Raw genomic sequence first — 117,343 nt, 5'->3', positions numbered from 1 at the left:
GGGCGTCGCGTTTGGGGGAGGAGGGAGAGTGGGTTTAGGGGATAAAAAACAGAAATATGGAGAAAACGAAGGAAGGGTAGATGGTGGGACGGGAGGCCGAAATGGGACGAGAAGGAAAAGGAGGAAGACAAAGAAGGGGAATAGGAGCAGAAGGAAGGAAGAGTAGAAGGGGGCACAAAAGGGGAGCGAAAGCAGTCGGCTTTGGGGAGGACAGGAAAACGGGGGAAAGGCAGGGAAAGAAGGGGAATGGGAGCAGGAGGAAGGAAGTGTAAAGGGGGAGAAGGAGAGACGGGCGAAGCTGCGGAGCCCGCACAGAACCCATCACCCGCACCGCGCTCCGAGTGAGCAAATGGCGGCTGCAGCGATTCCCGGCACTTAAATAAGCTCGGCCCCACCCCACGCAGGTGCCCCGCGGTCCCGCGCACCTGAGCCAGCGCCGGCCCCGCCCCTGAGGCTCCGGCCCGGCCCCGCCCCTGAGGCTCCGGCCCGCCCGGGATGGAGGCGGGGCCATCGCTCCCGGCCCGCCGGGATGGGCCCGGGGCTGCCGCTTCGGCTCCCGGCGGTGCCGCCTCTGCCCCGGCGGGCGGGTCGGGGTCTCTCTCGGGCCGGAGCACCGGGGCGGCGCCGGGGCCGAGCCGGCGGCGGCGGCGATTTCCCGGGGCTGACCGAGACCGGCCGGGGCGCGGGGACCCCCGTGCCGCCCCAGCACCCTCAAACCCCGCCGCTCCCCGCCGTGCCAGGGAATTTTCTTTTTCCCGGTGCAGGCCGAGACATTTCTGTGAGAAAACTCAGAACTCAGGGGTACGGGGTCTGAGGGGAGAGAAGAGATTCTGGTATAAATCCAAAACGCGTTGTGAAAAACAACATGGAACGGCTCATTTGCTCTCCCAGCCCGATTTCTGTGTGACCGTCTGTGATTCCAGCTGCTCCGCTGGCACTGGCAGCCTGCGGGGCTCTAAGGACTTGCCAAGTGCCCAGCACGACAGAAAAGAACGGGAGAACTCCCCGGCTCTGGCAGCGGAGCCTCTCGGCAGTGTCCCGAAAGCCCCGCAGTGCCAGCATCTCTGCATGGAAGCTCAGGGGCTCCAGCGCAGCCCCTCTGCAGCGTTCCTCTGCAGCTGGCACTGCCCAGCGCCCCTGACCAGGGTTTGGGGTCCCTGCACAGCCCCCGGCGCAGCCCCCTGGCTTCTTCCAGCTCCCTTCAGCCAGGATGATTTTCTCGGGGGTAGGAGCACCCAAAGCCAGCGGAACTGGCCTCAGCCACTTTCCGTGGGATCTCTCCTCTTCCTTCCTCACCAAATTCCTACTGTCAAAACCCAGCTTGAGGCACAGATCCCCATCCCCTCAATCTCTCCAAGGAATTGGGCTCGGATTTCCCAATCCAGCAGGGCAGAAATGCTCTTGTCCTTACTGTACATCCTAATTGCAGTAATGGCTCAAGAAATAATTGAAAGAAATTAAAGGAATGAAGAGAAATTAAATAAGAGCTGCCAGCTCCAACTAAGGGATGTTCAAACCCCTTACCAACAATTTGCTTTAATTAACCGACTCAAACAAAGTAATTAACACCACATTGATACAGTATGATTCTTTTTAATCGAGTTATAGATAAATATTGCAGAATGTAAAAACCTTTGTAAATCCAGAAACTCTTTCAAGAGAGAGACAGGGCACAGCTGCAGAGAGTCTTGGGGAGTTCAGGGGAAAAACCCCAAAGTTTTCAGTGTTTAGCATCTCCCACCCTGTCGTCACTGACAGCAAATACGGCTTCAGCCTCAGGAAAACACGGAGAGTCAGGGATTTTACAGATCCTGGTCTCACCTCAGCCTCTCAGCAGGTACAGTCTGCAGGGAGAGGGAAGAAAAAGGGTCAGAATGGACAGCCTACTTCCAGAAAATCATCACCATTCATAAAGCACTAAGCAGAGCTGTAAGAACTTCCCCAAAGGTTCATTTCCCTGCGGACTGAGGGCTCTCAGTTGAAGCACAGGCTGGACCTGCCAGGGACAGACTCCAGGAACCCCAGAAGTAAAAGCCACTGGGCCAATTCCATAAAACATTCCAAAATCAGGCTCCTAGGATGTGACCATCTCCTCTCTCACCTGGAGGTGGAAGCACAAGGAATGATCTTCCCTCCTGTGGGTTTTCTGGGATCTGCAGTGAACCGCAGGGGGAAGAAAACAAAGCCTGAATGTTTCGCACGACTGGAACAGAAAAGTGGGGAAAAGGGAGGCAGGGGCACTGCTGGGGTGATAACTGGGATCCAGCCTCTCCACACCAATGGAAGCAGAGACTGAGTGACAGAGCCTTTGGGACCACTTTGCTGGGATTCATAGGAAAACGGGTGAGTTTTATTTTGGCAGTAAAGCCAAGCTGCTTCTCACCTCATCAGCCGGGTACAGCAGCAGCACCCGCAGGAACCTGGCCAGGTGGCTCTGCCTGGCAGAGGGCTCCCCACTTCCTGGGAATTGTGTGCTACGGGGCTGTGCCACTGGCCATTAAAACAGTTCCCACCTGGCCCTTCACAAAGGCAAGGTGCTTTTTCCATACAGCAAATGGTTTTTGAATTAAGAAGGTAACACTGGTAATACTCAACTGGAGAAGAAAAAAGTGAGAGCTGTAAAATTTTCCTACGCCAGGCAAAAAAGAAAGCCAAATTAAAACCAAAACAAAAACTAACATAACAATGAAAAAAACAAACCATATCAAGCATGCTTCAAGAGAGTTTAAATCTGAATGAAGTAACTTACTTAGAAGCTTGAAAAGCTGCAATGCTGCAAAAATCTAATGCTGCAAAAAAAAAGGTGCCTTCCCATCCAAACCCATCTGGAATTCCACAATTCTGTGAACAGCTCCAGGCAGAAGGACTAGATTTCCATTGTGGTTCGAAAATGCTGCTGCAAGAACACGAAGAGAGATTTCATATACTGTTAAACTGGCACAACCACATCAAAAATTACGTTTGGAGGTAAAGTGGCAACTCTGCAATTCCAGCTTCTGATACCAAGGACACACGGAGGGCTGAAACCTGGAGGTCCTTACATGACAGGATTTCTAGATTTCTAGAGTTACCCATCCCCAGTTTGCTGCTTAGAGTTAGAAAAGGTGGAATTCTGTTCTTAAGGGGTTACCACATACCATCAACGTGAGAGACGGGGATGCTGATGTTTGATCAGAGTCCTGGAGCAGCCTGGAGCACGCTGGCTTCCCGAACCAGGTCTGCTGCCTTGTCTGTGTAGGGGTAGGGCTTTGTCCTCAGCCTCAGCAGGATCTGTCAGCAAAGGAGGAGAGAAAAGTAGAGTGCACCGGCTCCCAAGTGTGGGGTACCATGTGCTGCTAAGGAAGACCACGTGCTGAAAGTGGTTGGAAGCCGGGTGGGTTTTGGGAGGACAAATTCCATATTACTTCTGCAGGATTCTGTCTACAGTTCCTGCTCTACAAACCAAATACATCAAACGACAACAACAAACAAACAAAAAAACACCACATTAAATCAACAACAACAAAATAATTACTCCTACCTCAATAACCCCATACTGCCCCAAACCATTCCAAGGAGGGCGGCAGGAGGGGCTGGCAAAGGCAGGGCCCTGCCGGGCCCCCCTCGCCGCTGCCATCCTTCTCCAGCGCCGCCGCTGAGCCGCCTTCAGCCCAAAACCCACCCAAAAATACCCCAAAATCGTCCTAAATGCCCCCAAAAAACCCACCCAAAACTACCCAAACCCTCCTAAAAATATCCAAAAAACTCACCATAAAATGCCTCAAAACCAACCCAAAACCGTCCCAAAAATATCCCAAAAAATCCACCCAAAAATACCCTAAAACCCACCAAAGAATACCCCAAAGCCCTCCCGAGAATACCCGAAAACCCTGCCCATAAACACCCTGAAACCCCAAATTAACCACTCTGAACCCCAAAATATCCCTGAGCTCCCCATACCCCAAAATTTCCTTCCCAAACCCCAAATTCCCCCCCGACCCCCAAAATTCACTTCTGGGTCTCGTCCTCGGGGGCCGGCGGCTGCCGGGGCCCCCCCAGGCCCGCGGGCGGCGCCCCCAAACCCGGGGGGAGTTCGGGGTCCGAGTCGGGGTCGTCCTCATGAGCCACCAGCCTGGGGACCCAAAAACCGGGGGGAACCCCGAATCGGGGGGGGACCCAAAATTGGAGGGGGTCCTGGAGGGTTCTGGAAGGTTTTTGGGGCATCCCAGGAGGACTTTTGGGGTCTCAGGGGGTTTTGGGGGTCCCAGGAGGAATTTCAGGGGTCCTAAAGGGAAATTTGGAGGTCACAGGGGGAGTTTTGGGGTCCCAAAGAGAATTTTGGGCGTCCCAGGGAGGGCTTTGGAGTCCTGGGGAGAATTTTGGAGGTTTCAGGGGTTTTTTGGGAGGAATTTTGGGGGTGCTGGGGGGGGGGGTTGGGGTCCTGAAGGGAATTTTGGGGGTCTCAGGGGGTTTTTGAGGGTCCCAGGGGGATTTTTGGGGCTTCTGAAGGGAATTTTTGGGTTCCCGAGGCTGTTTTTGGTGATCCCGGGGCTGTTTTGGGGGGATCCCGCCGGGTATTTTTGGGGGTCCCGGGAGTGTTCTTGGGGTCCCCCCTCACCAGTCCATGGCCGGCTCCACTCCCCGGTTCCCGGTCAGCGCCAGCGCCTTCGCCCTGCGGGACCGGGGGGCTCCCGGTTATTTTTGGGGGGTCCCAGAGGGTTCTGAGGGGTCCCGGGGGGTTTTTTGGGGGTCTCGGTGGCGTTTTGGGGGTCCCGGGGGCTCCGGGGCCTGTCCGTGTGTCCCGCCCCCCCCCAATCCCATTCCCGGTGCCGGGTCCCCTCCGGCTGCTCCCGCCCGCCCTCCCCCGCTGTCCCCCCGGTGCCGCCGCCCTCAGCGCGCCGGGCCCCGAATCCCACCTCCAGCAGCGCCTCCAGAGCCGCCCGAGCCCGGTCCCACCGCCCGCCGCCATCACGGCGGCGCCGGGCTCGCGACACGTGCGGGACGGCGGCCGGCGAGGGACAGAAAGGCACAAAGCGTTCCGGTACGGACGGCGGCCGGAACGGGACAGAAAGCCTCCCTCGCCGCTGCCATCCTAATCCGGCGCCGCCGCGGAGCCGCCTCCAGCCCTCCCCTCACTCACAGACATCGCCCCGCTCGCCGCTCGCTGCCGCCCCTCGCCCCTCCCGCCGGTTTTGCCGGGCGCTGGCTGGGGGGGCTGCAGTACCGCCCTGTGCCCACAAGGCGGCAGCACTTTTCAAGCGAGTCCGCGCCAAGCCACTCGCAAGAGGGAGGCCGCGGGCGGCCGGGCTGCAGTACCGCCCTTTGTCCACAAGGCGGCAGCACTTTTCAAGCGAGTCCGCGCCAAGCCACTCCCAAGAGGGCGGCCGTGGGTGGTGGGGCCACAGTACCGCCCTGTGTTCACAAGGCGGCAGCACTTTTCAAGCGAGTCTGCGCCAAGCCACTCGCAAGAGGGCGGCCGTGGGTGGCGGGGCTGCAGTACCGCCCTGTGCCCACAAAGCGGCAGCACTTTTCAAGCGAGTCCGCGCCAAGCCGCTCCCAAGAGGGCGGCCGGGCTGCAGTACCGCCCTTTGTCCACAAGGCGGCAGCACTTTTCAAGCGAGTCCGTGCCTAGCCGCTCCCAAGAAGGCAGCCGGGCTGCAGTACCGCCCTGTGCCCACAAGGCGGCAGCACTTTTCAAGCGAGTCCGCGCCAAGCCACTCGGTGGTTTTGCCGGGCACTGGCTGGGGGGCTGCAGTACCGCTCTCTGCCCACACGGCGGCAGCACCGCGCCGTCCCCGCCGGCACGGCCTCGGCAGCGAACGCCCCAAAGCGTCCGCGCGGGAAAGAACGGAACAAAAAGCCTGCCTGCGACCCGATAGGAACCGAAAGAAAAAAGCTTTCCTCTTAAGCTGCATTTCAATATGCTTTATTTTTCTATTTTTCATATTTATATTCACATTCGGATTTGTAATGGATATTGATGGAAAATTATATTTTCATAATTTCTTACATTTATTCCTATTATATTTTATTTCAGATTTTTATACGTATCTTAATAGGTATCAGTAGAAGTCAGGGGAGGGTGTGTGGCTGGGGGCGGGGCCAGGGGAGGGGGTAAGGACGGGGTGGGGGTTAGGGGGAGGGGGTCAGCATTGGGGGCGTGGTTAGGGGCGGGGTCAGGGTGTGGGGGAGGGGGTGGAGGGTGGGTCAGGGAAGGGGTTAGGGTAGAGGGAGGATTCAGGGTGGGGGTGTGGCTACCAGACAGACCCCTCCCCTACCCAAAAAGATTGTCAGGCGCAGCAGTAGAAAATTTGATGCTACCAGGGAGTAAAAATTTTTATTTTTACTTTGATGCTCCCAGGGAGTAGAAATTTTTATTTTTAAAGTTGTTTTCTTTTTTTACTTCCTCGGAGCACAGTATTTTCTACTCCTGCTTTTTTATTCTAAGTACAGAAAGGAAAAAAAAGAGAGAAAGAGAAGGAGACAGTGAGATGAAGAGGAGAGAGTGATAAGGAGAGAGAGAGGGAGAAGAAGAAAAGGAGAGAGCAGGAAGAGGAGAGAGTAAGGAAAAAGAGAGATGAGGAAGACAAGAGAGTGAGAAGAAAAAGAGGAGAGAGGAGGAAGAGGAGTGAGAAGAAAGGGAGAGAGATGAAGAAGAGTGTGAGAAGGACAGGAGAGAGCAAGAAGAAGAGGAAAGCGTGACAGGAAGAAGAGAGTGTGAGAAGGAAAGGAGAGAGTGACAAGAGGAAGAGAGAGGAGGAAGAGGAGTAAGTGAGAGGAAGAAGAGGAGAGAGGAGGAAGATGAGAGAGAGGAGAGAGTGAGAAGGAGAGAGTGAGATGAAGAGGAGAGAGTGAGAAGTGGAGAGAGTGGGAGGAAGAAGTGAGAAGAAGAAGAAAGGAGGAAGAAGAGAGAGGAGGAAGAGGAGAAAGTGAGAGGAAGAAGAGGAGACGGAGAGGAGGAAGAGGAGAGAGAAGAAGAATAGGAGAGAGGAGGAAGAGCAGCGAGTGCGAAGGAGGAGAGAAGAGGAAGAGGAAAGAGAGAGAAGGAAAGGAGAGAGTGAGATGAAGAGAGTGTGAGAAGAAGAGGACAGAGTGAGAAGAGAGAGTGAGAAGAAGAGGAGAGAGGAGAAAGAGGAGAGAGTGAGAAGAAAAGGAGAGATGAAGAGAGTGTGAGAAGAAGAAGAGAGGAGAGAGTGACAAGAGGAAGAGAGGAGGAAGAGGAGTGAGAGGAAGAAAAGGAGAGAGAGAGGAGGAAGATAAGAGAGAGAAGGAGAGTGAGAAGAAGAGGAGAGAGGAGGAAGAGGAGAGAGGAGGAAGAGGAGAGAGGAGGAAGAGGAGAGAGGAGGAAGAGGAGAGAGGAGGAAGAGGAGAGAGGAGGAAGAGGAGAGAGGAGGAAGAGGAGAGAGGAGGAAGAGGAGAGAGGAGGAAGAGGAGAGAGGAGGAAGAGGAGAGAGGAGGAAGAGGAGAGAGGAGGAAGAGGAGAGAGGAGGAAGAGGAGAGAGGAGGAGAAAAGGAGAGAGAGAGAGATGAAGAAGAGAGTGTGAGAAGAGGAGAGAGTGAGAAGAAGAGGAGAGAGTGAGAAGAGAGAGGAGGAAGAAGTGAGAGGAGGAAGAGGAGAAAGTGAGGAGAGGAGGAAGAGAAGAGACTGAGAAGAAAAGGAGAAAGATGAAGAAGAGAGTGAGAAGAAGAGGAGAGCGTGAGAAGAAGAAAAGAGAGTGAGAACAAGAAGAGGAGAGGAAGAGGAGAAAGTGAGAAAAGGAGAGAGGAGGAAGAGGAGCAAGTGAGAAGGAGAGAGTGAGATGAAAAGGAGAGTGTGAGAAGAAGAGAGAGTGAGATGAAGAAGAGGAGAGTGAGAGGAGAGAGTAAGAAGAAGAGGAGAGTGTCAGAGGAAGAAGAAAGAGGAGGAAGAGGAGAAAGTGAGAAGAGGAGAGGAGGAAGAGGAGTGAGAAGAAAAGGAGAGAGTGAGAAGAAGAGGAGAGAGGAGGAAGAGGAGTGAGGAGAGAGGAGGAAGAGGAGTGAGGAGAGAGGAGGAAGAGGAGTGAGGAGAGAGGAGGAAGAGGAGTGAGGAGAGAGGAGGAAGAGGAGTGAGGAGAAGAGGAGAGAGCGAGAAGACGAGGATAGTGAGAGGAAGAAGAAGAGAGAAGAAGAGAGCAAGAAGAAAGAGTGAGAAGAAGAAAAGGAAGAGAGTAAGAAGAAAACAGAGCAAGAAAAATAAAAGAGAGATAAAAAGAAAAACTAAAAAAGTCAGATTGGAAAGAGAAAGGCAAAAGAAAGGAGGGGTAAAGAGAAAAAGAGTGAAAGACAAACAGAAAAGGAAGCACTTGAAATGAAAGAGAAAAGCAAATAGAGAGACAAGAAAAAGAAGAAATAGAGCTGAAAACCTACAGGAAAACAAATGGAGAGACTGAACACAAGGTAGGGTTCAAGAGAGAAAGAAATAAAGAGTTAGACAAAAAAGTTAAAGTTGGACAGAAAAGGAAAAAGGGTCAGAGACAAAGACAATGATAGCAAGTGTTAGAAAGACAAAGGCTGACAAAGAAAAAAAAAAGAAGAAAACATAGTGAAACCTAGATTGAAAGAGACAGACAAAGAGACATGGGGAAATACATGTAGAGGAATGGAAGAAAATAGGGTGAGAAGGAAATAGGGTTAGAGAAACATAGAGATGTGTTAGAAATGGAAACAAAGGAAAACACAGGCAGAGACAAAGAGTTACACATGGAAGGATAAAGTGAGGAATAGACTAAAGAGGAAAGTAAGAGGCAAAGGGAGAAAAAGGGTGAAAATGATAGGACTCAACCACACCAAAGAAAGACAGGAGATGAATGGTGGGCAGGGCAGAGGGTAAGAGGCATCATTATTAGGGCTGATTAATCTTTATTCCCTTAAACTTCAGCAATACACAGGGAAACAATGCATACAAATGCAAGTACAGAGACAAATACAACAAAGAATACATCATACCTAGGCACAAAAGTACAAGTCCAATTTACATACAGCAAAATACATCAAAAGACAGGAACAACTGCAAAGACAGAACAATATAATGTACTACAAGCCAAATACATATTGACACAATATAACCGTGTCTCCATTTCAGAAAAGTCCACAACGCTTTTATTGTTATGACGCACCCGGAACAAAAACGGCGCAAAACGCTCCGCCGACGTGCACGCCCCCTTCGCGTTACGCACAAACTCACATTCACGGCAACTCGCTCCGGAGACTCCCAAAAAATCCTCCTGCCTGATGAAAACCCCCCCTGAAAGGCAAAGGCCATACACACAAGGTTGTATCTGCTCCACACACACACACAGCTGCAGACACAAGCACACACAAACTCTCACAGACAGACACAGACAGTCACACTCTCACACATTCTTCTGCTGACACGCTGGCTGCCACCCTTACGTGAAACGCTGCACTGAAGAATATGCTTAAACGCTTCTTCTGACCGCAGGACCTCCATGTCAAATGGTAGATTCCAGGAAATTCTGTAGGGACCCGGGGACCTACGAGACAAGGGGAGGCGGTCAGTGACTGACTATCTGAGAGCTAGGAGCTATACCAACTCTGGGCCCATCAGTGTTGTACCCCAAACCCCGTAGAGAACAGATGAACGGCAAAGCTTTATAACTGCTCTACCTGCGCGTGACTACTTGCCCGGGCAAGGCAGCTCCGATCATAATTGCCACAACAGAGGTGCATACAACATAAGCCAACGTAGGTACATACAGTATAAGCACAAACAACATAAGCCAACGTAGGTACATACAGTATAAGCACAAACAACATAAGCCAACGTAGGTACGTACAGTATAAGCACAAACAACATAAGCCAACGTAGGTACATACAGTATAAGCGCATACAACATAAGCCAACGTAGGTACATACAGTATAAGCACAAACAACATAAGGCAACGTAGGTACATACAGTATAAGCACAAACAACATAAGCCAACGTAGGTACATACAGTGTAAGCACAAACAACATAAGCCAACGTAGGTACATACAGTGTAAGCACAAACAATATAAGCTAACATAGGTAGGCGCAACATACGCACATACAATAGAAGCCGACACAGGTAGGTGCATCATAAGTGCATACAACGTAAGCTGATAGAGATACAAGATAAGTGAGGACTTGATATAATTCTCCAGAAGACTAATTTTTGAGCCCTATATCCTTTGAGAAGGCAGATGCTACGGAACTACTGTGGTCAGGTGATGAGGGGCTAATAAGCTCCGTCCGGAAGTCCATGAGAAGGGCTACCAAAACTGAGAATGAAGACGGATGAGAACATCTCGTGTACATCGTCCGGACCCAAAAAGTGAATATGTAAAAATGCCAGAATAATTGATATCCGGGAAGGTACGTGAGCAAAATATGGCCAATACGGCACAAAATGATGTTGCTAAAGCATGGAGATGTAACAAAGGCCTATGACACAGACAACGTGACACGGACACAAGTGGAAACTGCCTGGCAATTTCACCTTATGGACCCAAGATTCCTAGCCCAAGATGAGCCATGGGCTGATGATGCCAAAGAAAAGAAAGCCCTAGGGCAGTAGCACTTGATGATGACATGCAACTCCTTTCAAGATGTTAGTGCCAAAGCACTTAAGAGGAAGCCTAAGAAGCTCAGTAGGCCTAGAGAAGGAAGAAATGACTACAGGGTGACTGTAGCTATAGCTCCAGACATGAAGGCGGGCTCCTATGGTGAAAAGATCCACGACAACGTCAAGAGTCAAAGAAGGCCGCCGATGCGAACGTCACGAGAACCAGAGAGGGATCGGAACTGCCCTGCCCGGCGAAGACTCTGGGGGGGCTGAGGAGAAACCCTCTCCCTTTGCTCCCGAGGGGCCCGTCCCACTATGGGCCTATTCTCCAAGCTAACATCAAATAGCCTCCTGTGATAGTAAAGGTTTTCCCCCCATCTCCCACCTACTGGCCCCAGCACTTGGCTTTTGCAAGACAACCGGATGGAATCCAATGTCAGTTGGATGTGGACGGCGAGACGTTCTCTGCATCAGCTTCGGTGCTGCTGTTTCCAAACTTCAGCTACGTTCCTCCTCAGGGTACCTAAGACAAAACAGAAAATGCAACTAGTGCCCACGAAAAGAGGAATCCCCGAAACTCCGACACACCGCCGCCCCGGCTCACCTGAAGTCTTAATTTGACTCCACAAGCTGCCTGGAGGATACCTGAAAAACAAAAAGGTACACACTTAGCATGCTGCTGCATAAGGGTCACCTGTGAGTCACTGTGCCAAAATGCCAACTCACCCGCTCGCCTCTGTTCCTTCACACAGCTAGGGCAGCGACAGCACCTGCAAAAAAACAAAGCAAAACAACCCACACTGAGATACTGTGAAAACAACATCCCCCTGCCCTGAAAAGCACACCCACCCAGACCTTACGCTTGCACCCACCTGGCCTTGGACATCCAGACATCCGGACCAGGGACATCTTGCAAGATGACTGCCTAAAATAAAACAAAGTAACCAAGAGTGGATGCTTAGAATTGCACCAAAACCTGAAACCTGAGCAAGAACAACTCCTTCTGTCCACTGCTCACCTGGCACACAGGGCCTTGACTGCTGCTATCTGCCTGGACCTCCTAAAAATAAAGGCAAAGAACACTGCTGTAACATGGTCACTATTTAGGCTTCCCCTGAAAATGCAAACAATGACTGACCCGATCATGGGAAAACCCTCACCCAGGACTGGGGCTCTCTGCCACTGATCTGAACTGTCTGCATCTGAAAGGAAGTTAGGACTAGTGTCAAATGGCTGCAGGACAACTTAACAGCACCAAACATGTTATGTCAATCTCCTGATACAATCTAGAGCCCAACTACACCCTGCAAATTACAAATTTCAAGTCCCCAGGACTTGTGCTATTACAGGCTATGCAGCAGGGCAGAGCAGCTGTGGGACAAATACGTGCAGACACCCGTGACACAGGACAGGGAGAGAGAGCTTTTGAGGAGAAGAAAGGACCGAGAGACCCAAAGAACACAGAGTGCACCAGAGACAAGTGACAGGACACACACCGGAACTGCTCTGCCCTGAGCACCTCAGCGCTGTGATCAAAACAGACACTTTCCCTTTAGCTGGTCTAAGGGGACACTTCTTGCACATCCCTGCCCCCAAAGCTGATTCAAAAGGCCCTCCCAGCACCCCACTTTCACCCCCACTGTGGGCCTTAGCCCTCCACTTATCTCTCTGGCATCTGGGGATGAGAATCCACGTCGCGTGCCAATGGAGGCTGCCTCGCCTGCGGGGAATGTCCTATGGTCACCGGGCTGTGGTCCCGTGCTCAGCTACAATCGAGAACACCAAACATCACTGCACGATCTCAGCCGCACAGCAGCCACAACCCAGCAATTCTGCTGCTCACCATTATTCTCCTGAGAACGCCGGGCAAATAATCCACTTTGCTGTGTTGTGCCAAAAACACGCCCGGCCCTTAACAGGGAGAGACCCTGTCAGGCACCGCCTCAGAGAAGAACCGAGCTGTACTGGGGGGACACACCCAGCCAACGTGTACAAGTTAAACAGAATTTTCTCTCAGAACTGGGACTTTCAGCACCCCCCAGGTGCTACTCGACTGCCACAGACACACAGAGGGCTTCGTGAGGCGCTCTGGGGTTGGCCAGTCCTGCTCCAAGCTCTGCTGATGCCTCTGTGGTTTTAACGCTGTCCTCAAGGAGGTGGTAGAACCTCACAGTATTTGCCCCTGGAGCTTAATTTCTGAAGTTTTCTTTGGGAAACACATCCACTTCCTACTTAACAATGCAGTCCCCTCTCCTGCTCTCGGGAAGAGCTGCCCACAGGCATGGGAACCACCTCTCCTCTCCTCTGCCCTTAAAACACTGTGTTACTGAGGCCAACTACTTCCAGACCAAGACTGTCCATGCAGGGACAGTGTCCCTTCTCTTTAGGGTCAGGGAAAAAGGGCAGAAGCACCCACAGAGATTCACTGCCCCTCTTGAGCACAAAGCACCGTGAATCTGCACCTCCTTCTGCTTGCAGGGAAGATAATAAAATATATTTTATTTAATATTATATTATATTTAATATTAATTATAGTTAATATTATAATAAAGATAATATAAAATATAATAGGGAGCCCTACAAACTGACATCAGGAACCTGGACTGGTGAGTTTTCTTTCCCAGGGAAAATGGCCTGTGATTGTGCCCAGAGCTCCTTGGGTCTTAGGGTGAGGCTGACTGGAAATAATCCGAATATTAAAGGATATATTCAGACCCCAGCTGCCCCCCCCCCCCCCAAACTTGTGCTTTTCTGACAGTGCCAAGGGAGCCCTTCAAACTGACGCCAGGAACCTGGGCTGCTGAATTTGCTTTCACCAAGTAGATATCCCTCATTTATTCACAGGGCCCTGCAATGCCCCTGGGTTGTCAGGTCCTAAATTTCCTTTTGCCTCCTCAATGTCAAAACAGCGCAGGATTTCTCCCAGTCCAAATCTCCCATCCCCAAGTACTCAGGGTTTTTTATTTCTTACCAAATACCTGTTGCAAACTGACAGTACAAAGCTTGGGGCTTGATATTTTCTGTGCTGGATTTCACCTCAAGAAATCTGCCACCATAAAACCCTAACCACAACCACTTCGCTTTGCTCACAAATCACAACCTTCAGACCAGCATTATGGCACCTTACCCACTGGCCCTCCACTGGCACCTTCCCAAAGCATTCCAGTACATTCCAGTAGTACTCTGCATTTTCAGTGGGCATTCTGTCAGACCCACATCCTGACACTAAAAATGCACCAAGGAATTCTACAATAGCCATTAGGAAGGCATAATAATTCTCTAAAAGTCACCAGAGAAAGCCTTCAAAATTCCCCTAAATATTCCTAATAGCCCTGCAAAAAAAAAACACTCAAGGAAGCCTGCTCAGCCTCCAAACCCCTTCCTGTTGCTCTCTAGCCCACAGATGTCATCCCTACCTTTTAGCAGCGGGTCCTGTTGTCCTCTGAGGGTTCTGGCGTTGTCCTGGTGCGAGGGTCGCTGCCCTGTCCCACTGGGAGGCTTCCGGTGTGGTCTCGCTGTCAGGCTTGCTGTGCTGTGCTGCTGTTGTTGGGGCTGAAAAGGGAAAAGGCTGCTTAGGGTGAGGTACGGGTGGCGTGAGGGGTGCCGCACCTGTACCCTAACTTGCCTCCTAAGCTGTACCCTGTAGCCCTGATCTCCACTGGACTGTCCAGCCCTCAAGGCCTCACCCTTTACCCCTGACCCCTCCCTCTGCCCCCCAGCCCTCAGGCTCTGGCTGTCACCCTCAAGCCCCCTCTCAGCTGCCCCTCAGCTCCTGTGTGCCACCCTTAATCCCTCTCCTCTGCCCCTCAGCCCCCAGCTTCTCTGTGTCACCCTCCAGCTGCCCCTGCCCCCCTCAGCATCTCTCTGTGTCACCCACTGTCCCCTCCCCAGTTCCCCCCTCAGCTCCCAGCCTCCGTCACCCTCAAGGCCCCACAGTGCCCCTCAAGCTGCCCCTCAGCCTCTATGCCATGAAAAGACCCTAAAACCCCATAAAAATGCGCTAAAAAAACCCCACATCTTCAAAATGCCTTAAAACCCCCACAAAAACATAAAAATAGCCTCAGAACGCCCTTAAAATACAATAAAAATACCCTACTTTAAGACACCCCTAAAAGCCCCCAAAGAAGCTTTTAAAAAAAAAAATCCCTACATATTCCTCAGAGCTCTTAGAACAGCTCCATAATCCTTAAAACACATCGATAAGACCCTAAAAACCACCGCAGCGAGGGAGGCTGGAAGATGCGGAGCCGCGCTCCCGGCCCCAGGCGCAGCGCGGCTCCGGCAGGAAAGCGGCTCCTCCGGCAGGCAGAGGCGGCGCCGCGCCGGGAGACCCCCGCCCGCTGCCCCCGGCCCGGCGGGGCCGGCACCGGGCCCGGGGGGCCCCGGCGGCGCCCGAGCCCCGCGCCCGGAGCGGCGGCACCGGCCGGCACCGGCCCCGGCCGCCCTCGGCCCGCGGAGCCGCCTCCAGCCCTCCCCTCACTCACAGACACCGCCCCGCTCGCCGCTCGCTCCCGCCCCTCGCCCCTCCCGCCGCTTCGGCCGGGCTCCGGCTGGGGGGCTGCAGTACCGCCCTGTGCCCACAAGGCGGCAGCACTTGTCCAGAGGGTCCGCGACACGATGGCGGCCCGTGGGGACCTTGACGGAGAGAGGCGTTTTTCGCCCATGCCTGTCGGCTCCCGCCAAAAACCCGCACGCTCGCGGTGCTGCTGACCCCACAGCCCGTGTGCACGGCACCCGAAACTCCGCGGAAAATCCCGTCGGGGGGCGCCGGCGTTGCGGGCAATTCAGGCAGTGTAAAAAACAGACACGGGTCCTCGAGTTTCAACGTCCTCGTTTTCGCGCCCTCTCGAGAAGGTCAAGCGAGGCCGCGCCACGCCACTCCCAAGATGGCGGCCGCGGGCGGCGGGCTGCAGTACCGCTCTCTGCCCACACGGCGGCAGCACCGCGCCGTCCCCGCCGGCACGGCCTCGGCAGCGAACGCCCCAAAGCGTCCGCGCGGGAAAGAACGGAACAAAAAGCCTGCCTGCGACCCGATAGGAACCGAAAGAAAAAAGCTTTCCTCCTAAACTGCATTTCAACAAGGCTCGTTTTTATATTTTTCAGATTTATACTCACAGTCGGATTGGTAATGGATATTGATGGAAAATTGTATTTTTATCATTTCTTACATTTATTCCTATTCTATTTTATTACATTTTATTTTTTATACATATCTTATTAGATTGCTTACATATTTCTATAGTTAGATTTAGATTTCTAAAAGGTTTGTATTGCTTAAAATAAAACCCTGCCTCTATCCAAGTAAAAATCTTTTAAAAAAAACCCTTTATTTAAACTCAATTTAAATGTATCTCTACTTTTCGCATTTATATTCAAATTTATATTTTAAATGTAGATTGATGTATGATGCTATTTATAGTCTATCTCTTCCTAATACTAATTTTTATTTCTATTTCATATTTTTATATATACACCTGTATACATTGATTATATATTTCCACATTTAGAATGATATCAAACTAAAATGTATATTCATATCTTTTCCATTAAAACCCTGCCTCCAACCAAATAAAAACAAAAAAGCCCTTTCTTTAAACGATTTTCGAATATTTTTATATTTTTTTCATCATTATAGCCACCTTTTAACTTCTACTTTATATTGATGCATTTATAAATATATTTTATACATATATAATAAGGTAGCGAGATAGATAAATTATTTTTTAAATTCTATTTCATACACACTGCTAATACTTATGTTTACTTACCTTTGAATTTTTATATAGATCTTAACGTATTTAGGATACATTTCTATACAAAGATTTCTAATTTTATTTTATTTCTATTTATAATTTTTATAATAAAACCCCTACCTAATACCAAATAGAAAATAAAAATCCCCTTTATTCTAAATTATATTTAAATATTTCTATATTCCTATTTTTGATTTTTACAAGTACTTATCTATTCTATCACAACATATTGAGGTACTATATTTCGATATATAGTATTTATGACATGAAATGCGTTATAATAAGACACATACAGTAAAATACGCATTAGGTACTGTATTGATTCCTATTGTTTTGTAATATTCATATATCCACATGTATTAATTATACATTTCTGTATGGACATTTATGTTTATAATCGATATTTATATGCATATAAGCATATAAAATACTCCATATCAAACAAGGTTATACCTAATTGTAATGGACAGCATGATTTATGTTACATGTTTAATGTATATGTTTTCCATTTACATTTAAAATTGAAGTTTTATATTCCCATTATCATGTTTATGCATGTGTTCTATTTCAATAGAGTTCTAGTTAAAACTTTGCAGTTATAATCTAATTCCTAAAAATAAAATGCCAAAACAAACAGCATCAAATTCCCACCAATACCGTCCAAAAAATTCAGAAAGGCTCCACCAGCCAACCAACTACCAGCAAAAAAACCCGCACTACATTCCTTTCACCAGCAGCTCTTATCACACCACAAAAACGAAACAAACATTTAAAAAAACCCTATAGAAACCCACAGAGCAAATCACAAAAACCACTCTAAAGGAAAAAAAAAAAAGCCAACTAACTTACCATACTCCAAACCATACAAGAGACCCCCAACGTTTCTAAAAAAAATAATAACCAAAACTCTACCACTACACTAAGTCATAAAGAGAACCCAATGCTCTATAAAATTAACTAAAAAACCCACCAAATAATTACAGATATAAAAATATGGGAACCACGAAGAAAAAAAAATTCACCCCCCAAATAAAATAAACACCTAAAGAGATCCACCATGGAAATGCCCATGCTCCCAAAAATAAAACCAATAAAAAACAACAACCAAACACATCAGACTACAAAAAAATATATATATATATTAACAACAACAAAATAGGTATTCCTAACTCAAGAAACAAAAATTGCCTCAAACCATCAAAACACAAATACCACCTAGAAAGAAACACGTCGCCAAAAGAGAAATGTAACCACAAACAATATCTCCCAAGTTCTCTGCAACAATGAAACATACACGGCAATCAAATAAGCCAAATGAATGAAACCCCTATAATGTAATAAACAAGAATGCATTAATCAATATTAAATAAACCTCACCGATTAACTCCAGGGCACTCCCTCAAGCCCACCAAAACAAACACTACGCACTCGCGCTAATAAAAGCCTCACAAACCGAATTGAAAAACGACCATCTACTCCATGCTCCGACCCATAAAAACCAGTGTAAACCTTTAGAAACGCATCCTTAAAAAACATAAGAACCGATCAAAAATAAATCCAACAACAACACTCCACCCAAAAACAAAAACCGTGCCACGAGCACCCGAAGCAAGAACCGTAACAACCAAGAAGTGCCCGGGGCCCTTCTCCTACAGCGACGCCGATCAAAAGCCACCGATCCCAGGAGCTCCTCAGGAGCGCCTCAAAAGCAGCGCAGCGAGGGAGGCTGGAAGATGCGGAGCCGCGCTCCCGGCCCCGGGCGCAGCGCGGCTCCGGCAGGAAAGCGGCTCCTCCGGCAGGCAGAGGCGGCGCCGCGCCGGCAGACCCCCGCCCGCTGCCCCCGGCCCGGCGGGGCCGGCACCGGGCCCGGGGGGCCCCGGCGGCGCCCGAGCCCCGCGCCCGGAGCGGACGGAGCGGCGGCACCGGCCGGCACCGGCCCCGCCCGCGCCGCCTCCCCCACCCGCCGGCCCGGCCAAAGCTCCGCTCGGCTCCGCACGGCTCGCACCGGCGCGGCTCCGGCGGGCCCGCGGCAGCCCAGCCGCGCCCAGCTCCCCTTCCGCCCCGGCCAGCCCCGGCACTGCCGGCAGGGCTCCGCGCCGGACCCTTCGCTGCCGGGCCGGGGGCAGAAGAAGCGCCCCGAATGCAGCGGCACAGCCCGACCCCCGCCCTGCCAGCGCTGCCACGGCTGCAGCTCCCTTCCTCTGAAGCCCGGACTCTGACGCCACGCTCCAGCGCTCACCTCACCCCAACAAGGGAAAAGAAATGTAGGCTTCCCTTCAATCGCGTCCCCTAGAAGAGAAGAAAAGAAGCGGCTTGCCTCAAATGATGGCAAAAGGGGGCTTCTTACCTCAATCCAAACACCTTAAAAGGCGGGACCAGAGGACTGCCCCCTCCAATTCAACCTCAGGATGACAAAATCTCAAAGGGAAAGGGGAAAAGTCCCCGCTACAAAGGCGCACCGGCTCACCTCCTTGGCTGCTGCTTCTCGACACAAAGATTTGTCCCTCGGCCCCTCCTTTGAGCAATGCTCCACGTATCCAGGTGGGGATCCAGGTGATCCCCCGGACCCTGTCCGAAGCGCTCACCGTCCTTCCAGGAGACAGCCACGGGAACCCCCAAAAACTCCTCTCCTCCAGCAGCTCCGTGCAAAAGAGATGTGAGGAAAACCCCCTAAATCAGCCACCGAAGGAGCTGCCCCCTCCTCATCATCCTCACAGCTCACACCTGGGGCTGCTCAGAGCCCTCATCATCCTAACAGCTCACACCTGCCGCTGTTGCCACTCTCCAACAGCGTCTCTCCATCTCCAGCACGCATCCCAATTCTCACAGACACAGATCCAACAGAATTCTGCTACGGGTGTCTGCTTTTCTTAATCCATCTGATTACACAATTAAAAAACATATACACCAAACATCCTGATCCAGTTTCAGTAACAAGCCCAGCCCCAGCATCCATGTCAGAGGCATAAAAGGGATGTGGCGGCAAGAACCCCACAGTCCCTGTGCCAGCCCTTCGGATCCTATGGAGTGTGCAGCCCCCTTTCCCAGCCCTGCAGTGATTACAGCAGCCGCCCTACAAATCCCCTTTCCCAGCCCCAGTGATTTCAGCTCTTCACCCACAAGCTTTATTTAACTGCCAGCTCTCTTCGTTAGCTCCAGCTGTGCCTTTCTCCATCTTCAGCGTGCAGGATCTTGGCCTTGGCTCCAGCTCTGCAACACTTCAGCTCGTGCCCCAGGGTGTCTAAGCCCACCCCAGAATCAATATCCCAGTCCTGCAGTGATTTCAGCTCCTACCCAAAAATGCCCAGCCACTGTGCCTACCCTGTATTATTTCAATTCAAAGCCCAGAACCCCGCTCTCAGCAATAGAGTTCTTTTACAATTTTCAGACACAATCCCAGCCCCACAGTCCATTTGCCAGCCCCACAGTGACTTTGCCCCCAGCCCCACAGGTGCCGTCGCAGACCGAGAACATATCACTGCATTGCCGGGATTTTCAGGCGCAATCTTAGAGCCCCCACGTGCGCACTACACATCCTGTTCTAGTTTCAGTCACAAGCCCAGCCCCAGCATCCATGTCACAGGCATAAAGGGATGTGGCAGCAAGAACCCCACAGTCCCTGTGCCAGCCCTTCGGATCCTATGGAGTGTGCAGCCCCCTTTCCCAGCCCTGCAGTGATTACAGCAGCCGCCCTACAAATCCCCTTTCCCAGCCCCAGTGATTTCAGCTCTTCACCCACAAGCTTTATTTAACTGCCAGCTCTCTTCGTTAGCTCCAGCTGTGCCTTTCTCCATCTTCAGCGTGCAGGATCTTGGCCTTGGCTGCAGCTCTGCAACACTTCAGCTCGTGCCCCAGGGTGTCTAAGCCCACCCCAGAATCAATATCCCAGTCCTGCAGTGATTTCAGCTCCTACCCAAAAATGCCCAGCCACTGTGCCTAGCCTGTATTATTTCAATTCAAAGCCCAGAACCCCGCTCTCAGCAATAGAGTTCTTTTACAATTTTCAGACACAATCCCAGCCCCACAGTCCATTTGCCAGCCCCACAGTGACTTTGCCCCCAGCCCCACAGGTGCCGTCGCAGACCGAGAGCATATCACTGCATTGCCGGGATTTTCAGGCGCAATCTTAGAGCCCCCACGTGCGCACTACACATCCTGTTCTAGTTTCAGTCACAAGCCCAGCCCCAGCATCCATGTCAGAGGCATAAAAGGGATGTGGCAGCAAGAACCCCACAGTCCCTGTGCCAGCCTTTCGGATCCTATGGAGTGTGCAGCCCCCTTTCCCAGCCCTGCAGTGATTACAGCAGCCGCCCTACAAATCCCCTTTCCCAGCCCCAGTGATTTCAGCTCTTCACCCACAAGCTTTATTTAACTGCCAGCTCTCTTCGTTAGCTCCAGCTGTGCCTTTCTCCATCTTCAGCGTGCAGGATCTTGGCCTTGGCTCCAGCTCTGCAACACTTCAGCTCGTGCCCCAGAGTGTCTAAGCCCACCCCAGAATCAATATCCCAGTTCTGAAGTGATTTCAGCTGCCACCCACCAATGTCCAGCCACTGTGCCTACGCTGTATTATTTCAATTCAAAGCCCAGAACCCCGCTCTCAGCAATAGAATTCTTTTTCCATTTTCAGACACAATCCCAGCCTCACAGTGACTTTGCCCCCAGCCCCACAGGTGCCGTCGCAGACCGAGAACATATCACTGATTTGCCGGGATTTTCAGGCGCAATGTTAAACCCCCCATGTGCACACTACACATCCTGTTCTAGTTTCAGTCACAAGCCCAGCCCCAGCATCCATGTCAGAGGCATAAAAGGGATGTGGCAGCAAGAACCCCACAGTCCCTGTGCCAGCCCTTCGGATCCTATGGAGTGTGCAGCCCCCTTTCCCAGCCCTGCAGTGATTACAGCAGCCGCCCTACAAATCCCCTTTCCCAGCCCCAGTGATTTCAGCTCTTCACCCACAAGCTTTATTTCACTGCCATCTCTTCCGTTTCACTTCCTCCTCAACACCTTCCCAGCAGTGCTACGTAACACTGCTTCTGGCTCTCAGGGCAGGATCTTTGCTTTTGCTTTAGCTCTGTATGGTTTCAGTTCAGCTCTTGAGCCCATATTCCTGCCCCATCCTAACCATCCCTCCCCCAGTAACTGCTCTACACTCTCTATCAGAGCCCTTGAAGCAATTTCAGCTCCAGCCATGCAATTCCCATCCCAGCTCCATATTCCCTATCCCAGCTGCACAGGGGTTTTACCCCGAACCCTACCACATTTCTGTGTCCTCCGGCTCTGCTGCCTCAGCTCCAGCTCCTCAGCTTCCTACTGCCTGCATCTAAAAGCTGCTCCTGCTTCTCACTGCTGCTTGGAGCTGTTGATAAGGGCAGAAATCAGTTACTGTCATAATGTCAATGCCTCTTGCAGCTATCCCACCCACCCTAATGGGATCCCAACTTTAGGGACCCTTGAGCCCTGAAGCCAAACATCTACCTTCCCCCACAGCCTGGGTTTCAGCCGAGCACCTCCCCAAAGGCCCCCTCACCTCCCCCAGGCAGCCCCAGGGGCTGGGAATAGCCACCGGGCCCCTGCTCCCACATCCCAATAGGTGCCCTTGTGCTGCTGCGTGGGCCCTGGAACCCTCCGAGCCCCCACATCCTCAGCCTCTGCTTGGTTCCACGGGGCAAGAGCTGGGAACCCCCAGGCATCTCCTGCAGGCCCTGCACTGCAGCTCCATGCCCCTCTCCCAGGGCATTTATCCAACTCCAGCCCCAGCATTTCCACTGCTCCACATTGTTTTGGGCTTGACTCGTGCCAAAGTCCTTATTCCACACCCTGAGCCTTTATGTCTCCGGTGACCTCACAACCCGTGATTCAGCCCCAGCCGCACAACCCTTACTAAATCAAAATCGGAAAAAGAAAACAAACAGAAACAAATTAAACTTAATAAAACGAACAAAACAATGAAGTAATGCAATATAGATAAAATTATTAAGTAAAATCAAAATCAAATAGTAAGAAAGCAAACAACCGGCTTTATTCCCAGTATTCTCAATGTTACTTTAAATCCAGAAAGCGCGAAAGGGCTACTCCCCAGTGACAGCAGCCGGTCCCCCCTGCGCCACGCCAGGCCCCGCACCAGCCTCTGGCCGCCCGAGCCGGGCAGGGCGCGGCGCAAACAACTGGACACCGCCGGCCCCCGGACGCCGCCGCAGGCAGACGCGGGAGTCGCGTGCGTGCTCACCAGCGCTCCTCGGATCGGCAGCCGCGGGGGACCCGTCCCGGCGCAGCGGCGCTCCTCCTCGGAACGCGCTTCCGCAGCTCCCGTCGCCTCCAGCCCCGCCGCCGAACTGACGCCCCCGCCTCCCCCACGCACGCTACTTATGCCTCAGAGCCGGGCCAGCCAGCCAATCACAACCCGAGGCAGCGCCGGCCCCACCAATCCGAGCCCGCCCATTCCCGCCGCGCTCGGCTCGCGACCACCCCGCGCTCCCCTCACGCGCCGCTCCCGCCGCCGCCATTGCAGGGGCCGGGTCCGCCCGCTCCCCGCCGTCAGCCCGTTTCCCTGGGAGAAATCCCGGCCGGCGCCTGACGGGGAGCTCCCGCCCGCCCTTCCCGGCCCCAGCGCCTGCCGAGGTTGCGGCAGCAGGGATAGCGCTCCGCCGGCTCCCAAAGCGGCGCCGGGAGCGGCGCCTCAAGCGCACGGGGGAGCGGGGCCAGGCTGAGGAGTCGGGCCGCGACTGAGCGGGCCGAAATCGCAGGAACCGCGCCCGGATTGGAAGGGCGGCCGGGATTGGACAGGGCGGAGAAAGGCGGGCCGGGATTGGCGGGGCTCGGGAGCTGCGCGGCCGGGCCCGTGGCAGCATGGGGCGGAGCCCGCGCTGCTCGAAGGGCCCGCGGGCGCCCCGGGTCCCGCTCGGAGACCCCCTGTCCCCTTCTCGGCCCGTGCTCGTGCCCGGCTCCCGGCGAAAAGGGCCCCGCAGAGCCCGAACTGCAGCCGCCCGTCGGCACTCGGGGCAGGGGAGAGGCGCAGCCCGGCATTGGTTCCGGGCGGCAAAGGCGGACTCCGCGCTAGCAGCTCGGATCGGGGAGCGGCGGCGACGCGGCGGGGAGGCGGCTCGGTGGCGGGGAGTGGGGAGGGCGCGCAAAAACAGTGAAGTGCCCGCGTCCCCCTACCCGCCCTCCGCCTGTTGCGAGCCCGCTGCTCACCCTCTTTCTCCCCACACAGTCGTCGGATGCTATAGAGGGGACAATAATATTGACGTTCACATTCATAGATCAGCTTTTTGCAGCACAAGTATTTCGATATGGTACAACTTACTTTTAACTGCTTTGTATAATATAATTTTTATAATAAAACCCCTACCTACTACCAAACAGAAAATAAAAATCCCCTTTATTCTAAACTATATTTAATTATTTCTATATTTCACAAGTACTTATCTATCACAACATATTGAGGTACTATATTTCGATATATTATATTTATGACACGTAATGTGTTATAATAAGACACATACAGTAAAATACGCATTACGTACTGTATTGATTCCGATTGTTTTGTAGTATTCATATATCCACACATATTAATTATACATTTCTAGATGGATATTTATATTATATAAACATATAAAATACTCTACAGCAAACCATATAATACCTAATAGTAATGGATAGCATTATTTATGTTATATGTTTAATTTATATGTTTGCCGTTTATATTTAAAATTGAAGTTTTATATTCCCATTTTCATGTTTATGCATTTGTTTTGTTTCATTAGAGTTCTAGTTAAAACACTGCAGTTATAATCGAATTCCTAAAAATAAAATGCCAAAACAAACAGCATCAAATTCCCACCAGTACCGTCCAACAAATTCAGAAAGGCTCCACCAGCCAGTCAACTACCAGCAAAAAAACCCACAATACACTCCTTTTACTAGCAGCTCTTATCACGTCACAAAAACGAAACAAACATTTTAAAAAAGACAGATAGAAACCCACACAGCAAATCACAAAAACCACTAAAAAGAAAAGAAAACGCCAACTAACTTACCATACTCCAAAACCATACAAGAGACCCCCAACGTTTCTAAAAAAAATAATAACCAAAACTCTACCACTACGCTAACTCATAAAGAGAACCCAATGGTCTATAAAATTAACTAAAAAACCCCACCAAATCATTACAGATATTAAAAAATCGGAACCACGAAGAAACAAAAAAATCACCACCAAATAAAATAAATACCTAAAGAGATCCACCACGGAAATGCCCATGTTCCCAAAAATAAAACTAATAAAAAAAACCAACAACCAAATACATCAAACTACAAAAAAAAAAATTAAATTAACAACAACAAAATAGGTATTCCTAACTCAAGAAACAAAAATTGCCTCAAACCATCAAAACACAAATACCACCTAGAAAAAAAAAACACGTCGCCAAAAGAGCAATGTAACCACAAACAATATTTCCCAAATTCTCTCCAACAATAAAACATACACGGCAACCAAATAAGCCAAATGAACGAAATCCCTATAATATAATAAACAAGAATGCATTCATCAATATTAAAAAAACCTCACCGATTAACTCCAGGACACTCCCCTCAAGCCCACCAAAACAAATACTACGCACTCGCTCGAATAAACGCCTCCACAACCGTATTAAAAACCTACCCTCTACTACATGCTACGACCCAGAAAAAACATTGGAAGCCTTTAAAAACACATCCTTTAAAAACATATGAACCGATCAAAAAGAAATCCAACAACACTCCACCCAAAAACAAAAACCGTGCCACGAGCACCCGAAGCAAGAACCGTAACAACCAAGAAGCGCCCGGGGCCCTTCTGCTACAGCGACGCCGATCAAAAGCCACCGATCCCAGGAGCTCCTCAGGAGCACCTCAAAGCCAGCGCAGAGAGGGAGGCTGGAAGATGCGAAGCCGCGCTCCCGGCCCCGGGCGCAGCGCGGCTCCGGCAGGAAAGCGGCTCCTCCGGCAGGCAGAGGCGGCGCCGCGCCGGCAGACCCCCGCCCGCTGCCCCCGGCCCGGCGGGGCCGGCACCGGGCCCGGGGGGCCCCGGCGGCGCCCGAGCCCCGCGCCCGGAGCGGACGGAGCGGCGGCACCGGCCGGCACCGGCCCCGGCCGCCCTCGGCCCGCGGAGCCGCCTCCAGCCCTCCCCTCACTCACAGACACCGCCCCGCTCGCCGCTCGCTCCCGCCCCTCTCCCCTCCCGCCGCTTTGGCCGGGCTCCGGCTGGGGGGCTGCAGTACCGCCCTGTGCCCACAAGGCGGCAGCACTTGTCCAGAGGGTCCGCGACACGATGGCGGCCCGTGGGGACCTTGACGGAGAGAGGCGTTTTTCGCCCATGCCTGTCGGCTCCCGCCAAAAACCCGCACGCTCGCGGTGCTGCTGACCCCACAGCCCGTGTGCACGGCACCAGAACCGCCGCGGAAAATCCCGTCGGGGGGGCGCCGGCGTTGCGGGCAATTCAGGCAGTGTAAAAAACAGACACGGGTCCTCGAGTTTCAACGTCCTCGTTTTCGCGCCCTCTCGAGAAGGTCAAGCGAGGCCGCGCCACGCCACTCCCAAGATGGCGGCCGCGGGCGGCGGGCTGCAGTACCGCTCTCTGCCCACACGGCGGCAGCACCGCGCCGTCGCCGCCGGCACGGCCTCGGCAGCGAACGCCCCAAAACGTCCGCGCGGGAAAGAACGGAACAAAAAGCCTGCCTGCGACCCGATAGGAACCGAAAGAAAAAAGCTTTCCTCTTAAACTGCATTTCAACAAAGCTTGTTTTTATATTTTTCAGATTTATACTCACAGTCGGATTGGTAATGGATATTGATGGAAAACTGTATTTTTATCATTTCTTACATTTATTCCTATTCGATTTTATTACATTTTATTTTTTTATACATATCTTATTAGATTGCTTATATATTTCTATAGTTAGATTTAGATTTCTAAAAGGTTTATATTGCTTAAAAAAAAACCCTGCCTCTATCCAAGTAAAAATCTTTTCAACAAAACCCTTTATTTAAACTCCATTTAAATGTATCTCTATTTTTCGCATTTATATTCAAATGTATATTTTAAATGTAGATTGAAGTATGATGCTATCTATAGTCTATCTCTTCCTAATACTCATTTTTATTTCTATTTTATATTTCTATATATACACCTGTAGACATTGATTATATATTTCCATATTTAGAATTATATCAAACTAAAATATATATTCATATCTTTTCCATTAAAGCCCTGCCTCCAACCAAATAAAAACAAAAAAAGCCCTTTCTTTAAACGATTTTCGAATATTTTTATATTTTTTTCATCATTATAGTCACATTTGAACTTCTACTTTATATAGATGTATTTATAAATATATTTTATATATATATAATAAGGTAGCGAGATAGATAAATTATTTTTTAAATTCTATTTCGTACACACTGCTAATACTTATATTTACTTACCTTTGAATTTTCATATAGATCTTAACGTATTTAGGGTATATTTCTATACAAAAACATCTAATTTTATTTTATTTCTAGTCATAATTTTAATAATAAAACCCCTACCTACTACCAAATCGAAAATAAAAATCCCCTTTATTCTAAATTATATTTAAATATTTCTATACTTCTATTTTTGATTTTTACAAGTACTCATCTATTCTATCACAACATATTGAGGTACTATATTTCGATATACAGTATTTATGACATGAAATGCGTTATAATAAGACACATACAGTAAAATACGCATTAGGTACTGTATTGATTCCTATTGTTTTGTAATATTCATATATCCACATGTATTAATTATACATTTCTGTATGGACATTTATGTTTATAATCGATATTTATATGCATATAAACATATAAAATACTCCATATCAAACAAGGTTATACCTAATTGTAATGGACAGCATTATTTATGTTACATGTTTAATGTATATGTTTTCCATTTACATTTAAAATTGAAGTTTCATATTCCCATTATCATGTTTATGCATGTGTTCTATTTCATCAGAGATATAGTTAAAACACTGCAGTTATAATCGAATTCCTAAAAATAAAATGCCAAAACAAACAGCATCAAATTCCCACCAATATCGTCCAAAAAATTCAGAAAGGCTCCACCAGCCAACCAACTACCAGCAAAAATACCCTCACTACACTCCTTTCACTAGCAGCTCTTATCACGTCACAAAAACGAAACAAACATTTTAAAGAAGACCGATAGAAACCCACACAGCAAATTACAAAAAACACTAAAAAGAAAAAAAAAAAGCCAACTAACTTACCGTACTCTAAACCATACAAGAGACCCCCAGCGTTTCTAAAAAAAATAATACCCAAAACTCTACCACTACACTGACTCATAAAGAGAAACCATTGCTCTAGAAAATTAACTAAAAAACCCCACCAAATAATTACAAATATAAAAAAAATCGGAACCACTAAGAAACAAAAAAATCACCACCCAAATAAAATAAATACCTTAAGAGATCCACCATGGAAATGCCCATGTTCCCAAAAATAAAACTAATAAAAAAACAACAACCAAATACATCACACAAAAAAAAAAAAAAAAAAAAAAATTAAGTTAACAACAACAAAATAAGTATTCCTAACTCAAGAAACAAAAATTGCCTCAAACCATCAAAACACAAATACCACCTAGAAAAAAAACACGTCGCCAAAAGAGAAGTGTAACCACAAACAATATCTCCCAAATTCTCTCCGACAATAAAACATACACGGCAATCAAATAAGCCAAATGAATGAAACCCCTATAATATAATAAACAAGAATGCAATCATCAATATTAAAAAAACCTCACCGATTAAATCCAGGACACTCCCTCAAGCCCGCCAAAACAAACACTACGCACTCGCGCTAATAAAGGCTCCACAACCGAATTAAAAACCTACCCTCTAACTTCATGCTACGACCCATGAAAACCATTGGAAACCTTTAAAAACCCATCCTATAAAAACATAGGAACCGATCAAAAAGAAATCCAACAACAACAGTCAACCCCCCAAAAAACCCTTGCCACGAACCCCCCATAAACTCCGCTTCTCCAGCAGCTCCGTACAAAAGCGATGTGAGGAAAACCCCCTAAATCAGCCCCCGGAGGAGCCGCCCCTCCTCCTCATCCTCACAGCTCACACCTGGGGCTGCTCTGAGCCCTCATCATCCTCACAGCTCACACCTGCCGCTGTTGCCGCCCTCCAACAGCGTCTCTCCGTCTCCAGCACACAGCCCACTCCTCACAGACACAGATCCAACAGAAATCTGCTACGGGCGTCGGCTTTTCTTAATCCATCTGGTTACACGATTAAAACACATATATCCATTGATGGTCATTGAGAGAAAGCTTTCCCCTGGAGAAAACAGTCCTTTTGCTGACACACTTTGATACACCTTGGCAAAAAGCAGAATCAGCACCAGCTCCTAAGACCCCTGCCGAGGAACCCAGCCCTCCTTGGGACACCCAAAGCAGCAGACCTCGAAAAAGGAGAAGAAAAGTCAAGCTTGGAGTGGAAAAAGAGGACAGAAGTACAGCAGCCTTTAAAAATGCCTGCACGGAGCAATAGTGGGAACCAGTCACATTTCTTCTTTCCTTGCTTTCTGTGATGACATAAATAGGAAGTAAGAACACGTTAAACAAAAGGCAGAGCTAGGATTTTACAGGTCTTTATTTCGGCAGGCTGCATGACAAACGCCTCTTCCGAGACTGCGACGCCTTTTGGGGAATGGCAGAGAACGGAGGCAAAAGGTGCCGGGGAGCCCTTTCTGTTCCCTTCAGCCCCTGCAGCTACTCCGGTGCTTTCAGGGCACTTGCTTGGTTCGTTCCTAGAGAAAAAGGCTAGGGCATGATTTTCAAAACTACTGCCCATCCCCAGTCAGTTTCCTACATTCCTGGGTACAAATGAGTGGATCGAGAGAGGGCTTCTTTCCAAATGAGTTTAGCCATAGCTTCCTATTCTTTACCAATAGCTATAAAAACGAAACACTTTCCAGGTTTTAGTATTCTACACACACCCCTCCCTGGGAATTTTGGGGCAGCTTTGGGTCCCTCTGCGGGACGGCACCCAGCGTGACCCCCCCTCTCATCTGCCACCCACCCGCTCCCCCACCGCAGTGTGCGTCCCTCTCCTAGCGACTTTGGGGTGCCCCAAATGATATCAGAGCCCCGAGTCTTCAGCCCCTAACCCTGACTCCCGAAGAAGGCACAGGACGAGTCCAACTGCCCCGGACAGCAGCCCAGCACTCCCTTCCAGCCCTTCCCACACCTCCATCCCCCCAGAAAGGGACTCCGCCGCAACAAGAAAGGGGGGCAGCCCCCAGAAGGCTCGAAGCTCCCGCCCCGCCTCGCTGTCGCGGGCCAGGGGCAGAAAGAGGGAGCGGCAGAGGCGGCGGGGACGCGGCACGGCCGGCACGGCACGGAGCGGGGGCCGCTCGCAGCGCGATGCCGGCGGAGCCGCAGGTCCGGCAGCGCCGGGGCGGGGTCCGAGCGGCGCGGGGGATCCGCCGAGAGCCCCGGCCCCGTGCGGGGACTCCCGCAAGGCCCGGGGGGCGCCGGGCTCCGGCCCTCGGGGCTTTATTCTCCGGCGCCCCGAGCCCCGCGGCTGCGGGGGAAAGAAGCGAAGGGGCGACGGGAAGAGAGGAGGGAGAGCGGGACAGGAGAAAGGGCGGGGAGGGAGGTCGGGCTGCGGAGGAAGCGGGCGGGGAAGGGAAAGGCCGGCAGGGCAGCAAGAGGGACGGGGCACAGAGGAGGGAGAGAGGGGGAATGGAACGGAGCAGCGGGGCAGGGACAGGACAGGACAGGAAGGAGCCGGGTTTGGGGAGGGACACGGAAACGGGGGAAAGAGAGATAACTGAGGGGAATACGGGCAGGAGGATGGAGCGGGAGAGAGAGGGACAGGAGGGGATCCTCCCAGCGCCCCGGCTCCGCCCCGGCGCCCCCCCTGCCCGGGCTGCTGCGCTCGGCAGAGCTCGGCTCCGTTCGGCTGCACTCGGCTCCTCGGCCAGCTTCGGCTACTTTCGGCCACGCTCGGCTATTTCCGGCCGCATTCGCCTCGATTCGCCTCTTCGGCAAAGCTCGGCTCGCCTCGGCTGAACTCGGCAGAGCTCGGCTCCGCTCGCCTCCTCGGCCCCTTTCGGCCGCTTTCGCCCACGCTCGCCTAGTCCCGCCCGCACCCGCCTCCATTCGCCCATTCCCACAGCTCGGCTCCCTCCGCCCGGCCCCGGCTCCCTCCGGCTCACACATTTCCTCAGGGCACCTCATTCCTCGGCACACAAATTGCAGCCCCTAAAGGCTTGCGGCTCTTTCAACACACACACACTTGCTCCTTTAGGACAAGAATAGTTACATGTAAAAGCAATTCCCTCATTTTGCATCTCCTTTTTATTTAAACACCCCCCCCCCCCCCCCCAAAATCCCATACATATCACAAGGAATGTGCAGTTCTGGTTCCCCCACCCCCTGTACCCTATTGGTACAAAGGACCTGGGCGCAGCACACACTCGAAATTCAACTGAATAAAGCCCAGCTTCAATAATCAGAACAACTGATATTTGTTTACAAATTAGGTGCAGTTTTGTATGGTGCTGCGTACCCTCGTAGCTGAGTCAAGGAAAAAGAGCTACAGCACTGGAACCTAAGTTTTAGCAGTCAAGTCATTTGTAACTTGTGCCATAAAGTAAACCAAGGATAACTACAGTATTATCTGCTGAAGTTCTCTACTGTGGATTTCGGGTACAGCAGCACGTGCTTTACTCCCAGCAAAAGCTGCTCAGGTGGGGGGAGCCGGGAAGCCAAGTCTCTCCACTTTGTCTGAACACCATCTTCCAGGAAGGTACTGCTTCTTCTCTCCCAGGCTCCCTTCAACAAAGTGGCAAATACAGAATCCGGTGCCACAGCAGGCTCTTGGGCTTACCTCCTTGTGGTTTTCAAACTGTTTAAAGCCAGACAAAAAGCAGAAGAGAAAAACAACAATGAGTATGAAACAAAAATCTCTTCAGCCACCTTTGTTTTGAGATGAGCTCTGAACTGAATCTCTGGAAACACTGGCGTGCAGTCCTGCTAGAACAGAGCTGCCCAGCAGTCTCCCCAGGGGCATCTGGAGTGTTCACACTGCTGAGCTGAGAAAATCTCACCAAACCCAGCCCAGGGGCCTGTGATCCTCCACCCACCCGGGGGAACTCCAGGCACTGTAAACAGAGGCCACAGCGCACACCAGGCTCTGCTGTGCCCGGTGACGAGTCTCTGTATGAGCCCTGAGGCCTGGTATCACCTCCCAAACACCATAGAGACCTCTTGTACCATCAGAGAAAAGCCCTGGAGCAAACGTGCGTCCCCAGCAGGATCAACAAGAGATGCAGAATTACCTCCTCAATAAAAACGCTGTTTCTGATGGAAACGTAACCTCTGTCAACTGTGAGGATTTTATAGGAATACTGGCTCAAGAATTCAGTGACTTCAGGGATTCCATACCACAGGTTCCTGGGACTGCTTGGGCATCCAGAGTCTATAGTATCAGTTAAACTGGTAGAGCTGAGGATACTTAGCAGCTTTCAGGGACTCGGGATCTTTGTCACAGAGCTGGAACGTCAAGCAGGGAGCAAGGGGTTCTCTCGGAGGGCGCAGGAGGTCAGTGAAAACAGCACCAAGGTCCTCCACGACGTCTGCTCCTAGAAAAGCCAAATAAATTAAACTATTAACATGAGCACAGACACTGGGGCAACCTTCCTTACTTTGGGCCTTGCCAGCAGCCCACAGAGCCTCATGCAGAAAAGAACTGAATGAGATCAAAAAGTGTTCCTAGTGACCTAGACAGGTGCTCCTGGCTGCTGAGGTACCTGAAAAACCCTCCAGACATCATCAGCTCTTGCTGAAGCAAATAATCCACATTCACTTGTTGTGCCAAAAACACGCCCGGCCCTTAACAGGGAGAGACCCTGCCAGGCACCGCCTCAGAGAAGAACCGAGTTGTACTGGGGGGACACACCCAGCCAACGTGTACAAGTTAAACAGAATTTTCTGTCAGAACTGGGACTTTCAGCACCCCCCAGGTGCTTCTCGACTGCCACATACACACAGAGGGCTTCGTGAGGTGCTCTGGGGTTGGCCAGTCCTGCTCCAAGCTCTGCTGATGCCCCTGTGGTTTTAACGTTGTCCTCAAGGAGGTGGTAGAACCTCGCAGTATTTGCCCCTGGAGCTTAATTTCTAAAGTTTTCCTTGGGAAATGCATCCACTTCCTACTTAGCAATGCAGTCCCCTCTCCCTGATCTCGGGAAGAGCTGCCCACAGGCACGGGAACCACCTTCCTCTCCTGAACGCTGTGTTACTGAGGCCAACTACTTCCAGGCCAAGACTGTCCATGCAGGGACAGTGTCCCTTCTCTTTAGGGTCAGGGAAAAAGGGCAGAAGTACCTACAGAGATTCAATGCCCCTCTTGAGCACAAAGCACCGTGAATCTGCACCTCCTTCTGCTTGCAGGGAAGATAATAAAATGCCTCAAGGTAAAAAATGATAAATGGTAAAAAATTATTACAAGAGGGTAGAAATGATGCCACTTTCACTCCACTGCTAGAAATGACTCATAAAACATAAAAAAAAAAAAACTGTACCTGTTCCATTTTCAGACTAAAGCAACAGCATATTCCTGGCTGCTCATGCAGCAGGGACAACAGCACTGCAGGGCAATGTCTGGATAATCACGTCTTCATTTAAAGAGAACCCAATTTCTTCATCTAAGCCATCACTGCCCTCCATCAGAACAGCCAGCATATCCACGACATCTAATAAGTGAAGGAAAAAATGTAAGCAGAGGATCCAGACTAACTGGGAAAACAACAGAGGTAGAATGCAACATTCCAGGAACACAAGGTTTTTAGTTCCCAAAAAAAACCAAAAAACAAAACAAAAAAAAAAAAAAAAAAAACTGAAAGCAAACAAAACAAACAAGAAAACCTTAAAAAAAAAAAAAAATAAAAATTCAAAGGCACATTTGCCAGGCAATACAATGTTGGGGGCAGCACAAAAATCACAGCTGTACTTCATTCTGCCTTTCAAAGCTGCTGTCCAGCACAGGTTGCCCAGAGAAGCTGTGGCTGCCCCCGGATCCATGGAAGTGTCCAAGGCCAGGCTGGACAGGGCTTAGAGCACCCTGGGACGGTGGAAGGTGTCCCTGCCCATGGCAGGGGGTGGAACGGGATGAGCTTTAAAAAAAGGTGCCTTCCCATCCAAACCCTTCTGGGATTCCACGATTCTGTGAACAGCTTCAGGCAGGACTACATTTCCATTGTAGTTCAATAATGCTGCTGCAAGAACACGAAGAGAGATTTCAAATACTGTTAAAGTGGCACAACCACATCAAAAATTACGTCTGGGAGTAAAGTGGAAACTCTGCTGATTCCAAGGACACATGGAGGGCTGAATCCTGGAGATCCTTACATAACAGGATCTCTAGAGTTATCCATCCCCAGTTTGTTGCTTAGGGTTAGAAAAGGTAGCCCCAAGTCGTGGAGTTCTGTTCTTAAGGGGTTACCACATACCATCAATGTGAGGGACGGGGATGCTGATGTTTGATCAGAGTCCTGTAGCAACCTGGAGCACGCTGGCCTCCCGAACCAGGTCTGCTGCTTTGTCCGTGTAGCGGTAGGGCTTTGTCCTCAGCCTTCAGCAGGATCTGTCAGCAAAGGTGGAGAGAAAAGTAGAGTGCAGCGCCTCTCAAGCATGGGGGAACCATGTGCTGCTAAGGAAGACCACGTGCTGAAAGTGGTTTGAAGCCGGGTGGGTTTTGGGAGGACAAATTCCATATTACTTCTGCAGGATTCTGTCTGCAGTTCCTGCTCTACAAACCAAATACATCAAACGACAAAAACAAACAAATAAAAAAAAACCCACATTAAATTAACAACAACAAAATAATTATTCCTACCTCAATAAACCATTCCAAGGAGGGCGGCAGGAGGGGCGGGCAGAGCCAGGGCCCCGCTCCGCCGCCCCGGCGGCATTTTCCGGCACGCGGCCGCTCCCGGCGTCTGGAGAGGGGCGCGGGGCCGGGAAAGGCGGCGCAGCCCTGCTCCGATGCCGCTCGGCCGCGGCCCGGGAGCGCTGCGACCGCGCCTCCGCCGCCCGCCGGCACCGGCCCCACCGGGCTGCCCTCGCCGCCATCCTCGCCGCCGCTGAGCCGCCTTCAGCCCTCCCCTCACTCACAGACACCGCCCCACTCGCCGCTCGCTCCCGCCCCGTCTCGGTGGTTTTGCCGGGCGCTGGCTGGGGGGCTGCAGTACCACCCTCTGTCCACAAGGCGGCAGCACTTGTCAAGCGAGTGCGCGACAAGCACTCGCAAGATGGCGGCCCGTGAGGACCTTGACGGAGACAGGCGTTTTGCCGATGCCTGTCGGCTCGCGCCAAAATCCAGCAGGCTCGTGGTGCTGCTGACCCCACAGCCCGTGTGCACGGCACCAGAACTGCCGCGGAAAATCCCCTAGGGGGGTGCCGGCGATGAGGGAAATTCAGGCAGTGTGGAAAACAGACACGGGTCCTCGACTTTCTTGTCCTCGTTTTTGCACCCTCTTGAGAAGGTCAAGCCGAGTCCGCGACAAGCCACTCCCAAGATGGCGCCCGCGGGCTGTGTCTGTAGTACCCACCTCTGTCCACAAGGCGGCAGCACTGCCGCCCGCCACCGCCGGGGGCCGCCGCTCGCCTCGGGGCCGCGGGCGGGGCAGGCGGCAAAAAGAACGGGCGCCGTCCCCTCCGGAACATCCTCGGTAGCAAATGCCCCAAAATATCCCGCGCGGAAAAGAACGCCAACAAAAAAAAAAACCTTGCCTCTAACCCAACAAGAACCAAAAGAAAAAACCTTTTCTTTTAAACTGCATTTCAATGTATTTTATTTTTATATTTTTCATATTTATATTCACATTCGGATTTATAATGTATATTGATGTATAACTGAATTTTTATAATTTCTTACATTTATTTCTATTATATTTTATTCTATTTTAGTACATATCTTAATATATTGCTTATATATTTCTATAGTTAGATTTAGATTTCTAGAAGGTTTATATTGCTTAAAATAAACCCCTGCCTCCATCCAAGTCAAAATCTTTTAAAAAATCCCATTATTTAAGCTCCGTTTACATTTATCTCTATTTTTTGCATTTATATTCAAATTTACATTTTAAATGTAGATTGATGTATGATATTATTTATAGCCTATCTCTTCCTAATACTTATTTTTATTTCTTTTTTATATTTTTATATATATCTGTATACATTGAATATATATTTCCATATTTAGAACGATATCAAAATAAAATGTATATTCATATTTTTTCTATTAGAGCCCTGTCTCTAACCAAATTTAAAAAAAAAAGCTCTGTCTATAAGCAATACTTGAATATTTATATAATTTTTCATCATTATAGTCACATTTGTATTTCTACTTTACACTGATGTATTTATAAATATATATTATATATATTATAAGGTAGCAAGATAGATAAATTATTATTTAAATTCTATTTCGTACATACTGCTAATACTTATATTTACTTACCACTGAATTTTTATATAGATCTTAATGTATTTAGGATATATTTCTACACATAGATTTCTAATTTTATTTTATTTATATTTATAATTTTTGTAATGAAACCCCTACCTACTACCAAATAGAAAATAAAAATCCCCTTTATTTTAAACGATATTTAAATATTTCTATATTTTATTTTTAAAAGTACTTATATCTTCTATCACAATATATTGAGGTACTATATTTTGATATATAATATTTATGACATATAATGTGTTATAATAAGTCATATACTGTAAAATATGCATTATGTACTGCATTGATTTCTATTATTTTGTAATTTTTATATTTATATATCCACATGAATTAATTATACAACTCTATATGGGTATTTTGTTTGTATTTATAATCTCTATTTATATGTATTTATATATACATATAAAATACTCTATATCAAACAATATAATATCTAATAGTAATGGATAACATTATTTATGTTACATGTTTTATTTATATGTATTCCGTTTATATTTAAAATTGAAGGTTTATATTCCATTTTCATATTTATGCATTTCTTTTGTTTCATTAGAGTTATAGTTAAAACTTTGCAGTTATAATCCAATTCCTAAAAATAAAATGCCAAAACAAACAGCATCAAATTCCCACCAATACCATCCAAAAAATTCAGAAAGGCTCCACCAGCCAACCAACTACCAGCAAAAAAACCCACACTACACTCCTTTCACTAACAGTTCTTATCACATCACAAAAATGAAACAAACATTTTAAAAAACCTATAGAAATCCACACAGCAAATCACAGAAACCACTAAAAAGGAAAAAAAAAACCCCAACTAACTTACTATACTGCAAATCATACAACAGACCCCGAACGTTCTAAAAAAAATAACCAAAACTCTACCACTACACTAACTCATAAAGAGAACCCAATGCTCTATAAAATGAACTAAAAAAACCCACCAAATAATTACAGATATTAAAAAATCGAAACCACGAAGGAAAAAAAATTCACCACCCAGATAAAATAACTGCGCAAAAAGATCCACCATAGATATACCCATGTTCCCAAAAATAAAACTAATATAAAACAACAACGAAATACATCAAACTAAAAAAAAAATATATATTAACAACAACAAAATAATTATTCCTAACTCAATAAACCCATTATGCCTCAAACCATCAAAACACAAATACCACCTAGAAATAAACACGTCGCCAAAAGAGAAATGTAACAATTTTAATAACTCCCGAACTCTCTGCAACAATAAAACATACACGGCAATCAAATATGCCAAATGCATAAAACCCCTATAACATAATAAACAAGAATGCAATAATCAATATTAAAAAAAACCTCACTGATTAACTACAGGACACTACCTCAAACCCACCAAAACAAACACTACATGCTCATGCTAATAAAAGCCTTCACAAACGAATTAAAAACCTAACGTCTACTTCATGCTACGACCCATAAAAACCATTGTAAACCTTTAAGAACACATTCTTTAGAAACATAAGAACGGATCAAAAAGAAATCCAACAACACTCAATCAAAAAAAAAAACCCTTGTCATGCGCACCTGAAGCAAGAACCGTAACAACCAAAAAGTGACACCATGGCCCTTCTCCTACAGCAACTACGAACAAAAGAAAAGGATCCCATAAATTCCTCAAAACCACCGCAGCGAGGGAGGCTGGAAGATGCGGAGCCGCGCTCCCGGCCCCGGGCGCAGCGCGGCTCCGGCAGGAAAGCGGCTCCTCCGGCAGGCAGAGGCGGCGCCGCGCCGGCAGACCCCCGCCCGCTGCCCCCGGCCCGGCGGGGCCGGCACCGGGCCCGGGGGGCCCCGGCGGCGCCCGAGCCCCGCGCCCGGAGCGGACGGAGCGGCGGCACCGGCCGGCACCGGCCCCGCCCGCGCCGCCTCCCCCGCCCGCCGGCCCGGCCAAAGCTCCGCTCGGCTCCGCACGGCTCGCACCGGCGCGGCTCCGGCGGGCCCGCGGCAGCCCAGCCGCGCCCAGCTCCCCTTCCGCCCCGGCCAGCCCCGGCACTGCCGGCAGGGCTCCGCGCCGCACCCTTCGCTGCCGGGCCGGGGGCAGAAGAAGCGCCCCGAATGCAGCGGCACAGCCCGACCCCCGCCCTGCCAGCGCTGCCACGGCTGCAGCTCCCTTCCTCTGAAGCCCCGACTCTGACGCCACGCTCCGGCGCTCACCTCACCCCAACAAGGGAAAAGAAATGTGGGGTCTCCTTCAATTTAATCCCCTAGAAGAGCAGAAAAGAAGAAGCTCTCCTCAAATGATGGTAAAAGGGGTTTTTTACCTCAATTGTAACCCTTCAAAAGGAGGGACAACAGGGCAGCCCCCTCCATTTGAACCTTAGGAAGATAAAAACGGGGGGGGGGGCTCCTCTCAAGTCAAACCCATCATACAACAACACTATTTCCCCCCCTTCCATTTAAAATAGAACACAAGTATTCCCTGTCATCCCTGTGATATCCCGAACACCCTGGAAAAGGCAGGTTTTCCTTCAATCAATACCCTCAAAACCACAGGTGAAAGGGGATCCCTCCCAGTTCAAACACAGACAATAATGGAAGAGAAGCTGGTACCCTCAACTTGAATCTTTTGTCCTCATAAACCCATTATTTTTTTCTGGGGCAGGGGGGAGGGATTGGCAAGATGAAATTTAAAAGGGAAAGGAGAAAAGTCCCCGCTACAAATCTGACCCACCTGTTTGGCTGCTACTCCCGGCAAAAGGTTTTGTCCCTTGGCACCTCCTTTGAGCAATGCTCCACATATCCAAGTGCGTATCCAAGTGTTACCCTGGACTCTGTCCGAAGCATTCACCATCCTTCCATGGACAGCCCCGGGAGCCCCCCATAAACCCCTCTGCTCCAGCAGCTCCATACAAAAGGGAACTGAGGCAAACCCTTGCCCTAAAACAGGCCCTGGCAGGAGCTGCCCCCTCCTCATCCTGACACCTGGTGCTGCTCTGGGTTTCTTTCCAAATGAGTTTAGAGACAAATTCCTATTCTTTACCAATACCTATAAAAATGAAACACTTGCCAAGTTTTAGTATTCTACACACCCCTCCCCATGAATTTTGGGGCAGCTTTGGGTCCCTCTGCGAGACAGCACCCAGTGCGACCCCCCTCATTCGCCACCCACCCACTCCCCCACCACAGTGTGCCTCCTTCTCCTAGGGATCTTGGGGTGCCCCAAATGACATCAGAGCCCCGAGTCTTCACCCCATTTTCCTGACCCCCAAAGAAGGCACAGAATGAGTCTGCCTGGACAACAGTGCAGCACCTCCTTTAATTACTTTCCATACGTCCATGCCTCCCGAAAGGGACTCTGCTGCAACAAGAAAGGGGGGCAGCCCCCAGAAGGGTTGAAGTTCCTCCTGAGCCTTGCTCTCACAGGCCAGGGGCAGGAACAGGCAGTGACAGCAGAGAGGACACAGGAAGAAAAGGAAGTACAGAGTGCAGGACAAAATTGACCAAAAATACCACCAAACCCAAAAACCAACAACAACAAAAAAAACCCACCCTGGGATGGGTAGTATGACAGAGATGGATTAAAAAAAACAGGGAGAGTGAATGGGACACAAGGATTGTGTGAGGAACAATGGCACGGGGAGCACCACAGAGCCACAGCGAATAGAAAGATACACGAGGCATGGAGGAGGACAGAGAAAAAGAGTGCCAAATACACAGCAAGGACAGAGGGATACAGAGACAAAGAGGGAAACAAGGACTGAGAGAGGAAATGACCATGGCACGTGCAGGTGTGGGGAAGGCAGGCAAGGCCCAGCAAAGGGATGGAAAAAGAGAGGCACGGCCAGCAGGACAGAGGCATATCAAGGCGAGGATACAATGAGGGAGAAGGGCTGGGCAGCAGGTGCAGACAGGTACAGGCAAAAGGACAGTAAGGGGGACAAAGAAATACAGGCATAGTGCAAGACAAAGAAGGAAAAATAAAGATGCAGGCAGGAAGTGAAAGAGAGAGAGACAAAAAGTATGACAGAGCAGGGAAAGGGATTGAGTAATATTTATGAAATAAATATTGAATATTTATTTAATAAAAGAAAAACAAGAGTGAGTGAAGCAGTGAAAGGGAACGGGATAGGGAGCACACAGGACAAGAAAGGAACACAAGAGACACATTGGACATAGAGAAGAAAAGGGGTAGAAAGTTGGATATAAGGCCGAAAGAAAAACAGGAACAAACCCCAGGACTAAGAATTGGAGAGAGTGGCTAATGAAGGTGTCAAAAAACCACCAGCTTGAACAGAACAGATTACTGTCATGGCTTGGCCTGGGACTCTAATTAACATCTGTCTCTTGGCAGGGCCATAAACTCCCCAGTAAAACATGAGGGGAAAGCTGAATGGTTGACGTGCTCCAGCTTTGGTGCTGCTCAGTGAACACCCTGATCTCTGGGCCTTTTCTCAAGGAAATTTCACCTTTATCCATTCTCTTCCCCTCCCAGTATCTCTGTGTGATCAGAATGAACATGATGAGAGGGTTCTCTGTTGCAGGGTCTTTGGAAATCCTGCAGTGACTTGGAGACTGAGCAAGAGGAATATAAGAAAACCCGGAACCTTTACCTCCAACTAACATCAAACACCTTGCTCTGGAGAAGAAAGAACAGCTTGTTTTTACACGTCCAAATTCCTTCAAGTTTTACTATCATCTGTTTCCTGGCATTTTGAGAAGTGTTTACTACAGCACAATGAATAAAATGGTCTCATTTTCAGAAGACACAACTGAACAAGAACAGACAGCAAAACCGCTTTGAGACAATTTGGGCACATGGTTCCCTTCTTGAAATCTGAGCTTTCTTTCATATCATGCCTGAAATTCTGAGTTCCTTATGGGTGCCCCAGTCCTTCCCTCTCAGTGCTGCTCTAAAATGATGAAAATTATACTATTTTTGTAAAAAAGAATTGTGTTCCTCATAGAAGGCAAATTTTTTTATTCCAGGTGTGTCAGGGTGGGGGGAACCCATAAAGGATTTGGTCTTCCATTACTGAGTGTAATTTAGACTAATCATTAAAAATATAACACCATGTGAAAAGACATTACTAATATACTGTGGGAAAAACCAGAATCATCTTGCAGTCATAAAAATTAGAACAACCTATGTTACATATTACTGTTGCTCGTCATTTTTTCTGGGTGTGGCACAACTGGCTTCATACTTTTTCTTCAGGGCTTTCAAATATACACGCAAACTGTCAGGGTCCAGTCGCGAATTTCTGGCAGTCTGAACCAATCTCATTGCTAACTGGTATGCAGCTCTCTGTTTCATCATCTCAGGAGTGCTCTTCTGCCTGTGCTGTTCTTAAAAATATACATACATTAAAATATGAAATAAATTATGTTCTATTATAAAAATACTAGTATTAGCTATTTTCCAGCCTGTTTCTGATCTCACAATTCTTGGTTTGCATACAAACATTACACCCAATCCTCCTTTACCCTAAGGGCCATTTTGTGTTGTCAGCTAACAGTGACCTTCAGTATGATCTTTAAGAAATGGTTCCAGAAATATAAAATTTAATGAAATCTGTTTTCATTAAAACTTAGGCAGCACTTATCCTGTAACCCTTCAGAAACTGAAAATACATTTGAGTTGTATAAAAACTGTGAGATACAGCATTACAATTTTCTACTACATACCAAAATTTGTTTTGCAATGTGACTTGTGATTTCCTTTGCATCCAAAATTATGGATGATGGTAGGGAGGACACTTCTGCAGCTTTTAGTCCTAAACATATAAAACACAAATCAGGATTTTTAAAATGTAATTTTTACCCCTACCTTCCATTTTATGTCTTCCAGAATTAACTTACCTTATTTTTTTTAAGGGGTAAAGATTTAATTTTAATTAAAATAATTCTTGTGTATTCTCTCTTTGTGGTTTTTTTTTGGTTTTTTGTTTGTTCGTTTGCTTGCTTGTTTGTGGGGGGTTTTTGGTTTTGGGGTTTATTGTTTATTTTGTTTTGGATTTTTTTGGTTAATAAATAATAAGGTTTGGAGAGATACAAAATAACACGTCTACTTTTTTAAATGTTATCTCTGAAACAGACCTCAACATCAAGCTACTGCCAATAATACCATAAATGGGTAGAATGAGACATATTGGGGGTTAAAAGGGAAAAAAACAGCACCATGGTGTTAACAGCTTTCTCGTTTCAGGTTTTTTAATTTGGCAGAAAATACAAAGGTTTTGCTAACTACACTCTCAATTATACCCAGACATCCAGTGGACAGGGATGCCATTTTTCAACTTCTTTGTTGCCAACAGGCAAACTTCCAGATACTGGTGGTAAGAAAGGAATGTAAACATTTTTTCCTGCCCTAACATGATTTTTTAACTTTTTCCTTTGTCCATAACCATGGAAAGTCTGTGGTTCATTGGGTGGTTTAATACTACTGGTTTAAAAATGAAAAAGGGTCATGAAGAGCCCTTGCACCCTTTCTTAGAATCTGACTTTGCTCAAGTAAGGTAAAGACAAGACATGAACACTGAGTTTCTAAAGGTCTCCTGTTCTCAGAAATTACTCTCTAAACATACAATTCTTTGGAGTTAGTGGTGGTGTAGCATCTAAAATTAAGCTTGTGGTGCCAAAGTTAAACAAATCTGAAATTCTGATCAAGGTAAGTTTTAAGTCCTGTTACTTGAGGCTTAGCTGGAATAATTACTAGTCTTCAGTTACCAATAGCTTGCAAAAGTCATGTGTAGCTAATTTCCTCTTTATTAAATGTTACCTAAATCTAGCAATCAACATACAAATCTAGTATTTGGAAACATATGGATTTCTAGAAATCTTTGTCATTCAATCTTTTCTTTATTGACCCATAGTGTACAATCTACACTATAATTTACTGCAAAGTCAAAAGAGAAGTAAATACACTTTTCAGAAAACACTGATGCTTTTGTAGACCCTCTCAAAAGTGTCTTCCTAATATACTGTAAAATTCCTCTCATTTTTAATAGAAACTAGATTCCTTTTTGTTAATAGGAAAGGGCCCACCTGCTCTTAACCAGTTATATCACTGCTTATGGCAGACACATCTTTAAGTCACTACAGAACATTAATTCACTTCCATAAGTGCACATAAAATGAACTCAAGTAGCATATGCTCAGAATGACTCAACTCATTCAAGCAGATATGAATCAAGGAGATACTGGCATCAGTAAGACATCACTGAGATTTTTTTTCACTACAAAATATCATGTAAGTTCTTCATACTACCCAAAACTACTATCTCACTACGTGGTTACCTAAAACACACAATTATTTGGAACAAATTATAGATCTGGAGATCTCTGTATCTCTCTCTTTGAGAAAGACACAAACTCAAGAGAAACTTGTCACCAGAAAAAATACTATTAAATGCCTAATAACTGAAATAGTATCTTGTCTAACTTTTGCCAACTGTAAGCCACAGTGAAATCCATTACCGTAGTTCTTTTCCTCTGTGTATCCTTTAGAAAGTGTGTAAGTGTAAGCAATTTTCTCCTTATTTCCAGCACTGCTTCTCACATGTTGCACTTGAAAATGGTAGTTTTCCACGTTGGGATATAAAGCGTCTATATGACATAGTTCCAGGAAATGTGTAGCAAACAGTGTAAATGCCTAAATAGGGAAACAAGAAATAAAATTTATTTTGGCAATGATCCAGAAACAAATTACAATAAATAAGAATCTCACAGATGTTCACATTTTCCTCCAAAACACTGAAAAGCTGTCTTTACACTACAAAAGAAAATGAAAATCCTTAAGGGATACGTTCTATCATTGGCAAGTACATCTTTTCCAACTGAGGATTCTTCTGCTCATTTCTCAATAGAAGAAAAACAATGTCAGAAACAAAGAGAATCCATAATGCTTACAAAATCTGACTGGTGTGGAGTGGAATGACTGTCAAATGGTTGCTTAATTCTCTCAAGGAATTCTTTATCAAAAGTACAAGTGACATAAAGTATCTGAGCTTTTCAAACCAAAAAACCCTCAAAAGTACTCTGAATAAACTCTGAGGAGAAACAATCATCTGCACACTCAACAGGTTCCTAACAGCCACCTGAGGTTGATCACATAACTAGAAACAGAGGTGAAACTTGCAATCCATCTAAAATTATCTTCCACTTTTCTAAACAAGTTTCTAACCTCGGTGACCAATTCACAAGTTGTGTGGAACTACCACCGTACTTTGAAAGGTAACCACCAGGTAAAGAGGTTCACTTTTAACATTCAAGCATAGAGCAAAACTAAAACTAAGTAAGTAAAACTAAACAGACTGGGTTATTCTCTTTCTAGACAGAGTTACAAGCTTGCAAGGAAGTTGGAAAGATATGGTGACCAATGTTCTGGTTTTACATGGATTAGAGTTAGGTTTTCTTCATAGTAGCTTGTGTTGGGCTGCTTTGGATTTGTGAACAAGACAGTACTGATAACTCACCCATGTTTTAGCCACTGCAGAGCAGCATTTGCACAGCACCAAGGACCGTTCTGCTCCTCACCCTGTCCCACCAGCAAGCAGGCTGAGGATGTTCAAGGAGCTGTGAGGGGACACAGCCAGGATGGCTGACCCAAAGTCACCCCAAGGATATCTCACACCACAATACTACACCACCACAATAAGAACTGTGAGGAAGGAGGAGGAAGGAGGGACATTTGGCATTCTGGTAACAGTCACTGTGAGGAAACGGCATTGCAGGAAATGACTGAACAACTTCCTGCCGATAGGAAGCAGTGAATGAATTCCTTATTTTGCTTCTGCATATGGCTTTCCTTACTTACTAAACCGTTTTTATCTCAGCCCACAAGTTCCCAGGTTTGGGCTCTTGCTTGGGAGCAAGCAAGCAGCTGGATGGTGTATAGCAGCTTACTGGGGTTAAATCACAACAACCAGTGAACAGAACTGCAGCTTTTGTCAGCATGTTTCCTCTACCACTGCAATTCTTACTATTCACCAGTTATGCAAAATACCGTATTTAGTCAAGAAATCTTTGCAGAATTTATGTTAAATTATGAGAAAATACTGTATAGACTTTCAGGACGACAAAACAATTCTAAGGTTTAAATTCCTTTAAAACAGAATTACCTTTAAGTTCAACAGATATTCACAGGCAGCATAACAAATTCCAATACCTTCTTCGGCACTGGTACCTCTGCCAAGTTCATCAATAATAATGAGTGATTTATCATTAGCATTCTGTATGATGTACGTTATCTAGAAAAATATTCAAAGTGTTATCACTCTGTAGTAGATAAGGACAGGTGAACGGAAGATTTCGGGACGTGACGGAAAGAAAGACCCTTCCCCCCTCACCCTGCAGCATGTTATCTACTACCCCCAGAACATGAAACCACACCTAGCCCAGTAGTTTTCCACTCCTTACTAACTCTAGAGACCCTATCAACACCCCCCTGACGTAGCAAAGTCCCCTGAGACTATTTAAACCCATAAGATAAGATAATAAAGGCCTTTCGACCATCCACCACATTGGTGTTAGCGTGTGTTGTTGGCCCGAGTAGCCCGGGCGAGGCCAGGCTGCCGTGCTGTTCCTTGCAACCAGGTCGCCTTGCCTTCCCCTGAAGGATAAATGTGGATTTTTAAAAAGGAATTTTTTATGTTATTCAGATGGAACATAATGCAGAAATTTCAAAAAAATCTCTTGAGATAGAGAAATTTTACCTTTTCAAAGCTTTCAAAGAGCTGTCAATTCTAATCAAGCAAAGACTCACACTACAGCATTCTTTCTCTTTTCTACTAAACATATCACTTATCCTCAAAATGGAATCGGTTTGTGAGAGGAAACTGAGAGAGCTATGAGAGAATGACAATTTAACATCTAAGCTGACCCAAAAATGTTGAAAGTACTACCCAACAAAGCACTGATTATTACTCGCACTGGAATGTCTTGCTATTTAAGAGATGCCTAGTTTTCTGCGGTTTATCATAACAGAGAGGAAGGCTGAATTTTTGACTGTTTTTCAAAGTACATTCTTTCAGTGGAAATAGGCTAGTACAATTCCTATTAGCTTAACAGTAAAAATGGGCCTTGGACCTCGATAGCTGTATTTCATACCTCTTTCATTTCCTTCATGAATGTTGATGCATTTGTTTCAATATCATCATCCATTCCTATTCTGGTAAAAATCTGCTCTGCGATTCGAAAAGAACAATACTCTGCTGGGACATAAGAACCTACAAAGCAAGTAAAATACAAGTTTCTCTCATCACTGTAATATTTGCCTGAATACGTCACTGGGAAAAAGAATTACGTTTACACTTGGTTTTTGTGCACAGCAGAGAAAGCATCTTACTTGATAAAGTTTTGTAAGATTACATTCTACCATTAATTTATAAGAAAAAAGTTATTATATAGATAGGATAATTGAAGAAGCTTATCAGTGAAACTTGTAAGATATCATATCCCTGAAGCTGTTTGTCAGTCTAAAGGATTCAGAGAAAATAATGTTACATTTCTGTGGCTACTGGTTTACCAATACCAAGAAATGTTAATTTCCCAAAATCAAGATGATGTTGCCTTTATCAGACTTCAAAGCATAGTAGTTTCACCAAACATGAAAAAACAGGAACCTGTTGCCAAAAATTTCACAGTCTGGTTTATTCATATTAAACATATGGTTTTGAGAGCAATTCCTCAAGAACTTGCAGTTACTGGGGACTGAACCCACAAATGCATGATGGATAGATTTTATTCTCCACTGCTAAGTAGCTTCTTTCTATAGATGTTAGGTCTTTGACCTGTGCTACCAGACTTACTTTTAAGAAAAAAAGTAATGAGAAATTCCTGAATATAGGAATGAATCTCAGACTTTATAAATAGCTGGTTTCCTTTTGTAACTTTAGTAACAGAACCTTGCAATATTTGTTACTACTTTTATTTGGAATAGTTGATTATTTATCTATTAATTGCACTTGTCTGGAAACATGTTTCTCTATGTAAATTAAGTATGCTCAAGGTCATGTGTTGCTTTTGGACGACTAACACACGTGTCTGATCAGCATATTTGAAGGACACTCACTACCAGTCTAGCAAAAGGTGCTAGATTGGATTATGGGGCTCCAAAGAATTAGGGCCTGCAACTGTGCTTCTCTGAACATAGACTGGGGAGGCTTCAAGAGATGCAGATGGGGCCCCATACATTTCCAGTGGCAGATGAAAAACCTTACAGTTGCCTCTGTAAGCAATACAAGAGCTGTTAGAAGAAAATGGACTACAAATCACCTGTTAATATTTTATTTAGATATAATGTTTTTCTGGAACTAAATCATTCAACTTTATAAGTACTTCTAACCAGAAAAAAAATGTGCTTCAGAAGATGACAAATACTGTACACCCTTGCTCACCAATCTGTGCCATAATTTGACAGAGAGCAATCTGTTTCAAGTATGTTGATTTTCCACTCATATTTGGTCCTGTAATAATGACAAAATTGTTGCCCTCTGTCAGGTACGTGTTGTTAGACACAGGCTTTTCCACAGCTATCTTTTCAAGAATGGGATGCCATCCCTGCTTGATTGCTAAAGTATCGGTAAATTCTGGACGAACTAAATAAAAAAAAGAGATGTAAAAAATTGAGGAGTTAGTGTGGGAACCTTTCCATTACTAAGCTAGTACATTTTGAAATAAAGTTAATTCTTCCAGAGCAGAGCTCTTGGGAAGAATTACCAGCCACTTTCAGGTACAGATTCTTATTACCATGCAAGCCTTCATGATTTATGACTACAAAAAGAAACCCAGAACTAAAACTTTATTTCTAAATTAACGTTCTGTGGTTTTGTTCCCTAGCAAATAGGGTTGCACTCCAGTAACAAAAATGTAAAGAGCTGAAGTATTTTTATAAAGTACAAGGGTTGTGGACTCCTGTTACTTCTTCATACGTACCCTGTATTTGCATGGTAAACAGGAAAGTGTCATTCCTTCTATTTTTGTTATATGTTACCATACTGATTATTTGGAAATGTACCATGCCTACAGAGATCCATTTAATCCGGGAACTATCTCTATGGATTTCTTTCAGAATACAGTTCTTTTCTGAACCAATTACACATGGCTCCTCTTTATCCACCAGCATTAATGGAATAGAAAAAACCATAAACAGAGAATGTCTATACACTTCATGCTTTTGAGCAGAATATACTTAAACTGTCTATTTTGAGAAGAGTGACTGGAAAGGCTTATGGCAGCTAACTAGCAAAATTTCATTTTGATGAATGGAAGCAGAAAGAATATCAGCATAAAACTGGCAAAGACAGAGCAGAGACACCCACCTAAAGACTACTGAGACAGAAAAAGGAATGGAACCATACAAAACAGGTTGATTATTCTCCATCAGAAGGGTCTTTATCTAACCCATAACAGAATTAAAGAAGAAACCTACCATAATCGGAAAGAGTGCAGGCATGGGCAAATGAAAGCAGCATATCCAGCATAGACACAATGTCAGACAACTTGTATAAGCAATGAATGTGCTCATAGATCTCCTTCAGTAGTTTACACACTATTCTGAAATAAGAAATTGATTTAGCTGTTGCACAGCACATTCTGTCACTTTATACAACTTACAGAAATAAAGGAATTATAATGTCCATGCTGCATACCTTAGGATAAAAGGTCACTCATAAAACACAATCATGTTAACCAGATGGGAGCATATGTATAAATTTCTTGGAAGTAAATTAAGATCTTGTACCTTCCTCTCAGCTAACATTCTGCTGATCAGACACAAGACACATACCTCAAATACCAACAGCTCGTATGAAAGCTTCATACAGAGAATGAACTAAAAACATATCTATGGAATCAAGTATGTTTTATTAACAGGAAATGTGACTCTAATTACTTTAGATCTTCATGTTAAAAAATCCCTACATGATTGCTAGAAAGAATTTCCATTCAACTGACAGGTAACATTATACTTACTAAGTTGTGAATCAGAGAGGAGAGCAACATGACATGCAGCAAGGACAAGATACAGAAATAGACAGTTCTGCTCTAAATATAAGGAACTGACTAAAAGTACCAATTCTGCATTACAAACGCAAAACAAATGCATTAATTGTGCCATTTTGTGCAGACAATTCACCAATAAAAAAATTTATATGATGACCACATCTATTAATAAATGCCAATATATTTGCGAACATATTTAATACAATGCACAATTTATGGTTTTTTTAGTCTCAAGAGGCACACTTGAACAGCATTGCTTTAGACTGTTTCTGTAAGTAGCTATAATTTAACAGAGAGCTTTAAAAACCCACATACAGATAATTGGAGAAAACAAACATACTTAGCAAATATTAAATAGTTTTAACAGGTCTTACAAGTAAGTCATGTGATATATTTCTCTCAGGGACTCCCGACATCTTTCATTCATTTTTATTAAATCTGCTGAAGTGAAGCTATATGTGTTTTTCATTTTTGTGATCTATGGGGAATTGAAACCAATGATAAGAGCTTGCCTTATTATCAGGAGGAAAAACAGCTCCTAAAAACTGAATTTAGAACCATATGGGGAAACAAAAGAGAAAAACCAGCCCAGTTTCATTTTTACTACATTATTTTTTATAAAAATTCAATTTAAGGTAACAATTAGCAAGATACACAACTTTATTCTTGCACAAAACATAATTGCATGTACTTGCACAATTTTGATTATATAACTGAATATGGGGTAGTTATAAAAAATCCCAATTAAAACTTCATTTACTTCTAAATATCCTCAGTGTAATTATTTTTATTGTTATTTACTGTATAATTTGTACTTTATTAATATATTATATACAGTAAATAAAATATACAAATATATTATGCTAAAACATATTTTGCACAAATACCTTTGTAAATTCTGAAGGAAGCTGGCCATTAGGTAAAGTTGAACAATCAGCATTCATCTGGATAAAAAATCCACGAGCAGAGCTGAAACCTGTTTTCATTGGCAGGCTGTACTTTTCAGCAAGTTGCGTTATCATACCTACATACCACATACAAAGATTTAGCCCAAATGACATACATTCAGGTACACCCTTCTCCTCCCCGTCCCCCTCCCCCCACCTTGTGCCGGTACAGAGATGGAAAGAGTTAATGGAAGGTTTCAGAAATACAAAACTAGTACCATCTGTATTTTTCACTATGTATGAATGTAGGATGAGAATAAAACAGGAACTTCATAACACATGAAAGGTGCTAACGTTTCTGATGCTTTTTTAGGTTTCCAACTATAGACTAAACTAAGATGGTCCTTTCTAGTAATGAGTACTTTATACTAAAAAAAAAAAAGGAAATCAGTTTCAAATGAAACTTTTTTCTTCTATTTTGACATAATAATAAACAGGAAAGTTACTAAAACACAGTAATGCACATCATGCCAAAACACCTTTTGTTCATATTTTCCAATTCTTAATACCTTAGCTAAAAGGTAGTCCACAGATAGATCAAGACTGCTCAAAATATAAAGAACAAAGAACTCAGATATTTTAAAGGAAGAAGCTAAACCAAAGATTTACATGTTTTATGCAGAATATTTTAGGCGGAGTAATTCTGTTCCAGTATTTCAACTTTTTTGCGCTTTAATAGAACAAGGACTAACAGAGCTTTGAATATAGGAATCACCATATAATTATTCCATTTTATTTAAATAAAACTGAGGTTTTGTCCAGAAATGGATAATCTCAGTTGCTTATCAGTGACAACTAATTCATACCAATACTAAATACTTTTTACATATGAGAAGGTTCTAACACACATAATTACATGGCTTCTGTACGTCACATGCAATCTACTTTAAACTCCAAATACATACAAATTGTAATTTAGAAATACCTGCTATGTCATCAACAATTTCTGTGTATGTTCTACGAGCTACGTCAAGGAATTCATTGATACTAGGCTTAATAGCGTAGCACTTCTGGGTCCTCATACTCAGACATCCTTTTGTGTATCTTGTATCATCATTAATTACACTTGTAATCTTTTCAAGTATAATTCCAAATCTGCAATATCAGTTGTATCGCTAATTAGATACATAATACTTCACGATTTTTACTTGCAGCAATATCCCCAAATTACAAGTAGCAGTATTACAAGTAAGTGAAGCCACTTTTAAACTTTCTCCTGTTAAAACAAAACATTACATTAATTTCTATTTTCACCTCAGAATGAATTGTGACTATACTGAAGCCTGAATAAAAATCCTATTCACATCTTTGGGACATATAAATTATTTTTCAAATATACATTTTTTTCAAATATACAATACTTGATTTTTGCGTTATTACGGAGGCTCTAGGAAACCACTACTCTTGTCTTTTCAGAATTATTTCTAGAGGGAGTTAATTTTAGCAGCAACTCCACTATCACAGTGGAGTTTTTGCTCCACTCTCTTGCTTAACCCTGTATTCATTAGCTGAAAATTAAGATTTTCTGACACTGAAAATTAGCTTTAAGCAAAGAAATTGAGGTATACTAATAATTATAAACAAAGATGCCACGTCTTTTATCTTACAGGCACTTTTGAGATGAAAGTTTCTAACACAGTAGCTAAGTATTATGAGAAATACCTTGTATCTTCAAGAGAATTGTAGTAAGCCTTTAGCAGCTGTGTGTTACAGCTTCTTAAAGCAGCCTGTTGAAGATTAAAATATGGACATGACAGTTACTTCTTTCTGCAGCTTTTTTAAAGGACTAAAAGTTTTCAGATTGAGTGAGGCTAATCAGCATTTTTGTAAATAGTCTGTGGAATCTGAGCAGGAGTTTCAGTTAAATGTTTGTTATATAATGCAATATTCAGGTAATGGTAGGAATCCTGCTTTTTACAGCACAGACACAAATGCGTATTTCTGGCTGGCGTTAGGAATCAACATAGTATGTTGACAGTATTGTGTTCTGTAATGATATAATTTTTTTACTTAATTGATCTCTTCTGACTTGAGATACTCTATGAAATTTAATAAACTGCACTTCATAAGAATAAGGACAAAATGGTTTCTACTTTATTAAAAAAAAAAAGAACAAAGACTGCTTACTTTCAGAGGCTCTACAAGTTCTAAGGTATGCTTCAGGTAGATTAAATTAGTTATTTTGGATTCAGCAGTTTTAACCTGTTGAAAAATTTTCCAAATGTTGGAGGTGTTTGTACAACTGTCTAAAAAGTACTTAAGAACTAGTAGAATTCATGTTCTTAACAGCAACAGGCTTATACATTTAATGAAAACTCCGTAATCTCACTTTGACAATTTTGTATCTGCACAAAAAATATTTACCTAACTTTTACACTGCCTGCTGTGATAGTTTGTCCATCAGTTAAGATTTTCCTATGTTAGAACTGATAATGACTGACTATAAGAACACCCTGCTAAGCCAAGCTGTGAAAAGTTTTCATCTTCTATGTATACTTAACTCTATACAAGCGCTACACAATTTGTACACATTTTCAAAGCAAATACATTATGTATTATAATGAAGCTCACACCCTTTTCTATTAATGCTGTTAAACACAACATAACACAATTTGGTTGATTTTGCTTTCGTTAATATACGTACATCTTAGACATCTGCTCATATGATAATAAAAAAATCCAGTAAATATTTCAAAATTTTTCTCACAATAATAACTGTTCTTCAAAATCTTTCACTCAGAGAAACCCTCGACCTTGTTTTGTATGCCCCATTAACACTCATGATAAAGAATTTTGCTGCTGACATTAGGGCATAACATATGCAGTACACATGCACTGTGCTCTTAAGACATGACAGTCTCTAGGACTATAAGTCACTAAAACAATTTTTCCATTTATGCTGATGTGAAGAAAATTCCTCTCATCTGAGTACTGTTAAATAAAATGTACACTTATGAAGAATAAAGGTGGGGAGTGATGAAAGAGCAAATTCTTTTGGAAGTACATTTGCATAAATTAGGATGAATTATAGACATCACATTTATATATTACATGTTATGGGCAGATAATTGATTTTTCCAAGGTGTATTTTGAAACATACTGTATCCTTCTTTGGAATCTGTACCAAAACTGAAAGTAGCTGTTCTGTATCCAGGAATTTTGAGATAACTGTAAAACAAAAGCATACACATCAGAAATTAAACTGAAATTATAAATTATGTATTTTCTCTAAAAGCACACAATTAATTAGCTAGCCTAATGCCAACATTTTTCTTACATTCTATTGTCACAAACTATTTACAGGGTAAAAACTAGCTTAAAAATAGCTAATAACTGAATTATTTTGTCATAACCATACTTACGACTTACTCTACCTAAGCTTGCAGTGATTATTGTATAGGTAGACATCTGTCAATTCAGAAATACTTTTTTTCATAGATTGAATTGTGTTTCTCTTGTGACACAGATGAAGATCATATGATCCAGTTTCAGGTGGACTAATTCTAGTATTGTATTTTACCTTTCTCTGGATCGTATGTTTTATGAAGCAACAGGAAAAAAATATTTATACACAAATATTACTTAAGGCAATGTGTTTGCTTTTTCATGTACACATTATATACTTGTATACATAAAACATAATGCATAATCAGCCATAGAGGTAAAGAGACAGCCTCACAGACTTCTATACACTGTTTCAGAGAAATTCAACTTTTCTAAGCAAAGTACCTGAGAAAAGTATCACTATGATAACATAGATTACTTCAAAAAATAAAGTGCTTACTATGTCACATAACAAACCATTAAAAATACTTTTCAAACATACTGAGTTACACTACATACTTTCCTATATTAGAAAAAAAGTGTTTAAAAAGAAATATAATATGAAGTGTTACAAAATAAACCACTACCTGCTTGAAGACCAAAAAAGAGTTCCTCATCCTGGAGTAATTCCTGAACACAGTCCAGTCTTGTGTTAATTGTTTCAGCATCAACTAGAGGTTCCAGTATATTGGATCTAAGTCTTCGACTTCCACCGGGAGTTTTAGTGTAATTTAGAACACCAAGAAGTGTGTGACCATTCCTTTAAAAATAAAATAGATGTGAAGAATACGTACACCAAAAAAAAGAGATGGCAAGTGCCAGGAGACATTTATAGGCAAGAGTATTCTACAAATCTGAGGCATGCATTGGCATGCTTAGCATCTCCCTGTTTGCCTTATATATTGTATGAACTCCAGTAGTTTAGGAAGCTAGGTAATTCAATGTAATTTAATACAATATTAGCCCTCAATTATATAAGTACAGAAGTACATTTGTACTTAGTATTTTATTTTTTTTTTTGTAGTAGTATCTCATTGGTACTGCAGTGGTAAAGTTCACATTTTCCCTCTCAATTAAACTAATTAAAATGAAAAAAACAACCCTACACAAGGAGGCAAATTATCAAATTATAATCAGAGAGCAAATATTAATCAGAATAATTTCCTTGAAATACATTTCTGAAAATAATTTATAATACTTAAAGTCAAAAAGAGAAATAATTTTTGGTTTTATTATTTTGAAGAACATATTTCAGTCAATATTAAGAGCTAAATAACATGCTTAAAATTTCTAAGTATTAGTTTAATCTTTATGGCTTTTACGTACTATATATCCCAGGGTTTCACACTTAAGGGTGACAGCATCTACACAGAATAAGCCATCTCTAATATTTACACCTATTACACAGTCAAATAGTTTTAGAAACCTGAAATCTTCTATGCTATTGGCTGGAAGAAGACCCATGAAATATCAGGGTCATAATAACATATTTATTTAAATCAGAACTTGAATAGGAAGAAACATGATACAAGTACACAAAACAAACACCATGAAGATAGGTAGGTAGGTAGGTAGGTAGGTAGGCAGGCAGGCGGGTAAAGAGGCAGAGTGAGCAGAAACACCCTGAAATACAATGGTATACAAAAAGCAAAGCAATAGTCAAGAGAATTTTAAAAAAAAAAAAAAAAAAAAAAAAAAAAAAAAAAAGGGGAAATTCAAACCCAGTTGCATTAAGGATGCATTCACTGTACAATGCAACCCATGACAACACTTAAGTGCAACTCTACATTTGGGAGAGTATCCACAGTGCCCATCTTTAGGCAGCTGAGGACTTATTTCCCTGCACAATTAAATGAAGAGAGATGAGTCCCTCCAGAATTAAGACTGGCACGCAAATTTCACTTAGGTATTTCTGGTGCATGCCTGCGCTGTTACCTTTTCCCTGCTGATAACTAGTACAAAGATATCTAACCAGGCTTTGAGGGTAAGATCTATGTAATAAAAATAGCTATGTCTGGCTGATTCAAACTTGCAAATGGATCAGCAAAAATTCTGCATCAATAATGCTAAAAAACATCCAGAGAAACTTAAAGCAGTTTGCTGTTGCTCCGTTCCTCTCAAACTGTGAAATTAAGAACAGAAAAGCATTTTTTCAGAAAAATATTGCTCCAAAAGTACCTTCCTATGCAAGGTGGTTCCTATTCTGTGGTTCTACTGCATCTCCCCAAGGGGAAAGCTCTTATGAACAGTATTTGGAGAGTGAGGAATCTCCAGGCTCCCCTTTTTATATAAAGGTCATTAAGAGGACATCTAACAGAGGTGGATCTCAGAACTTGACAGGCAGCAAAACACAAGTTCCAAGTATTTCGCTTGCTAACCACAAGTGTAACAGTGTGGAGAAGGTAAGTCTTGAGGTTTCTTCTGCCTACAAGGCAAGTGCCCATGAAGGAAGTGCTTCAAGCACTGATCTCAATGTGGAAAACTACCATGCAATTAAGTACCACATTGCACATTCCCATCATTATAGAAATTATTCTCTTTCCCCCTATTAGAGCTAAAAGAAAACAAAACAACCTTTCAAGGCTGAAGCATGTATCTTGTGTAAAATGACTAAAACGCTGGTGTTTCAATCCAACATAAGAAACTTGCAGAAATATTGCCTCTTTCATTTCACAATCTGTACAATTTTGCATAAATAAATATTTAAAATCTGATTTAAAAATATGTATCAATGTAAAGATGATCATGCATCATCTCTTTCTACAATTCAGTTTAAGATTTCCTGTGCTAAAAATTGTGTACTGAATTGTAACATACTTTTCTGTCAAGGTATTTTTCTAGAAGCTCTGAATTGTATGCAAGTTCTTTCATATAGAAATAAATATAATGCTCAGCTCCTTGACACAAATATCAAGGAAACTTAGAGAAATCCATCTTTATAAAAAGGGAATTTGAAAAAACTATTCTTACCGGGAATCTCTGTTATTAATCACTAGTTCAAGATTTTGTGCTGATGATGAATCTATCATAGCTGTTTTCTCACTCCCCTGGAAACGAACCTTGAGTGATTTAGGAGCATAAACGGCGTTTTGGATAAATTCAACATATTTTAGCAAAGCTGCTGCAGCTGCAAGACAGTAATACCTTGGAAAGAAACAATCTTTTATGAATGTTGAATACTGCTATAGAAATACCACAAAAGTAGTGCACAACAGAAATAATATTTACATTACTGTGGCTTGGCAACTACTGTGATTGATAGCAATGAAAAAGCAGTATATTTCAAATATGCACAAATGCATGTCTAGTGAACATATATTCATGCAAATAAAATATTCATAAACGTTTGAGTCTCTGTACACTTGACAGCCTACACTGTATCAGCCTACACTATATGGTATTGTGAACATACATATTTCAACAGACACATGTGATTTGAAGACCCTGGTCACCAAGTATCAACACTTAAAATTGTTGATACATAGAAAATGCTTGCTGAGGCCAGAAAGAAAGGCAGTCACAGCTCTTGAAAGGTATCTTTAAGGAAATAATGAAAAATATTAACTGGAAAGTTGTGAAAACTCAAAACACCACCCAATTGTAACAGACTTTCTATGTAACAGGCCTTCTATTTACATTTCTACATATATCAGAAACACTGGGGGCCAAAATAAAAAGGTCTCTTAGGAGTTTTCTAACCTTTGCAACATGACACAGATATATGTACTGAGTACATAAAATGATTTTGTTAAAAACTTATCTGGACACAGCATGCTTTTTCTTATTTAAACATACTTTGATTGGACTTCCATGAAAATGGTGCTAAATTCAGATGCACACAATTGTTCTATGTACTCCAAACCCTTTGTTTCATTGAAGTATTTTCTCTGGACAGTTGTAAATGTCACATTCTGTGAAGATGGGGATGAAAGCAAATAATTTTAGAAGTTACATCAGAGAGACTTCTACATTTTTCTAGTGATACATGTTTCCAAGAAATCTATCAACTGATTCTGCAATCTGTCTTCACAGAAGTATTCATTCTAGCTTACTTGCACAAGGAGGTCAATGTAACTGAGGGTGTGCAATACACAAGTGATTTATGTGAGAGAAAGAGGAGAGAGGTCAAGAAGTAGAACAGCACTCATGAAGAAGCCATCATCGCTGCAGCAATGAAGCAATTCAGGCAATAATAGTTTTTTTAAAGGTTCTGAGGCTTCAATATGCGTAAATCACTTACACTAGTTCATTTTATCCCCTTTTACCCTGACAGTGCTTTTTCCTATTCTATGATAAATCAGCCCTATTCATTTATCAGCTTGAGAGAACAAAGGAGAATGCTTGATTTTTAAATTTCTGTATCTTTCCTAGGTTCAGTACTACCTAATACTACAAATTCAAAACTTTCAGGTTTCATCAGCAATATACCCATCTCTATAATTATCAGTATTAGAAGTAGCAGCATGGGAGCTGCATTTAGTTTATCCACTATCATTCTAAATTTAGACCTGAAAATCGTAGAAAATAAAATCTTAAGATTTTAAATATTTAAAAAAAAAACACTTAAAAAAATCTTTTAAATCTTAAATCAACCATCATACAAAAGTGATCAACAAGAACTCTAAAACGTTGAATGAAATTTTAGATCTTACCTTGAAATGCTCTGTTATCAGACTGAATAATTTTGTTGTATTCCCTGCATCACAGGCAGTGTTTGACATTATTATTTCTAGTGGTGTTAAAATCTTGAGTTTAGTAATAACCTAGACAAAAAATTCAAAACAATTAAAAAAATTATATAATCTCAAACATTTTAGAAAATAACAACCAGCAATAACAAAATACAGAACCCTTGTATTTTAGAACCAGCACTAATGCTTAAAAATAAAACAAAGATACCCATTATACAACACTGAACATTATACAACAACTGTAATGTGCACAAATGTTTACAATATACATTGTACATTATACAACACCTGTTTTAGTAAACAGATTTGATGGTCGTTTATATCCTGAGTCAGAGTTACTTACTGTCCTAATAGAGCTTTTGTTTCTTTGAATATTTCTTTGAATATGTAAAGATGCTAAAAGCCACGTTATTTTCTAGCACACATAACTGAAAAATAACCCACAAAATAAGATGTTTCACTAATGCCCTTGCTGCATAAACCAGAGATTACTCACCAAATTAATGCAGAATATGCAGTGCTGGCTGTAAATTGAGTGAATTTCATTTCAAAATGAGATGGAGTAATTATGTAACCAACGCCAAAACTATAATTACTATATCACACACAAACACACATACATTTATGCACTTCTGTTCTCACATTTGTTTTGCCTCGTGAAGAATACCTGCAAGTTCTACTACCATGTATTGCCCAATGCTCTTCAAAACGAGGCATCTCAGTTTCACAAACAGTGCATTTTGCAGAAAGGCTATTTTTCTTTTGAAAAACATTCTTTCCTCTTTAATATCTCAGGAACAGTAAGGAAAATAGCAGTCTTTTCAACACTGCACATTTTCTAGAGTTTGCTACTTCCACTTCTGAGAAATCTCTTCCACAAATTAGAAATTTAATTTTCCATTAGACATAAGCTTTTTTCAAGAAAGTAAGTCACAATAATTAGGTCATAAAATACCTTGGCATAAGTTGTATTGTCTGCAAATTGTGATAATACCATCTCAGGATTTTTTAAATCTATACTGGCCATTCCTACTTCACCTCTGGCAAGGCCTCTTCCTTCTACTACAGCTACAATAACCGATGCAACAGTATGAGCAGAAACTGCAGATGAGGATGTAACTGCAAAACAGTCAGTTACATTGAATACAGATTAATGAAAGATTGATCAACAAGCATGAAAAATGACAGAGCAAGGATAAAAAAATATGCAGACGCAGGAAAGAATCATTATCAGTTCAGTCTTTACGATAAAGACTGAACTGATAATGATTAGTCTGACTGTGAAAGAACTAACTTTAAATCCCATTACTTTTGCATTACCAGAGCATATGTGATACATATAACATGGCACAAGGCATCATTATGCTGTAGCACCATTTTGTTCATATGAAGCACTGCAAGATGTACCATCAGCTACAAAGTGTTCTGGAGACCTCGTTTTCTACACCTCTGAACATGCTAACATAAAATACATAAAACTTGCACCAAAAAACTTGATAATTATGTTATATATGATGTCTAATGCATTACAAGCCTAAAAATGAACCCTGATTAGAGATGTGCATGAATTTGGGCTCTTTAATGACCACACTACATGTCCACAAATACAATTTGATTTTGGTCCATTTGAAAAAAGTCTGAATTCTAACTACACTGATAATTCATACATGAATGCAAAGTAAGTAGCAAGAGGATGCAATACCAAAACATCATCTTAGTATGTAAAGTAGTATATTCTTGTTCGTGTATTGCTCCTTGGCAGCATCCTCTGTGGTACAAAACACATTGTGTTTTGAATTTATTTTAGTATCTTAATATATCACATTAAAAATTAAACTCTTTAATAAAATAATAGTCAGAAATATAAGTTGGACTGTTTCCTCTAAGAACTGTTAATCTTACCTGAATATCCCATAAGAGGGGTATGGCTTCTGCAACCAGATCTACCAGAAGAGAGAGGTGTTTTTCCTATACATGTGCTATTCAGGCCTCTCAGAGAAGAACTCGTGAGATTCAATGTGTTAGCATTTTCTACACAAGAACTTTTGTCCCCAAAATATGATTCTGAGGGAACAGAAATAAGTAAATTATGAAAACAGCCACAACAAACTCTTATTCAGAAAGCAATATACAAAAAAACAGCTTGCAAAACTTCATCTTCTATCAGCAGAAATAGAGATATCCAAACAAATGTCATTTTATGAAAGCTCTCCAGAGTATAAAAGGAAATAAATCAGACTGCTTTGAAAACAAGCCTGCATTAATATGATTATTTTTTACAATGAGATTACCTGCAGTGCTAATAAATTAATTGTTGAACAGAAATAATACAGCAGAAGTCACTTTACTAAGTATCATTTCGTATTCTAATGAATTGTAAATTTATGAAAGAATACTTTAAATCAACTTTATCTCACATTTGCCCATCATTTGAAAAATCATTATCTAAAACTGCACATGTGTTTATGTGTTTATGAAAACTTTTATTAATAGCTGAGCATTCCTTTTAAAAATACAGGACAATAAAAGAAACCAAAGAACCACTCAGGAATGATAACCTTTGAATTTAAGGGGATCAACTCTCAGATATTATAGAGTAACCTGGGATGTATTTCTTAACAGCAGTTTCTTTCACACATGTATTTAAGATCTACCTATGTTTTTTTAAGTCCTGCAAAATATCTTTGTCTCAGAACACTTTAAATTTCCAATAAATTATTTAAGTAATTTACTTGTTTTTAAGTCTCTTCAGAAGACATTTAGTTTAGATAACTGCTAAGATTAAAAAAATTAATGAAAATATAAACAGCAGATCCACTTAAAAAACTCCAGGTATTATAAAACATGCAAACACAAATGTTTCTGTTTCTTCTATTACATTAAAAATTGACACACAGGACAAAATACTTAAATATTGATTTTAGATGATCAGTTAACTTCATGAATCATTATCAAGGCTGGCTGGTAGAAAAGTATCCACTGTACTGGGGTTCTGGGGTTTGTTTGGGTTTTTTGGAGGGTGAGGTGGGAACTTCTTTGTATTTGGGAGTTTTTTAATCTTAAAACAGTGACAAGTGATAAGAATATTAGCTCAGACTCTTTGGTTGGGGACTTTTTTAACAGTGGACACATCAGCATTGTAATGCATACTGATAATTTTTTTAAATAGCATTCACTTAGTTTTGGCATAAGTACAGTCAGAATTCTTGCAGAAGAGACTTCCTGTAGAAGGTACTGAATCTGGTGTAACAGGGGAAAACCAGTAATTTTAAAGACCAGATGAACCAAATGATATACAGGTATTTCTCAAACCCAACATTTAAGTCGTGGCCTATTTGAATTAGCAGTCTGTTTGTTTTTTTTTTCTTTTTTAGGATTCCTTGTGAGTCATATATATTACCCAAACGCATTTTACCTAATTTCCAATTTATACACAATGGAGATAAATATGAAATAAGAGATTTTTGGAGTTCACTTAACAAAATGAAGTAAGCATTTAAATTTTAGCTTGTAGAATTATGTGTTGAATTTTAAACTTTTACTGGAATGATTTCCATTGTTCCGGCCGGCTAAATGACAAAAGTCGCTATGAAGGTTAGCTGCTGCTGCCCCATCTCAGTAAGGCCCGCTTTTAACAGCTCTTTCGGAACCCGAAGCGAGCAGACAGCAGAAAGAAAAAGGCCCGGGCAGAGACCGTACCTCCCCTTTCGGAAGCCGCCGGCTTCACCGCGCTGTTCCCGGCGGCCCGGCCGGCTGCGAGGCCTTCCCCGCCGGAGCCGCCCGGCCGTGCTCCGCCGCTAGAGGAGCCCCCGGTGCTCTCCGAGCTGTGTGGCGTCTGCAGCAGCCCCAGAGTGTAGCGGGGTGCCTGCTCCGCCCGCCCACCCACGCCCGGCGTGGAAGAGCCGCGGCCCGTGTAGGATTCCGAGGTGGCCGAGGCGAAAGCCCGCCCGCCCGCGCCCGCCATGGTGCGAGCCCTCAGCAGCGCCCGCCGCCCGCAATGGCGGCCCCCGCCCGCCCCGCGCCCTCAGAGACGGGCCCGGCTGCTCAAAGCTGCCGAGCTGCAGCTACAAACGATACAGCAGTACGCAGAGCTGCTGGCCCTGCAGCGGCTTTCATTATAAATACGTAAGGAAAGTGCTTGCTCTGCTCTTTAAAGCAGGAGTACTGCATTTCAACTTAATTTACCCCGCATTAATTCCTCACCATTCAGACGTATTTAGCAGAAGTTTAAGCAATGTTTTCTTCCTGCTCAGGAGTTTGGATACAAAAAGATCCCCAAAATAACCACAAAGCTAGTTTACCTCTGTAGTTGTCCTAAACACCTGCTTTTAAGAACGTTTTGGAACACTAACACTACTTTGTATATTGGCATCATGCAACATACACCACTAAAATGTTTCAATTTACATTTTGACTAGGCACAATTTTGTCTCTGGCACTAAATACATCTGCATTATGAAACACTCCATATACTCACACCTTTTTTAACCTATAATTGTATAAGATCTTTAGAAATCACAGCTGACTTAGGAAATTACATTGATCAAACTTCCATCAGAGAACTCCAATAATATTAATAGGATTTCAGTTTAAAGTGAAATGTTCTACACTGCTATGCAATATCACCCACATATTAATTCCCAGGCTATCTCAGTCTGTAAGAGCCTAGATACTCTGGAGACAATTCCATTTGGTCTACAGAACATAGAAAAATAACAACTTTCTAGCTACTAAACAGTGTTTTCCCGGATGAAAACAATTGCACTTGCAATGAAAATTGAAAAACCAAAATTTTTTAAAAATTACTTTAAAACTGTTGGTTAACCTTTAGTCAAATCAAACCCGATCAGTGCTCTTGTTCCCTCACACTCAACACAAAGCCTTTTTTGTAAGGCTTTTTATTGTAACTTTTTCCCCAAACCTTGAAAGATAAAATTCCAGGACTTGAGCAAACAATTTATTAGGCAAGCAGGCAGTTAAAAGGAGTTTTTACCTTAACTGAAAGCCTGTAGGCTTTAAAAATACATTAGAAGTGCTTGAGCACTCAAATTCACATTTTGTTTTTGAAATCCATGACAAGTAAAGGTCTATCAAATATTGACTTTGTCCAGTTCCAGCTCACTCTACACTAACACAACTAAAATAACCCAGATATTGAGTCCCACCTGTAAAAGGCAAAGCACATTCAAGATCCAGCCACTCCACTACTTATACCAACTACTGCTCCCTGAAGGCCAGAGCCTGGCACCATCAAAAGACAAAGATAACTGTGCCCGCTGTCTACAACCCAGACATGAATAGTATGGTCTTTGCCAAAAGTATCTAGACAGATCAACGTACTCCTACATCACCCTGAGGCTGTGCTACCCTGTCTTTAGTATTGCTACACCCCTGGGCAGGGCATCTCCAGCCATGACACAGACACCAAATACCGCAAGCACCATGACTTTGAGATGCGATAAGCACACAAGCAACAGTGACTTCCACAGGGAATATGGTACCCAGCAGCAGAGAGGTCCAACAGTGTGGGTGCTCTACAGCAGCCCCAGAAAGTGGTGACTGCTGTGGCCATCAGCAGAGATGTGGATGAGAGCCATCAAAAGCAGAATGATGGATGAGCAAGAAGCCAAGCTTTAAGACAAAAGACTATTATGGACATGGGGATGCAATCCCTGGAAACAACTGTGTCAAAAAAAAAACCTCAAAGAAATGGAACTGAAGGTGCCAGCGACCTGGCTCACCACTGTGAGAGATGACTGCTTAGAAACATCTACAATACGATAGACACCAGACCTATCCAGACCTTAAGCTGGAATTGCAAGACAAGAAAGGCTAGACAGGCACTAAGCTGATGTGGCAATGCAGTTGTGACTCGCAGGAGGGCTACCAAGGTGTCTAGTGATCACTAAGAGCTATAGAGACATCAAGACCTGAGGAAGGTACAGTGAAAAATGCAGAAGGACAGACTAACAGAGTTTATACAACACAGACCCATCCTGGAACTGCTTTCCTTGGCACAGTTCTCACACTGTGCTGAGAACTAACCTGCTCCCTTGACCTGCCCCAGGGGAACTGCTCCTGAACAGCTCTCTCCCCTACATTGACTTTAAATCCCTCCTTGCAATTCCCAACTTTGCCCCCTCCCCCCAGAGACACATCCCCCTCAGCATCCTTCCCTCACCTTCACTTTGGAGGAATGGGGTTCTTAAGCCATTTTTTTTGCTACTCACCAGCAAGCCTAGGCAGGGGAGCCTCAGTAACACCACCCTGCTCTGGGGCCCACCTGCTGCTGGGTGTCCTTGCACCCGAGGCTGAGGGCACGCACTGACCATGGTTGCGACAACACCATGGCCCTCACAACCAGGCAAAGACTCCCTCGTAGCCTCTGCATTGCGACCCTCTGGTGCCAATCTGAGCTCTCCTGCTGTGCCGCCTTCAGCAAACAGGAGCCATCCACACCTGCTGAGGCGTCTCACTCACCTCACCCATGTCCAGTGGCCTTCAGCATTTCTCAGAGGGGAGATATACCCTGAGCCCTATGGTGATGCCCCTGTGACCAGAGAAACGGGTGCAGCAGCACCAGATCCCAAGCACGGGAGCCAGGACAGCAGTAGAGAGCAGCTGGCTGGAAAGGAAACAGTGCTCTGATGGGGTGGTAGCACACCGGGACCCCCTAACCGAGAGGGGGACATCCTGCAGCCAGCGGGAAGCTCTGATTGCCAGCCATGTGGCAGGGCTCCAGTGCACCACGGGAAGTGTTCATGCAGGTGGAGAGCTTCATTCTGGACAAGTCATCATCGTAGTGCTGTTGGAGTACGTTTTATATAAAACTGAAGAAAAATAAACCTTTGATACAAATAAGTAACAAAATTAATGTAGCAGACAATTATGTTTTTATCTACAATAGTCAACAATACAAAGAATTAGATATAAAAGGTTTCTTGGTCAAAAGTTTACTATACATTTGGAACATCTGTCCCCCTGTCTCAAGACTGATCAAATACAAAGAAATTAAGCATACAGTTTTCTGGCCCTCAAGAGATGCCATGATCCTAGGACTGAAGAAAAAAATTCTCAAAACAAAACTACTGAGTCTATTCTCCAGAACAGATACTTGAATAAAACAAAACTTAGGAAAAAAAAAAATTAAGCTCCACCACCAAACATATTTGCTACAGGGAGCACTGGGATAAAAAAAGAATGTAGCTGATACTGAAATCCTTCCTTATGTTACCTGTATGATTTGAAAAAAATATTTCTTTGGGAGAAGTGAGGTCAGTTTGCAGATACTGTCTAAGGAAACTGAAAGGGGGGGAGGAGGAGAATTCTCATTGATGGGATCATTTTGTATTCATTGTACTGCAAAATGACCAAGGACAATGTTTCTGACTATGAAAAACAAACTCCTTCACCAGAGATTAACCTGAAGCCTGAACAACTTCGGGAAATAATTATACCCTGGGTTTTCTCCCCAGTGTTTTCAGTTGGCATTTCTCTGAGGGAGAGGGAGGCTTTCATGAAGGTACTTCATGCTCCCATGCTCTGAAAAGTCAGAAACAACGTGATTGTCCCCCCTCAGCAACCACTTCGTAGTTAAGAGTCCTTCAATTCCCACTGGTCCACGTGCATGGATACGCGAAGTACTAATTCCCACTTCAGCACCTGCAGAAAACACCCAAAATAAAGGTAGTTAATCCTCTGATGATGTTCTCTTCATACTAAATGTTTTTGTACCTCAACGTAGAAAAGCCTTTCAGGGACCTGCCATTCTCTGCTCCTCTCCAAATACCAGTGAGAGAGAAGATCAAGGAGATTAACTATTACATTATAAATTGCAATGTTTCTACTTCTGGCTACTACAGTTACTTTCAGAAAGAAAGATTAGAGAGAGAGAGAGTTATCTCTTACATTGCTCTTAGACTGATCTAAGGGCATAATCCTTGAAAAAAAGAAAAAAAGTTAAACTAGTAAAGATTTTTATCTTACATCCTTTTTTTATCACATTGAGGAGATATTGGAAGACCTTAAATGAAATTTTTCAGTCACATGGAACACTGTTCCAGCTAACACAGTAATAGCGTGTAGTGGAGACTTCTGATTTTCTACTTCATCAAGGAATGTTTCCCTTATCTTCAGCAATTCACAGTAGGTACAGCTGTTTATTTACTAAGTTGATACTCAGTTTAGTTCCTACCCTTCATTCCTGAACATTACAGGAAGCGCACACTGGACAGCATCTCAATCTGCCCAGCAGGACTGAAGCATTGCATTCTTTACAGCATCATTAGAAAGAGAAACAAAAGGAAAAATGTTCAGCAGTTTCACATGCTGTATTGCTTTGTTCTATCACTATATGGATGCAGCATACTTTATTGCAATTGAATAGAGCTTCAAAGGATCCAAAATATCTTTGTGTGGATGAAATTTCTAGGCTTCAACTTTTAGTACAGTACCTTTCCTGAAAACCTTTTATTAGACAGTAAGATAAGAGACTAATCCTGTATTTCAAGACTCATACTGCCACACTTTTCACACACCACAAAATTCTACAGTCACAGCCCTACAATATCTTCCTTCTTACCAAGTCCAAACCTATAGCCATCAGAGAATCGGGTACTGGCATTCCAAAAAACACAAGCACTGTCCACATGCTGGAGGAAGAACTCTGCTGTTTTCTCTGGGAAAGAGGTAGAGAAAAATAAAATCCATTACATACTGAATGAGCATGTATTCCAATATACACTGCATAAAACAGTGAACATACGTAACAATACAACTTTCACATGCAACCTTATCAGACAGTACTTAAACAGCCTGGGCTAAGCCATGCTCATTTTTACCTTCCTCCCAGTATGCTTATCAAGTAGACACAACTGCAAATCTCAGAGTAAGCTGGCAAAGATTAGAAGCAAGCAAAAAGATGTCTAATTCTTACTCCATTCAGTTTAGTCAAAGAGATTATTTGCATGACCAAGGAGAAAGAACTGCTGCCCCAAACAGCGTTTGTCATTCAAACTGAGACAGTTAAGCTACAGTCAGCTCTCCATTAGTCTCAAACATGGAATTGTTCCAAATACTGAGAAATCCTAAACTCAATTGATATTGCAAGTACTATTTGAGAACTACCATGCAGAAATGCCATGTGCAAGTGTGTGAACTTGGAAGTCAGTAGCCCTTAGCAACAAGACAGATATTCAAGAGCAACTCTACTTCCAGTATAAATCATTAGCTCACCAGGTGTTGTGCAGTAGTCATGGTATCAAATGCATGCCCTTTAGTAACAAGCATTTAAGCTCAGCAAGAAGTACAGAAACAGAAGCCTACTTGACTCACACTGGCCAGCTGCAGATCAACATGACCTTAACTGCAGCTGACTCTCAGAAGTTCTGGGCTTGGTTTGGTTGGAGAGTCAACTTTTGCCTTGGCACAGCTCTAGTAAGGTTTTGAACTGGCACAGACCAAGAGATGAACTACTACAATGAAGTTAGTTGCACTAACACCAGTCAAACCAAAACAGCAGCTTAAAGAAGGAGCCAGGTCACTAACCATTCTCTGTGATAATAACATCTGTATGGGAACTTCCGTATTTGTGGATATGTTCAACAGCCTCTTGAACACTGTCCACCACCTCAATGCAGCACTCCAGGTCTCCATATTCTGTGCGTAGCGATTTCACTTCTGAAGGACTGAATGTCAAGTAAGATGCAAACTTTGGGCCAGCGTGAATCTTCACCTGCAATACCAGAAACATTTTGTTTGTGGCTACTGACCATACCAGAGCCTTTCAGGTAGAAGTATAGCTTCTTGTACTCAATATGGGATAGACAGCAGTCCCTGTGATACTATGTTTTGGACTTCTGACTAAAACAGTGTTAAAAACAAACCAATGTTTTGGCTGTTGCTGAACAGAGCTTGCATAATATCAAGATTCTCTCTTCCCCTCTGTTCCAACTCTGTGCCCCTAGCACAAAGACTGGGAGTGTGCAGGAATTTGGGAGGGAACACAGCCAACAGCTGACCAGAACTGACCAAAGAGGTGTTCCATGCTGTATAACGTCATGTGCAGCAATATAAACTGAAGGGAGGGGGTTTTTGAAGAAGGTAGGCATTGCCCAAGAGACTGGCCGGGCATTATTTTTTTGTGGCAGACAGCAAGTAATTAGCTTTGCCTTGTGGATGCTGCTGGTGGGTTTTTAGTTTTGTTTTGGGGTTTACTTTTTTATTCGTTATTTCCTCCACTTTGTCCCCTTTCTTCTTCCTGTCTCCTTCACTTATCAAGCTGTCTTTTAACCTACAAGATTTTTTGGTTTTATTCTAATTTTCTCCTCCTGTCCCACTTGGAGCAGAGGAAAGCAAGCAGGCAGCTGGATAATGCTTAGCCGCTGAGTGGAGTTAATCCACAACATGCATGCAAGTTTAAGAAAAATACACCTATACTTTGGGAAACTTGGTATATAAGTGAATAGGTATAGAGGTGAATTAGCTACAAGGTATAATAACTGACTGACATGCTAGGTTGGCTACCTAACATGACAAGCTCTAATTCAGGACTCATTTGAAATTACTTAAAGCAATTGCATCACTTAGTCACCAGGCAGAAAAGGCCAGTACAGTACTGCTAGGAAAACAGCTAAAATTCTGACACCAGCCGTTGTTTTAAGACAGCAACTGCAGACAATAGTGAGAGGAATGCTTCCAAGTTTGCAGCTACAGAAGTCTTAAGATCTTGAATTACTTTTATCCTTTTACTCTATAAATTGATACCAGCCATCTCTGAAGCACATCTCAGACACAAAGGAGTCACTGGGTCCAAAACTGAAAAAACTCACACAGATGTTTTTCATTTGTTATAAAGAAAATTTTAACACACTATCAACCTCTGCCAAAACACCTAAACAAGGAGAGATCATTTAGAACAGCTACAGCACAGAAATTCCATGCAGATGAATTTCCATTCAAACAGGAAATTTTGACAAGACAAGCATAAATGGGAAATAAGGCATAAGTCTGTTGAATGTGAAGGCTTTTAAGACAGTATCTGTAAACCAGCATTTTCTTGTGCAACGATGAACTACTTGAATTGCATAATCCTGCCCAATATTTCTTGTTGTCAGGTTAGATTAGACAGAGGTAATATCCTCCCCACTGTATAAGGAGATGGGTTAGGGTTGATGGTGGAAATGCACTGGTACACATATTCCTCCCATTCAAAAAACAAACATCTACCCTGCTCTCTACCCTTCCCAAGAAACAATTAAACAAGACATGAAAAAGCCCCAAACATTGAGAACTTGCTCCTTGACTACTTACCAGTTTCTTTTATTATAACCCTTTCAACAGCATCAAAACATATGACCTCTCTATCTTGCATTAATCACTGCCTGTGCACTTTATTTGTCAAATACACAGTGCTGTGTGAAAACCCTTGATTTATGTGCAATTCATACTACTTCATGGATACTCCTTCTTGATGCATCTCTGCTACCTTTACTGAAAAAACATTGCTTGTGTCTAGACAACCAATTAGTATGCTGGCCTTTTGATATCCACTGACATACCAGGAGGGAAAATGGGTGGGAACAAAGGGAATCCAAGAGGAAAATTTTAAAAAACACATGTATGAAGCAAATTCAGAAAGGACAAAAACAGAAGGAAATTCACTTGGGTAGGAAGCTAAATTAATAGATTCAGGAAGACAAGGCTTTGCATCTGACTGAATCTGAAAAGGTAGAGAAAGGTTGTGTATATGCTTTTATGGAAGATTATTTGTGCTATATATAAGGAAGTATATAGCAAAGGTATCCCAGTAACAGCCTGCAGCTGTCCTGAATAAGCTGCTTTCAGATCATTTCTATAGAAACACTTGATGCTCTGTGAAGAAGCAATGTTCATTGACATTTACAAAGACACCTATTGGAAACTAAAATGTCATGCCATGTAAACAGGGCTACACCAGCCAGACCAAATGCTTCCAAAGTTTTACAAAAAAACCAGACAAAAACCACAAAACAAAACACAAATATGAGCGACTAACCTGTTCGACTCTCAACATGTCTATGATCTGATCAAACAACGGGGTTCTCAGCAAGTCTCGATGAATTAAGAGAGTTTCGAGAGCATTACAGGCAGCAGGATATTCACACTTTGAGTCTCTGACTGAGGTTTAAGAGTACATAATTGGTTACATAATATTTACAACAAAGATTTTTGGATAATATATAAATTATAAATTACCATAACTACATTGCATACTCCAAAAATCAATTACGAGACTGAGATTCAAGTCACCCTCCCACAGCTTACTTATTCGTGTGACCTTCTCAACACTGGCATCCGTGTCAACATACACATGACAGATCCCTTCACTGTGACCCATCACTGGGATTCCCTTAGAAGCTTTCTGGATATTCCTGACTAGCTGTGATGAACCACGTGGAATGATGAGATCTATCAGTTTATCCAAACGGCAGAGATCTTCTACTTCCTCTCTTGTGTTCACCTGTGGTAGTTGCAATACAAAGACCTTACAGTTTTAAGTCTCAGGTTTTGCCCACACTTTTTATACATACTATAGCAAAGAAATAGTTGATTTAACTCAAGGCACTTACCAGTTGCACTGCATCTCTGACTCCATGAATAGAGAGGGCTTCTTGTGTCAGATGATGAAGGATTTGATTGCTATGTGCTGCCTCTTTCCCTCCTTTAAGTAGTAAGCCATTTCCACTGGCTATGGCCAAAGCAGACACCTGTCAAATGAGTTTATTATGGGGAGAAAAAAAAACCCCTTAAATGTATTCTGGTTCTTTTGTCAGAATAACACCCATAGAATAAAACCAGGATTTTTTTGTTCAGTTGATTTACTCAATATTAATCTACAGGTTTCTTTTCATGGCACTGAAAAACCATTACAAGTAGCAGCACATTTAACTTCAGAAATTAAATGTGCTAATTTCAATAACAAACTTGAGTTTTCAGGGTACTATTGCAACGGAGAGACAACGGTGAACAAGTCAGAAGAAACTATGTACATAGGGCTTCATATGAATTGCAGACCTGTGTGGGCAATTACCCCAAGGAGAATAATTTTAGCAGCAAGAACTCTTGTCCCTAACCATTCCAGCAAAGAGTGGCAAATAAGCTCTTCTTATGAACAGGAAAAACATTTTTATCATGCTGTCTAAAACAGCAGTCATAAACAGACAACACTTGCTCTAAGCATGGAGAAAAAAAGAATTGAGACAATATCATCCACCATCATCTTTGCTTCCATGTTTATCACCAAAAGAAACTGATAGATACTGCTGCCCTTCTGTTTAAGGTGTTGGATTGCACCCATTTAAGTCCAGCAATGAAAGAGGTCTTTGTTCCTTTCTACCTCAGAGTATGTCAGGTGCAATAAAGCTCTTTTTCAAAACTAATTTTAATTTTGCATTCTTTTTTGTATTCCTCATCCCAGCTTCATTCACTATGGCCTCACAATTTGTCCACCGACTTAAGAAAAAGTTTAAAAGCATGCACTCCTTTGGAAAACAAAATCACCTCCTCTCCAGAGGTGAATTTATTCTCTTTAGAATAAATAAACTCAGTATTTTAAGTTATTTTGCTGTATTACTGTCTTCTGGGAAAGATTATATGTATCATTATCTAATTACCAAATGTACATTCATTAAAGTATCTATCGTGTATTGTTGAGATGCTGATGCCAAAATTAGTCAGGCTCGCATCCGATAAGAAGTTAGCTTGGTGGCATGCTTTAGATCCTGATTAATAAAATAACCTGCCAGATATATCTTTCCACTTCTAGTATCAAATAGGTAATAATAATCCAAATGCTTGATATTCTACATCATTTGAAAAGAATATTGAAAACGAGAAACGCATTAGAAAAACACACTGAAGTGTAACCATCTGGGAAGTCTGCCTTACATAACTATCATGTGTCTTTTTGACTTATATAATTAGACATTAAAAAGCCATCTGATTGTATTTGAAAAGTATCTTCTATCTGCTCCTCCAGATCAGTATCACGAAAGGAAACTAAATAAATAAGTTTATTTCAATAAAGAGGCATAAGATAAAAAGAAAGGTTTTGACCTGGTTTGAAAAAAATGGAAAGAAAAAAATACCAAAAATTAAGACACAAAAATTAAAAATTTGAGATTAGAAGTAGAACACAAGGTAAGGGGTTTCAAAATGGTTCAGTCTCAAAGACTAGTAGAACATGACTACACTTCAGAACAACAACTGGATTTGGTGGAATCTATACAAAACAGTCTCTGAAGGATGCTTGCAATTTCACCCTTTAAGTATTAGAGGTAAATATGCTGTTTGTATATGCTCCCTAGAAGCTTATTAAATCTTAACCCAAAAAAGCATGACATGCAGTAGTAGACTAAGGAGAGGGAACTGCTCCTCTCAATCAGAGACCCTCCTACTATCAGGTACAGGATGGGACAGAAATCATGCAATTCAAATACAGAGTTATCAAAGATGATCCTCTGAAGTTGCATCAGGAAGCCTGATGTGAGCATGAGGACAGGAGGCTGGCAAGACGCAAAGCAACTACCAAGACAAGCTATCCCAAGTCTGTAAAACAAAGCAGCGGAAGAGAGGGCAGGGCAGGGAAGCCATCAGGAGTCAGTCTGGTGTAAGTTTTAAGATACAGCAAAGAGAAAGAGGAAGACACCGGCTATGCGAGGCAAGAGAGCTGGGTTGAAGTCCAGATACAAATTCAACTATGTAAAATACCAGCTATCTGTAATAAACAGAGCTGGTAGTCAAGGAAGACTAGTGCCTTTTTGTTTCACAAGAACTTTTCTTACAGTGTTCTCCTTTCCACTGTGAAACGGGGATTATTCACAAAAATATGGCATGAAGTACAAAGCTGTCCACTCGTTGAGCCTCACATCCTCAAAGTGACTGTATCCATCATTTTCTACTCAAACACCTGCTCATTAGAAAACTCCTCAAGCTTCCTAGATACATAATGTTAATTGTGGGAAGAAATGTTGCTAATCAGGGTTTTTTTTGTTTCTTTGTTTTCATTTTAAAATCTACTTCCATTGCTCAGTAAAGTAGTTGGGAGTTAGAAAGTAAGACCAAGGTTGCCTCTGTGACATTAGTTCAGCACCCATATTTTCATCCATTTTTTAACAGGATTTAATAATAGCAACACTTCTACACAGTGCTGCAGAGGAAGGTATTTGCCTGTAACATATCTGCCTTATTCCTGGCATAAGACACATGATGGAACTGAAAACTGAACACAGAAGCAAAGTCTGAAAACGTCTCTGCACAAAAACAAGGATGCCAAAAAAAATCAATAGTAGAACAATCCAAGCAAGAATCTTTTGAAACAATACTTTTTGCAGTCTCTTGTTTGCTTGCCAACAGAAATACCCAACAGTGTAATCTACCTTGCTTACAAACCTGTGGAAGACAGTCAGGACGAGATTCAAAGATCACAAGAAGGACACCAATTGGCACTGTCACCTGCTCCAAATCCAGGTCTTTTGCTATTCGAGTTCGTCTAATTACACGGCCGACGCTGTCCTGCGAGGATGCTGCAATCTGACGCAGACCAATAGCCAAGCTGTTTAGCTTTGAAGTAGACAGACTTAGGCGTTTCAACAAAGGGAGTGCTAATCTCCCTAAAAGAAAGAAAAAGTCGTGCCAAAGATAGATTGGTCTTCCTAGGCTCAAGGAGAAGTGACTTAAATGAGTGCTCAACCTAAGGAAAATTAAGATATTTCCCACAACCAAGCAAGTTATCTACCTGAGATTAAAGATGCATAGCATCAAGTCTGGTAGTCACAATAAAACCCGTCAAATATGATGACTATTTCACCCACCACATTTTCAATTAATGAGGTTTAAGTACTTTGTACACGAAGCAACCACACAAAATACCAACATCCAGAAAGATAAGGTTTGTCCTATTTCATGTACTGAATGTATGACTGAATTTCCTACAAATTTCTACCCTTGCAGTATTTCTTAAACGTCCAGGCAGTAATTGTATCCTATTGCTTTACAAACAGAAACACCAAAGTGCAGACACATGCATAGCATTTCTGTGCAGACTAGGCAAGAACAACTTGAATTTTCTAGTCTGAACACGTTCAAACAGTAAGTTAACCCAGCAATGTCCCCTCATATACTCTGGTCAGTGATGCCTTCCACATGTTATTACAATTCATGATGTGTCCTCTTAATGTACTTGTTATGCCAACATGTACATATGTCAATCCCAGCTTCTCAATTAATGCCTTAGTCTAACACAGAAGAGCAGGTTTCATCTGAGCTGTCTAAACAGAACCTTCCTCAATCAGAAGGGGACAACTGATGCTTTGGGAAGCATCAGTTTAAGTGTAGAGATGATAGCCTTCCCTTCAGGAACCAAACATTACATTAACCAGCCCAGAAGATACTCACTTTGTTCATGACAGTAACAGAGATATTTGTTTCATTTTTAAAAAAAATTTTACAATACACCACTTGGTGTTTTGCACTGCCTCAGTATCTTCTCTGATGAAGGTAGCTGTTTTATGCAATGAAGGAGGCTGCAGCTGTTTACACTGACAAGCTCTCAAAGTCCTGGGTTCAATAATCTGTGTCAGCCATACCGCCCAATCCCAGGTTACAGCAGATTCTAGTTCTGCTCATTTGTCTTGAGGTCCAGAGAGGTCCAAGATGACAGTATTACTATGGAAGGTTTGAAACAGTACCTTTATTTTCAGCCTCCTCTAAGTCCTTCTTGTTTGCCAAGAGAATTTCTTCCCTCTGGTCCGTTAGTAAGTCAGCAAGACGATAAATAATCTCTGCTCTCTGAAAGAGAAAACAGTTTCTGAACTGACTGCTTACTCAAAGTCCATGCTGTTTGACACCTAGTTCCTATAGGCCATTTAGGCTGACCACATCCTCTCATTATCTCAATTCTCCTGATACTTGGGCAGCTGATTTTTCCAGCCTGCACCACACTGAAAAAGAAGACCGAACACTGCTTCAGCCTCTACCATGCTTTTTATTATCTTGCTTTCCTTTCCCAGTCTTCTTCACCAAACTGACATATCCTTCCTTTAAGACGAACTTGTACTGCATCATACCCACCCAGCTGCAGAACAGTAATTGTCTACAGCTCCACTTTTGTATACATGTTGCATGCTAAACTCCACACACGTGTGAATGGAGCAAGTTATTCCAGCCAATTCTTCAGCAGCTTGGATCACAATTCACTTCTGTGTGTTACTTGATGCTATCAAAATTTTTATAAACCCCATATGAAAGTCCGTATTACTTCACAATTTTTGCTTTTATCATTTTTAAGCAGGCTACAATACAAACAGTGGATCTGGCACAGAACAAATTCTTGTCCCACAAGGTCCATTATTAGCCTGTGCTGTAAAACTTGCCACACATGCACACTATTAACAACTTGACCATATAGTTCTGTCACCTGCTCAGGCTGTAGAGCCGCCAAGGTCCTGCCACCAGCTCGAGCCATTTCAGCCTGCTGTTCTACAGTAGGGCCTGCAAAAAAACCCCAAATATATGCTATGCAGACAAAGTAACAGCACAGGCAGAAGTGAGCACTAACCCATTTGTCTTCCAATTCTTTGTTTAGAACATGAAACAGTTTTTAACAAATTAAAGACAAATTAAAGAAAAATGTTGTATCCTAAGACAGAAAAGTCCATACCTGACACAAAAGTACTGTTATGGTCTCTACATAAAGAATAATCACAAAATCTCTGCCTCTGTGTAACAGCAAGTGTGCAGCATGTATCAAAAAGACTTGACAAAGGCCAAAAGAACAACAGGATATCTAAGTCACTAGGGCATAGCAGGCTACTGAAAGAAAAGAGGCAAACTTTGAAAAGTTTAAGTATCCAGCTGAGGAATGTATGCATGCTAACACATAAACAATAATGGAAGCCAAAACCCTAGTAACAGCTTGCAGAAAAATTGCTTTCCCTGTCTTTCCTTTAATGCCTTTTAGAAACAAGGTGCTGAAATTATATAAAACAGGTTGTGTTTCCATTTCAAATCACCATGTACAGGTAGCATTTCTGCAAAGAATTCACAAGTAGCTCGTGGAAAAATTGCCATTTTTAACTCTCCTGAAATAGCCTGTAAACCAGGTATCTTGAACCCAACTTCCATTTAAGAAGAGTGCTATGGAAACTGCCAGAGTAGAAATTATAGAGAAGTGTAGTGGGAAGTGTAAGAAAAGAACGTGTGGACATGAGATTAATTAGACTCATTTAAGACAATCTTAAACCAGCTTCTTGAAGTGATATCATACTTTACAAAATATGGCATTTTTTAGTGTTCTTGGAGAAGAAATATGTATGCAAGCAGATATACTTGATTTTTTAAGTTATATGACTTTCCAAAGTGTGGGTTTTGGAAGATACAAGACAAAGAGATGACTGGAATAAACACCACAACAGTCCATAGGGACAGACTTTTGCTACTTACCATATTTGTGACTCAGAACGGGATCACAAGACTAGAAGCTTTATTGCTGATACCAACTTATAGTGGGGCTAACCAAAAAGGCACTTGAGCATAACAACACCAAGTGCGTTCAAAGGATGATTTGACATATTTATACAAGAAATCCATTAAGGATTACTATACACAAAGAAATTCACTTGGCCTAAAGTTGAAGTCAAAAGTATCACTCCAGTATCTAGTCTGCTAAGGTGATGGATCTTTGGTCTGATTTCATCCAACAATTATTACACTGTTCCAGCAGTGCAGTGGCAGGAAAACATTCCTACCTACCATACAAGAAGACTGAGTCATAAAATAAATTAATGATAAAAAAATAAACCTAAACACCACCTTAGTTCAGCAGCACATTCTATATCCATATTTTCACAGTGAAATCATGGATACTTGATAATAACTCTTAAGACTAAAAAAGGCAAAACTTCTACTCTACTCACTGCATTCTTCAAATGCAAGTCTGATGTACCAGTTAATCAGCTGGAGGGAAAAAGCGCAGGGAATTCAGCAATTTCTATCCCTACTTCAGAAAATACCTTTCAAAATCCATTTCGCAAGCAGAGTTTTCCAGTTATTGCACAGCTCTGGACAAATTTTAACTCTAATTTTTCAGGAAATTTCTACAACTGTCAAGGTACACATTAACTCTGTACTCACCTGCAGGTTTTACCTCTGAAAAAAAAGTTCCAACTTTTTTCCCTTCTACAATATCTGTAATGACATGACCCGAGATCTTTGGGTGGGTTCCATTTGCAATCACTACTGAAGTGCCTCCTTGCAGGGCCCACAGAGCTGCTTTCACCTAGAGGAAAGGACAGAGCCAGTTGCAAGAGATTCACTGGTTATTTGAATCATCACTCTCAACAAGACTTCTTCGTCCACTCTGATGGCCAGATTGATCACTTATGCTTTCAAAAAGCATTCAACACACTTTGGGAATCTCTGAAATTCAGTGTCGGAATACTGGTATTTGCTAAATCTTCTACAGTCTGTTAAGTTTAAATCACAATTAACTCATTAATAAGGGTCCTATGAAATCCCTGTGTACTGACTGGTCTGAAGATTAGCCTCTTTGCACATTTTTGAGCAGAATATGATTTCTCTCAAATCCCAGATGCTACCTGCTGAAGAGGTACTGCCAGTGGTTTCTTTCATTTATTTTCCCAGTCACGTATTAGCTAATATGGGCAATATTATTCACTACTTATATTTAATTATGTGTCATTTATTTAATTGAAAAAGCTTCTCTGCTTACTCACTTCTATGCTTTCCTAATATGGTTCTACAATTTGGTATTAGATTCCATAGTCACAATGAGACACAAATGTCAGATAGGCCTATCACATCAAATTCAGCTACCAAAAGATCATCAGCTGCTTCATTACTGCTCAAATTTCACGCTGAAAAACAAGACTTGTTCTTTGAGCCGCTGTTTTCTATTACTGGCGCTACAGTTTTCTAAAACTGTCTCTTGCATTCTCAACTGTAGCAGATTTTTGTTACAACACCTGCATCAAGTTTTGCCTCTATGTGACTCAAAAGACACCAAGTAACTCGTACAGATTATTACTTTTACAATAGAGTACTCTCTGACTTTGGCAGCTTTACCTTCAATACCTGGAATTGTTTCAATTATCCTAGAAGCCAGATAAGGGAAAGTCATTTCTGCATAAGCTTTGTAGATTCCATAGTTACAAATGCCTCCTCCTTTTGCCACCTTCCAGTCCATGCTCTGATACTTAAGAGTGTGCCTTACCTCAGTCTTCAGAAAACGGAACAATCAATAACGTAACTGGTGAAGAATTTTACTTTGGCCTTTTCCTGCTTAGTCAAGATCTGCTATGGTTTTTACAGACAACTTTCCAGATACGTCCCAGGGAAACCTGCAGCAATTAATACTACAGCAGTGCGTATCTCAGCCTCAGGAGAGGCTCATGAGAGCCTCACGAGAGACATATGCTGAAGTTGAACAACGCACCCGTATTTATGTACTCAAGGAATGAATACTGAGACCACCCAACTGTACACAGGACTAAAACCCATAAAAACTACTAACTACTCAAAACTACTGATCTTGTGCTCAAAAACTGAAGTACCTTGGTCTCTACCAATATGTTTTTCAGAAGCAAACAGTACATTGCACAAACTCAGAAAGGAGAGAGAGGTACCCTATCAGATTTAAGGGACAGGGATTCCCAAAGTCTTTGAATTATCACATAAGAAAGAATTGAGACTGACTCTTATTTTAACTTAAAACACAAAAATACAGTTCCAAATGTCACTTTTTAAAATCTACTCAAATGTAATTCTTTACTTGCTCTTTTCAATTCACATCGACCTAAAAGAAAAGCAAAGGGAACTCACATATCATTTCAGGGTAGTCAAAGAATAGCTGAGGCTGGAAAGGATCCCTGGAAATTATACAGTCCAACTGCCTGCTCAAAGCAGGGTCAACTAGAGCAAGTTACTTAAAACATCATCCAGTCAGGTTTTGAACATCTCCAAACAGAGAATCTACAGGTTCTCTTGGCAACCTGCTCCAGTGCTTCAGCAACCTCATTGTGAAATTCTTACATTTCAGTTTATTGACTTGTATTTCATTCTGTGCCCATGGCCTCTTGTCTGTTCCCTGGATACCACTGAAAAGAGTCTCGTTCTGCCTTCTCTAAACCCTTCCTTCAGCTACTTATACCCAAACCTTCTCTTTTCCAGTGTAAACAATCCTAGCTCTCAGCGTCTCTTAGTGTGACAGTGCTCCAATTCTTTAATCATATTCATGGCTCTCTGTTGGTTTCACTGTAGCATGCCGTGTCCTTCCTGTACTGCAGTATCTAGAACCAGACACAACTCAACAGATCTGATTTCACTAGTGCTGAGTAGATAAAAGTGAACATCTTCCTCGACTTGTTATGTTCTTTTTCATACAACCCTGGACACTGTTGGCCTGCTTTGCCTGAAGGCCATATTGCTGGTGTACATTACATTTGGTGTCTACCAGGACCTCTATGCCCTTTTCACCCAACCTGCATTCAAGACAGTCAGTTCTTCAGGCCATAACAGTGTCCCTAGGCAAAAGACTCAGCATTTCCTTTTATTGAACTCCTGAGGTTCCTCCTGCCTGCCCATTCCTGCAGCCTGCCAAGATCCATTTGAACAGCAGCACAAAGCACAATCTTCTCATGTAGCTCCCTCTCCTTCCCAATTATGAAGGAAATGTTCCATATTTCTACCTTGGCTTCCATGCCACCCATTCCCACTCGGGATTTGGTTCCAAATGTAACAGACTGCTGGTCTCCTGGGTAGAATATGTCAATAAGCTTTGCGTCATCAGACCCTGGAGGGTTGTCAAAGAGTCCTGAAATAAATAATAAAAATCAGTTATATACCCTCATGTTGAAAGCTCACCCATGAAAAAAGGAAAAAAAGAGAAACCAATGAGAGCAACCAACACGAGGCTAAAAAGCTGTGTTCCACTTTATAGGATTGAAAACTTCCACTGAACCCTTATTTTCATGGGAAAAGAAAACCACAAAATTCTTAACTGGCAGACCCAAAAGGTATAGGTCTATTGAAAGTCTAAAAATAGGAAGCCAAAAGCCCGCATGCTGGATAGCAGTAAGCAAGCTGGGAGGTAATAACATTTGGTTGAGGTTTGAGACAGTTTGCAGCTTTTAGATATTCAAAATCAGGTCTTAAATACACAAACCCTCAACTGAACTGGCAAAGAATAGTCTTCCTCACAAAAGACTCAGATGATATTCTTGAAAGGTGGATTGCATAGTGAGAAAACAGGCAATTCAGAAACATGTAAAAAGGGTAACTGTCACCCTGATTTTTAAGATTTTCTAAAGCCTTATGAGTTTACATTCTTGTAGAAAACTTTCTCACACAACTTTCAGTAAATAACCTATTGTTTTGCATTCCTTCATAAAGGCAGAGAAATTTGATGTACTAGTAGTTTGTCCAGTGTCGTTGAAGAGGTGGCACTTTCACCCTCCAATCCACTGTCACCTTTAAAAAAGTATAAATGTTAGAGTCAGAAATAAAACCTCCTCTTTGTTACCTTTGCAATAGCAGTGGCTCGCATCGTGCTTTCACGTGCCCTATAGTGACAAGTAACTATTGAATTCTACTAAGAAGGAACACAACACTACAGAGACATACTTGTATTAGCATTTTTAAAAATCAAGTAATTTAATGTCACTATGCTTGGAGTTGAATGACACTTCAGTTTACCCAACATATTAAACTATAGCTCTACCACTACACTTCCTAGAAATTCTATGTGCACAAATACTGCCACAACAAACTAGAGAGCACAAGTGCAGTATATCTGTGACCATTTGTGATAGCTTGGGAAGTAGAGGTCATCTCTCCATAAACAAGCTGTCACATTGAATGAATAAGCTTGGAGGAGATGTGTGCTGGTTTTGGGTCTTTTTACAAACTTATTTGACTATTGTTTTTATGAGTTGTTCTAAGATAGTAATTTTGACTAGAATTAACCAGCTAGAATAGAATTAACGAGCTAGACTAGAATGAAACCCAGCTGCATCTGCTAAAATAAACAGTGCTTATGGAAAGACACCTCTTTCCTCCTCAGCACCTCAAGCATGTGCTGAAAGCCAGGATCTATTGAAAGAAACCCATCTGGAGAAGATGAAAAGAATATGTGATTTAAGGTGATGTGGACTGCATTGATCTGAAACTGTACCCACTACCCTCCTCTTTCTAGAAAAGGAAGTTCAACATCCATAGGTGACAGGATTATGCCTGAAAGCTCAGATGACTAGAGCAGTGTAAGCCAAAAGTAAGGGAGACAGAAAAAGCTAGCAAGACCCAGGTACCTGGAAAGCAATGAGCAGGACTTGCAATATACCAATAATTCACTGACAGAACATTCTGCCAGAAGAAACAAACTATTGTAGAATAGCATTTGGTTTATACTCCTGATTCAAGACACATAGCTTTTATCTTGCATACTATTCCTGACTATCATACAACTCCGAGAACCTAGGAGAAGTACCAGAGTATATGTAGTATTCTGGGATGTGGAATAGGTCTCAGGCTCACATGCATTCTCACCCATCCCGATTCAACAAAGTGGCAGAGAGTGTTTGGTTTATGCCACAGCATCAACATTGGGTATAGACCTTAAGGAGTTATTTTGGTACATTGCAATTGTCCTTGTAAAACAGATGAACTGAAGAAATCACTAAAACAGGAAAAGAGGTTGGTTTGACAATCTGATGTGCTTCACTAAAACCAGAAATTAAAGAAATTATTTACAAACCTTCTACATCTGAAAGAACAATCAGGAGATCAGTTTTCATTTCTACAGCCAGTCGTGCTGCCAGACTGTCATTATCCTTCACACTAATTACCTGCAATACACATGCATATCAGAAGCAGTAAATAGTGTGAAGAACTAAGAAATATTTGGTGCCAACATAAAAAAACAATTTACCTCAGCACTAACAAGTCTTCCTGAGATACTTTTTTTCACACCCACTGGAAACATCAAAGGTGATCTTTGTGTGAAAGTACATATACTTCAGTAAAGTGGTATCCAAATGACAAGCAGTGTCATCAGTACTTGAATTCTCCACTTTAGTGCCCAGTGACAGGGCAAGAGGCACTAACTGACACTGCTTTAAGAAGGGGTGCTGGAATAGATGACCTGCAGAGGCATGCTTGCTGTTGGTAAAACAGCCAATATTTGCCCTGGTTTCACCCCACAACACTGTATCATGCCAAATACAGACAAATCAACACAGTATTTCAGTACTCTCTGTCCACATACTAATTCTGTATCTTTCTTTCTCTGCCGTAGACTTCAGAGGTCCCCTGTTACGGCAGTAGTCAAGTACACATTAGCGCTGCACCATCTGCAAGCAGGACCCCCCTCCACTGCTATACTTTACCCACATTTACCCCCTGCAGATCACTGTTTGGCTCTGGAGGTGGAACAACTGCGTCATTAGTGTTAATTATAGGGACAATATTCATCCTTAAAAGCTCATGTAATGTTCCATTTAAGTTGCGACGCTTCTGCTCATCGTGGAAATCCAGATTGGTGACTAAAATCTAAGAAAAAGAAAGCAACTGCTTAGCCTACTACCCTTCCTATAAGAACATCATACAAACTTATATATTTACATGTCATAACAGAGCAGTCATGCCTTTTGGGTCACTAAAGAAACAAAAGCCACATTTAAAAGATATAGAATACAAGTGAGAAATATTCTTTCCACAATATTATCAAGTTTATTCCACTGAAGCCTGTAATAGCCTATCTCAAACAGGTAGGTCATGCACTCCAAGAATGAACTTGGAAAGCAAGATTGTAAGCAGAACATAGATGCTCATGATAACTAGTAAGACCCTAGACAATTCAATAGATTGCTCAAAATTCTGCCTTTCCAGTTTCTCCTCCCACTTTAATGCTCCTACTTGTAGCGAGCAGAAGGGATGCTTTATATCAAGACTTTTCTTCCACACACTAGAACTCACTTGCTCTTCTGAAATAATCTTGCCTCCTGCATGCAGATAGCATCCCATTTCTTTTGATGTTTTAAGACAGAAAACACCCTCAATGTCTGCTCTGGAGAGATTTTTTTTGTTCTTACTCTGTCATTGGACATTTAAGAACTAAGCAAACAACTCCACCACTCAAATGTACAATAGCACTTGGAATCAATGTGTATACTAAGTTTTCTGGCATGGGCAATTATTTTATATCAAAGGAATGATGGTTATCTAGAGATTTGAACAAGATCACAATCCAGCACAACCCTATAGTGATTTTTAGCTATATTATAAACTATTTGGCCATATCGGCTCTACCATATTACAGTAAGAAGTTCCTCCAAGAAGGCTTCATACTAGGCTACTAAATTTGTTAAGTGTCTAAACAAGTAAGGCCTTACACTTAAATCAACTCTGTATTTGCAGAGTACCTAAGATAAGCAAAGCCTGTTAAAGAGTAGTTCAACTGATACAATTGCAGCCTTTAGTATAAGACCCAGGCCAGGGATACCATCATCCACAAGCTGGAAAGGTTCAAAGAAGAGATAGACAGCAAGTTCTGAAGTGTAGATATGCACTTCTGTCAGCTTTACAGAATGTGTCACAGTTTAGCCACTTGCGGTTTTTAAACCCTCCCTTTGGACCATCAACTTCAGCTTTTGTCAAGAGATCTTAACAGACCCTCCCTGCCCATAAAAGAGCAGGACAGACCTGAACTCCAAAAAGAAAATGCATATTCACTGTATCTTGAAAACAGATAACTCAGTTTTAGAAATATTTAGCACGGCACTCTTGTATAAGCTACCATTTATGCGACAATAATAAACTCCAAAAGTAGCAAGTCAATTCAGGAAAGAAGAAGTGACTTACTTGAGCTGCACAGATGCTGTACTGTGTAAACATGGCCTCATACAGAGCCATTAGTCCACTTTGTCCAGCTGCTGCACAGGCTCGGGCCTCCAAGACCGGAATAGCCTACAAAGACAAAGAGCAGCTGTCAGGCAATGACTTGAACAGGTAGCACCCAACACTCAAGGAAAAGCAGGAATGCCACGAGCCTCTCACCACATCTTTTAGCTGACTCTGGCCTGAATGAAGTGCTTGCCTCACACTCTGAGAAAGCAAGATCTCATGACGCAACCGCTGCTTTCCAAAAGCTACAGCCCCGCTGGTGACAATCATCATCTCTCGGCCCTGATTTTGCAGCATTGAGACCTGTAAGTACAGGAAATAAGAAATAGAGCCTAGCATATGATCAGTGAGAACAAAACAGTCCTGGCTACTATAACCTTATGCTCACCAATTCCTGCTGACACAAGCATTTTGATTTCTCTATGGTATGCGCAAAGCAAGGCAATCACCCTTCATGATACTTCTGCATAGCTTCCTAGCCACTTGGAAGCTTTGCCAAGGACTGCATGCAATCTATAACTTCCTACAAACCTTCTTTTCACAATACCAGCTTTTGTGACAGAAAAATGCTTGAATCTATCCATTCCCAAAGCTACCATTATACAGTAACTTTGAATTCTAGAAGTGAAGACACCAACTCCCAATAGTAAAGCTTTTGATTACTTCTTCCTTACATGTATCTGTCCAGATTCCTTTCAAAGCCCCAAAGCTAAATATCTTACATTAATTTAATATATTAGGTTAACTTTACTTCCCAGAAAGGAAATGTCCAATGCTCACTAAGATAACCCAAGAAATACATGAGTTAATCTGATCAGTTTTTCCTACAAGTAATGAGGTTTCAGGCTTTTCTCTGGAGGAACTCTGCTAATGCTCAGGTGATCAAGGAGGGTTGACTCATTTTGCAGAGTTCACGTACTTCAGTGCCACTTTCCCATTAGAGACAATTAATGCCCCAGCCATGTCTTACTGATTGCACAAAAATATCACTGTGCAAATCTCTACCTCTATACTGGGTTCGGCGAAGATGGAGTTAATGTTCTTTACAGGGGTCTGTATGATACTGTGTTTCAGATTTCAGTTCTAAAACAGTTTTGGTAACATCAAAGCCTTATCTTTCCCCCATGAGGAGCAGCACTAGCACAGTCATCAAGGCTTTCCTTGTTCCACTACGTGTGGGATCCTAGCAGCTAGGCTAGCAGCTGGGTACAAAGTTCAGAGAGGACACATTTGAGACAGCTGACCTTAAACTGGCCAAAAGGACTTTTTACACCATATAATGTCACACACAGTAATAGAGCTGCAGAATAGCAAGATGCTGGAGGTTGTCTTCCAAGGTGGCCATCACTCAAGAATGAGCAGGGCATTGGTCTGCTTGTGTGAGGTAGCAATTGCCACCACAGATTTCTTTTCCCCTCTCCTTGACTTAATAAACTATCTTTATTTCAACCCATGAATTTTCTTACTTTTGCTCTTCCCATTTTCTTCCCAGTTGCACTGGTGGTGGGGCCCAGGTGAGGGGAGCAAACAAGAATCTGTGTGGATGCTTAGCTGATAGTCAGGATCAACCCACCACACCTTCAAAAAACAATTTACTGAGTTACCTGGCTTATAGTACTGCAGCAAAGGGGGGTGAAAAGGGAAAGGCTAACATGTTGTTTTAAAGAGTATCAGTATTTTATGATGGTTTACTAAAATCTTCTGTAGCATCCAACAATCACTGAGTACCTGAAGTTAACACAAATGTTCAGTCACAGAATTACCTGCTCTACAATAGAAGCCAGCCTCCCAAGGGCCAAGCCACACTCATCCCCTCGAGTAACAACAGCACTACCCAGCTTTACTACAATCCGTTTTGCATGCTTCAGCTCACTGCGGTGTGCAAAGGATTTTCCATGTGCACGGCTGAGTGGCACAGTGATAAATGGAATGTTGCTCCAACAACGGATGGACTCATTCCTTAATCTTTGGTTATGGCAAGGGAAATCTGTGAAAAGAAAGAAAGGAAAAAAAAAAAACCCCAGTTTTAAGTGTTTCATTCAGACTTTTGACCCTTCACAATACACACTTCCCAGTAACTGGGAATGAGAAGTTAGCTTTCAATTCACCAAAACAAAGTAAGAAACAGGAGTATCTGAGCAGCATTTACCATCCCTAAGGAACAGAAAGCAATATCCCATGCATCAGAGCTAACTCTGGGAATCTAGAAGACCAAACTGAAAGACACTGTAAAAGAGCCTATTTAGGACACATCTCACAGACTAGTTTAAAAATAATCTCTTTTGCCTTGCCTCATTAGATAAAATTAGGAGGTTTTGTGTCTAAAGTAGCACAGAAAGCCTAATTTTTAGAAAAGAAACACAGCTTTTACAACATTTCTAAGCCAGGTATTTTTGCTCAACTAGGGAAAAAAACATTGCTCAACTAGGGAAAATGAAGGGTCATGACAGATATACGAACTCAAAGTCATATGGTGACATGGTGGTGGTTCAAGCCCTTGAACAGGCCTCTTGAAGATGTGTTTGTGCTCCAAACCTGTCAATGCTCAGGAGGCATTTGGACAATGCCCATCGTGTGCTTTAGCTTTGGGCAGTCCTGAAGCATCAGGCTGTGGGACTAGCTGACCACTCCAAGTGTCTTAGAACTAACTATTCTATTCTAGTCAGTCCTAATCAATGCATCATCTGAAAATGCAAAGGCATCTTTACAAATCAGTGAACATTACACCTTACTATGTAGTACTACTATTTAATATTTGCCTAACCTACACAGTATAATCAGAAAGGAGTTTATTTCCAGTTCTCTTGGCTTCAGGGTTTAGAAGGTTCCAAGAAGGTAGCTGTTGAGAGCTAGGCAGTATCTGAAAAGAAACCATTTACTTTTTAAAAGAAAAGTTAAGGAAAATACCACAGTTCTAGAACAAGCAGAGAATTCAATTCATCCCCACTAAAGTCTGAATCATTAATCTTGCTCTATGGCCACATAGTTATTTTACACTGGACCGCGATGTGAAATCGGCTCCCACATTACACATGCAAAACATTTGTGGAGATGCAAGCCCATTAACTTGCTCCACATGGAATTAGGGAGGAACTCACAGCCATCCAGTCCAGGTTTTGGACAAACAGGCTTAAAGGGATTCCAGTTTTTATATCTCATACCTGTCAACAGTTTCAATTCCTTAATAAAGAAAGGGACACATACTTAAGTATTTGGCATTGCAGATCCTTCACTGTGTAGCTTGCACAAGACTTGCTTCTCAGGAGTAAAGAAGCAGAATTTCAAAATACACAAGTTGAACAGAACAGGAAACATGGAGAACAAACAGAAAACAGCAAAGAACAAAAAAAAGTCCCTATGATAAATGATGACTCCAGCTTTAGACCACAACTGATAAAGTGACAAGAGTTGCTCCACTTCTGAATACTGTCAATACTTGGGAACAAACTTCTCATAGGAAGCACTGTGAAAATTACTGACTTCAGAAAATGAGGAATACTTAGAAACGTTACAGATACAGAAGCCAACAGAGCTGTAGCTCATAAATAAAAAGTTTAGAATTTTCAAGATTTTAACATCTAATTTATTTAGTTATTAATAAAAGAGAACTGTTAATACACAGACCAGTGGGAAATTAATCTTTCATGCAATGGTAAACAGCTATTTATTTTTATCTAATAGAGTTTATCTATCCTTGCCTTTTGTATTTCAGACCACTAATTAAGCAGACACTGAATGGATCTCTTAAATTAGGTTTTCAGGGAAGAACTATTTACAGGGCACCTATGTGTTGACATTTAGGTTTCCTGCTCACATCTTTCCACTTTAATTTAATCCAAGTAAATTTGAGTTTTGATCTTTGCTTTACTCAAAAGATCTGAAAATGCAGATGGGGGAGGAGACACAATCAGATCTTGTTTTCCAGGAATGTATGAGGTTGAAATAAGGAACTTTTACAGCAGCAGTACTTTTACAACTTTTTTTTTTCTCCTTGAAATGTATATCAGAATGAAAAATACATAGACATCCAGCTGAATATTATTGAGTTAAGGGAGAAAGTAACATTGAGAAAGTAGAGCTTCAACTACAGTTCACTTCAGAGGTTGTAAGCTTTGAATTATGTTAATGAGATAATTTTCCTTTCAACGTAGAAAAGAGCAGAGGCATGCCCAGACACATACTGACCAACATTTTAGAAATGTGTGCATTCTCTCATACATACATAAACGGGAAATGGCCGCGATGGCATGTGGCGGTGACACAAAGCACCATCCAGGGGAACGAACAAGAGGGCTCAGAGCAGCTCGACACAACATTTTGAGATGCCTTCTGCAAATCAAGGATATCTGCAAGTTAAAACGAAGGGAGGAAGGGGGAAAACTGGTTAAATAGCAATGACTTTCCAGCCATATTTCTCTTCTTGCCCACTCTCTCAGTCCAACTCCTCTTTTCCTGTACCATCTTATTACAATTTCCTCACGCCCACTCTCCATTTTGCAGAATTTGCACATGGATTATGATATAGATGAACTAAAGGCCCCTCTTCCTTACCTGCTGCCAGATCTTTATTAAAGGTAAAGAGTAAAACATGGCTCCCTGAGAAGGGAAAACACTATTAGTGAATGCACCTACAATAGATAAAAGTAATATTTTTTTCATGGAGAAGCCTGGAAGAAAAAGATAAAAGTAGAGAGGTTGTATCATACAGACTTCTCTGTACACTTCACAACAGAGCATCTACTATACTTCTCATGAATCTCAGCCCTATTCAATATGGGAAATATACTCATTCACTTTCCCCTGAGCACTATCAAATGACAAGATTTTATCCATCTTTACAAGTAAAGACATACATTTCCAAGCACTTGGCACTAGTTTCCCTTGACTGAACCTTTAAACACTCAGGATTCTTCTAACTCTAATATTCAGTAGAGGAAGTACACAACAAACAAAGGATACACAATTAGCCATCTTCTATGACAGGTCTAGTTCAAGTAATGCATCCGTGGAAACAAATGAGATTAAGAAGAATCCAGTTCTCCCAGACAGTATTTCAACCACAAAACCTCTCCTTCCTCTTTTACAAAACTTTACTTCCTTTCAATTCATTTTCCAGCACCACTGAAATAAAGCAAACAAAACTGCACAAACTATGGTACACAGAAAACATTGAAAAGAGGACAAGGAGACCTTATAGTGTCTGCATTGGAAGGCTGCTATTACAAATACCAGGACATTTACAGCACTGACAGATCTGGCACACATGTACATGAACACTTGAAGAGGCCTCATTACCTTTCATCAGTGCATTACTATCCCTCATTATAATCCTTACCAAAATATACATGTCTACATTAGACAAGGCATCCACCAGTACATAATGTTCCTCCTGTTTTTGTCTAGTAAAGCTTACATTGCATGGCATTTTAATAATATTAATCTGCAATGTCCTTCCAGTTCTGTATTTCATGTGAAATGGCAATATTGGCCACTGTCAGGATAAGGCAGACAAAGGACTCTGAGCAGATCATGCAACTAAGCAAGTAGTCAAAGTTCCCTTCTCATAACAGGGTAAACTTAAAGCTGGGAACAGTAATACCTAGACATTCCCCCTTTGAACCCTTACCAGGCTCCTCATGCACCTGCCTCTGGGGTTGCACAATTCCCACTATTTATGTTTCAGCCTTCTACCTCGAAGCTCACCTTGACCCCTTCTGTTAGACACCATCTTCTCAAGGGGGTCTCAGCTGGGTCTCAGAGAGATGCTAGAGATCCAGCAGCTCCTGACATGAGGTTCTTTATCCAGACTCCCTTCCACCACAAATACCCTTAGTGGAACTGCCCGGTCCCCTTCAGGTCCCTCTACAGACCATGCCCCTTAAAGGACAGAAACAGGCACGCTACTTGAAGTTTCACCTCCAGACACTTCCTCTTACCTCTCCTGTCAAACCTTCAACTCCTGCTATAGTAATAACCTCCAGCTGGTAGTTCGCTGTCACAGAATACAGACCCACACTGGCCAGATCACACTGTGCCATCTCCTTGGTTGTTCTCTCCTACTGATCTGCTGGAGAACCACTTCACTTCCTCACTACAGGCTGCTTGCAACCAAGAGCAACCTTGTCTCCTGTTTCCTTTTGCCGGAGACAAGTTTGCTAAAAGCAGAAGGACAATGAAGAATGAGAACTGTCAGTGTGGCTCTTTCGAAGGAAAAAGATTATAAAATATAGCATGTTTTTGAAACTAGGTTGTGCGAGAAGGCAAGGAGAGCCATTTAACAAGAAAACAGAGAATTTAAAACAGCAGCAGGTATCAGTATGTGAAATGGAAATGGATGCTGCCAGAAAGCAGACAGAGCACAGTTTACAGTATAATGTAAACAACAGGCTTTCTTTCAGGCTAATCAAACTCCCTCTCTCCTCTCAGTCAAGGATTTAGTTAATTTCAATCCTCATTTTCCATTCCACTCACATTTCCACCACTTCCATAGCTAGAAGGGCTCTGACATTCAGTGGCAAAAAAATAAAAAAAGGTGTATAATTAAAAATAATTTTTTAAAAAATAAAACTTCCCTGCTTTACTTAGAGGAAGCAATAAAAAAGAAAGCAAAATGCATTATGCAAGTATTCCTCCTAACATCAGCTTAAAAATTTTTTCCACTACCAGAAAAACCTAATTCTTCCAAGCTAGTCTCCAAACATGACCTTTAAAAATATCCTTTTCCTATTATCTTTTTAAATTACGAAAGTTATCCTTGTATTATTGCTCATAGAAAGCAGTATCATTACCTAGTTTTCATGTATTTATTATCATAATAACAACTGTTAAGTAGCACAGTACATTTACATGCTGTTCCAGATCAATATAAAGAGACAGTCACCCTCCAAAGCAATCAACGATCTCAAATCCTAAAACATGTGCCTTGAAAAAGGAGTCTATAACACTGTTCAGTCTGTTAGCTGCAGTCATAGCATGTTCACAATTACTTTTAGTAAATTTATTAAAGTAAATAAACTGTTTCCACAGTTTTAGATATAAAGGCAAACAGCTGAGCACCAAGACATTCCACAAGTGAAAAAATCTGGAAGTCAAATTCTGATAGGCAGACCCATTTTGCAAAACACTTACGCACAGAAACAGAGATAAATCAAGTTCAATAGAAATGCACACGATTTCTATGAAGTAAGTCTTTCCCACAACACAAATTTTAAGTCCTCAGTAACATTCAGAGGTTTTTACTATTTAAAACGCTTCATTACCTTACCAACTGCAACTTCTGCAAGGGAAAAAAAAAAAAAACAAAACTATCTGTAGCTCTTCGTGGAAACTTTAACCCTAGAAACATTCCCAGAGGGAAGCCAGTTCAGAAGAACTGAATAAAAGAAATGAAAATTTCAAATAAATGGTCTTTAGAGCGGGACGCATATAGGTTCTGCAGACGGTATAGGCGCAGAGAAGTGGCAATTGAAAGCAGCAATGCCATTCCTTTCTCTCAACAACGACCGCCAGCAGTACAGCGCGGTCATGGCAGTACCGCCCGGCGTGGCAGAGCAGCACCTCGTCCTGGCCTCGGAACCCTTCCCAGTGCTTCACAGGGCAGTACCTGCAGGAGCCCGCTGTTAGTCCATTCTGCCAGATCCAGCCGATGAGCTCTGCAGCACAAGAGGGGCTGTACAGTAGCAGCAGCGGCCGCAGGGCCGGGCCCTCGGCGGCCTCGCTGCGGAGCGGTGGCCGAGGGGCCGCGCGGGTCTCCCCGGCGCTCTCGGAGCTCCGCGCGCCCACGGAGCAGCACGCGCGGGGACCGGGCGCGCTCCCGCCGCCACCGCCCCGCTGAGCCTCGCAGCCAATCCCCGCCCGGAGCGCCTCGGCCGCAGCCAATCCCCGCCCGGAGCCGCCTCGGCCGCAGCAGCCACGTCACCGACCGACCGCCGGCTCGCCGTGCCTGCCCGCCCTCCTCCCCCGGCGCTACCGGTAGATGATGTAATTCCACTCCACGTTGCAGCACAAAATCCTGGCCTTTGTAAGTTACAGCATTAACAACTGTTTAGTCTAGCCCCAGACTAGTTCAGACAGCCCTACCCAAAGCACAAGCTGCTGAGCCATCTCCCACAGCGGCCTCCCTTAACCTGGATTCTCCTCGCTCTGACATGTTTGCAGTCTGGTGCACAGCAGATTAAAGGGATCTGAGACTGGCTTTAACTCCTTAGGCGTTTACATTCTTTCTTATCTCCACTGCACCCCCAACCTCTTTATAAGTGCAAGAGTGGAGGCTTTACTCTCCACTTACCTCCCTATCCCACTTGAATTGCCTTCTAAATTAAGAGAATCAGGGTAATTTAGAACCATAGAATATCCTGAGCACTGAAAAACACACAGGGATCATCAAGTCCAGCTCCTGGCCCTGCACAGGACAGCTCCAACCATCACACCACTTGCCTTAGAGTTGTCCAAATGCTCCTTGAGCTCTGTCAGCCTTGGGCCCATGACCAGTGCCCGACCACCCTCTAGGGGAAGAACTACTGATGTCCATTCCATTCCCCAGCTCCATTCCATTCTGATATCCAGCCTAAACCTCCCTTGACACAGCTCCAGCTGTTTCCTCAGATCCTGTCACTGGTCACGGAGAGCAGAGGTCATTGTCTTGTCCCTCCACTGCCCCTTGGGAGGAAGCTGCAGATGATGTTTCCCCTCAGTCTCCTCCAGACTAAGTACAAGCTAAGTACCCTCAACAGCTCCCGGTATGGCTTTCCCTGGAGACCTGTTACCATCTTTGTAAGCCCTCTTTTGGATGCTCTCCAATAGCTCTATATCTTCTTTATGTTACAGCGCCAGAACTGCACACAGTAGGTGTGACCTGCACACATTTAGGAATTTGGAAAACACCTTTAAGATCATTGAGTCCAACCACAAGACTAATGCCATCAAGTTCACCAATCCCTGCCTGCAGTGGCCTTGGATGCAGCCAATCTGCAACTGTGGTGGCCCTAATCCAACCCTAAGTGTCACATCTACACAGCCCAGAAAAGCACTGTCAGCTGGCATGGGCACTGCCGGGTGCTGTAGATCCCTCCAGGGACGGACACTATTCCCTCACTGTCCTTATTACAGTGAAGAGCCTCAAAACTGACTTCAGGATTAAAGCTGCAGGCCTCACCGGTGCCCAGTAAAGGCCAATGGTCAATACCCAGGGCATGTGGCCACACTATGTCTGATAAAAGCCAGATGCCATTGGTGTTCTTTGTTACCTGGGCTCATATTCAGCCAGTCGACCAGCACACCCTGCCCTTTCCTGTCATTCTTCCCCCAGCCTGGAGCACTCCATGGGGCTATTGTCACCCACAGGCAGGACCACCACTTCAGCTTGTTGACCCTCACACCACTGGCCTGAGCCCATCAATCCAGCCTGTCCAGATCCTTCTGGAGAGCCTTCCTGCACAACAACAGATAAACACTCCTGGCCCAACTCAGTGTCCTCTTCAAGCACTTATCACTGAAATTGGTAGAAAGCAAAAATCTAAAGTTTTTTATCTTCAAAGACACCACCAAATCCACAGAAGTCCCCCAGCTTAACTCAGACAGTGGTTATACTGTTTCCTGTCATCACCTATGTAACATTACCACTGTTATATTCCTATTAGAATTCAAGCAAATTCCAACAGTATCAGTTCCCATACTGTTGCAAGGGAGTTGTTCTATGGGCTACTTTTGTTTATTTGTTTACATTTTTATTTTTTAGTTTGGTTTTGTTGTTTTTTTAAATTGCTAACATCACCTTCTGGGATCAGGAAACAATCTTACATGAAGATCTAAAAATTGTGGAGAAAACTTCACAAAGAATGAAGAATATTCAAGTGGTGGGAAGTGGAATTCAAGACATCTGAAAAAACTTCAGTGTCTCAAGAATTAACAGAAAATCTCACTCACAATCATTTGACATTAACATATCACTCTCTCCAAACAAGGGAAATCAAACAACTCCCCCAGCTCCCTCCCGCTAAAAAGAAAAAATACTAAACCCACAAGATCCTCCCCATCCTTCTCCCTCCTCAAAAACTCCAAACAAACAAAAACATACATCAAATATAAGGTCATCACTTTGTTAGAAGACTATTTGGAGATCTTTACTTTTCCAGAAATGGAATTTGGTTTAATCATCATAATGCATGTAAGCCCTGCTCTCCCTTCCTCCCGCTCCAATTATTAGCAATTGCAGAATAAAACAAATGACAACACCAGAATGCTGGTCACTCACAAAAAAATCAGAATGGTAACTAAAGGTATATCACAACAGTTAATCTTTTTGTTTTTATTAAGACAAGCCTTTTATATTAAGTCAAGCCTTTCAGGAAGTAGATTTTGCTGATCCTTGTAGGTCCCTTGCAACACAGAATAGTCTGTGATTACATGATTCATTTTGAAAAGCTAACAAGAAATGGAAATGCTCTCATTTTAAGCTCACCTGACCAATTTTTAGCATGTGCAACTTCTATAAAATGTGCTTCTTTTTCAGATACTCAAATAGGTATTGAATTGGTAAGAGAAAATGCATGCAAAATAAATCAGTACTTTCATTTGCCACATGAAACCAGTAGTTTTTACGGAAGGACCCTTCTTAGTGGCAGGGAATCCTAGATTTCCTGTGTGGTAAGCAGTTACTTACCTTAGTATACTTCACAAGCATACTAAGAAGTGAGCAATGTAAAACTGCGGTTTCAGACAGTTAAAGATAGGGAATCTTCAGTAATCCTAAAGAGAGCTCCATCTTCAAGAAGAAGCATGGAACTATCCTGATGGTAATAACTGTATGTGTAGGCACACATGCTTCAATCCACCTATCTGCATCCGAGACATAATTGCAAGAAACACAAGTACATCTCTGTGCAAATATTTTATTCCCCAGCTAATTAAAAAGGCAAAAAAAGAGGGAAAAAAATCACACAGAGTATCTGCTTTAATCAAACTTTCTAAGTGAAGAACATAAGGACAGGTTAATTTAATCAAGCATGATTAAATCACTAGTAAACCTCAAGACAGGATCAATTAGCATCTTTCAAGCATTTCCTTCTTCCTAACATCTCTTTACTCTTGCCTCAATCAAATCTTGCTACTTTCTTCTACCACCTATTCTGAGCACCGAGCAGCAAAACATCAGGATGTACCAGCTGTTAAAGTAAAGATGATACAACTAGCATCCCAGTTCTGTTCCAGTTTCCCCACATTCATCAAATGAAGACTGTACAATTGCCAGACATCACTTAAGTAAACAAATAAAACAAAACTCATTGGAAGAACAACATCTGTCAGATGTCCAGATAAAGTACATGGGTAAGACAAGAAAGCAATCAAAACCAGCTGAATACTCTCCTAGTTTCCAGCTTTGTGGAGACTGGGGGTATTCATCTTCATACCACTGATGATTTTACAGACTTGCAGTGCACCTACCTCCTCATTCCTCCATCTGCTGTCATGCTTGAGTTGTCCCTGAACAATTCTAGCACCAGAGGTGAACCAGTTTTGCCACCCCTTCTAATCAAAGCTGCAATTCCTGTCCCCAAGTAAGACAGCTTGATCATGGTAATATTCTGGTCAGACACTAACTGACCCACCCATCTATACAGGTAAATATTAGCACCAGAAAGAGAAGCACAACAATTCCTTAGACTACACTACCACTAAGATATCAGCATAGGATGCTCTTGCTTTCCTTACATCAAGGGTATTTCATATATATGTAATGATCTCCACTGCTCTTCCTCCTTGATTAGCCCAAACACAGCACCGCATGCAGTATGGCATATAGAGAACAAAGTACTCAAATTTGGAGGAAGAAAGGATTCATATACAGGCATAATATGGTCTTTTATTCTGCATTTTATTCCTTAAGTTATAATTTCTACTATTCTATTTACTTTTTTTTTTCACTGCATCTTGAACTGACTTTTCAGAGTATCATGCACAGTGACTCTCAGAGTTTTCTTCCCCAGGTGCTGCAGAAAACCATAAAAATACATTTGCTTTTGTATTCTTAGTAACACAACATGCAATAAGAACAGCTGAAGAATTACTGAAGCTAAGCCTGAAAGATGCTTGCTGTGCTATTGAACACAGTTTTTATGACAATCATGACAAAACAGTAGCTTAGAAGAGCAAGGAAATACAGCAAAAAAATAAATCAGCAAAGCAGTTTACATAACAAAAAAATATTTACTGACACAAATATGGAACAGGTAATATTGTTTCCAAAGTGAATAAACATAAATACTTTACTACAGAGCAGAAAAGAAGAAAAGTTTATTTTAACCCTTTGTAAATTTCTTCCCAGTATCCTCAAGAGCAAATCTGGGAAGAGGAAGAAGCTAAACACTCTTAAGTATCCTTCAATTTTAGGGTACAGCATCGGCACAGGCATAAGTGTGTGGAAAATTTTTATAAGTGTATGGAAGTATTTGAGTTATTTTTCATTTGAAAAAATAAAACTCTTGATTTCATAATATAGATACAGTTATCAAATAATTCTGGTAAAACATGTAAGCTTTGCTTAAGTCTCCATTATCTAAAGTTTGATTACTCTTTCCAGAGAGCTATCAGGTTACTTTAAAAAACCTCTAATCTGATCCTGTTTTGTCTACTGTGAAGAAACAGTATGTGAAGAACACAGGCTTATCACAAAGTCGGGTCAAAACCTAGGGAGTGACTGTCAGCTGTCATCCAAGTGTAAGGAGGGTTTAAATACTTCCTTTGGGCATGGAGAAATCTTGTAAGTAGGCACAAGAGACCGGCAAGGAAAAAGAAACCTCTAAGGAGCAACAGCTCTGCTCTCACAGATCTCCAGACGGATGAGGCCCGTGCAGCTTTTACCAGTTCGTCTGATGCTCGCGGGGGATCAAACTGCGATTTCGCACTGCCGGTAACTCCCTGCAGCAGTAATGCTCTGAGACCGCCGAGAAAAAACGACCCCGAACCTGTGCATCTCTGGAGAGTCTGCGGGATCCGAGAGACCGGCGGTGCGCGGTGCACCCCGGCAGCTCTAAAGCTGAGCTCACTTCTTCCCCTACAGAGCCCTCAACCTTCTACCACGAGCGGCACAGCAGCCGCTCCAGGTTCCGCACGCGGAAGGGGAACGGGCAGCACCGATGAAGGGCGGGCACGCCCCGGCAGGGGACCGCCCCCCCGAGAGGAACCGCCGCGCTCCCTCCGCCACCGCCGCTCGGCCGTGCCGGGCCGGGCCGCAACCCCGCGCCCGCTGCCCAGCCCACTTCTCCGCTCCGGGCACGGCCGAGGCTGCTTGGCCAGCTCAGCTCGGCGCTGCCCCGCCTGGCTCGGCTCGGCGCGGCACGTCCCCACTCACCCACCCGGCTCTGCACGGCGCAGCCCGGCTCCCCGCTGCCTCAGCTACCGCCACCTCACGTCGCTTCCGGCCCCGCCCGCCCCGGCTTCTGCACTTGCTCCTGCTTTGAAATTTAAAATTACGTTTTACAAAGAAACGAGGATTATGTTTGGAAAGGACTTTAAAAATTACCTAATAAAGATTGTCTTCACTCGGACAGTGTAAAAACAAACCCACTGCCTCAAAAAAGGGAGATGTTGGAAAGATGGCTCCAGCTAGAATGCTGGCAGCAGAGAAATTAGTTTTGTTCTTAGCCCTTTGACATGGAGTGCAAACACTCCATTCCTGTACATGTGACGTATGAGTCTGCCTTGCGTGTGACAGTGTCATAACGTTGCCTGATACTGAATTCGAACACAGGCTATTTCAGATCAGGCAGGCGGGAAAAACACAACATGACAAAGTAGACGTGAAAATGCACTGCCATAGGAAACTGCAGATTCTAAGCCCACAAGCACTTCTGTTGTGTGACTAGAATTTGATTATACCTTAATTCAGGCTGGACCAGAATAAGGACAAGGCGCTTTCCAGCTCTTATGTCTTGCTATGACAAAATGTGAAAGGAGACAAATATGAGCTAAAAAATAGGACGCGTTGGAGGTTAGATAATTATGGCAGATAATTACAGTATATAAGGTGATGCATTCTTACAGCATTTCATGGATTTGCAACCCATCGAGTGAACATTATCTCTGTGGTTATACCTAAGTGAACTACCTCAATAGCCCAGAAAAAAAGGATGCCAGCTCCTTTTCATTCAAGCCCTATCCCAACACATTTAGCATTGACAAGTCACATTTGGGAAGTTTCTCCAGCTAACCCTTTGTAATTCAGTTACTGTCACCTCTAAATTAATTTCCTGGATTCCACAAATTAGGGACATGAGAGGACATGGGACACACTACAAATGTGTTGAGAAAAGCTTTTCAAAGGTATTATAGGCATATCTGAGAAGCCTCATCTATCTAAAAATCAGAGGTTGTTGCTATACTGTGTAATGGTACAGTCCTGTGTAATACTGGAATGCACACAGTTCTGAATGTTCACATCAGCTTGATTGGGCTGCCCCAGAATAGGAATCAACAGACCCTGTAGATACTTGCATGGAATTCATTCCCAGTTAATAAACCGTGCAAATCATGACAAAGATAAATATGTGACATTAACCCAGAAGCTTTTAGATAGGTTGTAGTTTGGTTTTATTTGTGTTATCTCCTTTGATATCCTGACTAATTACTAGTTTTTCAGTTTATTTTTTGCATTCTTTATTAAGTTTGTAATGAGGAGAAGCAACAGAGTTGCTATGTGCAGTACAGGTACAAAAGCAACAAATACATTTTATTAAAACAAGGCTCTGATATTTTTGGCCTTTATTGATTCCATTGGAGCACTTGCCATCAGATGGGGCAGATTTTTCCATAATCTGAAGAAGATAAATTATAAAATCTTTTGCTAAAAAAATATACTTTCATCCAACAGCTTCCTGGAACAATTGAGCAGATTTCCTTTGTGATGGTAGAGGGCAGCCTAGGTAATCAGACCACCTTTAACTTCAAAAACAATAAACTTATTTCTTGGTCACAGAGATTGAACCAGAGGTAAGGTGTTGCAGCAAGCTTCAGTCTCATAATACACCTACAAATTTTCCTAAAATATTCAATGTTTTAACTTCAGAACTATTCACAAGTATCTCTGATGTGCTATTAGAATTTCAGCAGTTATCATTTTCAGTTCAGTTCTCATCTGGAACAAGAGAATGCTTCTTATTAAGGAAAAACTCTATTCAGGCCCATTTCTTACAGAGGGAAAAAAAAGATCAGGAAGGAAGATGTTTTGACAAACCACTAAAATTAAACTGTATTTCAGAGTATGTGGCAATTACAATTACTTTGCCCTGTGCAACAGTTTTGCTAATGTAAAAAGTGGTTATGCCATGAAAATTTCAACTGAATATCTGTATTTGAAAAGACACAGAAAAGCAAGATTCAGAAAATGTCACAGAGGTGTGCCTGTTGTCATCTAACAAGGACAGGTTAGGGGTGACTGGCACACATCTACTCATAAAATAAGAATTCAGGCCACCTGGGAGAGCCCCTGTATTTTAAATGTTCAGTTAATACCATATAGAAAAAATCAAATGCTTTTCCAACAGGAAAGCTGCTCCAAAATCAGATGCTTCTCCAACTGAAAGCAGCTCCAAAATGCTTTGATTGAACTTTGCTTCTCTCTCCATACTCCTTGGTTTAGAGAGCATTTTTAGTTTCTGGGGACACGGAATAGTACTTTTAGCGTTTTCTTCCTTGTCCTTCATTAATGCAATGTCCCTGGATCTCTACATTTCTCAAGTGTGTCACTGCAGTAATATTCACAGAGAGTTCAAATACAGAGAACAGGGACTTGAGAGGACAAGCAGCCCATATGGCTTAATCCAAGAACAGAAGGCACACAGATATCACAGAAATGGTATAAAAACCTGATGACTAAAGTCCATCATCTGGATCATATCCTGAATATATCAATTCACTCACCACACTTTAAATACAAGCTCCATCTATTTCAAAAGAAGAAAATACTAAACATTATTAGAATCAACAATAAAAACCCAGCCAGATCACCTCTGTAAGTTCTTTCTACATTCAGGGCTACCTTGAATGGGAAAAAGATGTCAAATGGGAGCTTCCAGTGCATTTGGGGCTGGCCTCGTGGAGGTTCTGGCCAGTCAGTCATGTCAGTGAAGGTAACGACAGTTGTCACAGGTACCATGCTCGTGTTTAGAAACTGCAATAAGAAGGGAAGCAAAGAGTTTAGCAGTCTTAATACAAAAGATATACCCCTCCTCAATTTTCTCATGGGGACTCACTGTAGATGACTGGCAAGCGTGATGTCTTTGGGATGGTAAGAGTTAAGTGTCCTAAATTTTCAGAGGAGTAAGACCTTTTTCCCAAAATTGATATTTAGCAGGTAAATTGAGGGTGTAGTAAAGATCAGTAGCTACTGTGCATAGTATGCTAGAGATCTCCAAAATGGCAGCAGTGACTCAAGCTCTCCTACAGTAAGCCTTCTACTCAGAGGAAAGACATACCAGCTTAATAATAAGAACAGATGCAAGCTAGCTTTATTTTTCATAAAAGATCAGCTGGCTCTTGGACAAGTAGCTTGCTACCAGAAAGAACTGCCACAAGATGCAATCCTATCAATACATGTCAATAAACTAAAGCAGGGACCCAATACAATATAAATTCTTTGCTCACATTTTAGGATGTTGTTTCAGGAAGGAGACAGATCAGTGAAGATCACACAGGGGACTGAACCCCTAAGGCCTCAGTTCTTTTCTGTTTTAACAGAATGCTGCAAGAAAAAACTAATACACTAGCTCTTTGAATTACATGGAGTTTCATGACTACCTTGGGCTGATTTAAGATCACAGTGCTGCCAAAAGAGCAACCTCACTCCCTGCCCCACTTCCCAGCTCTGCATGCTAACATGGAGAGGGCATTTACCAGCAGCACGCCTTCTGTGCTTGCACTGGGTTTAAGCCAACCTGTGAAATTACCATCTCAATCAGTTTCCTGAGAAGAATTTTAAAGATTGCCTTTAGAGCAAAATTCTGTAGGAAGCATTCAAAATATTTGCAAGATACAGTCCACAACTCTTAATAAAAAAATATTGGGACTCCTATTAGGGAATTTTTGTGGCATCCCTCAAGACAAATTAAAAAATACTTCTGTGCTTAAATGAAAAAAAAAAACAAAATGAACAATGCATTGAGTACCGTCTTGGTTCTACATGGAGTGTGCAAAGAGGCATTGTGAGCAGATTCTTTGTGCACCTTTGCATCGGCAGCACCAGTCCTGACAGCATCAGCATGGGGAACTTCAGCCAGCTCTGGGTCCATCCCCCAGGCTTGCTCTGCTGCCCAAAGGTGGCCCCTGAGCAGCTCCCATTCCAGAATGGCTACAAGAACAATGCTGAGGTTATTTCTTCTCTCATCACCTGGAAACTATGCTCGCTTGTGAGGTGTCCCAACAATCCTGCTTCCAGCCAGTTTAACACCTTCTTGCCTTCCATGCCAGATCAGTCCTTGATCATAACTCACCCCTGCTGAGCAGTTAAAAGTAGAATTTCCCCAACACTTCTGATAGATATAAGTTCTCCTATCAATGAGTAAACACACTCAAAAATAGGCCAAGTTGCCCTAGTCAACAAGAAGCCTCAACATGATTGATTTAAGTGTCTGGCTCTTCAAAAACTGCCTTAAAATCAGAGAGATTAGTGCAGGGAAAAAAACTCCATACACAATCCCTCTTTAACAGCTAGGAGAAGGCAACCATTAGCAACTTCTAGCATGCTCTTATAGAGTTCTACATAATTTTAAAATGTCCTGTATTTTCATCAAGTCCAAATATAACTGTGATAAGATACTGTGGGTGGGTTTGGAAATCAGGATGTTTTCCCTGGGTTCTCTGTTTTCTGGTCAGTCACCCAGGCAACTTTCCAGTGACGCAGTGTTGTCTAAATAAAAAAAGGTTTCTCTAAAGAATATTAAAGGAACTAAAGGACAGTTCTCAGATAGAGAATCTGTAGGCTAAAGCTGGGAAGTGACATAATTTGAAAGTAATGTGCAGCCAAGTATGCTTACAAATAGTTGCACTTCATAACTGCTGGCTATAGAGCAAGTTGGTCCTTTCCTAAAATGTCTTTACTAACAATCCTAATTTGTGGATTTGTGATGTCACTGATGAAGTCTGTACTGATTCTAATGGCATGCGGGTTTTTTTGCTGCCAGAAACTTGCTTTCTTACAATTAGCTTTCCAATATACCTTAAGGCATAAAGTCCTTAGCATCAGTTGTTCAAGTAAATCAAATCTGAATCTCATTCTTCTTGATTAGCTAATCCTGAGGGATTTGCACCCTACACTTTTACTAGGAATGCAAGTCTTCTTCCTCAGACAGAAATTTTGTTAATGAAGCCATGTAACAGGTGATTTAAAAAATATTTTCATGGGGTGGGGGTATCACTTTGCCTCACAGTAATATGAGTTTTACATGGTTAACATCTTCCTATCCTACTCTCTTCATGTATTTTGCAAGAAGGGAGAACAAAAGGGTACCACAAGATGCATTCAAGTAAGTGTGTAAAATCTCATTTAATTTAGACTGAGTCTGAAGTTCAAAGAATGTTAACAGATCATATAGATACCTTTCTCAAAGTCATGAAGATAGCTGAGTGGGTGTCAGCTGCTTCCCCTAAAGCCCTTACAGAGAAGTATAAGCCTTAAAATATTTCTGCTGCTCAAAAGACTATGTGATATCAAAAAAAAAAAAAAAAAAAAAAAAAATCACAATGGAATCCACTGACACATGCTTGAAAAAGACTGCTCATTGTCCTCTGTGGTCATGTTAGCTGACACACTGCTGATATCACAAAATCATAGAATGGTCTGGGCTGGAAGGGACCTTTAAAGGTCACCTAGTTCAAGTCTTTATGATGAGCAAGGATGCCTTCAACTAGATCAGGTAGTTCAGAACCCTGTCCAACCTGGCCTTGAATACCGTCTTTCTGGCTTACAGCCTTCCTCCCCAATTCTCCAAATACACTGCCATGAGCATTAGTCACTTCCTCAGCTACCTGTTGGTGATTTCAGAAGCTCTAGAAATACAGAAATATATTCTTGCACAGATTATAAGCATTCTGTGGAGTCTATGAAATACTAATAAACTAAAATCCCATATCAAGGCTTTAAGAGACAACTAAATATTAAACATGGAGTTACTGGATGTTTTTAAGTACAACTTTATACCAACCATAATTGAACGTTTAAAGGCTGAGTCCATAAGTGGCAGAAAGTGGTTCAGGATTGGAAAGGAGCTATCTTTTCCAGTTATACAACTGAGTGAGGACAGTACTGAAAAGATCACAAAACAACGTTCCTCTATAAAAGGCTACCATTGCAGCCAGACAACTGCTAAAATTCAGTAAGTCTCAACTTACTTAGTTTCAAGACCATTTGATTTCTTAAATAACCTGTAAACCCCCTTTAATTATCTCAGAGTGTGAGGGAGGTAATTAAATTCCATACCTTGAGGGGTTGACACTGGTAAAAGTGCCGTGTACCCAGTACTTGAGCTTGTGGGTTGGATAGGAGGCCCACTTTAGTCCACAATATCTGTATCTCCAGGGTCACAGGAACCATACAACAGGAAGTGCAATTCACAGCCTGAAAATTAAATATACACTTATGAATTTAATATAGTATTTTAAAAGTGATAAAGGACCATTATGGCCAAAGTCTAATATTTTGGATAATACAGGCCACAGAACCTGAATCAATTACTTCAATACTATCTTTGTAACTTCTGATCATGTCAACCACCCACTTTGGAGCTACATCCATCTCATTGTCACCTCAGCTCCAATTAGAATTTGTCTCAACTTTACCTCTTGGATTTCACATCCCACTTAGCCATCCTCCCACAGATAAAAAATTATTACAATACAACTGGCTCACGAACTTTAACTTTATTAGGTAATATAAGAGGATATAAATATCCCTACAAAAATATTCCCTATTCTGGAAAAGCAGAAAGGATTATAATAATAATTAATAGGAAGTAGCCAGCTACTATCAATTCCAAAATGCTGTCAGAAAACTATATAACACTGAATTCAGTATTTGACTCTTTTTGCCCATTTAAATAGCAGAACAGGATTCAAGAGATAAGAAATCTGTCAGGGTTTGTTGGGTTTGAGATTTTTTTTGTAAAGTACTCTAATAATATGAACCATAATGACTGCTTTCACATATTAAGACCCCTGAGAGTCACAGGATGTTTATACAAAAGAAGTCCAGATACCCCCACCTCCCTGAGGCAATACAAAGATATGAAAGGAAAAATATTTACGGATGGTCTTTTTGCATTCATATTACCTGCACACTGCAGTTCTGAATCAGAATGGTCATCCACTCTTCTGCCTGGGCTGTATGAGCACTGCCAGTTATAGCAAAGTCTTCTGTTCTGTTCATCCCCTGAAAAGCCTTGTGTAACTTCTGCTGTATGTAACTACAGTTAATGTCTTCCAGTACTGGGGATAGGCTGAAAATGAGAAAAGAACACTTTAAAGAAAGTGATTTCCAGGACAAAAAAAAAAAAAAAAAAAAAAAAAAAGCCCAAACCACTGTCGACATTCTTTCTTTGCAATAAGTGCTTCTTCTACTCTTATAATGAGTCAACAAGTATTGGTATTCAACAGATGCAGTTTCAATCCTCTCAGCAAGAAAGGACAAAAATATGGCAGGGATAATGATATGGAAAACTGACGGCTCTTCCGTCATCTTATCTCATCAGCGGTCCTACACTTGCCCTGGCAAAAGAACAATCTAAATAATCAAAACAACCACTTTTTAAGATTTACTCTTCAACTCTACTCTTGCCCAAGACACACTGCCAGGCTGGAACCTCAAAATATCCCAGAAGGCCTTCACAATGTTCAGATTATTTTAGCAGTCCACCATCTTTCCTATATTCAAGTTCTCTTAGGAGTACGTGAAACATCTGTAGAGACACATTGGTGACCTCAGGGAAGGACCTAGACTCCACAGCAGTACGTGAGAGACTACAGAAAAACATGCTGAGTCCACAACTTCCAACTGTTAGAAAGGATGACTGCACAGTGTGTTGTTACCTGATTTTGCAGCCTGTTCTCATATTCCTTCCAAATTGTACTGTGTGTCTGCGGAATTGTGAACAACTTCCATCATTTTCACTCCTTAATATGCTCATCTGACAGACTGCACATCAAGAAGCCAAACAAAAGTATAAACAGACAACAAACAACACTCATCTTGTATTTAACAATCCACTTACCCCACATTCCTCCTTATCTCTATTAGAGCACAAAAAAAGTTCAGACAGTGCAGTAACAGAAATAAAAAAAAACCCCACTGATAAACAAAAACTCATAGCAGAAAAAGGATACATGTTGCACAGCACCACTGTTTGCAATCAACAGTGGTGCTCCAGGGATATAACCAGGGTTTCCACTTCTAGGCAACATACGAGAAAGAGTCCTAGTCTACAAAGAAACAAAGGGAAGAAATAGAAAAAAAATATTAGCACCAATGGCATCCATTAATCTCCAAAAATCAAATTTGCATTCTCAAAAATGTAAATGTAAGCTGTTTTTTGAATGACAGATTATTATATACTACTTAAACTATTTGTTTCTAAGGACTCTTTCTTACCTGGGCAATTTCATTTGCAGTCCAGGAGGTAAAAAAACTTAATGTCAGTATCCTGAAATGTGGATAGTACTAGAAAAGCTCTCAATACAATGAATTGCTATTACTCAACATTTGTCTCTAAGAAAGTGAACAGATCAGTCAGGGCAATTTTACAGAAGAACTGCAGAACAAACCCTGCCTTGACCCTGACTCTTAGTGGACCATTCTACTTCTAAACAGATCTATGGCACTCTGGGCATAACTTTAATGAAGTTGCACTGCACACTTACCAACCCCTGAGGTCATCACTTACCCAATTTTACATTGAATCCATGGGACATGATTTATGTCAACTTAACACACATTAGTATTTCCCAGATTTCTACCCCTTTCAAAGTAACTTTCTTTCCTGCTGCACAGGCAAAGTTAAGTACGTGGAATAAATTTAGTAACTTTGTTCACAAACACTAAACATATCAGATACAGCCCTAGCTTCAACCCTTTCCTCCACAAGGCTGCTGACTTATCCTCTTCCCTTCTACCTCAACAAACAAAATAAAATCAAAAAACAACAACCCCCCCCAAAAAAACCAAACCCAAATTCCCCAGCAAAACTCCCCCAAAAATTCAAAACAAACAAAAAATACACCAAAATAAAACAGCGCCAAAAAGCCCAAAGCCAAACCAACCAAAAAAACCAAAATCCCACCCTCAAAAAAACCATCAAAAACCCTCAAAAAAAAAAAAAGCCCCACAAAAAAACACAACAAAAACCAAACCACCAAACCAAGAGCAAAAGTAGTAATATAAAAATAATCAGCTCCTTAAAATTTGTGCAATGAAAGACCGTATACTTGTACTGAGCCTGGATTTTTCTACTAGCATGGTTTACTTGAGACCAGAAATGCCTCCACTCCGCAACTATCTGCACCCCAGGGCTTTTACTACTATACCACAAGGAAACTGCTCAAACCTCTTCAGGTGTCTTCTGTACAAAAATGAATCACAAGCTACAGACTACAAACGTGGTAGAACTCCAGGGAGGAAGGGGGATACTAACCCAGAAGTGCATGGTGAAGCGCTGCTGCAGAGAGGACCTGGAGTTCACAGAGATGTTGCTGACTTTGAACTGGACAGAAGCACTCTGAATCCCACTTGTGCCACTATATTCTATCTCATAGATCACCTGTAAGTCCAATTTAGAGAATAATAGGAGACAGATTAAGGTAATAGGCAATAGCTTTAAGCTTGCAGTAAGCTGCTCGAAAAGGAAAGAAGACTCACATACCTCAGAAACAACATTGATGCATGCATTGTCTTTCATGTGGGGAGCTCCAGGTGGTGAGACTGCAGTGACATTTACCTGGAGAAATGTATGAATATTAACAATTAGTAATTGCTTAAAAGGAGAGTGTACTTTTTACTCTTTTTCACTGCTTTTCCACCCAAGTCAGATATACCTCCTTGCTGTGATCTGGGGGGCACATCACATTGCTCCAGATCCCCAATCTTTTTCCAGGAAAATAAGCTACCTCCCTGACTTTAGTCCTATCTATGCCCATTCATTCAAAAATACACCCTCACTTATGTCCTTTTTTTCTATAGTGTCCTACTTTTGTAACAAAAAATCTTGTCTCAGACACAGCACATTCCCATTTTCCCTTCAGAACCAGAAATTCTTTTCATTGGCAACAAAGACTGACCTTCATGTATGGCATAACGGTGTCATTAACTGGGACCTGGGGAAATAAGCAAACCATTTTACAATACCAATAAAAAGTGAAGTAAATTGCTGTGTTTGTGACTAAACCCATAAAATCATTACAAAAGAACCTGAATATTATATTGACAAAATTACTTTGTTTATTCCAAATGTGAAAACATCATCCTTTTGCAATCTATAAATCACAAAGTTCACAGAAGGCATTTTAAAATACCAAAAGGCAAATTTAAGCTTGGCCCAGTTAATGTCCTGCAGAATGCAGGCACTTTTAAGTGTCACATTTCTGATCCATTCCTGAAACTTCATGTTCTGCAATTGAGTAAGTACTTCAGCATCTGGTTAAGGAAAACAGTATTTTGGCAACAGTGACAAAGAAAGCCCTGAAAACATGAATTAAATCTGATCACTAGGCTATTCTCTACTAGTTAAGTAGATGTAGATTTCCAGTATAAGGGTAAACTAAATCATCAGCCTTAATAAGTATTTCTAGTTACAGTGCTTTTGTCTCTTGGAAAACCAGAAAAATTCTGCAAGCTGAGACGAGACATTTTCATATAGCCATTCAGTAAAACCAGTGGGATGAACACAGAACAGTAAACTGGTTACTTTGAATTTATTGTCAGGATAAATACTAGAGAAATTGATATGGATATAAATAGAGCTAATATTAATACGGGGCCATCAGTGTAATTTTAGAGATAGCAATTTATGTAGAAAAACCACCCTACTTCTTTACTGAGAACATGTGCTGCTTTGTGGGAACTCAAAATGTCTCTCAGACATTTTTAGAGGTTCCAGGCCTTGGTCAGAGGCATTCTAGACCCTGGCAGACAGCTGAAAAACAGGTGTGATTTTGAGTTTGAGCTATGGAATGAATGACCAACTTTGGAGGTGGAACAAGCAGTCACAAAAGGTTAGATAGTATAGTAAAAGTAGTTACAAAGTAGAGGGGAAATTTTTTTAGTATTGTACAGGGGGGTTTTCACTTTGTACATGGGGGTCAGAAGTTCTAAGATGGAGGAAAGTGGGCTGATCCTGTTCTTCCTCCTTCTTTTTCCTTACCTCCATGTTCTTGGTGATGTTGGCACTCACAGATTGGTTTAGAGTAGAAAAACACTTGGCAACGTAGGTAGTATGTATTGGGGCATAATTGTAAACATGTTACACGTAATATATCATATAAAAGATAGCAGCAGCCCTGGGTGGGGGGAGAGACAAAGAAGACAACAGATAGAAAGGATGTCAGTGTGTGTGTGTGCCTCTACCCAGGCTGCTGATCAAATGCCCGCAGTCCAAGAACATAATCTGTTAGATAACTAGCAATAAACTGCCTTGAGACCGAACAGCTAAAGCCTGCGGAGTTTTTCTTTGGAAACACGGGTTGGAGGAGGAATTTCACCACCATATGAGACCCCAGAGCAAGGCTGGGGTTCTCACACTGCTTGGTTGATCAAGCTGATGGAACAGATAGGAATACTTTGATAAACAATCTGTTTAAAGTGCAAGAGAATTTTAGATAGGCCATTAGAACTATGAAGTATCAATGAAATACCTGGTAAATACATTAAGAATTTGCCAATAACAGAAATTTATTGGAAAGTAGTTTGAATTGAAGGATTAACACCAGTCATGACAATTTTAACAGGTTTCCCAGCAAGAAGGCCTCAGCAATTGGGAGATCAGGAATGACATACCAGATGACCTTTAGTTTTACAGTTATCTAAAGTCACAGTGCAAGGCGACACGGAGTCAAACAAATAAGATTTTGAACAAAAGCAAGAAATCTGAAATGAACCTTTAGTACAGTGAAGTCACGGTAGTAGGAAGCAGCATCTAGGGCAGGGTCAGTCATGCAGCTCTTGCTTAAGTTGGCAAAAATCCGAGTACAACTTGTGCTTTTACTGTCCAGGAAGCCTGGGTGAGTTAAGACATGATAACAGATAAAACAGAAGCAAAACACCCTAAGATATTCTTCCCTCTTTACTAACCAGCAGGATTTCCATCAACACAAAGTCCACTGGCTCCCATTTTTACTGGCTGTCTAAGCATGCTCAAAACAGATGACGAATCAAAGTAGATGAGGACTGGATCACCAGCCTGAAAAGAGAATTTGGAGAAATCACAAAGTTACAGTGGAATACTAATGCCAAGGGCAAGAGACACACCTATACTTTTTTGTGTACACCCAGTTTTGTCTAAAATGTTGTCCAATCTCTTAAATACAAGGCAACTGACCAGAAATACTTTATACACTAAGGAATGGAAAGTACTGAGAGATAAACTGTGCTCTGGTAACCAGGAGGGCCATCTGTGTCCTGGGATGCATTGGGTTCAACATCACCAGCTGCTGCTAAGTCTGCTCTGCATGCTGGTACGGCTTCATCTTGAGCCCTGAGGGCGCTTTTCGATGCCACAACATAAGCCATAAAGCTGATGGAGAGCATCCAAAAGAGGGCTACAAAGATGGTGAAGGGTCTCCAGGGGAAGACATACAAGGAATAGCTAAAATCATTTGGCTTGTTGAGCCTGGAGGAGACTGAGGGGAAATCTAATTGCACTCTGCAGCTTCCTCCCAAGGGGCAGACACTGACCACTGCTCTCTGTGACAGGGACAGGACTCAAAGAAACTGCTGGAAGTGTGTCAGGGGAGGCTCAGGCTGGATATCAAGAAAAGATTCTTTCCCAGAGGGTGGTTGGGCCCTGAATAGGCTCCTCAGGAAATGGTCACAGTCCCAAGGCTGACAGAGCCAAGAAGCATTTGGACAGCTCTCAGGCACAGGGTGGGATTGCTGGGGCGTCCTGTGCAGGGCCAGTAGCTGGACTTGATGATCCTTGTGAGTCCCATCCAACTCAGGATATGCTATAATCCTATGATAATATGGCTTCTAGGTACAAAATAAGAATTTTTCAATCTGTTCTCATTAGATGTCATAACAGAGAGGTCTAGTAAAAGCATATGTGCAAATTGATTGCTATTTTCTTTCAACTCACACGATAAAAAGCAGAGAACGATGGCTGAACTTGTGATGGTGCTAAGAAAGAGTGCCTGCCATACTTCTCTAAGAACTCTGCAAAGTCAGATTCTTTGATATCCTGTGGCTGTTGAAAATAGTTCAGCTTTGCTAGAGTTTGAAAAGACAAAAAAAAGAGAAATCCAGCAATATTAAGTTACTAGAAAAGATAAGAGTAAATACTGTGCCAATATTTTTAAAAGAAATAACTTTAGTAATTGTAAGCTAGTTGGTACCTTATATTAATTAATCCTTAACACTTATAATAGGCTAATATGATCTACAAAACATATCATAAGTACAGTTCATGGGAAACAAATATTAATATACAAAGTAACTTTCCAAAAAGTATGAGACTCCTTAACAGCTAACTTAATATGAGCTGTAATTTCTGTGAGATGCCCATATTAGACACACATGAAATTTGAACTACAAATTTAAGTACCCATTTGTGAGTTCACCAAAAGCAACATTAAATGGATTCAAAATAATCAAGTAAAACTGGTAACTGGTAAAACTCAAGATACGTATGCATAGACAAGAGGCCTCCTAAAAAAACCCAGACCTTCTATTGGTATCCTACAGTGATGCCTTCCTGACCCAGCGGTATTCAATGGTATGGTTATGATGCTATAATGTATTCATTTATTGCTGCTAGAGCACTGCTGTAAAATGGCAAATTATTAAAGGCATGCTATATGGACTCATTCTAATATAAATAACTTTTCAATGTATTAAAATAAAGCATCTTAGAAGATTCAAAGATTACCTATTCTACTGACAACAGGAACAAGCATTCTCAATTGTAGTAGTACCAAAAAGAATTTATGTAATCCAGTAGATTTTGGGGGAAAAAAAGAACCTTAAACTCTCAATGCAATTCTGCTGTTCAAGGGCAGAGTGGATGCTCAAAGGTTACAGCACAGCTATCAGAAACAAAATATTTTCAATATCCAAATACACTATTAATTAAGCAGTCAAATCTTTCAAGGAGATAAAAGTCAAAGAAATATGGAGCTCCTACAAGGTTCACAAAAATAGGTGTGCACAGCAGCTTGCTTAATAATCACTTGAGGGTATCATCACTAGACTGAAAAAGAAAACATTTGCAGTTGTGCTACTCACAGCCATTTAATTGATTTGGGATCCAGCTCATCATATATTCTTCCATTATCAAAGCAGAATACTTGCTACTACAGGTTAACAACATGACATAATGCAAAATATACCTGAAAACTGGAAGGAAATACCTTCTGCAAGAAAACTTAAGATATTCAAACTGCTTACATTTAGATATTAAAAGCTATTTAATCTTGTAGGAGAAGGCAAAACAAAATTTAAATCTGCTAGCAATGGTTTCAATGAGGTGAAAACCTGTGCATCACTTTCACCGGCCACAATAATTCATCAGGGCTTGGTTATATTTCTGGCAATGGTAGCTCATCACACCATCCTGGAAAAGCTGCTGCCACAATCAGTTGAATAATATATATATGTTCCTTTATTTCCATGGGAAAGGCGACTAGGGGGAAGGCTGTTTCTACCAGAAAACATGATCCTTCAGGTGATCCCAAATAAGGTCTTCCCCACATGTTCTTCCAACAACAAGCACAGAAAAGCCCATGTGAACAGTGAATTCTGTACCCATGCAGTCAAAAGTTTAGGCCTCTTCAGTGAGCCTAATAATGTCATAGAACAGGGCCCAAATATCAAATTACTAAAAAAATCTGGTGCCATCAATCTGGACACAGATGTTTTTTGCTGTGCATAACATTAAAAATTCAGAATCCTTTTAATCTTACTTTCAGGATATTATACATGGTGTGGGAAACAGGTAAAGTTTAGATTCCAAGTTAGAGACTGAAAAGCCCAGGAGCCTGACATCACTTTAAGCTGTAGTTAAACCCTTATCTAAATTCATCTTTAATGTGAGACCAACTGAAAATTGGAATGGGTAAAGTTCTAGCACTACTACCTATCATACTATATATTATGAAGCTCTTATAATTTCTTTGTTCTTCCCTGTATGCAAAACACTCAGACAAAATCTGTAAAGAGCTGAAAGCAGGACAAGATAATAAAAAATTAACCTTGTTTTGACTAGCTGTTGTACCTGTTCATCTCCTGAGCCAACCTAAAATTTTCAAATATTTAGGTCAGAAGCAGATGGAACTGTGGGTCACATCTCCCAGACAAATAATTCAAAAGAGAAAATGGTAAGTGCTCAAATGTGAGACCACAGCAATTACACTGAATGCCAGGAACTGGACTCTGAATCACTCAAATAAAGTACAATGTGGAAAGCAAAAAGAGAAAAGAATGTTAATGGCATATCCTACAGGATAGATGATTACCAGTGAAGAAAATCACTGGTAAGAGTGATCACAGCTGAGAAGATGAAAATAAGCATTTATAATAAAGAATCCAAGACACAATAAGAAAACACTTTCTGAAAATTATAGTAGTGGGATACTTTAAACATCAACCCTCATCTGCTGCTCTATGTGTAACCAACTATGTAAGGTATCTGAGATACATAAGCAATTGATAAAAGACTTATTTGTGCCCAGCCAGAAACCCTACCCTTAATAATAGTGCAATAATCTTTTTCTTTGCCCTTCTTGAAAATCAGGGCAATATTCACTGCTTCCAGTCAGCCGGAGCCTCTCCAGATCCCAAGACTGCCCAAAAATCACCATGAAAGATTTTGCCATTATATCATCTGGCACTTTGAGGACTCTTTGATGAACCCCATCAGGCCCCATACATTTTTAGGGATCCAGCTGGAGCAGCAGATCCTGTACAATTTCAGGGTCACCTGGGAGCTAATCATTCTTTCAGTCATGGTCCTCCAGCTCAGGGCACTGACACTCCCTTGGTCAATAATCCATGCTGAAGACAGAGGCAAAGAATGCATAAGACACCTCTGCTCGTCTCTGTGAGGTGGCCATCCTCATCCCGTAATGGGCCAATGTTATTTCTACACTGCCTTTTGCCATTCATAGATTCGGAAAAACTCTTTTGACTGTCTCTCATAGTTCTAACCAGCTTCTACTTCAGCTGAGCTTTGGCCATGTGAATTTCTTCCCTACAGTGGCAAGCAGCATCTCTGTATTCTTCCCATGTCACCTGACCTTGTTTCCACTGGGCATGCACCATCATTTTCATCTCATTTCCAAAAGAAGTTCCCTGTTCAGCCAAGCTGGCCTTTTGCCTCGCATGCTTGACTTCTGACATTTTGGGAACTGCCTGCTCCTCTGCCCCTCACAAGTGATGTTTAAAAAGTGACCAGCACTGACTGGCTCCAGTACCTGCAAAAAACACTTTCCCACGGGATCTTACTTACTAATTCCTTGTGCAGACTGAAGTCTGCTCTCCCCAGATCCAGAGCTAAGGTTTTGCTGGCACCTTTCCTCCTGTCTAAAGAGGAGAAAAATCAGACCCTGATTCCCTATGGTCTCTCTAAAATGCTAACAGTCAAAATAATTAGCACAATTACAACGTGTAGTTCAAAAAAAAATATTCCCTAAGCAGAGGCAATCTATGAAAAAAAATATGTGAAAAGAAAGATTGCTTACAGTCATCCAACTGCACGCAGAACAGTGGATCTCGTCCCCCAGGATCAGAAATTATGTCTGTAGAATAAGCGGTATTACTTCTGAAAATTAGTGACTTTTCCACACACACTTGACTCACAGACCTGTAAAGACAAGTCCCCCGCCCAGTGAACTATAAAACGTACCATACTTGCATAATTTCATATTTTACATTACATAATGCCAACAATGCAACACAGTTTTATTTGATGAAAATATGCTTTTCATCAGCTTAGATAAGCTGTTGTACCATCTGCATTTATAATCAATTACAGAAAGCGTCTCTTGTCATTGTAATAACTTTGTGGCCACTCAGTGTAATTAAAAATCACTCTGACATTTTCTGGAAAAAAAAGCGACTAAAAACAAAATCAGTGCGCATGTACTACGGCTCCTCTCGGTCCTCATCACAATGCCAATCTGTAAAGACAGCTTTTACTCTCTAAAAACTGAAACCATCTTCCTCACTGACAGCATCTCGCGGTCTGTACTTGTTTGACCACCTCCTCATAGCACTCCAAAGCTCCTTTTACTTAAACCCAGACTTCCCATCCCAACGCCAGCTGCCTCATCACGGAGTAACCAAGCCTCGCTTCATCTCGGCCACTGCGCTGTGGGCCTCGGGAAGCCCTTCCCAGTCCGCGGCCCAGTGCTAAGGCCCAGGGGCGCGGCAACACCGCGGGGACGCACAGGCGGCCAAGGCACGGTTCCCGCCGGGAGCGCGGCCCGGGCCCGACCGTCCCCTACCCACCTGCTGCCGCCGGAGCGCTGGGACGCGCCCGCGGGGCTGAGAGCGGGCAGCGACACCAGCAGGAGGGACAGGGGGGACGGGAACAGCAGCGGCACCGCGCGAGACCCGCGCATGGCCACCCACCACCGCGGCACACCCCGCAGAGCCACAGCGCTTGCGCGGCCGAAAGGGGCGGGGTCGGGGTGGGCCGGGCCGGGCCGGGGCGGGGTCGGGGTGGGCGGGGGTGGGCGGGGTGGGCGGGGGTGGGCGGGGTGGGCGGGGCCAGGGTGGGCCGGGCCGGGCCGGGGTGGGGGGGGCGGGGCCGGAGTGGGCGGGGTGGGCGGGGGTGGGCGGGGCGGGCGGGGCGGGGCCGGGGTGGGCGGGACGGGCGCGCCCCTGAACTAGCCTGTTTAAGAGTTCAAGCAACTGTAGCTACTCTATGTTGACAGCTGCTAGAAATCAACTACCATCAATTAATTCATATTATGTTATAATGATTGCGTTAAGAGCAGTTGTGTCTAACGTTCAACATGAGATACCCTGGTCTGTGATAATTTCTATAATTTATATTAAAATCTATAAGTTGAGTGGGTCACTAAGCAATCACTGCTTTACATTATGTTAGAGTGTATAATTGGTTTGCAGAGCTGTCTAGGTAAAAACACAGTGTTTCACTAATTCTAGACTTTGTATCACAAGGATTTCTACACAGTGGACCAGATGGGAGAAGATTCTTAATTTTGGCATCAAGAAAAAATTTCCCAAATGCCAGAGCTTAGTTAAAATTCCACACAGATAAGTCCCGGGAAAGTTTGGCTTTTACAGTTGTATAATTTAAATAGAAATATTTTTTGAGGTACTTTTTGTGAGGTTCTTTTTCATGCAATATCTACCTAACATCCGAATCTGACCGGCACAATATAGTAGAGTTTAAAAAGTCAGTATGTGTTCAAGGAGTCAAATGATCCAAATTCATCAAAGGAAGCATGCCAAAGGTCATAAAAATGCAGATATTGTAACAGGCCCTGCTCAGGTGTGCTGGTTTTGAGCTGTTGGAAGCTTCGGGGACTCCTTACTCTGGAAATATTGCAATACCCTGTTTGAAACTCTTCCTTAGCCTTCTGCTGCTCATCTCTGTCAAAGGAAAGCTCACTGGCTAGGCCTTTGTTCTGATCTAGTTTCATTCCTATGTTCAGTGTGTACTAGATTTTCATCAGAAGCCAAGATGGAGAAGAGATATCTTAAACCATTAGATTTTGGCGAGTAAGGACAGCACAGACAACGGAGGCATTGTGTCATTGGATATTTACTTATCATTTGCTGTCTTTAATTCTATATAAAATACACCCACTCCTCAGTAGATTAACTGCTTCAGTAATTTGGTTATAAGTGCTTTCTAGGAACAAGTGATTAAACTTAAAACCAGATTGATTTAAACTTTTATTAATATAATTTATAATGTAAAGTAATTTATTAATACAAGTTATGTGATCATAATCAATTTCTGAACAAAGAGAGTAAGATGCATGGTGTCTATAGATAATACGTTCAGTTTGTCTAAATCTCTTTGCAACCTTTTGTTTCTCCCCTTCATTGTCTTGTATGTACATTTTTTGGCTCTATATTAGTATGCAGCTTGGAAATAAACAGATTCTGAATGTCTAGTCTCCTCAGGGTTACACATGAATTCCATGGTATGTAATGAGAAGGGTCAGCAACCACAGTACAGATAATGAAGTTGGCCTTAAGCTGCCTTAGGACAGAACAGAAAGGAGCAAGAAGTGAGAAAATGTTACAGAAAACCATTTTTGTATTATCTTACATATTAAAAAAGTACACTGCATCAAAGCCCTCTAAGAAGGACAAACATATTATACATAAAATGAGATGTTTGAACCTGCAAACCAGAGTGCAAAAGAATCAGGAAGTAATTACTCTAAAAAAGCAGATGGAGCAAAACAATGGTTCCTTTGACATCTATATAATTCTCATTAGAGAGTATTTGGTCTGTACTATTTCCTTTCTCTCTAGACTCACCTTGCCTGAAGGAGGACTGGAATCAGGCGTTGTCTAGTATCTCATCTTTTCAAGGAAAATAAAATAAATCCTACAGAATGTAAGCGGACTGTAATCTCCATGGTTCACTTTCTTTTGACCATTTACAGGAGATGCTCTGTTTTTAAAGTTTTTACTATATAGGTTAACCTTACTACTTTAATCTCTCATTTGTACAGACAGGTGACTCTAGTGACAGTAAAGGACACAGACCCTTTAAAATAAGCTACCAGCAATTTGCCCCTGGTTTCTGTTTTATAAAGTATTAGGAGATCAGAACTGCTGTTGCATAACAACAAAATTTGCTACAAAGGAGGGAGGACAAATACCTATTTCTTAAGTTTTCAGACTTGAATACCAGTCATTCTATCTTGGGTTATGATTTTAGAAAAGTTAGAAAGCTTAGTGAGGTGATATATAACCATCACCCAAATATACAATTATTATTTTTTTCTTTATCCAGTTCCTTGATTTAATTCCTTTCAGTTAATTTAAAAATTAATTCAAATGATTGATTTTAACTTGGTCTTGTTTGTTTCCTTCCTATGTTTTCCTTGTCATTTCACCATGACATAATTAGTATCTTTTGATAGTCACAAACCATGTGACCACTTTTCATTATACAGCAGCCAGTAATTTTCCATTGAAATTGGAGATAATACAGCCAGACTCTTAGCACAGTGTCAGAGACAGTAATATTATAATTTATGACTTTAAAATGTTCATTAAATACTTTTGCCTATTCTAGCAAAACTGTACTAGAAAAGCTGTAGAGAAGACCACCACACCCTGAATGGGGCCCTGACTGAAACTTTACAGGGCTCGATGATG

The 117,343-nt window shown here is 42.6% G+C and overlaps 5 protein-coding genes and 1 long non-coding RNA gene across 23 annotated transcripts; all 6 read right to left on the bottom strand.

Moving 5' to 3' along the window:
• Positions 1 to 1,577: 1,577 nt before the first annotated feature.
• Positions 1,578 to 4,976, bottom strand: LOC144246619 (UBX domain-containing protein 1-like). Of its 2 annotated transcripts, XM_077784778.1 has the most exons (7): positions 4,896 to 4,970; positions 4,598 to 4,651; positions 3,992 to 4,111; positions 3,138 to 3,270; positions 2,750 to 2,896; positions 2,102 to 2,153; positions 1,578 to 1,844 (listed from the first exon to the last, which is right to left on the bottom strand). In XM_077784778.1, exons 1-4 carry the CDS (start codon positions 4,946 to 4,948, stop codon positions 3,261 to 3,263), a joined length of 237 nt encoding a protein of 78 aa, XP_077640904.1. In that variant the 5' UTR covers positions 4,949 to 4,970; the 3' UTR covers positions 1,578 to 1,844; positions 2,102 to 2,153; positions 2,750 to 2,896; positions 3,138 to 3,260. The 2 variants fall into 2 exon arrangements, 1 of the variants encoding a protein (XP_077640904.1); XR_013340278.1 differs by lacking the exon at positions 3,992 to 4,111 and having other exon boundaries at positions 4,896 to 4,976.
• Positions 4,977 to 8,836: 3,860 nt separating this feature from the next.
• On the bottom strand, positions 8,837 to 12,053 carry LOC144246618 (uncharacterized). 7 transcript variants are annotated; one of them, XM_077784777.1, is made up of 7 exons: positions 11,704 to 12,052; positions 11,562 to 11,603; positions 11,416 to 11,468; positions 11,270 to 11,313; positions 11,148 to 11,188; positions 10,929 to 11,066; positions 8,837 to 9,491 (listed from the first exon to the last, which is right to left on the bottom strand). In XM_077784777.1, the coding sequence occupies exons 1-6, from the start codon at positions 11,803 to 11,805 to the stop codon at positions 11,058 to 11,060; spliced, it is 291 nt and encodes a 96-aa protein (XP_077640903.1). In that variant the 5' UTR covers positions 11,806 to 12,052; the 3' UTR covers positions 8,837 to 9,491; positions 10,929 to 11,057. The 7 variants fall into 7 exon arrangements, 4 of the variants coding, with proteins under 4 accessions (XP_077640903.1, XP_077640900.1, XP_077640901.1 ...); XR_013340277.1 differs by having other exon boundaries at positions 11,148 to 11,313; positions 11,682 to 12,050; XR_013340276.1 differs by having other exon boundaries at positions 11,148 to 11,313; positions 11,562 to 11,625; positions 11,704 to 12,050.
• Positions 12,054 to 30,691: 18,638 nt separating this feature from the next.
• LOC110477040 (uncharacterized) lies at positions 30,692 to 33,200 on the bottom strand. Its single transcript, XR_013340229.1, has 3 exons — positions 32,935 to 33,200; positions 31,693 to 31,995; positions 30,692 to 31,259 (listed from the first exon to the last, which is right to left on the bottom strand). It is a non-coding gene; the product is annotated as an uncharacterized LOC110477040 (long non-coding RNA).
• A 5,962-nt stretch (positions 33,201 to 39,162) lies between these two features.
• Positions 39,163 to 61,798, bottom strand: MSH4 (mutS homolog 4). The gene is made up of 20 exons (XM_021542451.3): positions 61,534 to 61,798; positions 59,737 to 59,898; positions 58,790 to 58,953; positions 57,796 to 57,906; positions 56,939 to 57,054; positions 56,114 to 56,287; positions 53,731 to 53,903; positions 52,920 to 52,987; positions 51,947 to 52,021; positions 51,482 to 51,546; positions 50,745 to 50,914; positions 49,760 to 49,896; positions 49,247 to 49,350; positions 48,301 to 48,425; positions 47,267 to 47,467; positions 45,978 to 46,096; positions 44,990 to 45,118; positions 43,347 to 43,521; positions 41,556 to 41,644; positions 39,163 to 41,211 (listed from the first exon to the last, which is right to left on the bottom strand). Exons 1-20 carry the CDS (start codon positions 61,796 to 61,798, stop codon positions 41,026 to 41,028), a joined length of 2,808 nt encoding a protein of 935 aa, XP_021398126.2. The 3' UTR covers positions 39,163 to 41,025.
• A 2,839-nt stretch (positions 61,799 to 64,637) lies between these two features.
• Positions 64,638 to 97,203, bottom strand: ALDH18A1 (aldehyde dehydrogenase 18 family member A1). 5 transcript variants are annotated; one of them, XM_021542444.2, is made up of 18 exons: positions 97,140 to 97,203; positions 88,010 to 88,133; positions 85,551 to 85,774; positions 83,941 to 84,090; positions 83,746 to 83,850; positions 82,276 to 82,434; positions 81,641 to 81,731; positions 79,578 to 79,702; positions 77,005 to 77,149; positions 75,290 to 75,363; positions 74,562 to 74,661; positions 73,264 to 73,484; positions 70,443 to 70,580; positions 70,138 to 70,333; positions 69,869 to 69,990; positions 67,381 to 67,567; positions 66,416 to 66,511; positions 64,638 to 65,496 (listed from the first exon to the last, which is right to left on the bottom strand). In XM_021542444.2, the coding sequence occupies exons 2-18, from the start codon at positions 88,101 to 88,103 to the stop codon at positions 65,315 to 65,317; spliced, it is 2,409 nt and encodes an 802-aa protein (XP_021398119.1). In that variant the 5' UTR covers positions 88,104 to 88,133; positions 97,140 to 97,203; the 3' UTR covers positions 64,638 to 65,314. The 5 variants fall into 5 exon arrangements, with proteins under 5 accessions (XP_021398119.1, XP_021398120.1, XP_077640905.1 ...); XM_021542445.2 differs by having other exon boundaries at positions 82,282 to 82,434; XM_077784779.1 differs by lacking the exon at positions 97,140 to 97,203 and adding an exon at positions 91,391 to 91,573.
• Positions 97,204 to 98,349: 1,146 nt separating this feature from the next.
• TCTN3 (tectonic family member 3) lies at positions 98,350 to 114,635 on the bottom strand. Of its 7 annotated transcripts, none has more exons than XM_021542439.2 (13): positions 114,479 to 114,635; positions 113,710 to 113,831; positions 110,112 to 110,242; positions 109,109 to 109,217; positions 108,916 to 109,034; positions 107,101 to 107,136; positions 106,686 to 106,760; positions 106,458 to 106,583; positions 105,154 to 105,249; positions 104,860 to 104,957; positions 104,105 to 104,270; positions 103,256 to 103,393; positions 98,350 to 99,952 (listed from the first exon to the last, which is right to left on the bottom strand). In XM_021542439.2, the coding sequence occupies exons 1-13, from the start codon at positions 114,589 to 114,591 to the stop codon at positions 99,731 to 99,733; spliced, it is 1,551 nt and encodes a 516-aa protein (XP_021398114.1). In that variant the 5' UTR covers positions 114,592 to 114,635; the 3' UTR covers positions 98,350 to 99,730. The 7 variants fall into 7 exon arrangements, with proteins under 7 accessions (XP_021398114.1, XP_077640899.1, XP_021398115.1 ...); XM_077784773.1 differs by having other exon boundaries at positions 113,710 to 113,766; XM_021542440.2 differs by lacking the exons at positions 108,916 to 109,034; positions 109,109 to 109,217; positions 110,112 to 110,242 and adding an exon at positions 113,478 to 113,551.
• Positions 114,636 to 117,343: the final 2,708 nt, after the last annotated feature.

Source organism: Lonchura striata, chromosome 7 (genome assembly GCF_046129695.1).
Source record: "Lonchura striata isolate bLonStr1 chromosome 7, bLonStr1.mat, whole genome shotgun sequence".
Classification (NCBI taxonomy): Eukaryota; Metazoa; Chordata; class Aves; order Passeriformes; family Estrildidae; genus Lonchura; species Lonchura striata.
The sequence above is the reverse complement of the archived record's forward strand: the minus strand, read 5'-3'. Positions and strand labels throughout refer to the sequence as shown.

Excerpts from the sequence above, each read along its gene's own strand:
- LOC144246619 (XM_077784778.1), bottom strand. The coding sequence starts at position 4,948 with ATGGCGGCGGGCGGTGGGACCGGGCTCGGGCGGCTCTGGAGGCGCTGC. Across the intron at positions 4,652-4,895 it reads CTCTGGAGGCGCTGCTGGAG|GGCGAAGGCGCTGGCGCTGA; the intron begins GTGGGATTCGGG and ends CCGGTCCCGCAG. Across the intron at positions 4,112-4,597 it reads GTGGAGCCGGCCATGGACTG|GCTGGTGGCTCATGAGGACG; the intron begins GTGAGGGGGGAC and ends TTGGGTCCCCAG.
- LOC144246618 (XM_077784774.1), bottom strand. The coding sequence starts at position 11,805 with ATGTTTGGTGCTGTTAAGTTGTCCTGCAGCCATTTGACACTAGTCCTA. Across the intron at positions 11,604-11,703 it reads GCAGAGAGCCCCAGTCCTGG|GAGGTCCAGGCAGATAGCAG; the intron begins GTGAGGGTTTTC and ends CTTTATTTTTAG. Across the intron at positions 11,469-11,561 it reads GTCAAGGCCCTGTGTGCCAG|GCAGTCATCTTGCAAGATGT; the intron begins GTGAGCAGTGGA and ends GTTTTATTTTAG.
- MSH4 (XM_021542451.3), bottom strand. The coding sequence starts at position 61,798 with ATGGCGGGCGCGGGCGGGCGGGCTTTCGCCTCGGCCACCTCGGAATCC. Across the intron at positions 51,547-51,946 it reads AACTTGTAGAGCCTCTGAAA|GCTGCTTTAAGAAGCTGTAA; the intron begins GTAAGCAGTCTT and ends AATCTTCAACAG. Across the intron at positions 45,119-45,977 it reads TCATGAAGGAAATGAAAGAG|ATAACGTACATCATACAGAA; the intron begins GTATGAAATACA and ends ATATTTTTCTAG.
- ALDH18A1 (XM_021542444.2), bottom strand. The coding sequence starts at position 88,103 with ATGTTGTGTCGAGCTGCTCTGAGCCCTCTTGTTCGTTCCCCTGGATGG. Across the intron at positions 84,091-85,550 it reads TGGCTTCTATTGTAGAGCAG|GTCTCAATGCTGCAAAATCA; the intron begins GTAATTCTGTGA and ends CTGTACTTACAG. Across the intron at positions 83,851-83,940 it reads AGAGTCAGCTAAAAGATGTG|GCTATTCCGGTCTTGGAGGC; the intron begins GTGAGAGGCTCG and ends TTGTCTTTGTAG.
- TCTN3 (XM_021542439.2), bottom strand. The coding sequence starts at position 114,591 with ATGCGCGGGTCTCGCGCGGTGCCGCTGCTGTTCCCGTCCCCCCTGTCC. Across the intron at positions 113,832-114,478 it reads CAGCGCTCCGGCGGCAGCAG|GTCTGTGAGTCAAGTGTGTG; the intron begins GTGGGTAGGGGA and ends TTGTCTTTACAG. Across the intron at positions 109,218-110,111 it reads CGTTCTCTGCTTTTTATCGT|GCTGGTGATCCAGTCCTCAT; the intron begins GTGAGTTGAAAG and ends TTCTCTTTTCAG.